The sequence below is a fragment of the Balaenoptera ricei genome, chromosome 11, assembly GCF_028023285.1.
Source record: "Balaenoptera ricei isolate mBalRic1 chromosome 11, mBalRic1.hap2, whole genome shotgun sequence".
Lineage (NCBI taxonomy): Eukaryota > Metazoa > Chordata > Mammalia > Artiodactyla > Balaenopteridae > Balaenoptera > Balaenoptera ricei.
The window spans coordinates 39379837-39502806 of NC_082649.1; the positions used below are offsets into that span (position 1 = coordinate 39379837).

The following is a 122970-nucleotide window of genomic DNA, read 5'->3' on the forward strand; positions in this document are numbered from 1 at the left end:
GCTCAGTGGTTAAGAATCTGCCTGCCAATGCAGTGGACATGGGTTCGATCCCTGGTCCGGGAAGATCCCACATGCCGCCACAACTACTGGGCCTGTGCTCTAGAGTCAGCGAGCCACAACTACTGAGCCCATGTGCCACAACTACTGAAGCCTGCATGCTCTAGGGTCCGCATGCCACAACTACTGAGCCCACGTGCCGCAACTACTGAGACCCACACACTGCAACTACCAAAGCCCGCATGCCTAGAGCCCATGCTCCACAACAAGAGAAACCCCCACTTGCTGCAACTAGAGAAAGCCCATGCACAGCAACGAAGACCCAACGCAGCCAAAAAATGAATTAATTAATAATTTTTTTAAAATTCGACATCTGGACTTCCCTGGTGGCGCAGTGGCTAAGAATCCCCCTGCCAATGCAGGGGACAAGGGTTTGAGCCCTGCTCCAGGAAGATCCCACATGCCACAGAACAACTAAGCCTGTGTGCCACAACTACTGAGCCTGCGCTCTAGAGCTCATGAGCCACAACTACTGAGCCCACGTGCCACAACTACTGAAGCCCGCGCACCTAGAGCCCGTGCTCCACAACAAGAGAAGCCACCACAATTAGAAGCCTACGCACCACAACAAAGAGTAGCCCCCACTCGCTGCAACTAGAGAAAGCCTGCGTGCAGCAACAAAGACCCAAAACAGCCAAATATAAAAAAAAAATTTTTTAATTGGTAGGAAAGAGGTAAAACTGTCATTATATGCAGATGACATAACACTATATATAGAAAACCCTAAAGACTTCACACAAAAAACTACTAGAACTGATAAATGAATTAAACAAGGTAGCAGGATACAAGATTAACATACAGAAATCTGTTGCATTTCTTTACACTAACAATGAAATATCAGAAAGGGAATGTAAACAAACAATCCCTTTTACAATTGCATCAAAAATAAAATACTTAAGGAATTCCCTGGCAATCCAGTGGTTAGAACTCAGTGCTTTCACTGCCGGGACCCAGGTTCAATCCCTGGTGGGGAACTAAGATCCGGCAAGCCATGCAGTGTGGTCAAAAATAAATAAATAAATAAATAAATAAAGATTGAACAAATGACAGCAGCCTCGCTTTGAAAAATATTTTTAAATAAATAAAATAAAAGAGGAATAAATCTCATCAAAGAGGTGAAAGACTTATATGCTGAGAACTACAAAATTAATAAAGGAAACTGAAGATAATTCAAAGAAATGGAAAGATAGCCCATGCTTTTGGATTGGAAGAATTAATATTGTTAAAATGGCCATTCTACCCAAAGCAATCTACAGATTTAATGCAATCACTATCAAAATACCCATGACATTTTTCACAGAACTAGAACAAATAATCCTAAAATTTATATGGAACCATAATAGACCCAGAATTGCCAAAGCAGTCCTGAGGAAGAAGAACAAAGCAGGAGGCATAGCCCTCCCAGACTTCAGACAGTACTGCAAAGCTAATCAAAACAGCCTGGTATTGGGCTTCCCTGGTGGCACAGTGGTTGAGAATCTGCCTGCTGGTTCAGGGGACACGGGTTCAAGCCCTGCTCTGGGAGGATCCCACATGCCGCAGAGCAACTAGGCCCGTGAGCCACAACTATTGAGCCTGCGCGTCTGGAGCCTGTGCTCCGCAACAAGAGAGGCCGTGAGAGTGAGAGGCCCGCACACCGCGATGAAGAGTGGCCCCCGCTTGCCGCAACTAGAGAAAGCCCTCGCACAGAAACGAAGACCCAACACAACCAAAAAAAAAAAAAAAAAAAAACAGCCTGGTATTGGCACAAAAACAGATATACAGATGAATGGAAGAGAATAGAGAGCCCAGAAATAAATCCATACACCTTTGGACAATTAATCTTTGACAAAGGAGGCAGGAATATACAATGGGGAAAAGACAGTATCTTCAGCAAGTGTTGTTGGGAAAGTTGGACAGCTGCATATAAATCAATGAAGCTAGAGCATACACTTACACCATAAGCACACACACAAAAAAACTCAAAATGGCTTAAAGTTTTAAATATAAGACAAGACACCATAAAACTCCTATAAGAGAACATAGGCAAAACATTCTCTGACATAAATCATACTAATGTTTTCTTAGGTTAGTCTCCCAAGGCAATAGAAATAAAAGCAAAAATAAACAAATGGGACCTAATCAAAATTGTAAGCTTTTGCACAGCAAAGGAAACCATAAACAAAATGAAAAGACAACCTACAGACTGGGAGAAAATATTTGCAAATGATGTGACCAACAAGGGCTTAATTTCCAAAATATACAAACAGCTCCTGCAATTCAATAACACAAAACAAACAACCCAATTGAAAAATAGGCACAAGACCTTAATAGACATTTCTCCAAAGAAGACATACAGATGGCCAATAGGCATATGATAAGATGCTCAACATCACTAATTATTAGAGAAATGCAAATCAAAACTATAATGAGATATCACCTCACACCAGTCAGAATGGCCATAATTTAAAAGTCTACAAATAACAAATGCTGGAGAGGGTGTGGAGAAAAGGGAACCCTCCTACACTACTGGTGAGAATGTAAGTTGGTACAGCCACTATGGAGAACAGTATGGAGGTTCCTCAGAAAACTAAAAATAGAATTACCATATGAACCAGCAATCCCACCCCTGGGAATATATCCAGACAAAACTATAATTCAAAAAGATACATGCACCCCTATGTTCATGGCAGCACTGTTCACGATAGCCAAGACACGGAAGCAACCTAAATGTCCATCAACAGAGGAATGGATAAAGAAGATGTGGTACATATATACAATGGAATACAACTCAGTCATAAAAAAACAAAACAAAACAAAATAATGCCATTTGCAGCAACATGGATGCAACTAGAGATTATCATACTAAGTGAAGTAAGTCAGAAAGAGGAAGACAAATACCATATGATATCACTTATATGTGGAATCTGAAATATGGCACAAGTGAACTTATCTACAAAACAGACACAGACTCATAGACATAGAGGACAGACTTGTGGTTGCCAAGGGGTAGGGGGGAGGGAGAGGGACAGACTGGGAGTTTGGGGTTGGTAGATGCAAACTATTACATTTAGAATGGATAAACAACAAGGTCCTAATGTATAGCACAGGGAACTACATTCAATATCCTGTGACAAACCATAATGGAAAAGAATATATTGTTTAAAATAAAATAAAACTCCTAGAAGAGAACATAGGCAAAACATTCTCTGACATAAATTGTACCAATGTTTTCTTAGGTCAGTCTCCCAAGGCAATAGAAATTAAAGCAAAAATAAACAAGTGGGACCTAATCAAACTTATAAGCTTTTACATACTAAAGGAAACCATAAACGAAACAAAAAGAAAACCTACAGACTGAGAGAAAATATTTGCAAATAATGCGACTGACAAGGGCTTAATTTCCAAAATATACAAACCGCTCCTATAATTCAATAACAAAAAACAAACAACCCAACTGAAAAATGGGCACAAGACCTAAATAGACATTTCTCCAAAGAAGACATACAGATGGCCAATAGGCACATGAAAAGATGTTCATCATCACTAATTATTAGAGAAATGCCAATCAAAACAACGAGGTGCCACCTCACACCAGTCAGAATGGCCATCATTAAAAAGTCTACAAATAGGGACTTCCCTGGTGGTCCAGTCGGTAAGACTCCATTTTCCCAATGCAAGGGTCCCGGGTTCAATCCCTGGTCAGGGAACTAGATCCCGCATGCATGCCGCAACTAAGACCCCGCACAGCCAAAATAAATAAATAAATTTTTTTTTTAAGTCTACAAATAATAAATGCTGGAGAGGATATGGAAAAAAGGGAACCCTCTTACATTGTTGGTGGAAACATAAATTATGTAGCCACTTTTGAAAAAAGTATGGAGGTTCCTCAAAAAAATAAAACCAGCAGTGCCATATGATCCAGCAATCCCACTCCTGGGCATCATATATCTGGACAAAACTATTATAATGCAAAAAGATACATGCACCCCTATGTTCATAGCAGCACTATTTATGATAGCCAAGACATGGAAACACCTAAATGTCCATCGACAGATGAATGGATAAAGAAGATGTGGTATATCTATATCTACATAGATATAGATATATAGATATACAATGGAATATTACTCAGCCATCAAAAAGGATGAAATAATGCCATTTGCAGCAACATGGATAGACACAGAGATTATCATACTAAGCACAGTAAGTCAGAAAGAGAAAGTCAAATACCATATGATACCACTTATATGTGGAATCTAAAATACGACACAAATGAACACATCTACGAAACAAAAACAGACTCACAGATATAGGAAACAGACTTGTGGTTGCCAAGGAGGAAGGTGAGTGGGGGAGGAAAGGATTGGGAGTTTGGGATTAGCAGATGCAAACTTTTACATATAGGATGGATAAACAACAACTTCCTACTGTATAGAACAGGGAACTATATTCAATATCCTGTGATAAACCGTAATGGAAAAGAATCTGGAAAGAAATACATATATGTATAACTGAGTCACTTTGCTTTACAGCAGAAATTAAACACAACACTGTAAATCAACTATATTTCAATATAGTTTTTTAAAAGATAGTGGCTAACAACAACAACAAACACAGAAAATAACAAGCATTGAGGGTATGGAGAAATTTGGAACCCATGAATGTTGCTGGTGGGAATACAAAATTGTTTAGCTGCTGTGCAAAACATATGGCAATTCCTCAAAAAATTAACCATAGAATTATCACATGATCCAGCAACTCTACATCTGGTATATATCCCAAAGAAATGAAAGAAGGGACTCACAAAGATATTTGTACACCCATGTTCACTGCAGCATTATTCACAATTGTCAAAAGGTGGAAGCAAATCAACTATACTTCAATCAAAAAAATATTTTTTTAAAGGTGGAAGCAACCTAAGTGTCTGCCATCAGATGATGGATAAATAAAATGTGGTATATCCATACAATGGATTATTTAGCCTTAAAACGGAAGGAAATCCTGTCACATGCTACAACATGAATGAATCTTAAAGATATTATGCTAAGTTAAGTAAAATAAGCCAATCACAAAACAACAAATACAGTTGACCCTTGAATAAAGAGGGGGTTAATCCACATATAACTTATAGTCAGCCCTTTGTATCTATGGGTCCTCCAAATCTATTGGATTCAACCAATCATAGACAATGTATTAGTATAGTACTTACTACTGAAAAATATCTGGGTGTAAGTGGACCCATGCAGTTCAAACTTGCATTGTTCAAGGGTCAACTGTACTGTATGACACCACTTATAAGGTACACAGAATAGTCAAATTCATAGAGACAGAAAATCGAATGGTGGTTACCAGAGGCTAGGGGGAAAGGAAATGGGGAATTATTATTTAATAGGTACAGAGTTTCAGTTGGAGAAGATGATAAAGTTCTGGAGCTGGGTAGTGGTGATGGTTGTACAACAACATGAATGTACTTAATGTCATTTTACACTTAAAAATGGTAAATTCTATGTTATATATTTTGCCACAAAAAAGAGTGACAGAAAAATAAAGACATTTTCAGAAAAAAGAAAAAGACAGAGTGATTGAATGGATAAAAAAGGAAGACCCCTCTATATACAGCCTACAAGAGACTCACTTCAGATGTAAGGACACACACAAACTGAAAGCGAAGGCATGGAAAAGATACTCTATACAAATGGAAACCAAAAGATAGGGTAGCTATACTCATATCAGACAAAATTGATTTTAAGACAAAGACTAATAAGAGACAAAAAAGGGCATTAAATTATGATAGAGGGGTCAATCCAACAAGAAGATACAACATTTATAAATATTTATGCACCCAACATAGGAGTACCTAAATATATAAAGCAAATATTAACAGACCTAAAGCAAGAAATAGACAGCAATACAATAATAGTAGGGGTTTTTAATGCCCCACTTTCATCAATGGATAGATCATCAAGACAGACAATCAATAAGGAAACAGCAACCTTAACACTTTAGACAGATAAATTTAACAGATATATACAGAACACTTCATTCAAAAATATATAAAATATATTCTTCTCAAATACACATGGAACATTCTCCAGGACAGATCATATGTTAGGCTACAAAACAAGTCTCAGTAAACTTAAGAAGACTGAAATCATATCAAGAATCTTTTCTGACCACAAAGGTATGAAACTAGAAATAACTTACAAGAAGAAAACTGGAAAATTCACAAATATGTGGAGATTAAACAATATGCTACTGAACAACCAATGGGTCAAAGAAGAAATCAAAAGAGAAATCAAAAATTCCTTGAGACAGGGACTTACCTGGTGGCACAGTGGTTAAGAATCCACCTGCCAATTCATGGGACATGGGTTCTAGCCCTGGTCCAGGAAGATCCCACATGTTGCGGAGCAACTAAGCCCTAGTGCTACAACTACTGAGCCCATGTGCCACAACTACTGAAGCCCACATGCCTAGAGCCCATGCTCCACAACAAGAGAAGCCCACGCACCACAACGAAGAGTAGCCCCTGCTCGCCGCAACTAGAGAAAGACCTCACGCAGCAATGAAGACCTTGTGCAGCCAAAAATAAATAAATAAATTTATTTTAAAAAAAATACCTTGAGACAAATGAAAATAGAAATACAACATACCCAAACTTATGAGCTGCAGCAAAAGCAATTCTAAGAGGGAAGTTCATAAATGATAAATACCTACATCAAGAAACAAGAAAAATCTCAAACAACCAAACTTTACACCTCATGGAAATAAAAAAGAACAAATGAAACCCAAAGATGGTAGAGGAAGGAAATAAAGATCAGAGTGGAAATAGCAACTAAAAAGACATTAGAAATATCAATGAAATGAAGAGTGGGTTCTTTGAAAAGAAACAAAATTGACAAACCTTTAGCTGGACCCACCAAGAAAAAAAGAGGTCTCAAATAAAACCAAAATAACAGAGGAGACATTACAACTGATACCACAGAAACACAAAGAATCATAAGAGACTACTATGAACAATTATATGGCAACAAATTTGACAACCTAGAAGAAATGGATAAATTCCTAGAAACATACAACATACAAGATTGAATCATGAAGAAATAGAAAATCTGAGCAGACTGACTACTAGCAGTGAGTTTGCATCAGTAATCAAAAATCTCCCAACAGTTAATGCATTGGTTGTTTCGCTAGGAAGCATAGTAGTAAGCGCTAATATCATTCTTCCTAATGAACATACAACCTGGTACATATTTCATCATGAAATGGATTGTGAAGTGGCACTATTATCACTTACACTACTACTTTCTGGGTGCAGCATCAGAATGCATCAAGTTTGGGATCAAGTCAGACATAGACCCACTTAGACAAATATCTTGACATAGTAGTTCGGATGAGTTGATTTACAAGAGTTGATTCTAGCCTGTAAAGAACATACAGCAACTTGCTTTGGACTAGTCTTACATAAAGGGGTTTGTGGTTGAATGAAAAGAGCTACTAAACCACTCCTCCGAAAAGCGAACCTCACAGATGTTTCTGCTGGTTTCGGTTGAGAGAAACTACGTGGTTTACGAACAAACTCATAGACGTGTTGTTTCACAAGCTTTTGATTTTTTCCGGTAAAAGCACCTCTTCAGGGTACCATGTTACCTTTTATCTTCCAGTTCCAAATGGCTTGTTGAGTTTATATCCCTTGTATTGTAGCCGACCCCATGTGTATCAAGAGCACACACCTCATCCCGTGTGTATCACGAGCAGTGAAGGCACTTGACCCTGAAGCCAGATTCCCACGCAGGACCCCACATTGTCCTGTTGGTTCCCAATTCCTGCACTTGTGGTTTTATTCAATGTTTTTTTGTTTGTTTTTTGTTTGTTTTTTCATTTGTTTTGTTTTTTGGCTGCACTGCACAGCTTACGGGATCTTATTTCCCAACCGGGGATCGAGTCTGGGCCCCAGCAGTGAAAGCGCCATGTCCTAACACTGGACCACCAGGGAATTCCCTATTCGATGTCTGTTAAATGGCCTGGTCTTTAATTATAAACAACCACTCAAAAATACAAATGCTTCTGGAGGGGCTGAGAGGCTAGTCGGTTGTATGTAACTGAATGTCTTTAATCCTTTCTTTCTCTGTTCGTGGTGAAACAGCTCCACTAAAGGGTCAGGAGGGTGGGGTATGGGAGTGATGAAGTAATAAATAATTGAACTACTAAAAAAAAAAAACTCCCAACAAAAAAAAGTTCAGAAGTAGACAGCTTCACTGGTGAATTCTACCAAACATTCAAAGATGAATTAATACCAATCCTTCTCAAACTCTTCCAAAAAATAGAAGAGGAGGAAAACTTCTAAACTCATCTTACAAGGTCAGCATTACACTTATACCAAAACAAGAAGGACACCACAGAAAATTACAGGCCAATATCACTGATGAACATAGATGTAAAAATCCTCAACAAAATATTAGTAAACCAAATTCAACAATACATTAAAAGGATCATACACCACGATGAAGCAGGGTTTATTCCATGGATGCAAGGATGGTTTAACATCCCCGAATCAATGTGATATACCAAATTAGCAAGATGAAGGATAAAAATCACATGATCATCTAATTAGATGCAGAAAAGCATTTGACAAAATTCAACATCCATTTATGATGAAAACTCTCAACAAAGTGGGTGCAGAGGGAACAAACTTCAACATAATAAAGGCCATATATGATAAGCCCACAGCTAACATCATACTCAATGATGAAAAGCTGAAAGCTTTTCCTCTAAGATCAGGAGCAAGACAAGGATACCCACTCTCACCACTTTTATTAAACATAGACAGAGCAATTAGGCAAGAAAAAAATAAAATAAAAGTCATCCAAATCAGAAAGAAAGAAGTAAAACTGTCACTATTTGCCAATGACAAGATTTTATATATAGAAAACCCTAAAGACTCAACCAAAAAAAAAAAACAAACCCCTGTTAGAGCTAAGAAATGAATTCAGTAAAGTTGCAGGATACAAAATCAACATACAAAAATGTGTTGCATTTTTTTAAATAAATGTATTTATTTATTTTTGGCTGCATTGGGTCTTCGTTGTTGCGTTCAGGCTTTCTCTAGTTACAGCGAGCAGGGGCTACTCTTCGTTGCCATGCATGGGCTTCTCATTGCAGTGGCTTCTCTTGTTGCAGAGCACAGGCTCTAGGTGCGTGGGCTTCAGTACTTGTGGCCTGTGGGCTCTAGAGCACAGGCTCAGTAGTTGTGGTGCATGGGCTTAGTTGCTCTGCAGCATGTGGGATCTTCCCAGACCAGGGCTTGAACCCCTGTCCCCTGCTTTGGCAGGCGGATTCTTAACCATTGCGCCACGAGGGAAGTCTGATATGTTGCATTTTTATATACTAACAATGAACTATCAGAAAGAGAAATTTAAGCAATACCACTTACAGTTGCATCAAAAAGAGTAAAATACCCTTGAATAAGTTTAACCAAGGAATTGAAAGACCTGTACACTGAGAACTATAGACACTGATAAAATAAACTGAAGACACAAATAAATGGAAAGCTATTCCATGCTCATGGAATGGAAGAATATTTGTAAATGTCCATACTACCCAAAGAAACCGACAGATTCAACGAAATCTCTATTGAAATTCCAATGGCATCTTTCACATAAACAGAACAATTTTAAAATTTGTATGAAACTACATAAGTCCTTGAATAGCCAAGGCAATCCTTTTTTATTTTTTCTGGTTTTTTTGCGTTGGGTCTTCATTGCTGCACACAGGCTTTAGTTGCAGCGAGCGGGAGTTACTCTTCATCATGGTGCACAGGCTTCTCATTGCGGTGGCTTCTCTTGTTGCAGAGCACGGACTCTTGGTGTGCAGGCTCAGTAGTTGTAGCTCGCAGGCTCTAGAGCGCAGGCTCAGTAGTTATGGCGCACGGGCTTAGTTGCTCCACAGCATGTGGGATCTTCCCAGACCAGGGCTTGAATCCATGTCCCCTGCATGGGCAGGCAGATTCTTAACCACTGTGCCACCAGGGAAGTCCAGCCAAGGCAATCTTGATCAAGAAGAACAAGCTGGAGGCATCATGCTTCCTGATGTCAAACTATATTACAAAGCTACAGTGTCAAAACAGTAATGGTATTGGCATAAAAACAGACACATAGATCAATGGAACAGAATAGAGAGCGCAGATATAAACCCACACAAATATGGTCAATTAATTTATGACAATATGCCAGAATATACAATGGGGAAAGGATAGTCTCTTCAACAAATGGTGGGAAATGGACTGCCATATTGGGAAAACTGGAGAGTGACATTCAAAAGGATGAAACTGGACCACTATCTTACACCATACATAAAAATCAACTCAAAATGGTAAAGAGTCGAATGTAAGACCTAAAAGCATAAAACTCCTACAAGAAAAAATAGAGGAAAACCTCCTTGACATTGGTCTTGGCAATGATTTCTTGGATTTTACACCAAAAGCAAAGGCAATAGAAGAAAAAAACAAATAAGCGGGACTCCATTAAATGAATAGATATTTTTCCAAAGAAGACATACAAATGGCCAACAGATACTGAAAATGTGCTCAACATCACTAATCATCAGAAAAATGCAAATTAAAACCACAATGAGATATCACTTCATATCTGTTAGAATGGCTACTATCAAAAGGACAAGAGATAACAAGTCTTGGGAGGATGTGGAGAAAAAGGAACCCTTGTGCACTGTTAGTGGGACTGTGAATTGCAACAGCCACTATGGAAAACCACACTCTTCCTCAAAAACTGAAAAATAGAACTACCATGTGATCCAGTAGTTCCATTCTGAGTATTTATCCAAAGGAGACAAAATCACTGTCTCATAAAGATATCTGCATCCCCATGTTCACTGCAGCATTATTTACAATAGCCAAGACATGGAAACAATCTAAATGTCCATTGATGGATGAATGGATAAAGAAGTAGTGGTATATATATAATGGAATATTATTCAGCCACAAGAAAGAAGGAAAGCCTGCCATTTGTGACAATGTGGATGGACCTTGAAGGCATTATGCTAAGTAAAATAAAATTCAGACAGAGAAAGACAAATACTGTATGATCACACTTATAGCTGGAATCTTTTTTTTGTTTGTTTTTTTGGCTGCATTGGGTCTTCATTGCTGCGCCTGGGCTTTCTCTAGTTGGGGCAAGCTGGGGCTACTCTTTGTTGCAGTGCACGGGCTTCTCACTGTCATGGCTTCTCTTGTTGCAGAGCATGGGCTCTAGAGCATAGGCTCAGTAGTTGTGGCGCACAGGCTTAGTTGCTCCATGGCATGTGGGATCTTCCTGGGCCAGGGATCAAACCCATGTCCCCTGCATTTGCAGGTGGATTCTTAACAACTGTGCCACCATGGAAGCCCTATCTCAATCTTTTAAAAATCTCCCAACAAAGAAAAGCCCTAGGGAATTCCCTGGCTGTCCAGTGGTTAGGACTCCACGCTTCCACTGCAGGGGCCCAGGGTTTGATCCCTGGTCAGGGAACTAAGATCCCACAAGCCGCACAGCGTGGCCAAAAAAAAAAAAAAAATCCTAGATCTGACAGCTTCACTGGTAAATTCTACCAAACATTTAAATAAGAACTAATACCAATCCTTCTCAAATTATTCCCAAAAACTGAAGAGGAGGGAACACTTCCTGACTCATTTTCTGAGGCCAGCATAACCCTAATACCAAAGCCAAACAAAAACACTACAAGGAAACTGCAGATCAATATCCCTTACGAACACCAATACAAAATCCTCAACAAAATACTAGCAAACAGAAATCAACAGCATATTAAAAGGATTATACTCCATGACCAATGGAATGTATTCATGTAACGCAAGGATGGTTCAACATACAAAAATTATTCAATATACAGTAATATGCCAAATCAACAAAATAAAGGGGAAAAAAAAACACATGATCATCTCAATTGATGCAGAAAGGCATTTGACAAATTCAGCATCCTTTCATGATAAAAACACTCAACCAAATAGGAATAGAAGGAAACTATCTCAACATAATAAAAGATATGTATGAAAACTCAAAGCAAACATCATACTCAATGGTGAAAGACTAAAAGCTTTTCTTCTAAGATCAGGAACAAGGCAAGGATACCCAATTTCACCACTTCTACTCAAATAATACTGGAAGTTCTAGCCAGAGCAATTAGGCAAGAGAAAGAAATAAAAGGCATCCAAATTGGAAAGGAAGAAGTAAATTTATTTCTGTTTGCAGATGATATGATCTCATGTGTAGAAAATCCAAAAGCCTCCACAAAAAAGCTACTGGAGCTAATAAATGAATTCAGCAAAGTAGAAGGATACAAAGTCAACACACAAAAATCAGTTGCATTTCTATACACAATGAACTATCTGAAAATGAGTTACAAAAACAATTCCATTTACAATAGCATCAAAAAGAATAAAATACTCAGCAATTAACTTAAACAAGGTGGTAAAGACTTATACAATGAAAAGTATAAAACATTGCTGAAAGAAATAAAAGACAACAGAAATAAATGGTAACATATTGCATATTCATGGATTGGAAGACTTAATATTATTAAAATGTCAATACTACCCAAAACAACCTACAGATTCAAAGCAATCTCTATCAAAATCCCAATGATGTTTTTTGCAGAAATAGAAAAACCCATTCTAAAATTCATATGGAAACTCAAGGGGCCCCGAATAGCCAAAACAATCTGGAAAGGACAAACTGGATAGCTCACACTTCCTGATTTCAAAACTTACTACAAAGCTACTGTAATCAAAACAGTGTAGTTTTAACATAAAGACAGACATATAGACAAATGGAATAGAATATAAATAGCCCAGAAATAAACCCTCACTTACATGGTCAAATGATTTTTGGCAAAGGTGCCAAGACCATTCAATGAGAAAAGGACAGTCTTGTCAACAAATGGTGCTGGAGAAACTGGGTGTCCACATGCAAAGCATGAAGTTGGGCCCTTTCCTCATACCACAGACAAAAATTAACTCAAAATGGATCAAAGACCTAAATATAAGACCTGAAACAATAAAACTCTTAGAAAAAAATTGGACAAAACTTCACAACATTGGATTTGGCAATGATTTCTTGGATATGACACCAAAGGCACAGGTAACAAAAGAAAGACAAATTAGACTTCATAAAAATTTTTTTAATTTTGTGCACCAAGAGACACTATCCACAGAGTTAAAAGGCAACACACAGAATGGGAGAAAATATTTGCAAATTATGTATCTAAGGGATTAATATGCAGAATATGCATAGAAAATCTAAAACTCAACCAAAAAACAACCTAATTCAAGAACGGGCAAAGGACTTGGATACTCCTCCAAAGAAGATAAACAAATGGCCAATAAGCACAGGAAAAATGCTCAACGTCACTCAGTCCTTAAGGAAATGCAAATCAAAACCACAATGAGATACTACCTTATACCCATTAGGATGGCTACGATCAAAAAAACTAAAAACGGGCTTCCCTGGTGGCGCAGTGGTTGAGAATCTGCCTGCCAATGCAGGGGACACGGGTTCGAGCCCTGGTCTGGGAAGATCCCACATGCCGCAGAGCAGCTGGGCCCGTGAGCCACAACTGCTGAGCCTGCGCGTCTGGAGCCTGTGCTCTGCAACAAGAGAGGCCGCGATAGTGAGAGGCCCGCACACCGCGATGAAGAGTGGCCCCCATTTGCCGCAACTAGAGAAAGCCCTTGCACAGAAACGAGGACCCAACACAGCCATAAATAAATAAATTAATTAATTAAAAGAAAAAAAAACTAAAAACAACAAATGTTGGTGATGAGGTGGATAAACTGGAAAGTTTGTGCCTTTTTGGTGGGAATGTAAGATGGTTCAGCCACTGTGGAAAACAGTACAGCAGTTCCTCAAAAAATTAGAAATAGAATTACTATATGATCCAACAATTCCACTCCCAGGTATATACCCCAAAGAATTTAAGGCAGGGGCTCAAAGAGATATTCATACACCTATTTCACAGCAGTATTATTCACAATCGCTAAAACATGGAAGCAACAAAGTGTCCACAGCTGATGAATGGATAAGCAAAATGTCGTATACACATACAATGGAATATTATTCAGCCTTAAAAAGAAAGTAAATTCTACAAAATGCTACAACATGGATGAACATTGAGGACATTTTGCTAAGTGAAATAAGCCAGTCACGAAATACAAATACTGTACGATTCCACTTGTATGAGGTACTCCGAGTAGTCAAATTCATAAAGACAGAAATTGCAATGGTGGTCCTAGGGTGGGAAGAGTGAAGAATGGGGAGTTATTGTTTAAAAAGTATAGAGCTTCAGTTTTACAAGATGAAAAGAAATATGGTGATGAATTGTGACAATGGTTGCACAACAATGTGTATGTATTTAATACCACTGAACCGTACAGTTAAAAATGGTTATGGCAGTAAATTTGATGTTACGTGTATTTCACCACAATAAAAAAAAAAAAAAACCCACAACACTAAAAAGCTCACTATTCTTACTGGGATTCAGCCATTTTTCTTGCATAAATGCTTCCTGAATTGCTGCAAGCCTTTGGTTAATTTCCAGAGTTTGGAAAAGTTAACTCTGACCATTTTGGCCAGTTTTCTCATTGCTTTTATAGAGGAGAGAAATTTTGGAGATCCTTACTTTGTTGTTTTTGCCAATACCCATGGCTTTGCATTGTGCCTATCCCCATGGCCGCCTGCTTCTACCACTTGGGGAAAAGTAAAGGCTATAATAACCCCAGGCCAGGATTTCCCTGGTGGCGCAGTGGTTAAGAATCCACCTGCCAATGCAGGGGACATGGGTTTGAGCCCTGGTCCGGGAAGATCCCACATGCCACAGAGCAACTAAGCCCATGCGCCACAACTACTGAGCCTGCGCTCTAGAGCCTATGAGCCACAACTACTGAGCCTGTGTGCCACAAATACTGAAGCCCGCACGCCTAGAGCCCATGCTCCACAACAAGAGAAGCCACCGCAATGAGAAGACTGCACACTGCAACGAAGAGTAGCCCCCACTCGCCACAACCAGAGAAAAGCCCGTGCTCAGCAACAAAGACCCAACGCAGCCAAAAATAAAAAATTTTTTTAAAAATGATAATAACCCCAGGCCATTAGGAAAATTCCTGCTGGCTGGAAAGGGCCCCAGCTCGACCTGAAAAGCTCACCTCTGCCAAAGATGAACAATCAAAAAGGAACCTGTGCAAAGATACTAGATGAAAAAGGGAGGAAAAAAGCAGGACAAACATGAACACTGAAAAACACTTAGAAAATTGTTACCAGAAAGCAGGTGAAAAAATCCCATCAGATATTTCATCTTCAATTTTTAAAAACCCAACTCTTCCATGAAACCAGAGCCCCAGGATGAGAGTAAAACGATGTATGAGCACTGCATAAAAAAAGAGCAAAATGTGAACTGGCAAAACGCAGGAAATAAGTGAAAGTAAGAAAATTAAAGCAACACAGAAGAGAAGACGAAATTGGAAAGTATCACAGGGAAAAGAGAGGCTGAGACACACAGAAGGGGGTTTAAAGGACCGGTCTTTGAAGAGTGAGCAAGATGAAATGAAAATACTTAAACAGGCTTAAAAGGAAATAATATACATGGCAAATGGGCAAGAGAGAATATACATATATATATATATATATATATATATATATATATATATATATATATATACACACATACATACACACACACATATATATTATTGGCATCCCTAAGGAAGCAAATCCAAAGACGGAATTAAAAACAGAATCCTGGGACTTCCCTAGTGGCACAGTGGTTAAGACTCCGCACTCCCAATGCAGGGGGCCCGGGTTCAATTCCCGGTCAGGGAACTAGATCCCACATGCAAGCTGAAACTAAGAGTTCGAATGCCACAACTAAGGAGCCGGCAAGCCTCAACTGAGGAGCCCTCGAGCCGCAACTAAGACCCAGTGCAACCAAATAAATAAAAATAAATTAAAAAAAAAAAAAAAAAAACGGAATCCTGACACGGCTTCTGGCAATGAGAAAACACATGAGACAAGTAGAGAGGCCAGGTCCCATTAAAAGGGGATATAAATGGTGAACACTTCCAATGCTGGCAAATTTGCTGGACTTCAAAGATAAGAATCCTTTGAACCAAAAAAAAAAAAATCCTTTGAACCAACAGGCAAACAGATCACATCACGTCAGAAATATGGCAGGGCTCACACGACCCTACACCTATAGTCAGTGTTGGATGACAGTGGAGCCAGCGAGGCCTCAAAATGCAGGAAAAAGCAAACATTACCCAAGACATTTATAATCAGCGCAAACAGTTTTGTACATGCTCAAGGACTATTTTCTCAGAAGCCTTCCTGAGGAAAGGACTCAAAGGTGAAATTCAGCCACCCAAGAGGGAAAGTCAGAACAGAAGATCTGGTGTAGCAGGTCTCCTGTGATGACCCGGCGGAGGACTCCTGCCTCTGTGTTCACTGCCCCATTTCATACCCCAGGTGAATCATTTTAACACCCCCTTCTCCATAAACAAAATTATTTTCAGTAATAATCATGTTCTAATCAGTAATCATTTTCTTGACTCATTCTTCAGTTTTAAAATAGCTATTAAAAAGAATAACTTCAAAATTTAAAAATATTCAATCAAGCAAAGTATTTCATGTACGAAAATTTGTGTTGACCAAAGAATATATACATTTACGCGCGCGCACACACACACGCACACACCTTGCAATTTACACTCAATTTTGCCATTTAAAATTTTAAACACAAAATAAGAACTTTAATTGATCACATAAAGACTGACAGAATTAAAATTATACCAGTTCTGTTTTATAATTTTTACAACCACTATGCCATCATTGTTTATTTCATATTCACTAATTAAATGCAGGAATACACAGTACAGCTGGGGCTGGAGACACACAATACACCTGAAGTGAGCTTGAAGGATTTCAAACCTCTAGGTTCCTACTTTCCTAATGAATCCATGTAACTGAGTTTATATGGGTGTGTGTTGGGTCAGGGGGAGGTTTCCTACTATATCAATTGAGAGTTCTCCAAATTAGCTTCCATGTAGACTATAAAGCATAAATAATAAAAATGTGCTAATTTGAAGCACATGGTTTTTTACTGAAATTCAACAATGACCAAAGCAATTGTAACGAAAGATTTGGGGAGGGGTACATTTTACCACTAATATTGTTTAGGATTGCCAGTGCAAGGTTTTACAATAAAAAGCAGACAAGCTATTAGGTTTTATCATTGTTTTTAAAATTCTCTACATCTGTCTCATCAATTTTACATTTTGCAACCTTGCTATGATCTAAGAAAGAAGTCACAGGTAGAAAAGTAAAAGTGGGCAGTCATTTAAACAGGGAAAACAGTCCCTATTATATATTCAAGCTAGACCACCTAAATCAACACAAGGTAGAATTACAACAACAAATCTCCACAGACCATGCACTCCCTTAGTGCCAGCACCTGGGGCTGACATGCCCACTGCCCGCCCTAGTCCAGCACTGGAATCTCCCCAGTCCTCCTCCTGCCCTTGTTACTTGACCCTGTAAACTCACTGCTCCAGATCCCCAGCCAGGAGGCCACTCACGCTTGGAGGCGCTGCCCTCTGGGTCAGGTACAGACAGACACTGACACACGTGTGGTGGAGAAAGGTGTCCCGCTGGCTGCTCCAAAGATCCATTCAGGGGCAAGCAACAAAGCCCAGAAGACACTGGAACTGAAGACAATGGTGAATAAGGACATGAGCCCAGCAGAGAAGTGACAAGATGCTGCCAGAGAAAGCAGAACGAGACCTGAAATGAAGGAGCCAGAAGAGGTTCCACCTATCAGAAGAGGCCAGCAGTCTGATTGCCTACAAGCTGAAGGATATTGGTGATTCAGAATTTGCAAATTGTCCCGGCCTGACAGCCAAGGAGAGGGCAATTGTTTTTGATCTAGAACCCGTGGTTTTCACCAGGCACCTGGGAGCCTATAATTATTACGCTTTATTGGGAATTGGTGCATTTGCCATTTTCTTCCAGGGAACTTTCTTTTCCATCAGGAGTAGAAGATATTAGAGGACTGAACAACGGGCTCCACAGAAATCTTTTTCTTAGTAATAAAATAAGTTATTTCAAAACGTCAATTTATGACCATAAGAGCAAAACAGCTATGATCTCTTTTGAAGAAAATAATGTCAAAAGGAGAATTCACCTGAAGAGGTGCCTGGGCTTTACAATGCACTCTTCTAGAAGGCTTGAGGATCTGGACCAAATGCAGGGGGTAAAATCTGCTTGTCTGTGGGCTGGGGTGTGGGTTGGAGGGGGTGGGGTGGAGGGGCGGGGGAGGGGGAGCTGAGGGAAAAGAGAATGTAAAGGAGATATGGGAAGCTTGTAACAAGGAATTTGGTATAACTTTAGGAAGGAAAGGAAAAGCCCTTAAAGAAACAAAACCGATTAGAAAGAAGATGAAGTCTGAATGCCTTCAAATTCTAGAGAAGAAAAATACCGGATTTAAGAAGAGCATGGAGCAGTTATCATGGGAAGCTTCAGATGAGAACAACATTCCAAGCCTTCCGCCGACTCCAGACGACTTCGTGCAAGAGCGCCCCCTACTGGCCACACGGTGAAATCACAGGGGGACTTTAAAACCTCGGACTCTAGGCCCCACCCACTTCCAGAGAGCCTCACTTAATGGGTCTCAGGTGTGGCCTGATTGTTGTGATTTACAACTCCCCAGGTGATTCTAGTGAGCAGCCAGGATTGACAACCAGAAGCTCTGACTTCTGAAAAAGAAAGAAATTCAAATTTTGGATAATTGCATTATACAGCTAACGATGACAGGATGACAATGCCTTAAAGCTGGAAAAGGCCATGAACAAAATTCTGGTTAAAAAACACTGTACTTGAGCTGGAAAAAACTCAAATGTTCGTCAACAGGAGAATGGATAACCAATCTGCTCTATCCACACACTAGGATACCACTCAGTGATAAAAAAGGAACTATCTTATACGGGCACCAAGGATACATCTCAAAAACATTATGCTATGCTGAGTGAAAAAAAAAATCAGACACAAAAGAGCACTTCCTATATGGTTTTGATTATGTGAAGTCCAAGAACAGGCAAGATTAATCTGTGGTGACAGAAATCAGAACAGTGGTTGCCCCTGGGGAGCAGAGGTGGGAATTGACTGGGAAAAGCCACAAGACAGAATGTTCTCTACGTTGTTTTGAGTGGTGGCTACACAGGTGCATACATTGTCAAAATTCATCAAACTGGACACTTAACATCAGAGTATTTTTTGCATGTAAATTACACTCAATTTTTTAAAAAGAGTCCTGTACTTGAAAAAGAGACCATTTCTAATCAAACTGAGTGATGAGGTGTAAGCCTGACAAGAGGTATATTCTGCCACAGAGATGGTGGAGCAGAAATGCAGAACCTTGCAGCATAGAGCAGACACCTTTAAGTACTGCATCAGCAGAGAAAGGAGCTTGGCAGGAGAAGCTGGCTTGAGAAAGAATGAATGGGGGAATTCCCTGGCAGTCCAGTGGTTAGGACTCGGCACTTTCACTGCCGTGAGCCTGGTTCAATCCCTGGTCAGGGAACTAAGATCCCACAAGCTGCCAAAAAAAAAAAGCATGAATGAACAGGAGGAGAGCAGAAGCTCTTAGCTACAGAGGAAGCAAAAAACTTCTAAGCAAAAAATTCAAGAACGGGAAGGCAAATTACAGAAAGGAGAGAGGGAGAGAGAATGATCAGTCTAATAAAACCTAGACTACTCTTCATGATCAGAAAGTTCATGATGATCCGAGAGCTGCTGTTGCTGCCAAGAGATCTCTTGCTGGAGAGAAGAAGCAAGCAGCCAGCCTGTGACAGAAATTAATATAAGTAAAACCAAAGACAGCGATGCTTCAAATAACAGTGACTATAAAACCAATTCTAGAAAGATGGGATCATAAAATACTACTATCGAGAGGTCCTCTAAGCCAGACATGGGCAAACTTTTCCCAGTAATGGGCCAGATAGTAAATATCTCAGGCTGTGCAGGACATAGGGTCTCTGTCACAAATACTCAACACTGCCATCATAGCATGAAAGTAGCCATAGACAATACATAAATGAATGAAGGTGCCTATGTTCCAGTAAAACTCTATCTACAAAAACACATCACAGATCTTTGCAAGACAGGCCACGATGGCTGACTCCCTTCCAGTCAAAAGAGAGTACAAGGGACTTTCCTGGTGGCACAGTGGTTAAGAATCCACCTGTCAATGCAGGGGACACGGGTTTGAGCCCTGGTCTGGGAAGATCCCACATGCCGCGGAGCAACTAAGCCCGTGCACCACAACTACTGAGCCTGCGCTCTAGAGCCCATGAGCCACAACTACAGAGCCCACGTGCCACAACTACTGAAGCCCGCATACCTAGAGCCTCTGTTCCACAAGAGAAGCCACTGCAATGAGAAGCCCGCGCACCGCAACAAAGAGTAGCCCCCACTCGCCACAACTAGAGAAAGCCCACACGCAGCAACGAAAACCCAATGCAGCCAAAATAAATAAATAAATAAATTTATTTATTTATTTAAAAAAGAGAGAGAGAGTAGGAAGGGAGAAAGGGCCAGCACAACTCGGAGTTGCACACATCACTTTCATTCACATTCAGTGACCAGAACTTAATCCTTGGGCCATAGCAAGCTCCAAGGAAGGCTGGAAGTGTGGTCTACACCATGAACAGCCACGTGTCTATCAAGAATCAGGCATCTGCATAAAAAGAAATGAAATGGAGGTATTTGTAATGAGGTGGATGGAGTTAGAGTCTGTCATACAGAGTGAAGTAAGTCAGAAAGAGAAAAACAAATACAGTATGCTAACACATATATATGGAATCTAAGGAAAAAAAAAAAAAAAAAGGCCATGAAGAACCTAGTGGCAAGACGGGAATAAAGACACAGACCTACTAGAGAATGGACTTGAGGATATGGGAAGGGGGTGGGGTGAGAATGTGACAGGGTAAGAGAGTGTCATGGACATATATACACTACCAAATGTAAAATAGATAGCTAGTGGGAAGCAGCCGCATAGCACAGGGAGATCAGCTCGGTGCTTTGTGACCACCTAGAGGGGTGGGATGGGGAGGGTGGGAGGGAGGGAGATGCAAGAGGGAAGAGATATTGGAACATATTGTATATGTATAACTGATTCACTTTGTTATACAGCAGAAGCTAACACACCATTGTAAGGCAATTATACTTCAATAAAGATGTTAAAAAAAAAAAAAAAAAGAATCAGGCATCTGCCACCTAAAAAACTAGTAGAGCTAATAAACTAGTTCAGCAAAGTTGTGGGATACAAGACCAATTTACAAAAATCAGTTGTATTTCTAAACACTTAGCAATGAACAATCCAAAAATGAAAACGAAATTAAGAAAACAATTCCATTCACAAAAGCAACAAAAAGGATAAAATACATAGGAGTAAATTTAACAAAAGCAGTACAATACTTGTATGCTAAAAACTACAAAACATCGTTGAAAGAAATTAAAAACCTACATAAATGGAAAGACATCCTGTGTTCATGGATGGGAAGACTTAATATTGTTAAGATGTCAATACTCCCCAAATTCGTCTACAATTCAATGCAATTCATATCAAAATTTCAACTGCCTTTTTTATAGAAATGGATAAGCTGATCTTAAAATTCATATGGAATTGCAGGGGATTCTGAATAGCCAAAATAATTATGAAAAGGAACAAAGTTGGAGGACTCATAGTTCTGCTTTCAAAATTCACTACAAAGCTACAGTAATGAAGACTATGTGTTACTAACATAAGGATAGACATAGAGATAAAATAGAACTGACAGCCCAGAAATAAACCCATACATCTATGGTCAGTTGATTTTTGACAAGGGTACCAAGACCATTCACTGAGGAAAAAGTAGTCTTTTCAACAAATGGTGCTGGTTCAACTGGATATTCACATGCAAAAGAATAAAGTTGGACCCTTACCTCACACCATATATAAAAATCAACTCAAAGCAGATCAAAGACCTAAACATGGGAGCTAAAATTATAAAACTATTAGAAGACAACACAGGGATAAATCTTCATGACCTCGGATAAAGCAATACACACACTTATACGCACAGAATCTCAATACCTCTGGAAGATAACAAGAATCCACTGGTAATAGTAGCTGCATCTAAGGAGGGAAACTGGATAACTGGGGAATGGAAAGAGGGGGAATTACTTTCAAAGGCATATTCATTTTTACCTTTTAAATATTCTACCATGTGTTTATAATATCTATTCAAAAAATACAATTTAATTTAAAAGAAACAAAAAAAACAGATGGCAGGCTGGATTTGGCCTGAGGGGTTGCCTAGCCCTGCTCTACATCAAAATGGCTTAACCTAATGGGAAAATTCACTTCCTCCTGTGTTTCCTTTACTGCTCACACTACTCTACTACAAAACTACTGCACTTCTGACACCAGATGTGTGGGTATTTTCCACACATTCAAGCAATTCTGTGATGTCAGCTGGGTGTTCTACAGTTTAACTCAATTTTACACTAGCTACCTAGAGATTATGTCAGATCCCACAGGTTAAGGACTCAGTCCACAAGACTGCCCACTACCCCAACTTCAGATGCCAATCAAAAGTCCAGGTTGTCTCTTGCACTTCTGACCAATGAACTATAAATTCCCCTCCTCAGTTTCAATTAATTTGCTAGAGTGGCTCACAGAACTCAGGAAAACATTTACTTACTAGATTATTAGTTTATTACAAAAGGATATAACTCAGGAACAGCCAGATGGGAGAGATGCAGAGGGTAAGGTATGTAGGAATGGGGGTGGAGCTTCCATGCCCTCTCAGAGCACACCACTCTCCCAGCACCTCCTGAACCATGTCCTTTTGGGTTTTTAAGGAAGCTATGTTATGTAGGCATGATTGATTGAATCACTGGCCATTGATGATTCTCAATCTCCAGCCCCTCGCCCCTTCCCAAAGAGGAGCTCAAAGTTCCAACCCTCTAATCAGTGATTGGTTCCCCTGGTAACCAGCCCCCATCCTTTGGGGCTTACCAAAAGCCACCTCATTAACACAAAGCAACTGTGATTGAAACAGGTTTGTTATGAAAAAATAACAAAACACTCTTTTTGCCGTTATGGCTCTGAAGCTGTTTCAGAAACCAAGGACAAAAGACCAAATATTATGACAAAAAATTCTCCCACTGCACTTATTTAGGAAATTCCAAGGGTTTTAGGAGCTCTGTGCCAGAAGCAGGAGGAAGACCAAATACATATTCTTATAAGTCACATTCCTTTGGCCCTCCACTGAAATCAGCAGTGCACTCTATCCTCAATAAATGATAAGTCTATTGCCATAGAATGTTATGAATTAGGACAGGCCAGCTGCTACAACGAACAGACGCCAAAATATGTAAGGCTCATACACAATAGAAATTTCTTTGTGTGTTATGTAACAGTATTGAGCAGGTGAATAGCCTTTGTCCATGCAGTCATTTAGGTACCCAGGCTATTGGAAGAAACGCAGGCCCAGTAGCACAACACGTAGCGTAACCACAGAACCAGCCCAAACTGGCCCTATCCTGCTTCTAATAAGATAGTGAGTTGCTTTTCAGAGACAACAGAACAAAACCTCAAGTCATATAGCCAATGCATGAGCAGAGGAGAAAATTTTGACCTCAATTAACTGCCCCCAGTGGAAACAGAGGACCAGGACATGACTGGAACCTGAACCCTGGAACCCTTTCAGAATCGAAGTGTCATTGTCCAGGAAGATTTGGTGCTGAAGTCCCCTTTACCACACCTTACTGTAAATGGCCAAGTTCCAAAGCCCTCCAATCAAAACCTGAGCCACCAGCACTTCCCCAGACCAACCCTCCTCCCCTACCTCATAAAAGTTTGACTGAACCTCAGATTGGAGAGACAGATCTGAGCTTTGTCTCCTGTCTACTTGCTTGGCTACTGTGCCATAAAGACTTTTCTCTCTGCAAAAGACTATTACCTCGGTATTTGGTCTTTCTCTGCTCAGTGGGCAATGAGCCTATTCGCTCGGTTACAGTAGCAGAGTAGGGGGTTAGAACACAGGCAGCCTGGTGCTTGGCCTAGAGTCCAGTTTCTTAGCCATGCTGAGCCCAAACACCAAGCTGCTTAGGTGCATTTTACTTTCAAAATTTTTTTATTTCTTGACCCTGCATCATAAGGAGCATCTTTATTAAATCAAGAACAGTGCTGGGTATGTTAATTTGGTGTGTAGAATATTTTTTTTATTTTCTTTTTTTAATTTTTAATTTTTAATTTTTTTTGTTTTTTAGCTGTGTTGGGTCTTTGTTGCTGCACGCGGGCTTTCTATAGTTGTGGCGAGCAGGGGCTACGCTTCATTGTGGTGCACAGGCTTCTCACTGCGGTGGCCTCTCTTGTTGAGGAGCACGGGCCCTAGGCACGCGGGCTTCAGTAGTTGTGGCACACAGGCTCTAGAGCACAGGCTCAGTAGTTGTGGCGCATGGGCTTAGCTGCTCCGTGGCATGTGGGATCTTCCCGGACCAGGGCTCGAACCCATGTCCCCTGCATTGGCAGGCGGATTCCTAACCACTGCGCCACCAGGGAAGTCCCTAGAATATTTTAAATGAGTGTAAGATTGAATAAATGTATGAATGAATAACCACTACTATAATGTGACTTCAGTTCTTTCCTTCTCGTTTTACATTTACTTAGAGCTATCTTTTACTATAGGCAACTTCAAATCCTTTTAGGTAGTGGGTATGTTATTCTAGTAAATAAATCAGAGGGTTGAAAATAAGGGCCCCTCTATGGACCCAAAACAGACAGGACACTGACCTGTCTGGTTAAGCCACATGGATGTGACACTAGAAGAACTAATTTCCTTAGGAAAGTCATTTCCCACGTCAATTTAATCCAATTCAGTATTCATGTATTAGCTTCCTGTGGCTGCTGTAACAAAGATCACAAGTTGATGGCTTAAAACAACAGAAACTTACTCCATTATACTTCTGCAGGCTCTAGAGGAGAATCTGCTCCATGTCTCTTCCAGCTTCCAGTGGCTGCCAGCAGTCCTTGGCTTACAGCTGCATCACCCCAGTCTTCCAAGCCAGCATCTTTTTTTTTTTTTTAATTTTATTTATTTATTTATTTATGGCTGTGTTGGGTCTTCGTTTCTGTGCGAGGGCTTTCTCTAGTTGCGGCAAGCGGGGCCACTCTTCATCGCGGTGCGCGGGCCTCTCATTAACGCGGCCTCTCTTGTTGCGGAGCACAGACTCCAGACGCGCAGGCTCAGTAATTGCAGCTCACGGGCCTAGTTGCTCCACGGCATGTGGGATCTTCCCAGACCAGGGCTCGAACCCGTGTCCCCTGCATTGGCAGGCAGATTCTCAACCACTGCGCCACCAGGGAAGCCCCAAGCCAGCATCTTATTATCTCCCTTTGCTCCATCTTCACATCACCTTTTTCTCTATCAAATCTTCTTTTGCATCCCTCTTATAAGGATATTACATGTGTGTGCATTCAGAGAACACCTGGATAATCTAGGATAGTTACCTCATCTCAAAATTCTTAATTTCTTCTGCAAAGATCCTCCCCGCACCCCCGGTTCCATGGATTAGGACATGGATATCTTTTGTGGGCACATTAATTCATCCAATATTCATTACTCAACTCTTTACTGAATATTTGTATAAGTCAGCATTCAGTCTTGTGGGTATGCAAAAATTTATAAAACAGGGTCTTTGACTTCTGATTTTAATACAGTAAAGTTGATATTTTCCCCCTTGTCTAGAAATCATCTGTATAAGTCAGGGTCCAGTCAAGAAAATAGATTCCACACTAGTTATTTTAACAGAGAGAATGTAAAATAGGACATGGATTAAACAGGGGCTGGAGGACTTAAAAAGCAAAAGTGGGACACGGAGGTCGCACCAAGATGTATGTGCTACTCCAGGAAGCGACTCCCACCTGAAGGGCTGGGGGGAAAAAGGAAAGATGCTATAAGTTTAGAGGGGACGCCTCTTGGATGTGTTCTGGACCTCCGAGGAGAGGAAGGATCCAGCTGCTGCCACCACGCCAATGGCTCCAAAGAAGGGCCTCCTACTACTGGGCTCGACCTCCAAGGAGGGATGCTGTGTCACTGGTGCGAGTGTTTCAAGGGGTTGTGGGGAGACTGGAGCCTGGACTCCCAAAACAAGCTGGAGGCGGAAGCCAACCTGTGCGGCCTGGGGTGATGTGCTCATTGCTGATGAAATGCTGGGGAAGGCTCAGCAAGCGCACAGGGCAAATCCCTACTCCGGCCCTCCGGTCTCCCTCTAGCGCCCCCTGCTGGCAGAAGTCCGCAGGAAACCATCTAGCAGGAGAAACTCCACAGAGTTCCATCTCCAACGCGTTAGAGCAGAACATAGAAGGGTAGATTAGGAGCTGAAAGACAATAACAATCGACACAAGCCACCCCTCTGGCTCCTCAGCATCCATTTCCACCCTTCTACCTATACTTGAACTACCATATTCCAACAAAACAACTTTATGCTTCTGCCTAACAAGATAGATGCAACTATCCTTCAAACAAATGAAGACACTGTCACTGTTTCCCCAAAAGGGGACACACTAAGTCCCTACGGCCATCTCTAAATGATGTTAATGACTATGAGAGTCAACCACAGTTCTAGCTGAATATTCTGTAATCTAGAGACTAAATCATAACATTAACCACCAATAATAATCCTTATATAAAATAAAAAGGGCAGTTGAAGTCAGAGGGAAAAGGAAATACATTTATATACACATACATACATATATTTATATATATATATTTCTTTATACACATATATGTGTGTGTTATGGGTAGAGTTGGGTCTCCCAAAAAGATGAGTTGATGTCCTAACCCCCAGTACCTCAGAATGTGACCTCATTTAGAAATAGAGTCTTTGCAGATATAATGAAGTTAAGATGAGGTCATTAGGGTGGACCCTAATCTAATATGACTGGTGTTCTTTTCTTTTTTTTTTTTTTTTTTTTTTTTAATTTTATTTATTTATTTATCTATTTATTTATGGCTGTGTTGGGTCTTCGTTTCTGTGCGAGGGCTTTCTCTAGTTGCGGCAAGTGGGGGCCACTCTTCATCGCGGTGCACGGGCCTCTCACTATCGTGGCCTCTCTTGTTGCGGAGCACAGGCTCCAGACGCGCAGGCTCAGTAATTGTGGCTCACGGGCCTAGTTGCTCTGCGGCATGTGGGGTCTTCCCAGACCAGGGCTTGAACCCGTGTCCCCTGCATTGGCAGGCAGATTCTCAACCACTGCACCACCAGGGAAGCCCCTGGTGTTCTTTTCTTTCTTCCTTCCTTTCTTTCTTTCTTCCTTTCTTTCTTTCTTTCCCTTTCTTTCTCCCTTCCTCCCTCCCTTCCTCCCTCCCTTCCTCCCTCCCTCCCTTCCTTTCTTTCTTTCTTTCTTTCTTTCTTTCTTTCTTTCTTTCTTGGCTGCATTGGGTCTTTGTTGCTGCGCATGGGCTTTCTCTAGTTGCGGCGAACGGGGGCTACACTTCATTGCAGTGCACAGGCTTCTCATTGCAGTGGCTTCTCTTTGTTGTGGAGCACGGGCTCTAGGCACACAAGCTTCAGTAGTTGTGGCACGTGGGCTCAGTAGTTGTGGCTCACAGGCTCTAGAGCACAGGCTCAGTAGTTGTGGTGCATGGGCTTAGTTGCTCCTCAGCATGTGGGATATTCCTGGACCAGGGCTCGAAGCTGAGTCCCCTGCGTTGGCAGGCAGATTCTTAATCACTGCACCACCAGGGAAGTCCAGACTGGCGTTCTTATAAGAAGAGGCAAATGTCATGTGAAGACACGGACACGGAAAGAACAGCACATTCTCAGAGACAGAGATTAGGGTGATGTGTCTACAAGCCAAGGAATACTGAGGACTGTTGAGAACCAACAGAAACTGAAAGAGGCAAGAAAAGATTCTTCCCTCGAGCCCTTGGAGAGAGCATGATCCTGCCCAAACCTTGATTTCAGACTTCCACCTCCTGAACTGTGAGAGAATACATTTCTGTTGTTTTTTAAGGCACTCAGCCTGTGCCTTTGTTACAGCAGCCCTAGGAAACTAGCTCTGTGTGTGTGTGTATACATACATACATATGTGTGTGTGTGTGTGTGTGTGTGTGTGTATATATATACACACACACACACATAATAAGCAAGAAAGAAAGTGTACCTAGCTAGTACATTCTTGTTTCACTACAAGGCGGTAGTTGATGTCAATAACTTCTTTCTTTCATTCCCCATCCCGTGTTCCCTTTGCCTTCAACTAGCATCTCAGCTGGCTGAATTCTTTATTTGATGGGGTAACCCTTTATTTAATTACTGAAGAATATGAGTTATCAGTGGTCCTGTCTTTTGTTGATTGCTATTGTTTTCCATTAGCTTTTACTTTGGAATATGAAGCACTAAGAGGCACCCCAGAGAACATTCCTGATTCTAGACATACTTCTGACCCTCTTTTCCTTGGTCACTAGGTTTGATCATTCCAGCAAGTAGAGTAACCCCTTCCTTTGCCTGTTGGTTCAGTGACATGAGGAGCCCCAAATGGCCAGGTGGCAGTCTCAGCTTCCAGATTAATGAAATCAATGTCATGTCCCATGGCAGAAGCAATTCCTCTACTGGGAGCAATGACCTTTAAACCAACAGAGCTCAGATTTGCAGGAATAGGAAGTACCTATAGATTATTAGATGTTATGATGAGAGGAACCATGTACACTTTCACCGTTTGATTTCCAGATCTGTATATTCTGGGCACTTCTTTGAAGCAGTTCATCTTATAAGATGAACCCCAGTGTTTCAAGATGTTGTCTCTTTTATGACTTGGTGGGTCAGATAATTCCCAGTACCTAACAGGCACCTCAGATCACATGGCCACTTGATGTCTCGCAGCCAAACATTCAGTCTCGACCAGGTCCTAGAAGAAAGCTTGCAGCTAAATCAAAAGGAAAATAGTTCTCTGCAGAACACAGCATGGAATTGCTTGGAGAGCTTACATGTGTGTGCTGTGATTCTCCATCAGGGCTTCCATGGTTGGATCATAAAAGGCCCAAGTGATGGAGCCATTTGTACTGCAGCCTGAGCCCGCTGCAGAGCCCACCCCTCCCTGGACCCCACTCAGAACTCAGTAAATGGGTCTGAGTTGTACACTCAGTGTGATGTTCATCGCCTCCTGTATTCATTCCCTAGGACTGCTGTGACAGGTTACCATGAACACGATGGCTTAAAACTTCAGAAATTTATTTTCTTATAGTTCTAGAGGCTGGAAGTCTGAAATCAAGGTGTCACGCTCTCTCAAAGGGTCTATGTGAGAATCCATCCCATGCCTTTCTATCTCCCAGCTTCCGGTGGTTCCCGGCAGTCCTCGGTGTTTCTTGGGTTGCAGACTCATCACTGTAATCTCTGCCTCAGCCAGAACATGGCCTTCTCCCTGTGTGTCTGTATCTTTACATGACATTTGCCTCTTCTTATAAGAACACCAGTCATATTAGATTAGGGTCCACCCTAATGACCTCATCTTAACTCGATTACATCTGCAAAGACCCTATTTCTAAATGAGGTCACATTCTGAGGTATCGGGGGTTAGGATGTCAACATATTTTCTTGGGAAATGCAATTCAAACCATAACACCCCCCAGATCCAAAAAGACCCACAAAGCATTGGGCATCATTTTTAGTCAGGGGCAGTACAAGGTACCACACTCACCTTTAAGGAAATAACCCAACTTGCTCCAAACCACTGGACCCTCAGAAAGGTTGTTGAGATGGCAAGTCCCTACATTTTTATGGGCTTTGTCTCCCACCCGCTGGCTTGCTTGGGCCTTACTAAGGTATCTAAAGTCCTTGCTATGACCTGCTCCTCAGGTCCAATCAGATTAACATCATCAAGGCCGTGACATTCCGTGAGATAGTAGGATGATGGAAACCTCTGCAGACTAGATTACAAGAGAACTAGAGGGTTGACGTGACCCTGAGGAAAGACTGTAAAGGTATACTGTTGGGAATGATAGGTGATAGTAAACTGCCTTTGGTAATACTTGCAAGTTGTTACAGAGAAAATATCATTTGCCAGATCAATAGTGCTATACCAGGGGGACATGCAGCTATAATAATTTGCTCCAATAAAGATCTGGAACAGCAGCTACAGTTGAAGTCACCATCTGATTATGTTTACAATGAATTACAGAAATTTGCTCTGAAAGCCATCTCTTCTGCACAAACCAAACAGATAAGATAAATGGGGGTGTAACATGTAGCATCATCCCTGCAGTCTCCCCAAGTCTGCAACATTGCTTTTATTTTACTACCTGGTTACAGAGGGTAAGTTCTGGGATTCTTCCTTGTGGTCCTTCCTGCCTAAATAGCCTTTATTCAATGGTTCTGAGAGCCAATGTGAGGATTCTACCACTGTCCAAGTATTCATTCAAGAACTAGGGAAAGAGCCACAGGTTGGGTCTAGGGTTCTGCTTGGCTCACTGTGATTTTGATTTTAGCAAAAATTCCATTTGTCATCTGACCACTTTAAGCCCCTACTGGCTTTTTTGGTTCCCAGGAATTAATGACAATTCAAAGCCAGTATCTAGTGATCTCCAAAGAGTCTGAGAATGTCCCTTTCCCCAAGACACAGTTACCCTAGTAAATGGCTGCAGGGCTTGGGAGATTTATATTGCATGCTTATGGGAGTTTGCAAGATCCTATCTCAAAGGGACCCCAGCCTCAACTCAATCAAGGGGCTCTGGGGCCTTCTCCAGTGGCCCAGTGGTTACGACTCTGTGCTTCCACTGCAGGGGGCGTGGGTTTGATCCCTGGTCCAGGAACCAAGATCCAGCGTGCTGCACGGTGCGGCCAAAAAATAAATAAATAAATAAATATTTTTAAAAAAGAAAGGGGCTCTGAGTCTATGAACTGCCTTAGGTCCAGAAACTGGGTGGGGTCTGTGACCATTATCGTGGGGACTAAGGGTTCTGGCCACCTGACCTGTCATGTTTCTGCTCTGCAGATCAAGAAATATTTTACAGGTTGTTCATCTATTTTATTCCTAGGGACACCATGGTCAATTAGCCACCCTCGAAACCCATGCAGATCAAAGCATTCTGATTACCATTCTCTGATGCCCATTATGGCTCTGGTGACTAAATGCTGCCATGTGACCTCTCCTGCTCCAGGACTCCAGCTTTCCTATTGAAATATGGGAGCCTGTCTCAGGGGTGGGTCCCCCCCCCAACTCCTGGACAGTGGGAAGCAGCCAGCAGAGAGCTGGTCGAGGACACTGGGAACCCTCTTGTTACAGAATCCTAATGCCCTGGGGTGGGTGTAACTTCTGGGACTTCTCAGGAGATGCAACAAGAGGGGATGTGCCTGTCACATGTGACAAATCCACTTCACATTTCTTCTTTCCTGCATGTTTGGACTCCTTCTCCTACATAATTCCAGGGACGTGCTAGCACCTCAACTCAGGTGTGACCATGGGGAGAGTTTGGAGGCCAGGTGAAGGGCAAGGTCACAGGTAGAGAGAAGTCAGGGGACTGAGAGGCCAGGGATGGGAAGGACCATCTATGTGGACATTGAACATGTAAAGAATTATGACTGGAGAGGCTCCTCTGGTGGCGCAGGGGTTAAGAATCTGCCTGCCAATGCAGGGGTCACGGGTTCGAGCCCTGGTCCGGGAATATCCCACATGCCGCGGAGCAACTAAGCCCGTGTGCCACAACTACTGAGCCTGCGCTCTAGAGCCTGTGAGCCACAACTACGGAGCCCACGTGCCACAACTACTGAAGCCCACACTCCTAGAGCCCGTGCTCCACAAGAGAAGCCACTGCAATGAGAAGCTCGCAGACCACAAGGAAGACTAGCTCCCGCTCACTGCAACTAGAGAAAGCCCACATGCAGCAACAAAGACCCAATGCAGCCAAAAAAAATAATTAATTTAATTAATTAATTAATTTTTTAAAAAAAGAATCATGACTGGAACAAACAGCCCATTGAAAATGGGCAGATGGGCTTCCCTGGTGGCGCAGTGGTTGAGAATCTGCCTGCCAATGCAGGGGACACGGGTTCGAGCCCTCGTCTGGGAAGATCGCACATGCCGTGTAGCAACTAGGCCCGTGTGCCACAACTACTGAGCCTGCGCGTCTGGAGCTTGTGCTCCGCAACGAGAGAGGCCGCGACAGTGAGAGGTCTGCGCACCGCGATGAAGAGTGGCCCCCACTCGCCGCAACTAGAGAAAGCCCTTGTACAGAAACAAAGACCCAACACAGCCAAAAAATAAATTAATTAATTAATTAATTAATTTAAAAAAAAAAAAGAAAATGGACAGAGTAGCTGAATAGACATTTTTCCAAAGAAGACATACAGATGACCAACAGGTACATGAAAAAATGTTCATCATCACTAATCATCAGGGAAATGCAAATCAAAACCACAATGAGCTATCACCTTACACCTGTCAGAATGGCCATCAACAAAAAGACAAGAAATAACAAGCGTTGGTGAGGATGTGGAGAAAAGGGAACCCTTGTGTGCTGTTGGTAGGAGTGTAAAATGGTGCAGCCACTATGAAAAACAGTATAGAGGTTCCTCAAAAAATTAAAAATAAAACTACCACACAATCCAGCAATTCCACTTCTGGATATTTTTCCAAAGAAAACAAAACCATGTATTTGATAAGATACATGCACCCCTATGTTTGTTGCAGCATTATTTACAATTGCCAAGGTATGGAAGAAACTAAGTGACCACAAAAGATGAATGGATAAAGAAGATGTTACATATATATATATGAAATGGAATATTACTCAGCCATTAAAAATATAATGAAATCTTGCCATTTGCAACAACATGGATAGACCATGAGGGTATCATGCTAAGTGAAATAAGTCAAACAGAGAAAGACAATTACTGTATGATTTTACTTATATGTGGAATCTAAAAAATAAAACAAATGAACAAACATAACAAAACAGAGGGACTAGCCTTATCCACCAGACGGAAGACAGCAGAAGCAAGAAGAACAGAAGCAAGAAGAACTACAAAAGCAAAAAGACAGCAGAAGCAAGAAGAACTACAATCCTGCAGCCTGTGGAACAAAATCCACATTCACAGAAAGATAGACAAGATGAAAAGGCAGAGGGCTATGTACTGGATGAAGGAACAAGATAAAACCCCAGAAAAACAACTAAATGAAGTGCAGATAGGCAACCTTCCAGAAAAAGAATTCAGAATAATGATAGTGAAGATGATCCAGGACCTCGGAAAAAGAACGGAGGCAAAGATCGAGAAGATGCAAGAAATGTTTAACAAAGACCTAGAAGAATTAAAGAACAAACAGACAGAGATGAACAATACAATAACTGAAATGAAAAATACACTAGAAGGAATCAATAGCAGAATAACTGAGGCAGAAGAACAGATAAGTGACCTGGAAGACAGAATGGTGGATTTCACTGCCATGGAACAGAATAAAGAAAAAAGAATGAAAAGAAATGAAGACAGCCTAAGAGACCTCTGGGACAACATTAAACGCAACAACATTCGCATTATAGGGGTCCCAGAAGGAGAAGAGAGAGAGAAAGCACCAGAGAAAATATTTGAAGAGATTATAGTCAAACACTTCCCTAACATGGGAAAGGAAATAGCCACCCAAGTCCAGGAAGCGCAGAGAGTCCCAGGCAGGAGAAACCCAAGGAGAAACATGCGGAGACACATAGTAATCAAAGTGGCAAAAATTAAAGACAAAGAAAAATTATTGAAAGCAGCAAGGGAAAAACAACAAATAACATACAAGGGAACTCCCATAAGGTTAACAGCTGATTTCTCAGCAGAAACTCTACAAGCCAGAAGGGAGTGGCATGACATACTTAAAGTGATGAAAGGGAAGAACCTACAACCAAGATTACTCTACCTGGCGAGGATCTCATTCAGATTCGATGGCTTTACAGACAAGCAAAAGCTAAGAGAATTCACCACCAAACCAGCTCTACAACAAATGCTAAAAGAACTTCTCTAAGTGGGAAACACAAGAGAAGAAAAGGACCTACAAAAACAAACCCAAAACAATTCAGAAAATGGTAATAGGAACACACATATTGATAATTACCTTAAACATGAATGGATTAAATGCTCCAACCAAAAGACACAGGCTTGCTGAGATACACAAACAAGACCCATATATATGCTGTCTACAAGAGACCCACTTCAGACCTAGGGACACATACAGACTGAAAGTGAGGGGATGGAAAAAGATATTCCATGAGAATGGAAATCAAAAGAAAGCTGGAGTAGCAATACTCATATCAGATAAAATAGACTTTAAAATAAAGAATGTTACATGAGACAAGGAAGGACACTACATAATGATCAAGGGATCAATCCAAGAAGGAGATATAGCAATTATAAATATGTATGCACTCAACATAGGAGCACCTCAATACATAAGGCAACTGCTAACAGCTATAAAAAAGGAAATCAACAGTAACACAATCATAGTAGGGGAGTTTAACACCCCACTTTCACCAATGGACAGATCATCCAAAATGAAAATTAATAAGGAAACAGAAGCTTTAAATGACACAATAGACCAGATAAATTTAATTGATATTGATAGGACATTCCATCCAAAAACAGCAGATTACACTTACTTCTCAAGTGCACACGGAACATTCTCCAGGATAGATCACATCTTGGACCACAAATCAAGCCTCAGTAAATTTAAGAAAATTGAAATCATATCAAGCATCTATTCTGACCACAACGCTATGAGATTAGAAATGAATTACAGGGAAAAAAACGTAAAAAACACAAACACATGGAGGCTAAAAAATACGTTACTAAATAACCAAGAGATCACTGAAGAAATCAAAGAGGAAATCAAAAAATACCTAGAGACAAATGACAATGAAAACACGACAATCCAAAACCTATGGGATGCAGCAAAAGCAGTTCTAAGAGGGAAGTTTATAGCTATACAAGCCTACCTCAAGAAACAAGAAATATCTCAACTAAATGATCTAACCCGACACCTAAAGGAACTAGAGAAAGAAGCACAAACAAAACCCAAAGTTAGCAGAAGGAAAGAAATCATAAAGATCAGAGCAGAAATAAATGAAATAGAAACAAAGAAAACAATAGCAAAGATCAATAAAACTAAAAGCTGGTTCTTTTTTTTTTTTTTTTTTTTTTTTTTTTTGGCTGCATTGGGTCTTCCTTGCTGTGTGCTTGCTGTGTGCGTGCTTTCTCCAGTTGCGGTGAGCGGAGGCTACTCTTCGTTGCAGTGCGTGGGCTTCTCTTGTTGCGGAGCACGGGCTCTAGGCGCGTGGGCTTCAGTAGTTGGGGCACGAGGACTCAGTAGTTGTGGTTTTTGGGCTCTAGAGCGCAGGCTCAGTAGTTGTGGCGCATGGGCTTCATTGCTCCGCGGCATGTGGGAACTTCCCGGACCAGGGCTTGAACCCTTGTCCCCTGCATTGGCAGGCGGATTCTTAACCACTGCGCCACCAAGGGAGCCCTAAAAGCTGGTTCTTTGAGAAGATAAACAAAATTGATAAACCATTAGCCAGACTCATCAAGAAAAAGAGGGAGAGGACTCAAATCAATAAAATTAGAAATGAAAAAGGAGAAGTTACAACAGACACCGCAGAAATACAAAGCATCCGAAGAGACTACTACAAGCAATTCTATGCCAATAAAATGGACAACCTGGAAGAAATGGACAAATTCTTAGAAAGGTATAACCTTCCAAGACTGAACCAGGAAGAAATAGAAAATATGAACAGACCAATTACAAGTAATGAGATTGAAACTGTGATTAAAAATCTTCCAACAGACAAAAGTTCAGGACCACATGGCTTCACAGGTGAATTCTATCAAACATTTAGAAAAGAGCTAACACCCATCCTTCTCAAACTCTTCCCCAAAATTGCAGAGGAAGGAACACTCCCAAACTCATTCTATGAGGCCACCATCACCCTGATACCAAAACCAGACAAAGATACTACAAAAAAGAAAATTACAGACCAATAACACTGATGAATATAGATGCAAAAATCCTCAACAAAATACTAGCAAACAGAATCCAAGAACACATTAAAAGGATTATACACCATGATCAAGTGGGATTTATCCCAGGGATGCAAGGATTCTTCAATATACGCAAATCAATCAATGTGATACACCATATTAACAAATTGAAGAATAAAAACCATATGATCATCTCAATAGATGCAGAAAAAGCTTTGGACAAAATTCAACACCCAGGGCTTCCCTGGTGGCGCAGTGGTTGAGAATCTGCCTGCTAATGCAGGGGACATGGGTTCGAGCCCTGGCCTGGGAAGATCCCACATGCCGCGGAGCAACTAGGCCCGTGAGCCACAACTACTGAGCCTGCGCGTCTGGAGCCTGTGCTCCACAACAAGACAGGCCGCAATAGTGAGAGGCCCGCGCACCGCGATGAAGAGTGGCCCCCACTTGCTGCAACTAGAGAAAGCCCTCGCACAGAAACGAAGACCCAACACAGCCATAAATAACTAACTAAATAAATAAAATTAAAAAAAAAAAAAAAAAATTCAACACCCATTTATGATAAAAACTCTCCAGAAAGTGGGCATAGAGGGAACCTACCTCAACATAATAAAGGCCATATACGACAAACCCACAGCAAACATCATTCTCAATGGTGAAAAACTGAAAGCATTTCCTCCAAGATCAGGAACAAGACAAGGATGTCCACACTCACCACTATTATTCAACATAGTTTTGGAAGTCCTAGCCATGGCAATCAGAGAAGAAAAAGAAGTAAAAGGAATACAAACTGGAAAAGAAGAAGTAAAACTGTCACTGTTTGCAGGTGACATGATACTATACACAGAGAATCCTAAAGATGCCACCAGAAAACTACTAGAGCTAATCAATGAATTTGGTAAAGTAGCAGGATAAAAAATTAATGCACAGGGCTTCCCTGGTGGCACAGTGGTTGAGAATCTGCCTGCCAAAGCAGGGGACACGGGTTCGAGCCCTGGTCTGGGAAGATCCCACATGCCACGGAGCAACTGGGCCCGTGAGCCACAATTACTGAGCCTGCGCGTCTGGAGCCTGTGCTTCGCAACAAGAGAGGCCGCGATAGTGAGAGGCCCGTGCACTGCGATGAAGAGTGGCCCCTGCTTGCCACAACTAGAGGAAGCCCTAGCACAGAAACGAAGACCCAACACAGCCATAAATAAATAAATAAATAAATTTAAAAAAAAAATTAATGCACAGAAATGTCTTGCATTCCTATACACTAATGATGAAAAATCTGAAAGAGAAACTAAGGAAATGCTCCCATTTACCATTGCAACAAAAAGAATAAAATACCTAGGAATAAACCTACCTAGGGAGACAAAAACCTGTATGCAGAAAACTATAAGACACTGATGAAAGAAATTAAAGATGATACCAACAGATGGAGAGATATACCATGTTCTTGGATTGGAAGGATCAATATTGTGAAAATGACTATACTACCCAAAGCAATCTACAGAGTCAATGCAATCCCTATCAAATTACCAATGGCATTTTTTACAGAACTAGAACAAAAAATCTTAAAATTTGTATGGAGACACAAAAGACCCCGAATAGCCAAAGCAGTCTTGAGGGAAAAAAACGGAGCTGGAGGAATCAGACTCCCTGACTTCAGCCTATACCTCAAAGCTACAGTAATCAAGACAATATGGTACTGGCACAAAAACAGAAATATAGATCAGTGGAACAAGATAGAAAGCCCAGAGATAAACCCAGGCACCTATGGTCAACTAATCTATGACAAAGGAGGCAAGGATATACAATGGAGAAAAGACAGTCTCTTCAATAAGTGGTGCTGGGAAAACTGGACAGCTACATGTAAAAGAATGAAATTAGAACACTCCCTAACACCATACACAAAAATAAACTCAAAATGGATTAGAGACCTAAATGTAAGACCGGACACTATAAAACTCTTAGAGGAAAACATAGGCAGAACACTCTTTGACATAAATCACAGCAAGATCTTTTTTGATCCACCTCCTAGAGTAATGGAAATTAAAAACAAAAATAAACAAATGGGACCTAATGAAACTTCAAAGCTTTTGCACAGCAAAGGAAACCATAAACAAGACGAAAAGACAGCCCTCAGAATGGGAGAAAATATTTGCAAATGAATCAACAGACAAAGGATTAATGTCCAAAAGATATAGAGAGCTCATGCAGCTCAATATTAAAAAAACAAACAACCCAATCCAAAAATGGGCAGAAGACCTAAATAGACATTTCCCCAAAGAAGACACACAGATGGCCAAGAAGCACATGAAAAGCTGCTCAACATCACTAATTATTAGAGAAATGCATATCAAAACTACAATGAGGTATCACCTCACACCGGTTAGAATGGGCATCATCAGAAAATCTACAAACAACAAATGCTGGCAAGGGTGTGGAGAAAAGGGAACCCTCTTGTTCTGTTGGTGGGAATGTAAATTGATACAGCCACTATGGAGAACAGTATGGAGGTTCCTCAAAAAAACTAAAAATAGAATTACCATATGACCCAGCAATCCCACTACTGGGCATATACCCAGAGAAAACCATAATTCAAAAAGACACATGCACCCCAATGTTCATTGCAGCACTATTTACAATAGCCAGGTCATGGAAGCAACCTAAATGCCCATCGACAGACGAATGGATAAAGAAGATGTGGTACATATATACAATGGAATATTACTCAGCCATAAAAAGGAACGAAATTGGGTTATTTGTAGAGATGTGGATGGATGTAGAGACTGTCATACAGAGTGAAGTAAGTCAGAAAGAGAAAAACAAATATCGTATATTAACGCATATATGTGGAACCTAGAAAAATGGTACAGATGAACTGGTTTGCAGGGCAGAAATTGAGACACAGATGTAGAGAACAAACATATGGACACCAAGGGGGGGAAAGCGGCTGGGGGGGGGGTGGTGGTGTGATGAATTGGCAGATTGGGATTGACATATATACACTAATATGTATAAAATGGATGACTAATAAGAACCTGCTGTATAAAAAAATAAATAAAATTCAGAAAAAAAAAAACAAAACCAGAGGGACTTCCCTGGTGGCACAGTGCATAAGTCTCCGTGCTCCCACTGCAAGGGGCCTGGGTTCGATCCCTGGTCAGGGAACTAGATCCCACATGCCTGCAGCAACTAAGAGTTCGCATGCCACAACTAAGGAGCCCGCCTGCCACAACTGAGACCAGGTACAACCAAATAAATAAATAAATAAACAAATATTAAAAAAAAAAACAGAAACAGAGTCATAGACACAGAGAACAAATAGATGGTTGCCAAAGGGGTGGGGGGGTGGAGGGAATGAGTGAAATAGGTAAAGGGAATTAAGAGGTACAAACTTCCGGTTTCAAAATAAATGAGTCATGGGGATAAAATGTACAGTGTGGGGAATATAGTCAAAAATTATGTAATATCTTTGTATGGTGACAGATGGTAACTTATTGTGGTGAGCACTTTGTAATGCATAGACATATTGAATCACCATGTTGTACACCAGGAACTAATATAGTGTTGTAGGTCAATTATACTTCAAAAAAATTACGACTGGAGTGGTATTAGCGAGAAGGGCAATGAATTAGGTACTAACTCTTTCAAGGAATCAGAAGGAGCAACCAAGGGTCAGTAGATGTCTGCAAGAATAGTTCTGTTAAATAGCATGAGATTTAAAGCTGGGAGTTTGGGGGGGAAAGCGAAGGATCATTTTCTGGAAGCGAAGCAAGTAGGTCAATCTTGGCCCAGTGGCAGGAGGAGTGAAGGAGAGAAGACAGTCACCGTTTGAGCTAGTGGTGGGGAAAGCAGTGTCACCAGGGAGATCCAGTTTTCCAGAAGACCAAGAAGATGAAGGAACTGTCCACAGAAGACAAATCCTAGGGCCCTTCTCATGCCTGAGTTTGGAGGGGCTTGGTGAAGGGTTTTAGTAGTTAGAGGGCAGGAGACAGGATGAGAGAAGGGGAAGCAGGGCCAGACGGGGATTAGATGCAGGGAGGAGGCTGACCAGGGACCATAAACAGGGATTAAGGGTGTAATGAGATTAGTCCTGGCGTCTGCAGCAAAGCAGTGGTGGGGCTGAGTGGCTGGTGAGGCTGTCAGGGAGAAAAGTAGTGCAGAGAAGTATGTATAAGCATACCACACCGAAACAATCCGGTATATGCTGGGGAGGGGTTGTCTTGCCGTGTGTATGCAGTAATCTGGGCTGCTCACCCTTCAAGTCCGGCTAAGGACGTGGGGAAGATGGGCTTTTCCAGAACTTTGACACTTACCAACACTTTTCCAAGAATGGTCAAGAAATTGATGAAAAATTCAGTGAAAGAGAAGAGAGCACAAGAAGAGATACCAACATAGATTTGATTTAAAATGTAACAATGGTGAAATTTCAATTTGGTGAGGAAAGAATGGTACTTTATTTAATAAGTGTTGCTGGGACTTCCCTCCTGGTCCAGTGGTTAAGACTCCCGCTCCCAATGCAGGGGGCCCAGGTTCTATCCCTGGTCAGGGAACTAGATCCCGCATGCCGCAACTAAAAAAAAGAAAAAAAAGATCCCGCATGCTGCAATGAAAATCCCGCACGTGGCAACGAAGATCCCACATGCCACAACTAAGACCCAGTGCAGCCAAATAAATAAATATTAAAAAAAAATAGAGGCTCCCCTGGTGGTGCAGTGGTTAAGAATCCACCTGCCAATGCAGGGGACACGGGTTCGAGCCCTGGTCCAGGAAGATCCCACATGCCGTGGAGCAACTAAGCCCGTGCACCACAACCACTGAGCCTGCGCTCTAGAGCCCGTGAGCCACAACTACTGAGCCCACGTGCCACAACTACTGAAGCCTACGTGCCTACAGCCCATGCTCCGCCACAAGAGAAGCCACGGCAATGAGAAGCCCACGCACTGCAACAAAGAGTAGCCCCTGCTCGCCGCAACTAGAGAAAGCCCATGCGCAGCAGCGAAAACCTGATGCAGCCAAAAATAAATAAATAAATAAATAAAAATTTTTTGAAAACTGATCAGCAAAAAATAAATAAGTGTTGCTGACTCAACTGGGATCCCACCAGGAAGAAAATGAGGTAGAACCCCTATCTCTCACCATAGTGAAACAAAAAACAAATTTCAGATGGTTTAAATGTGTACATGTAAACAATATGCAGAATATATAAAAAATATACTACAAAAAGCCTTTTATTTTATTTTAGGCCGTGCCTTGTGGCTTGCGGGATCTTGGTTCCCCAACCAGGGACTGAACCCAGGCCACGGCAGTGAAAGTGCTGAGTCCTAACCCCTGGACCACCGGGGAATTCCCTCCAAAAAACCTTTTAAGCCAGACCAGAAAGACAGAAACTATAAGAGAAAAGGTCGACACATTTAATTACATTAAAATGGTAAATTGTTTATGGCTAAAGATACCTCAACCAAAGTCAAAGGGAATTAATAGAATAGGAAACCATTTGAAATCCATGTGAAAGACAAGTTAATATCTATATTATACAAAGAGCTCCTGGGAATTCCCTGGTGGTCCAGTGATTAGGACTCGGCACTTTAACTGCCATGGCCCAGGTTCAATCCCTGGTTGGGGAGCTAAGATCACGAAAGCCACGTAGTGCAGCCAAAAGAAAAAAAAAGAGCTCCGATAAAGTGATAAGAAAAAGACAAATAATCCACTGGAAAAAAGGAATAGGGTAGAAATAGTTCCCAGAAGAGCAATCCAAGTGTCTAACAAGAAAATGAAAAGATATTTAGTCTTATTAGTTGTCAGGGAAATGTGAATTAAAGTAATAGCGTGCTATCACTTAATACCCACAGATCAGGACTTCCCTGGTGGTCCAGTGGTAAAGAATCCTCCTTATGATGCAGGGGATGTGGGTTTGATCCCTGGGCAGGGAACTAAGATCCCACATGCTGCGGGGCAACTAAACCCATGTGCCACAACTACTGAGCTCACACTCCTCAACTAGAGAGTCTCTGTGCCACAAACTACAGAGCCCACGCACCCTGGAGCCCACATGCCACAACTAGAGAGAAGCCCATGCGCTGCAACTAAGACCCAATGCAGCCAAAAATAAATAAATAAATAAATAAATAAATACCCACAGATCAACAAAAAAGAAAAACACAAATGACACCTATTGTTTGTCGGAATATGGGTAAAATGGCTCTATTCTCATTCATTTCTGGTGAAAAAGTGTTTCCTTACAGCCATTTTGGAAAACAATCTGGAAAGATCTATTAAAATTGAAATATACACACCCTTTAACCCAACAATTCATACCTGGGAATCAACCCACTTTAAAAATAAATAAATAAATAAAAGCAACAGCACATAAAGATGGATATGTCCAAGAATATTTATGGTAGCATTAATCAAAGTGGTGAAAACAAAACAACACAAAACTGAAAAACAAAAGAAATGCACTTTAATAAGGCAATGAGTGAATAAATGATGCTGCATCCATGTTGCAGAATATTATACAGCCATTAAAAAGGAGGAATTTAGCACTATGCTAATTGATGTGAAGGGTTAAGTCAAATAAGCAAGAAGAAGAGATATGTATATAACATGGTCACACTATTATATAAAAATAGTGACAAAAATAATCCTATACATCAGGGGTCCACAGCCTGTTAGCAACCGAACCGCACAGCAGGAGGTGAGTAGCAGGCAAGCGAGCAAAGCTTCATCTGCCACTCCCCATCACTCTCATTACCGTCTGAACCATCGTTCCCATTACCGCCTGAACCATCCACCCACCCCCACTGCCACCGCCCGTCCATGGAAAAATTGTCTTCCACGAGACCGGTCCCTGGTGCCAAAAAGGTTGGGGACCGCTGCTATATATGTTCCAGGTTTTTTAATGTGTGATTCTATCAACAGGTGGAAAGTCTAGAAGAACACATACCAGAGTGTTAACAGTGGTTTTCTGGGGAAGAAAAGTCAAAATGCTAAATAAGTAAACATTTTAAAAGAAAAAAGCCATCTATAATAATAACCATTTTCCAACTTTTTGTAAACTAGCACATTTGGTGTGTGTAAATGCATAGAGAGGCAAATGAAGGGACAAGCACCAATGTTATAATGGTGGATTTTCTCAGGGTTGGGGGATTTCAGGTGACTTTAATTTTCTTTCTTTTTCTTTTCAACATGCTTAAAATTTTACAATGATCAACATTACTTTTTTTTTTTTTTAATAAATTTATTTATTTATTTTTGGCTGTGTTGGGTCTTCGTTTCTGTGCAAGGGCTTTCTCCACTTGCAGCGAGTGGGGGCCACTCTTCATCGCGGTGCGCGGGCCTCTCACTGTCGCAGCCTCTCCCGTTGCGGAGCACAGGCTCCAGACACGCAGGCTCAGTAGTTGTGGCTCACGGGCCTAGCCACTCCGCGGCATGTGGGATCTTCCCGGACCGGGGCACGAACCCATGTCCCCTGCATTGGCAGGCGGATTCCCAACCACTGTGCCACCAGGGAAGCCCAACATTACTTTTTTCTTCATTGAGGGAAAAAATGTTGTGCATGGGTATGATCAACAAGTCTTGGTATGGGATTGGCATTATGGGATAGGAAGAGGATGGAGCCAAGGAAACTCAATTACCCTCCACTCCCTGGTACCCTCCATTCCCTGGTATCCTCCACACCCTGGTACCCTCCATTCCCTGGGGCCCTCCATTCCCTTGTACCCTCCATTCCCTGGTGCCCTCCATGCCCTGGTACCCTCCATCCCTTGGTACCCTCCATCCCATGGTACCCTCCATTGCCTGGCACCCTCCATTCCCTGGTACCCTCCATCCCCTCTGCCTGCTTGTTCCCTTCAATCACTCATCACAGTCAGTAAGTAGCTTGTTAGAAGGGAGGAGGGGAGAGCAGGAAAGTGTGATGTCATGGGCACCCAGGGAGAGAGCATGTAAAATGAAGGAGTGCCAAGAGCTTCAAATGCTGCAGAGAAGGCAGGTAAGACAAAGACTGAAACTGTCCCTACAACTTAGTGACAAGGAAGTCTAAAGACCTTGAGTAGAGCAGCTTCAGTGGCATGCAGGCACCAGAGGCCACCCTGCAGAGGGTGAGGGAGCATGAGGGGGCCAAGAGAAAAGCCCGCTTGGTAGACCAGAAGGACACAGGGGTGGGTAAGGATGATTTGAATTAGATGTCAATTTTAAAATGTGTGAGGGGCTACATGGTTTTTCAAATTTATTTAGGCATACACAAGCATAAAAAGTTGAAATCATAGGTGTAGACAACCCCTTCTGAAAGTGTGGCTGTGAATGGGATAAAAATGTGATGGCAGGACCCTGAGGGGATTAGCAGGCTTACTCCAAGAGAGAGAGACTTGAGCATGTTCATCAGCTTATGGGATGGGGCCAGTTGGGAGGGGCAGGGGACTGAATACGTTTGAAAAGAGATCATGAGGGGAGCCCCAGAGAGGCCCATGTTCCCAGGCCTGGCTGCACATCAGAATCACTGGGCCCACCCAGCACTATTCACTCAGACTCTCCAGAGGCTGAGCCAAAAAATCTGGACTTTAAATAAGACACTTGAACAGCACTAAAAAATATAGCAATTATCTAGGAATAAATTTAACAAAAGAGGGACTTCCCTGGTGGCGCAGTGGTTAGGAATCCACCTGACAATGCAGGGAATGTGGGTTTGATACCTGGTCCGGGAAGATCCCACATGCTACGGTGCAACTAAGCCTGTGCGCCACAATTACTGAGCCTGTGCTCTAGAGACCATGAGCCACAACTACTGAGCCCACACACCACAACTACCAAAGCTCGCATACCATAGAGCCCATGGGCTGCAACTACTGAGCCCGTGTGCTGCAACTACTGAAGCCCGCACGCCTAGAGCCCGTGCTCCGCAACAAGAGGAGCCACCGCTCGCCACAACTAGAGAAAGCCCGCACGCAGCAAGGAAGACCCAATGCAGCCAAAAAAAAAAAAAAAAATCTAACAAAAGATGTGCAAAAAGCATTATAGAGAATAAAAATTTTAATTAACTGAATAAATGTGTGTGTGAGTATACGCATGAGTGGACACACACACACACACACCACGTTCGAAGATCGGAAGACAAACTTCCAGGATACAAACTTCTAGTCATAAGATTAACAAGTTTTGGGGACGTAATGTACAGCATGGTGATTATAGCTAATAATACTCTATTACATACTTGAAATTGCTAAGAGAGTAGATCTTAAATGTCCTCACCACACAAAAGAAATGGTAATTATGTGACTGGTTGGAGTGTTAGCTAATGCTATGGTGGTAATCATTTTGCAATTTATAAATGTATCGAATCATCACATTGTATACCTTAAAAATACACAGTGTTATACGTCAATTGTATCTCAATAAAGCTGGAAAAAAAACAAATTTTGTTAGGTCCCCTCATCTTATATCTTCTCTTCTTAATATGTGCACATTTGAAAAATAAAAAAAGGATTAGAAGACTCAGTTTTGAACAATGTACTGATCTGTAGATTCAATGCAATCAAATCAAAATCCTCATGGGGTATTTTTTTTTGGTAGAATGTGACAGGTTGATTCTAAAATACATATGGAGGGGGCTTCCCTGGTGGCACAGTGGTTAAGAATCCGCCTGCCAATGCAGGGGACACAGGTTCAAGTGCTGGTCTGGGAAGATCCCACATGCCACGGAGCAACTAAGCCCATGCGCCACAACTACTGAAGCCTGCACACCTAGAGCTCATGCTCCACAACAAGAGAAGCCACAGCAATGAGAAGCCCGCGCACCGCAACAAAGAGCAGCCCCCATTCGCTGCAACCAGAGAAAAGCCCACGCGCAGCAATGAAGACCCAACACAGCCAATATAAATTAATTAATTAATTATAAATTATAAATTAATTAAATTGATAAAATAAATAAAGAAAATACATATGGAAATGAAATGGCCAAGAATAGCTTTCTAAACATATATATATATATATATATATATATATATATATATATATATATATATATATATATAGGAACATCGCTCTACTGAATATCAAACTTCATAAAAGTACAGTGATTAGGAGAGGGTGGTATTTGTGCAAGGATAGACAGACTGAAGAAAAGACTAGAAACTGACATCGAGATGGACACAAGCTGTGATTTATGTAGCACTAAAGAGTGCAGGGAAAGATGAGCCTTTTCGATAAACAGATTGAGTGTTCACATGGGGAAAAAATGAAACTCCACCCTTACCTCACACCATAGTGGGATCATAAAGACAATAAAAGATTAGAATAAAGAACAATAAAGATTATAAAAGATGATAGAAGGTGAAAGAAAAGTTTGAGGATGAAAGCCTCAGGGTGGTGACAGATTACTTTTCCTGACACAAAAGCACCAACCTTAAATGAAAAGTCTGACAAATTTGGCTTCATTAAGGTTAATAAATAATTCCATTTGTACAACATTCTAAAACAGGCAAAACTGGGACTTCCCTGGTGGTCCAATGGTAAAGAATCCGCTTTCCAATGCAGGGGACACAGGTTCGATCCCTGGTCAGGGAACTAAGATCCCACATGCCGTGGGGCAACTAAGCCCGTGCGCCACAACTACAGAGCTCACGTCTCAACGAGAGAGCCTGCACGCCCCAAACTACAGAGCCCACATGCCCTGGAGCCCGCACACCACAAGAGAGAGAAAAACCCACACGCCACCACTAGAGAGAAGCCCGCGCACCACAACGAATAGGCCCCGTGCCTCAATGAAAGATGCCACATGCCACAACAAAGATCACGTGTGCCGCAACTAAGACCCAACGCAGCCAAAAAAATAAAGAAAAAATAAATAAAATAAATAAATGTTAGAAAATAACTGCAAATATTAAAGAAGAGAGGTGCTTCTTTAAAAAATAAATAAATGAAACAGGCAAAACTACCCCATAGTGTCTAGGAAAGCATACTCAGGCTGAAAATGATCAAGGGAAGCAAGAATGAGATTGCACAGAAGTCAGGGTGGTGGTTCCGTGAAGGGGAGGAGGGGCTGAGGCTTTGAGTCTAACAACATTCTTTTTTTTTTTTTTTTTGGCCAGACTGTCTTAGTTCCCCAACCAGGGATTGAACCCGCGACCCCTGCATTGGAAGGGCAGAGTCTTAACCACTGGACCACTGGGGAAGTCCCCAGTGTTCTCTTTCTTGACCCTGATGAGATTACATGGGAGTTGGCTTTGTAATAATACATTAACTTATACATTTATGTTTTATGCTTTTTTCTGTATCTATAAAGGTTTTAAGGGAAAAAAATCTTCCCATGTGATTCTGATGAGCAACCACATCTAGGCACCCCTCATCTAGAGCCTCAATGGAGCAGCACTGTAATAGCCACGTCTGTTTCAGGTGATGGAATCTAATCCGGACTCACAGATCTCAGACATCGACTCACGTATCTGAAAAACCCAGGGTAGTTTCACCAATGGTTGGTTCCAGATACTCCAACAAGATTATTAGGAACCTCCCCTCTTTGCTCACCTTTTCTCCTTATCCTGCAGGCTCTCGACCCCAGGACAGCCCTCACAAGTCCAGGTTAAGTCCTGCAAGGTGAGCCACATGAGCAGAAAGAAAACGTCCCCTTCTCTGGCATCTCAGCAATAGTACTGGGTTGGCTCTCCCTGGACTGAACAGGGTCACATGCCCACCCCTGACCAACTGATGTGGCCAAGAGTCTGAAGTATGATTGCCCAGATGTGAGGTTAGAGTCAGCCTCACCCGAATCATATTATCCATATGGGAGAAAAAATGAAGTTTCCTCCAAGGAATAAGTGGGTGGCATTACCAACAGAAAAGGGAAAAGATGCTTGGGCAGAACAATAGGGACCAATGGGCTAGAAGCCCCAGTGGGTTCAGAGGAGCGGTGTGGTAGAGGAAAGTGGGCAGGGGTTGGGGGGAGGTGATTGTCACTAAAGAGTGGGACGTCTGAATTGTAATTTCAGAGGTGGAGCAGTTTCAGGTGATGACAGGGTCCAAGGTGTGGCCTCAGTGGTGGGTGGCAGGGCTGGCAAGGAGCCAAGACCCCAGGGTGTTGGAGGCTCGAGAGCTCATGCCCAAGTCTTCATTAGTAAGGGTGGAACCCTACTAAAATGTGGGCACATGTGACTCAGTCTCAGAATGGTTTCTGACACAAGAAATACAACCCAATAGCCTAAAGTAATTAACAAGCAATTTCATTCTTTGGTCACACCTCTCAAGGGATTTAAAGGGAGTCAAATACATAGTTCAAAGCCACACTAATTAAAATCCCCTTTCCTCTCCTCTTTCTTTCCTCATGCTCTGAAGCTACTCAATCTCTATCTATCTCCCACCAAAAAAAAATAAATAAATCAAGAATGCTCCTCCTCCATACCCAGCTCAACTCAGCCACTTTCCCACATGGAAGAATCAGTCTTCTTTAGGAAGGGAAGATGGAGGGAGGAGAAATTGGACCAATAATTACAGGACTCTTTTTTTTGGGGGGGGGGGGGTGGCACATGTCTATGCCAGCCTCTCGCTGACCATTTTTGCCCCATCACAAGGAGAGTGACCTAGAAGGTACGTAATAACAGCCACTGGGAGGGCCGCCATGTGGTGCCACAAGATGAACAGGAGGCTTTACACTTGTGGTCTCCAACCCCACCCCTCTCTTTGTGAGCCTCCATCTCAGAACCTGGAATTAATGTTGAATAAGCAGGAACAATCATGCCAGAAGCTCAAGCAGGAGCCACTTACTCCTCTCAGTAACAGACCTAGGAGGTTTTTAAATTTACTTTAACAATAAACATGGACTTGTTTTATTGAGTATAATAAATCGAGAATTAACATTTTGTTTGTTCGTTTGTTTGTTCTGGCCGTGTGTGTGGCTTGCGGGGATCTTAGTTCCCCGACCAGGGATCGAACCCAGGCACCCTACAGTGGAAGCACAGAGTCCTAACCACTGGACCACCAGGGAATTCCCCAAGAATTAACATTTTGAGGAAAATCATTCTGAGGCTGTCAATGACACTGGTCAATTCTGGACCTTCGACTTTAAGTCTAACAAACGGTAATGCAAATTTAAATAATAATGAAGTACTATCTCTCACCTATTAAACAGGAAAAAAAGTAAAATAATAAAACCCAAAATTGGTGAAGTTATTGGGGAAAAAGTACATCCATACATTATTAGTACAATCCTTTTTGAGGACAGAGGTGATCTGACAATACTCATCAAATTCCGTATAATATTTATTCATAAAATCATTCAAAAGATGAAGAAAATCACACACCTTCTCATGCTTCACCACTATCAACCCTCCAGGGCTGGGCATAGATTGTCTTATCTTTTTTTTCCAATTTTTTGTATTCTAGTAAAATACACATAACATAAAATTAACCATCTTAACCATTTTTAAGTGTACAGTTCAATGTAAGTACATTCATATTATTGTGCAACCATCCACCTCCAGAACCATTTTCATTTGGCAACACTGAAACTCTGTAGCCATTAAACAATAACTCCCCATTGCCCCCTCCCCTCAGCCCCTGGCAACCACCATTCTACTTTCTGCCTCTATGAATTTGACTATGTTAGGTACCTCTTATAATGGAATCATGTCTTCTTGTGATGGGCTTATTTCATTTAGCATAATACCCTCAAAGTTTACCCATGTTGTAGCATATGTCAAAATTCCCTACCTTTTTAAGGCTGAATAATAATACATTGTATGTATACACCACATTTGCTTATCCATTCATCTGTTGAAGGACACTTGGGTGGCATCCACCTTTTAGCTATTGTGAATAAGGCTGCTATGAACATGGGTGCTCAAATATCTCTTCAAGGTCCTACTTTTAACTCTTTGGGGCATATACCCAGAAGTGGAATTGCTGGGTCATGTGCTATATTGTCTCATCTTTTGGGGGGTATGGCCTGGCTTCTGAATTAGAGGGTATTAAGAGGTTGGAGGGGGTTGGCTGTGTGACCTTGGGCAGATTACTTTCCCTCTCTGAGAGCAGATCCATGTTTCCAAACAGGGACTTTTGTTAATCACACACATTCCCAAGCCCATTTTCCTGGGAGATTCTAATTCAGTGCCTGTCCTGGGACCCAGGAATTCTGAATTTTTTTAAAAGAGCCTCAGGTGATTTTTATCATCATACAGGTTTGGGAATCACAGGGCCCGAGGAATTCCAAAGGCCCCTGCAGCTGTGACTATGACTTCAGTGGTTAAGAGAGTAATGTGGAGTCCTACTGACTGGGTTAAATTCCTGGTCGCCAGTTACCAGCACCACCTCTATTTCATCCCCCTAAAGGAGGGTAATGGCGCCTACCACAGGACTGTTGCATTAAGTAAATGGAAATTTAAGAAAATAAAGATTTAGTATTTACCTAGTACTCAAAAAAGTTCTCAAAAAAATCTTTGCATTATTCCCAGGGGTCCTCTCCTTCAGCCTGGCTGGTCCTCTCGCAGTGGGTAGGTTCCTGTCGCCACCTGGTGGTGAGACTAAGTCGGTGCATTCACACAGCCATTTCCCCCAGTCCCCCACCCAACTCTGCCCCAACTCCCACCCTGCCCATTCCATCCCAAGTTCACCCTATACTCAGAAGCCTCAAGTCCCTCCGTGAAGGTGGAAGACCAAGGCGGGAGGGCCTGGGGTCTGAGGGTTCCAGCAGCCCCGAGAGTCCATTCCACAGCCTCAACCTAGTGATGGTGAGTCATTGGCACAGCTCTGCCTCCCTGGATGGTCCTGCACAGGCTGGTCTGTCCTGCCCCCTCCTTAATAGTAAGGATGGAGCTGAGTGCCAGCTCTGTGCTGGGGGCCTTACAGACATTGTCTCATTCAGCTCTCACATAAAGTAGAGGGACTTATACCGTTTCCACAGATAAGGAAATTGAGGCTCAGAGAAGTCAAGTGACTGGCACACAGTCACACAGCTTGCAGTGGCGGAGCCAAGTCTCAAACCCAGGTGGATCTTAAACCACGGCTATTTCTACTAAGCTACAAGGCCTCTAAACTAGTGATTCCCCACCTTGGCTGGACATTTAATTCACCTGCGGAAACTTAAAGACTACTAATGCCTGGGCTCCACCCCAGAGATTCTGGTTAATTGGTCTAGGATATGGCTTGAGCACTGGGGTTTTGTGAAGCTCCCCTAAGTATTCTTGTGGGCAGCCAGTGAGAACCACTGCTCTAAATTCACCCATTCTGTTTTCTGTTTCTTGGGGCTCTGGGGGTAATGGCAAACTTCCCATAAGCGATCTGAACCGAGGTGTTCCACTTCCGCCAGCCTCACAGATGCACTGGAGGGCGAGAGTGCCACGTGACAGTCCAAGCCTGGAGCAGAAGTCCAGGTTCTACCGCAGGGAGGATAGTGGAGGGTGTGCTCCCGGGCGCGCCAGCACCCACTCTGGAGCGAGGTCTGAGGATGTGGGGCCCCGCGTTCTGCTGCGTACTGGCTGTGTGTCCTTGGGCAAGTGACTGCACCTCTCTGTGAAGTTGCGGGTATGGAAAACATGTATGAAAGTAGCATCAACCGCATAAAATGGCTGAGTATTAAATGAGCTAATAAAGAGAAAACCCACTTAGAACAATGCCCGGAACCCAGCAAGCTCTCAATAAATGTTACAACTACTGCTGCTGCTATTATTATTATTATTCCTGACTCTGACAATAGCTCCCCGTGTGGACTACTCACCAGTTGATCAGGAGTAGCAAAAACCCTCTCCCGTTTTATAACTACTATTCTCTCAAATCAAAAACAGAGAGCCCCGCCCAGAGGCGGGCACGTGACTCGAGCTGGCCAATCAGAGTACCTCCATCCTCAGACTTAAACGGACAGATCCAGGGGTAAGCAAGTGACCAAGTAGAGCCAGTCAGGCCCCCACCTGGGGGAACTGATGTGGTCAGGGAGCCGTCAGCGGTCACCTTTCCCGCTAACGCAGAGGAAAGCAGAGTGAGAGAGAGACTTGGGGACTCCTTTTGAGCCCCTGGGTACAGCCATGCCTGAGGTGAGACTGCGTCTAGCTGACCCAGTTGAGGGGCCAATCAGTTCTCTTTTGAGCTTATGCTAGTTTGCATTGTACTTCTGTCACCTGGCATCAGCAGAGTCCTACCTGGCTTTAGGTTGGGTTCATAGTCCCTGATCACCCCCCAAGGATTCAGCTGAGACGATGTCCAGGAAGCGGCTTCTTACGTGGAGGTTGGGTCCTGAAGGCAACTCTCAAATTACTTTAATTGCCCATAAGTGAAAATCGCACATAGCAGAATTGCCCTTGACAATCCCTCATAGATTGACGAGGACTAGAATGCAGTGTTTTCCTGGACTTATAACAGCTATCATTGAGACAATAAGAAAAACTTATTGGTCTTTGGCCAAGGGTATGCCAGAGTTCATTATACTATTCTTTCAAATTTACTATGTGTAAATTTGAAACTGTTTCAAAAATAAAGAAAAAAATGAACATTGGAGGAAAACTAAAGAAAAATAATTTGAAGAAAAATATCTCGTAATTTGCCTGTCAAATACTGTACCTGCCACACACGAGCACCACACTGGAGACACAAATGGACTTTGAACAACTGCCAGGGGCGGTGCTCCACCAGGGGTGCAAGGAGTCCACATCTCTTCCCTTGAGCACCGGGTGGAGAGACAGGCGTTTAAGGACCCATTTGTGCCAGGAATCTGTATCTTGAAACACTAGACTTGCATGTCGTGGGACCAAGACAGAAAAAGAGACAGGCAGGGTCTCCCTCTCCTCCCAGTTCACAGCACCTGAGATAGTTCTCTGTCTCTGTCTCTGTCTCTCTCACCTTATTCAGTTATTCATCACATGCTGTGGACCCTGGAGAGACAGCTGTGAATGGGATGGACAAAGTCCCTGGCCTCATGGAGCTTTTCCTCACAGCTCATGTGACATTATTCAGAGAAGTGTGGGGAACTACCCAACGGTGAAATAGCATCTGCCTTTCTTGAGGGCTTCCTGGAGATGGTGCTATATTGAGTGGCTCTCAAACTTGAGTGGGTATCTGAATCCCCAGAGGATGTGCTAGAGTGCTGATCGCTGGGCCCTACCCCAGAGCTGCTGATGGTCAGAGGTGAAATCTGAGAATCTGCGCTTCTAACATGTTCCCGAGTGACGCTGATGCTGCTGGTCCGGGGAACCCACTTTGAGAACCACTGCTTTAGTGAGAGGAGTAATTTCAAGAGTGAGAGTTTCAGGCCCCACAGGAGGCTCTGATCACTCAAGGAACTTTTAAAACTCCTACTGCCCAAGACCCACTCCATACCAATTAACTCGGAATCTCTGAGAGGTAAGACCAAGCATCAGCACTTTTTAAAGCCTCCTGAGCTCAGTAATTCTAACACACAGCCATGGTTGGGCATCATGACCCCCAAACTAACCCAAACCCAGACTGAACTTCAGTTTTACCCAGATTTGCCTTCAGCTTGGTCCAGACATCTCCCAGTTGCAGGCCCTTGGGCCAGCCCTGTGCTGGGCCGTCTGCAAACTTGTTACCAATCTCACAGTCCTGCAAGGCCTCTATCATCATCCCATTTTATAGATGGGAAAACTGAGGGCTATGTCCACCTGGGGAAGAAAGCAGCAGAGCAGGATTCTAACCCAATAGTGCTCAGCTTTTCTCTTCTTCCTGATGCCACTTTGCCTCAGTGTTTCCCAGGAATGCATGGCATTTGGGGCTGGACCACCGTGCCTGTTTCCCACGTGACAGGACATCTAGAATCTCGAGCTCCTGCCTCTAAACACCATGAGCAAACCACACACACACACACATACTCCGCTGTCATTGTGACAATTCAAAACACCCCACACGACTTCCCTGGTGGCACAGTGGTTAAGAATCTGCCTGCCAATTCAGGGGACACGGGTTCGAGCCCTGGTCCGGGAAGATCCCACATGCTGCAGAGCAACTAAGCCCATGCACCACAACTACTGAGCCTGTGCTCTGGAGCCCACAAGCCACAACTACTGAGCCCACGTGCCACAACTACTGAAGCCCACACGCCTAGAGCCCGTGCTCCGCGACAAGAGAAGCCACTGCAACGAGAAGCCCACGCACTGCAACAAAGAGTAGCCCCCACTCATCGCAACTAGAGAAAGCCCGCGCGCAGCAACAAAGACCCAACACAGCCAAAAATAAATAAATAAAAATAAATAAATAAACAAAACACCCCATACATTTCCAAATGCCTCACCTGAGTACCACTGCATCAGACACTAAGCCCCAGGCATATCCCAGAACACTTAAGTGTCCCTTCCTAAGTCTGCCCGACACCTCCAGTGACACCTAGCCCTGCTATTAGATTCTTCCAATTTCTGACTTAAAATCCAACCCTGGTATAAACTTCAGCTCAAAACCTCACCCCAACCTGACTCTAGCCATAATCAAGTTCCTGAATTGCTTGTTAAACCTAACACCAACCTCACAACCTTCCTAAAACCTGACTTCCAGACCCAGTCCTTCAGATGCCGTCATTGATCTGAGTCTTCAGAATATCTAAATGTCCCCCTTAACTACACATCCTCACCTCAGCTCTCTCCACCTTATTTATTTATTCTCCACACCTTTCTGAATGTACAGTTCTCGTCAGCTCACCTTCTGTTCAACAACTTTCCAAGGCTTCTTAGCACCCACTCATGCCCACTAGCATTTAATGTCATCTTCAGTAGGACCCAAACATAACTTTCTAGTTGCAGCCATTCGCATTAGGTTCAATTACAAGTTTAAAAAATCCCCATGTCACAGTGACTTCAGCAATATGGGTTTATGGTTTGTTTGTTTTTTTTTTTTTTTCTTCTCTCTCTCTCTCTCTCTCTCTCAAATCAAGGCTCCTAGCTGGTTGCTCCACAGTGGCAGCTCACATTCCCAAGTTTACCTCATGGTCCAAGATGGCTGCTAGAGTGCCAGCCATTAGGTCCTCTTGCCAGTCAGTGAGAAGGAAAAAGTAACCAAGAAGGGTGCACCTCTTCTGTAAAGGACCCTCCCCAATAGCTGGAATTTAGCTATATGGATGCAAGGAAAGCTGGGACACGTCTTTTTCTGCGTGTCTATATGCTCAGCTACAAATCAGGGACTTCATTATTAAGGAAGAAGAAGACATACTGGAGGACAAGTAGATGCTTCCAGGCCATTACACCTCCCTCTCTACCCCTAGGAAGGACCTCAATTTTGAATCATATCATCAGACTATATTATTCTTCAAGGATTTTGGCTCCTGGCTCATGATTCTCTGGCATGCTCCTGTCCTAATTCTTGGTGATTTCCTTATCCAAGTAAACTCTTCCAATGCTCAGCCTCTCCGTTTGTTGCCATGCACTCCTCTCCCCTGTGGTCTTGTCCTCTACTTTCCCTGTGCCACTAGATTCCATCATCACTCTGTCATAACTGACACACACACCCCCCCCCAAGAATTTCCGTCACATCCCTACCACTCTCTAACCCAGCTCACTCCCTTTCAAAGTTTCCACAGGGACTAGAGATAACACAATACTGCACACCTAGTAGGTGCTTGTCAATGGGATGGCTCCACCAAGCACCAGCTGTGTGACCTTAGACAAGTTACTTAACTTCTCTGAGCCACAGACATGCAAGTGTGCTGTGAGAATAAATTGAAAGCACTGGGCACAGTGTCTGGCACATGGTAGGAGTCATTATTGATCAGCATCATAGTCACTGGTGGTAGCAAATCTTCGTCTTCTGAAAGTAGATTTAATTTTAGAAAACAGCTAAAATTCAGGTGGAATTGAGTCTGGTGTCTATTGCCAGTGATCAAGCTGAGAAATGTCATTTTTAGACCAAAACAAAGTGCAATTATAAAGCCACAAGCTTGTTTTTCTTTGTGGAGAGGCTTGGTATTCTGGTGTCAGATCAGAAGGTATCAGAAGTTATGTGTGTTCCTGATCTGAATCTTATCCCTAAACTCACCCTCATTTTCACCAAAATCTTGATAGTCAATCCTAAACCCACCCACCCCTGACCCAAATCTAAACATTGGCAGCGACTCTAATTTTCCCACACATGCTCACCACTTTGGCCCCTACCAAAACTCTGAAGTTCCTTTTTATTCTTTTCTGAGTTCCACTTTGCTACTTTCTGTTCCTATCATGATCTGGACCCAGACTAACTCTCAAAGGACTCAAAAAACATGTCATTGCATTCAAAGTGTACAAAATTTGAATACATTCTCCTCAAAAGCAAGTAAGTAGGGACTTCCCTGGTGGTCAGTGGTAAAGAATCCACCTTGCAATGCAGGGAACGAGGGTTAGATCCCTGGTCAGGGAACTAAGATCTCACATGCCGCGAGGCAACTAAGCCCGCGTGCCACAGCTACTGAGCTAGCCCACCTCAACCAGAGCCTGCCTGCTGCAAACTACAGAGTCCATGCACTCTGGAGCCTGCGTACCACAACTAGATTAGAGAAAACCTGCTGCCCAACTAAGAGCCCACGTGATGCAACGAAAGATCCCCGCGTGCCGCAACTAAGACCTGATGTAGCCAAAAAAATAATAAAAATTTTTTTAAAAATGTAACTAAGTAAACGTGAAACTTTTTAGCTAAAATTATTTTTCATGTATGTTTTAAGAAGTGACTTTTCTTCTTATATATTCAAAATCATGTTTTAAAATTTAAAAGGAAATATAGTTTACACTTAATAAATATCCAAAATTAATCAAATTTAAATGGTTTTTAGAAATTTTAATTCCATCTTATTAAACACTTTTAGAAAAACTGAACTGTTCTCAAAATAGCATCCAACTAGTTGCCAACATGAAGAATTGCTACCATGCTTCACACGTCATGTCCAGACCTACATATGCACAAGTTTAAGTTATGTGAATTGTTCAATACTGTACAGTGTTCCTCAGCTGCCATGTGCAACTGTTATGAAGACAGTGCTGATTCATGAGACCCTTCAGAACATGAAAAAAAAACAAGTAAATGGACACTTTGTTATGCAAGTGTCTGTCATATCCCTGCAACCCGAGAGGAGAGATATGAGAACTGCATTTACCTTTTCTTTCACTTAAAAGCTTCTGCTGCTCAAATCTTCCCCGCAGCTCCAAAGCAGGGTCCATCTCTGGCATTGGCCGGAGCTCAGCTGACACTCCTCCCACAGACCCGTGCAGGAATCTTTGTTCTGAGAACAGTGGGCAAGAGATGTGGAGCAGTGTTCCCTGGGGCCTGAGCAGTGTTAGAACGGGGATGTTTACGTTTACAGCCTGCCGAGCGCCAGGCACCCTGTGGTTCTTGGCATGGATTTGTTTGGGGGTGGACATTCTCCAGAACCCTCTGAAGGGTGGTTCTTAGGCAGGGTCGCTCTTGTCCTGGTCGAGGGGACCCCACTGCTCCATGGTGCCGAGTTCTTTGCTGCTTGGAAACATTTGGCATAAACTGTGCCTTTTACCTGGAACATTCTCTTTCCTAGTCTTTGAAATCCTTCGGGTCTCAGTTTGAAAATTCACTTCTCAGGGCTTCCCTGGTGGCGCAGTGGTTGAGAGTCTGCCTGCCAATGCGGGGGACACGGGTTCGAGCCCTGGTCTGGGAGGATTCACACGCCGCGGAGCAACTAGACCCATGAGCCACAATTACTGAGCCTGCGCGTCTGGAGCCTGTGCTCCGCAACAAGAGAGGCCGCGATAGTGAGAGGCCCGCGCACCGCGATGAAGAGTGGCCCCCGCACCGTGATAAGAGTGGCCCCCGCTTGCCGCAACTAGAGAAAGCCCTTGCACAGAAACGAAGACCCAACACAGCCATAAATAAATAAATAAATAATTTTTTTTAAAAAAAGTAAAAAAAAAAAGAGCAGGCTCTGCAATCAGCTTGCCCACCTCTAAAAAATTCACTTCTCAGACAGCCTCATCTGTTCTCTATATCCAGACTGCCCCACCCCCCCACCCCGCCCCACTATTCTCATGGAACCCAGTTCTTTCCCTTCTTGGAATTTATTACAATTAATAATAATGAGAGCATTAAAACTAATTTGTGACAGTTACAGAAAGATAGAGAAGATGAAAAGGCAGAGGGCTATGTACCAGATGAAGGAACAAGAAAAAACCCCAGAAAAACAACTAAATGAAGTGGAGATAGGCAACCTTCCAGAAAAAGAATTCAGAATAATGATAGTGAAGATGATCCAGGACCTTGGAATAAGAATGTAGGCAAAGATTGAGAAGATGCAAGAAATGATTAACAAAGACCTAGAAGAATTAAAGAACAAACAAACAGAGATGACCAATACAATAACTGAAATGAAAACTACACTAGAAGGAATCAATAGCAGAATAACTGAGGCAGAAGAACGGATAAGTGACCTGGAAGACAGAATGATGGAATTCACTGCTGCGGAACAGACTAAAGAAAAAAGAATGAAAAGAAATGAAGACAGCCTAAGAGACCTCTGGGATAACATTAAACGCAACAACATTCGCATTATAGGGGTCCCAGAAGGAGAAGAGAGAGAGAAAGGACCAGAGAAAATATTTGAAGAGATTATAGTCGAAAACTTCCCTAACATGGGAAAGGAAATAGCCACCCAAGTCCAGGAAGCGCAGAGAGTCCCATACAGGATAAACCCAAGGAGAAACACGCCGAGACACATAGTGATCAAAGTGGCAAAAATTAAAGACAAAGAAAAATTATTGAAAGCAGCAAGGGAAAAACGACAAATAACATACAAGGGAACTCCCATAAGGTTAACAGCTGATTTCTCAGCAGAAACTCTGCAAGCCAGAAGGGAGTGGCATGATATACTTAAAGTGATGAAAGGGAAGAACCTACAACCAAGATTACTCTACCCGGCAAGGATCTCATTTAGATTTGATGGAGAAATCAAAAGCTTTACAGACAAGCAAAAGCTAAGAGAATTCAGCACCACCAAACCAGCTCTACAACAAATGCTAAAGGAACTTCTCTAAGTGGGAAACACAAGAGAAGAAAAGGACCTACAAAAACAAACACAAAACAATTAAGAAAATGGTCATAGGAACATACATATCGATAATTACCTTAAACGTGAATGGATTAAATGCCCCAACCAAAAGACATAGACTGGCTGAATGGATACAAAAACAAGACCCATATATATGCTGTCTACAAGAGACCCACTTTAGACCTAGGGACACATACAGACTGAAAGTGATGGGATGGAAAAAGATATTCCATGCAAATGGAAATCAAAAGAAAGCTGGAGTAGCTATACTCATATCAGATAAAATAGACTTTAAATTAAAGAATGTTACAAGAGACAAGGAAGGACACTACATAATGATCCAGGGATCAATCCAAGAAGAAGATATAACAATTATAAATATATATGCACCCAACATAGGAGCACCTCAATACATAAGGCAACTGCTAACAGCTATAAAAGAGGAAATCGACAGTAACACAATAATAGTGGGGGACTTTAACACCTCACTTACACCAATGGACAGATCATCCAAAATGAAAATAAATAAGGAAACAGAAGCTTTAAATGACACAATAGACCAGATAGATTTAATTGATATATATCGGACATTCCATCCAAAAACAGCAGATTACACGTTCTTCTCAAGTGCGCACGGAACATTCTCCAAGATAGATCACATCTTGGGTCACAAATCAAGCCTCAGTAAATTTAAGAAAATTGAAATCATATCAAGCATCTTTTCTGACCACAACGCTATGAGATTAGAAATGAATTACAGGGAAAAAAACGTAAAAAGGACAAACACATGGAGGCTAAACAATACGTTACTAAATAACCAAGAGATCACTGAAGAAATCAAAGAGGAAATCAAAAAATACCTAGAGACAAATGACAATGAAAACACGACGACCCAAAACCTATGGGATGCAGCAAAAGCAGTTCTAAGAGGGAAGTTTATAGCTATACAAGCCTACCTAAAGAAACAAGAAAAAGCTCAAGTAAACAATCTAACCTTACACTTAAAGAAACTAGAGAAAGAAGAACAAACAAAACCCAAAGTTAGCAGAAGGAAAGAAATCATAAAGATCAGAGCAGAAATAAATGAAATAGAAACAAAGAAAACAATAGCAAAGATCAATAAAACTAAAAGTTGGTTCTTTGAGAAGATAAACAAAATTGATAAACCATTAGCCAGACTCATCAAGAAAAAGAGGGAGAGGACTCAAATCAATAAAATCAGAAATGAAAAAGGAGAAGTTACAACAGACACTGCAGAAATACAAAGCATCCTAAGAGACTACTACAAGCAACTTTATGCCAATAAAATGGACAACCTGGAAGAAATGGACAAATTCTTAGAAAGGTATAACCTTCCAAGACTGAACCAGGAAGAAATAGAAAATATGAACAGACCAATCACAAGTAATGAAATTGAAACTGTGATTAAAAATCTTCCAACAAACAAAAGTCCAGGACCAGATGGCTTCACAGGTGAATTCTATCAAACATTTAGAGAAGAGCTAACACCCATCCTTCTCAAACTCTTCCAAAAAATTGCAGAGGAAGGAACACTCCCAAACTCATTCTATGAGGCCACCATCACCCTGATACCAAAACCAGACAAAGACACTACAAAAAAAGAAAATTACAGACCAATATCACTGATGAATATAGATGCAAAAATCCTCAACAAAATACTAGCAAACAGAATCCAACAACACATTAAAAGGATCATACACCACGATCAAGTGGGATTTATCCCAGGGATGCAAGGATTCTTCAATATACGCAAATCAATCAATGTGATACACCATATTAACAAATTGAAGAATAAAAACCATATGATCATCTCAATAGATGCAGAAAAAGCTTTTGACAAAATTCAACACCCATTTCTGATAAAAACTCTCCAGAAAGTGGGCATAGAGGGAACCTACCTCAACATAATAAAGGCCATATATGACAAACCCACAGCAAACATCATTCTCAATGGTGAAAAACTGAAAGCATTTCCTCTAAGATCAGGAACGAGACAAGGATGTCCACTCTCACCACTATTATTCAACATAGTTTTGGAAGTCCTAGCCACGGCAATCAGAGAAGAAAAAGAAATAAAAGGAATACAAATTGGAAAAGAAGAAGTAAAACTGTCACTGTTTGCGGATGACATGATACTATACATAGAGAATCCTAAAACTGCCACCAGAAAACTGCTAGAGCTAATTAATGAATATGGTAAAGTTGCAGGATACAAAATTAATGCACAGAAATCTCTTGCATTCCTATACACTAATGATGAAAAATCTGAAAGAGAAATTATGGAAACACTCCCATTTACCATTGCAACAAAAAGAATAAAATACCTAGGAATAAACCTACCTAGGGAGACAAAAGACCTGTATGCAGAAAACTATAAGACACTGATGAAAGAAATTAAAGATGATACCAACAGATGGAGAGATATACCATGTTCTTGGATTGGAAGAATCAACATTGTGAAAATGAGTATACTACCCAAAGCAATCTACAGATTCAATGCAATCCCTATCAAATTACCAATGGCATTTTTTACGGAGCTAGAACAAATCATCTTAAAATTTGTATGGAGACACAAAAGACCCCGAATAGGCAAAGCAGTCTTGAGGCAAAAAAATGGAGCTGGAGGAATCAGACTCCCTGACTTCAGACTATACTACAAAGCTACAGTAATCAAGACAATATGGTACTGGCACAAAAACAGAAACATAGATCAATGGAACAAGATAGAAAGCCCAGAGATAAACCCACGCACCTATGGTCAACTAATCTATGACAAAGGAGGCAAAGATATACAATGGAGAAAAGACAGTCTCTTCAATAAGTGGTGCTGGGAAAACTGGACAGCTACATGTAAAAGAATGAAATTAGAATACTCACTAACACCATACACAAAAATAAACTCAAAATGGATTAGAGACCTAAATATAAGACTGGACACTATAAAACTCTTAGAGGAAAACATAGGAAGAACACTCTTTGACATAAATCACAGCAAGATCTTTTTTGATCCACCTCCTAGAGTAATGGAAATAAAAACAAAAATAAACAAGTGGGACCTAATGAAACTTCAAAGCTTTTGCACAGCAAAGGAAACCATAAACAAGACGAAAAGACAACCCTCAGAATGGGAGAAAATATTTGCAAATGAATCAACGGACAAAGGATTAATCTCCAAAATATATAAACAGCTCATTCAGCTCAATATCAAAGAAACAAACACCCCAATCCAAAAATGGGCAGAAGACCTAAATAGACATTTCTCCAAAGAAGACATACAGACGGCCACGAAGCACATGAAAAGATGCTCAACATCACTAATTATTAGAGAAATGCAAATCAAAACTACAATGAGGTATCACCTCACTCCTGTTAGAATGGGCATCATCAGAAAATCTACAAACAACAAATGCTGGAGAGGGTGTGGTGAAAAGGGAACCCTCTTGCACTGTTGGTGGGAATGTAAATTGATACAGCCACTATGGAGAACAATATGGAGGTTCCTTAAAAAACTAAAAATAGAATTACCATATGACCCAGCAATCCCACTACTGGGCATATACCCAGAGAAAACCGTAATTCAAAAAGACACATGCACCCAAATGTTCATTGCAGCACTATTTACAATAGCCAGGTCATGGAAGCAACCTAAATGCCCATCAACAGACAAATGGATAAAGAAGATGTGGTACATATATACAATGGAATATTACTCAGCCATAAAAAGGAACGAAATTGAGTCATTTGTTGAGACGTGGATGGATCTAGAGACTGTCATACAGTGTGAAGTAAGTCAGAAAGAGAAAAACAAATATCGTATATTAATGCATGTATGCGGAACCTAGAAAAATGGTACAGATGAGCCAGTTTGCAGGGCAGAAGTTGAGACACAGATGTAGAGAATGGACATATGGACACCAAGGGGGGAAAACTGCGGTGGGGTGGGGATGGTGGTGTGCTGAATTGGGCGATTGGGATTGACATGTATACACTGATGTGTATAAAACTGATGCCTAATAAGAACCTGCAGTATAAAAAAACAAACAAAACAACTAATACTAAACTTTCATTGGGTTATTTGTATGGAAACATGTTAATATAAATGTTTCAGACATTACATGAAAAAAAAAAAAAAAAAAAAACTAATTTGTGTATTTATGGCTTTACCATCTGTCTTTCTCACAAGAATGGAAGCTCCATGAGGGCAGGGACCACATCCTTTTGTCCATCACTGTATACCCAGTATTGTTTGGCACAGAGTCAGTGCCCAGGAAATACTTGTTGACTGACTCTCAGCTGTGAGTTTCCTTACCTTTCATGTCAGGGTTTTAGTGTCTGCCTTATAAATATCATCATGAGGGTGGTGAGAGAATGGGAACAAGGGCCTCACGCACGGTAGGTGGTCAATAAATGCTATTATGATTATTACACATTCAGAGTCAGATGAGGACCAAAGAATCTTGGAGGTTGGGACTTGAGGGCTATTTAGGGTTGGATGGGTTTCATGGAATAGGGATTCCAGGAGGGAACAGCTTGAACAAAGGCATGAAGGAGAGAAAGTACAAAGGAAATAAGTAAACCTATGGGGCTGGATGGAGAGTAGGGTATGAGACAGCCCCGTAGTTAGAAAGACAGATTGGAGCCAGATCAGGGAGAGCCTTGAATGCCAACTCAGCACACTTAAACTTGATCGTAGGGACCCAATGACGATTTTTGAGCAAAGGTGTCAACAGAAGAAGTGGTACTTTAGGAAGATTAATTATGGCACATCTGAATCAGGTGGACCAAGGAAGTGGCGAAAGGCAAAAAGACTGTTTCATTCAAATTCCATCTCTAATCGTTTTGACTGTATAAAATATAAAAGGGTTAAGAACAAAAGCTCTGACAGGAGACAGAGCTGGTTACCATCTGGCTGATACTGAGCAGGTCACTTCACCTCCCTGGGCCTCAGTTTCTCCACCTATAAAATGGAGATAATAATCGCTACCTTGCCTATCTCACTGGACTCTTGTCCAGTGAAAATCACATGACATAAGGAATTCCCTGGTAGTCCAGTGGTTAGGACTCAGCGCTTTCACTGCTGAGGCCCAGGTTCAATCCCTGCTCCGGGAGCTAAGATCCCTCAAGCCGCACAGCCAAAAAAAAGAAAAACTGTGCTCATTAATTCACTCATGAAAAAAATGAACCCCAATCATGTGTCAAGTTGTGCTGTAAATGCTGAGGAGACAGAGATGAAGCTGAAGTGCTCCGAAAAGGAGCACATAATTACCAATTTTTGAGCCCTCACTGTATGCAGCTTTCCATCTGTCATCTCACTTAATCTGCACAACATCCCTACTAGGTCAGTGCTTTATCAAACCCACTTTATAAATGAGGAAATGGAGGCCCAGAGAGGTTAAATCTGTCACCCAAGGACGTTCACCTCTTAAGCGGCAGAGCTTAGAGCTTGGGCTCAGGACTGACCCATGCCTGACACAGCTGCCTCCCTCCTAGTTCTAGACCTTTGAATACATCTGCCTGATTCCAAGCTCTAGGTCTCTATCTTGCTGTTCCCTTTCCAGGTATAGCCCATCCCACTTTTTTTTTTTCCTTTTTTTCTTTTTTCTTTCTTTCTTTTTTTTTTTTTTTTTTTGGCTGCAGAACCCCCCTCACCTTTTTGAGTTTCAAGTTTTAGATCAGGTTTCAGGAAGCCTCTAGGACCCCCAATAGGGCCCCTCTTCTGGGCTTCCTCTGCACTTAGCCAAACCTCTCCCATGATATTAATCACATCAACACTACATCCCTTGTCTCTAAACTCTTAAAAAAGCATGTTCCTGGGAATTCCCTGGTGGTCCAGTGGTTAAGCCTCCACGCTTTCACTGCTGAGGGCCCGGGCTTGATCCCTGGTTGGGGAACTGAGATCCCACGAGCTGCAAGGTAAGCCAAAAAAAAAAAAAAAAAAGTTCCTTATCAGTAAAAAGATATTTAGGTGGACACCCAGAATATAGGCATGTTTCTTTATAAAGTATATACACATGCATCTATCAATCCATATACATTAAATATTAGTAAATCCTAGTTTTTATTTTTTTAATGAAAAAGAAAGATAAATACAGGATCTGATGTCATATTTTCTTCCCATGCCCCATTTACCACCAACAAATTATCAATACAAATCAGCATCTCTAAGCCAAAGCTCAGGGCGCGGGAGGACCTGGTACAGTGATGCCATCCTTCAGGCCACTGAGGATCTGAGTTTTCAGCCTCTTCCCTCAGTGGGCCAGGCAGGGGGGTGGGTTCGGGGCAGGAGCACCTCCCACAGTGCTGCCACCCTCTTGAGCCAGCAGGAGGTGGGGGTGAAGCTGAGCCCGGATTAGCTGGGGCCCGCGGGGAAGCTTCTAAGGCTGCAGGGTGGCCAGAGCAGGGGCTGTGGATAGGCGCAGGCACCATGCCGCTGCAGGACGACACCCTCCGAGAGGTGTGGGCCTCAGACAGGTCTGGAAAGCCCTCACCTCATCCTACCTGAACCCTGGTTGGGGGGCCAGATGGAGGGTTTGGGGAGGGGCAGGAAAAGGGGAGGGAGACAGACTGATTCCTTTGCTACCCTCAGCGGGCATGAGGAAGAGGGCCAGAGCCCGGAGGTCCAGCAGCGCACCAAGCAGGTATGTCACCCCTGCTTGGAGAAGAGACAGAAAGAGCACCCCATGCAGGGTAGGGGGTCTGAGAGTGGGGAGGGTCCCCCTCAGCAGCCTCTGGGGCTTGTTGCTTCCCTGGAGGTTTTTGTTTTGTTCTGTTTTTGCACGAAGGGGGTGTTTGGGGGTATGGGGTGTCCAGGGGATGAACTTGGGCTTTGGGGCATTGGAGGTGGCAGTGGTACACGGGAGGGGGTCATCCTTCCTCACCCCAAGAAGGGGCGCAGTTCCACTCCGGATAATCTGCGGTTATTTCTGGAGGCTCAAGGGATTAGAGAGTGATAGGCAGCCCTCAGAGCCCCCCTTTCCTTCCCCTCCCTCCTCTTGACCCCCACTCTGCAGCGACAGAAGTTGAGGAAGAAGAAGACAGAAGCCCCAGAGTCCCCTTGCCCCACGGGATCCAAGCCCCGGAGACCTGGAGGCGTGCGGAAGGCTGAGCCCCGGGGCGCCCCCCAGGGTGAGAGTCACGGGAGGGAAGGACCGCAGGCGAGGGTGTCCTTGAGTCTGGGAACCCTCCCTGGGAGCAGGGGCGTGGGAGGGGGGGTAACTGGAGGGGTAAGGGGCGGAGCGGGCTTGGGGTTGAGCTGGGGGGTAGGAGGAGTGTAGGGATGATGAAAGCTGGGAGAGGGATGTCCAAGGTGGAAACAGAGCCCAAGGGAGACCCCAGGGTGAGGAGCCTGAGGGGGAGTGGACGCCGTTGGAGGTCCCGCCTGACCCGCGCATCTCGGCTCAGCGGGACGGAGGAGGAGCCCGCGGGAGGAGCCCTCCCGGGAGCCCGCCGAGACCAGGGAGCTGCAGACGGTCTACGCCAAGTTCCTCAGGGACCCCGAGGCCAAGAAGCGCGACCCCCGGGAGACCTTCCTGGTAGCCCGCGCCGCAGACGCGGAGGACGGTGAGAGAGCGCCAAAAGGAAGGGGGCGTCTGGAGAGGAGGAGGGAAGGGGCTGGACAGGAACAGCAGATGGAGAGAGGCAGACAACTCGGAAAAACCGCGTGCACGTCCCTGGCTTCGTCTCTGAGCTAGGAAAACCTTTATTCTCGTGTTCTTGTCCCATCTTCGGGAGGCGGACACCGAGGCACATTGAGGTTAAGAGTTTTGCCTTAAACTGCAGCTTCCCTGGTGGTCCAGTGGGTAAGACTCCACCCTCCCAATGCGGGGGGCCCAGGTTCCATCCCTGGTCGGGGAAATAGATCCCACATGCATGCCGCAACTAAAGACCCCCGCATGCCACAAGGAAGATCCTGCGTACTGCAACTAAGACCCGGCACAGCCAAAAATTTTTTTAAATAAATAAATATTTAAAAAAATTAAAAAACAAAAAAACCCTGCAGCTAGGGGCTGGAGGTAGCTCAGATGGGTCTGGCTAGAAGTTAGAAACGGCAACAGACCAGGACAGGGAGAAGCAGAGTGGGAGAAGCAGTGCAGGTGTCTTTTAGAAGGGGCTGAGAAGGGGAAACTGAAAGACCCCAGGAGAGTGTGTGAGGAACTGAGGGTCCCAGAGAGAGAGGAAGGACCTGCAGAGAAGGGCATTTTCCCAGAACAGGATTGCCAAGCCCTCAGCATCCCCCCAACTCCAGCTCTCTCTCCTGACTTGTAGACCTTGGAGGACTCTGGGGTCACCCCCTTCTTTGAGGAAGGTGCCGAAACTCCTTTCTTCCTCCTGTTTCTGTTCCAGAAGGGGAGCCTCCTACCCCCAGCTCCTTCACCGCCTCCCAGCAATCTGGAAGGACTGGGATCCCCAGATAATGGGGCCCACCCCAGCCCCCGTTATGAGGAGTTTTTACCTGCAGGGGATGAGGAGGAGGAAGAGGACACGGAGGAGAAGGAAAAGAAAGAGGAAATCCGTCTGCCACCCAAGAAGCCCCCCAAAGAGAAGGCTTCTGCAGACATCAAGGAGAGGAAGGCCAAGGCCCAGGGTCCAAAGGGTGGGTGTTGAGGGTCCAGAGGCGGCAAAGACACACAAAACTAGCCCTGCCCCTGAGGGGCCTGGTGTCTCATGGATACACAGGAGTTGAGACATCAAAAAGCTCCCCGGTGCCTGGACCCAAGAGTTTTTCCCTTTGGTGGTTTCTTCCCTCCAATGGTCCTTAAATCATTATGTGCTCCCTCCACCATCCCCCCAGCCCCCTGCCCAGGGTGCTCTGTGAGCCAGGGAGGGCAGAGGATTTTAGTTTTCTTTGTGATTTTTTTTTAACTCTAGATGGATTATTTTTATGATTTTTACAAAAGTATCAAAGTGATTATAGTAAAAAATCAAACAGTGAATAAATGCTGTGATAGCTCCCTGGCTGGGGAACCTTGCCCCATGGGTACTGGGGCCTGGTCTACATGTGGACATGTAGCTAGGACCTTGGGCTTCTCGGAGGGGTGGGGAGGACTGTCTGTAGCACTGACCACAGGAGGTTTTCTGGAGGAGATGGGGTGGGAGCTGGGATTCAGAGGCTCAGTTAGGAGGCCTGGCATTCATCCATTCATTCATTAACTACTTATTAAACTCCTGGTGTTCATCCAGTCCTTTTTGGACTCAGGGTTAAAAACAAGACAAGCAGAAGGTGCTCTGGGGCTCCCTGGGGACTGAAGGAACAATGAGTGGATTGGAAGGTGGCTCTTCTTTGTCTAACTCCCACCCTCCATTTCCAGAGGACCTGGGAAGCCCTGTCCCCCCACTGAAACCTCTGCGGATTAAGAAGAAGGAGGCATCAGCAGGGGAAGGGACCAAGATGAGAAAGATGAAGAAGAAAGGTGAGCCTGGTCTGTGGAGGAACAAGGGACTCTGGGTGAGGCGGGGGGTGTGACCTCTTCACATCCACACACACAGGGTCCGGGGAGGCCGACAAGGACAGCTCAGTGAGCCCGACCAGAGTGAGGAAGAAGACGCCGGCAGCCATGTTTCTGGTTGGGGGGGATGACCCTGGGGAAAAAGCTCTGAAGAAGAAAGGTGGGTGGCAGTGGCCTCTGGTGTCAGGACATCCAGAGGCAGTCGTGGGTGTGGAAGGAGGGATGCAGCATAGGGTGAGGAGTAGGGGTTCTAAAGTCAAAGACTTGGTATATGTATGGATTATTCGCTTTGCTGTATAGCAGAAACTGACACAGCAGTGTAAAGCAACTATACTCCAATTAAAAAAAATAATAAAGTCAGAAGACTGGGGGCATCTTGACCCCCACTTTAATTGCTGTGTGGCCTCAGGCAGTGTCTTAGCTTTTCTGAGGCTATTACTTTCTTTTCTTTTCTTTTTTAAATTTACTTATTTTATTTATTTATTATTTTTGGCTGCATTGGGTCTTCGTTGCTGTGCGCGGGCTTTCTCTAGTTGCGGCGAGCGGGCTTCCCATTGCGGTGGCTTCTCTTGTTGTGGAGCACGGGCTCTAGGCGCGCAGGCTTCAGTAGTTGCGGCTCGTGGGCTCTAGAGCACAGGCTCAGTAGTTGTGGCGCACGGGCTTAGCTGCTCCGCGGCATGTGGGATCTTCCCGGAGCAGGGCTCAAACCCATGTTCCTTGCATTGGCAGGTGGATTCTTAACCACTGCGCAGCCAGGGAAGCCCTATTACTTTCTGATAATAGTGAAAGGGGGTTGCTCTCTTGTGGTTGTGGGAGGGGTCCAAGTGAGGCATGGGTGTTGGACGTACCTTGCAAAACATGATGGGTTCTGCCAGGGTAAGGGGTTAACAGACTTGCTCCCCTACAATGCTCAGGCACTCCCAAAGGCTCAGAAGAGGAGAAGGAGGAGGAGGAGGAAGAGGTGGCAGCTGTGGTGACCAAGAACAGCAATCAGAAGGGCAAAGCAAAAGGAAAAGGCAAAAAGGTTGGAGCCCAGACGGGAGAGGGTGAGGTCCCTCCAGGGAGCAGTGGCAGGGGCCTGGGCTTGGGGGACCTGACTGTGGGATCTTGTGGGCTGGGACCATGGAGTCACTTGGGGTTAGAATCTTAGCTGCCTCTCTGGTGACAGGATATGAGGACAAAGGGAACCAGGTTTGTGAGAACAGAAGAGGCAGTTGTGGGGTCACCAGGCTGGGACTGGCCACCCGGGGGCCTTATGTCACCCGCTCTGAGCCCTCCCCCCTGCAGCCTAACTATCAGACACAGCCGGAGATGCTCTCATGGCCCCCACATGAGAGCCACACATTTTCTGTACCAGGGAGGTGGAGCACAGGCAGACAGACACATGCATACACATCCCTGGGCACACTGACTGACTGACAGCCAGCTGTAGTTGAGCTATTATTTTTTTTTAATTGGGGTATAGTTGCTTTACAATGTTGTGTTAGTTTCTGCTGTACAGCAAAGTGAATCAGCTATATGCATAATATATCCCTTCTTTTTTGGATTTCCTTCCCATTTAGGTCACCACAGAGCATTATGTAGAGTTCCCTGTGCTATACAGCAGGTTTTCATTAGTTATCTATTTTATACATATTAGTGTATATATGTCAATCCCAATCTCCCAATTCTTCCCACCTTCCCACCCATCCACCCCCTACCTGAGTTATTAAAATAGTTCCACTCTGCTGCTCTGAGATACTGCTCAGAGTGCCTTCTGCTCTCCCACCCAGGCCCTCCCAACCTTCCAGCATCCAAACTATCCAGCAACCAAAGGGTTAACACTGGCCATCAGAGGCCTCCAGGACCTCCTCCAGTCCTACCAGTGTCCACTCTGATGAGGCAGTCTCCATGGGCAGAACACGTTGTTAAATATTTCCTATACAGCCACCACTCACAAACAGGACTCAGGTACCAACATGCAGGAGTAAGCAGGAGAGAGAGGTCGAACTGGAGAAAGAAAGTGATGAAAGTCTTCGAGAAACAGGTTTCCATGAATGGAGAGATCATCCTGAGGGCAGGGCCTGGGGGGATCTTAGTTTGTGGGTTTATTCCTTTCTACAGGAGTGGTCAGGTCTTGGGGTACTGATTCACATTAGCCAAGATCACCAGAAACTGATATATAACCGAAAGGCCAGTTTATTGTCTTCCAGAAAGAATATAACTGCAGTACAGCCTTTAATATAGTAGGCCCTTGAAATTCACCTCTGTAGAAATGTTTGAATGAGTCTGGCTTTCCCCACACCACGTTCCAAACATAGTCTTGGATTTCCCAAGTTTCTTCTGGAGCAGCCTAGAGCGGAGAAGAGATGCCACTTACCTGGAGGCTAAGGGCCCGCTCCCTAACACCAGCCTCACTTCACACACAGTGCAAACCTGCCCTCAGCAAAAATGGGCAACCTCAGCACATCAGGGCTTCTTAGTGACTCCCAGACAGCATTTACACCTGAAATGCACACACCCAGGTGGCAGTCCCTTGTCTCCCCAGCTGGGAAACTTGGAGTTAGAGTCTTGGTTCCCCCTCTTGTGAGGGACAGAACATGACAGCAAAGGGCACTAGGTTTGTAAGAACAGAAGGGGCAATGGTAGGGTGGTCACTAGGCCACCCTAGGGCCTAATGCAACCACATAGTTATTAAAAGTTTTTCAATGAGCAAAATGAGCTTATTTATTCATTCATTGTATTGACTATGTATTGCTATATAACAACCACCCCAAAACTTAAAACGACAATTTATTTTCTTAATTTCTGTGAGTCAGAAATCTAAGAGTGGCTTAGCAGGGGTAGTTTTGGCTCAGGGTCTCCTGTGAGGTTGCAGTCGAGATGTCAACTGGGGCTGTGGTCATTCTGAAAGCTTGACTGGAAATGGAGGATCCACTTCTGAAATGGTTCACTGTCATGATTGTTGGCTGGAGGTCTCTCCAGAGGCTGCTTGAGTGTCCTTAAGACATGGCAGCCAACTTGCCCCAGAGCCCAAGAGTGGCCCAAGAGATACAGCAAGGCAGAAGCTGTAATATCTTTTATGACCTAGCCTTAGAAGTGACCGCCCATCACTTCTGCCATATCCTATTGGTCACAAAGACCAACCCTGATACAGTGTGGGAGGGGTCTACACAAGGGCGTAAATACCAGGAGGCAGGGAGCATCGGGGGCCATGTTGGAGGTTGGCTGCTACATTCATTGAGTATTTACTGTCTGCTATAATTATATAGTGGTAGCTGACACTTCTATAACACCATGTGCTTAGAACACAGCAATCCGCACCTTCAGCCTCACCTCAGTTCACCCCCTGAGAGCATCCATATGATGGAAGGTCTTTCTAAAGGCTCTGGGTTTAACAGCATTCAAAGCCCAGCTTCACCTCTTACTATGTGAACTTGGACAAGTTATTTAAGCTCTCTGAGCCTCAGCTTCTTCACCTGTATAATGGAACAACTACCTCAGTAGCTACTGATAAGAGGAATGAGTTAATATTTGGAAAGTGCTTAGAATAATTCCTGGCACATTGGTAGACTTTCTATGAGTGTCTGTTAAATATATAAACTAAGGTCTGTCCCAGGTATCCACCCCAACCCTACATACTTCTCAGATGAAAAAACTGAGTCACAGTGTGGTTAAAACTTAACAACCATGACAGACAGTTAGTGGTGGAACCAGGATTTGAACCCAGGCTGTCTGGCTCCAGAGCCTGGGCTCTTAACCACAAGCTACACAAAATAGTAATAAAGCACAAAGCTCCCCAGAGCCTCCTAACAAGGCCTGGCGAGCTGCTGGGGGAGGGAGAGGGGCCGGCTGCACTCTAACAGCCTCTGTTCTCTCCCCAAACAGAAAACGGTGAGTTGTCCTGCCTGCCCTGCCTGCATCCCGGCACTGGGGACCTGCTGAGGGCCGGGGAGCTAGTGCTCTGGGGCTGATGCACCCTCTGCTCCCACCCAGAAGGAGGAGAGGGCCCCATCCCCACCCGTGGAAGTGGACGAACCCCAGGAGTTCGTGCTTCGGCCTGCCCCCCAGGGCCAGACGGTCCGCTGCCGGCTGACCCGGGACAAGAAGGGCATGGACCGGGGCCTGTATCCCTCCTATTTCCTGCACCTGGACACAGAGAAGAAGGTGGGTCGGAGAGAGGTGGCAGCCAGTGGGACGGAGAGTGGAGGGGCCAGGACCCAGACTGAGGGAGAGTCTAGAGCCAAAGTGGGGTGGGGGGAGGGCTGGGGGGCAAATGGGCCTTCTCTTTCCCCGGGTGCACCTCCTTCCTCCAGCGCATCTCTGCGACCCCTCTCCCCAGGTGTTCCTCCTGGCTGGCAGGAAACGGAAACGGAGCAAGACAGCCAATTACCTCATCTCCAGCGACCCCACCAATCTGTCCCGAGGAGGGGAGAATTTCATCGGGAAGCTGAGGTGGGGCTGGGAAGCTCAGTGGCCAGTCACCTCTGTCCCCTTGTGCCTGGCAGAGTGCTCACCACATCGGACACTCTGGAATTGTCCCCTGGCCCGGGGCTTCTCACACTTTGACAGGCATAGATCACTTGGGGGGTCTTGTTAAAATGGTTCAGTGGGGGGAGTTCCCTGGTGGCTTAGTAGTTAGGATTCTGGGCTTTCACTGCCGTGGCCCAGGTTCAATCCCTGGTCTGTGGGACTGAGATCCCACAAGCTGCAGGGTGAGCCCCCTGCCCCCCACCACCCAAAAAAAATGTTCAGTGGGTCTGGGCAAGGAGTGAGGTTCTGCATTTCTAAGAAGCACCCAGGTGATGCCCACACTGCTGGTCCAGAGACCTCACTTGGAGTAGGACATAAGGTCCATGGGACAGGGATTATGCCTGTCTTGTTCATGGTTGAATTCCTAGCACGTGGCACATAGTAGCTATTCAATAAATATTTACCAACTGAACGAACGAATAAATATTCAGCACCTACGCTGTGCTATGTCTCTCCATATAGCTCATTCAATCCTCACCACAAATCTGAGAGGTGAAGGGAAAGTGAACCCCCGAGTCAGGCCTTATTTCTTTAATTTATTTATTTAACAAACACTTATGTAAGGCCTACCTATGTGTTAGGTGTATTTCTAAGTAACTTCCAAATATTAATCCATTCAATCCTCTTATCAACCAAATGCGGTAAATACTGTTATCATGCCCATTTTACAGATGGGGAAGTTGAGACTAAGAGTTTAAGTAACTTGCCTGGGGTCATACAGCTAGTAAGAGATGGAGCTGAGATTTGAAAGCTGCCCAGTCTCCTTCTAGATCCAGCTTTTAAAAAGACTTCACGGGGGAAGCCAAGGGCAGGGGACCTGAATTGCTCGGGTCCTAATACACACCCATGCTTGAGGTAGGAAGCTCTCAAAGCTTGGCTGTGAGGAAGGGTCTGGGAGGAAGGGTGTGGACCCTCCTCAGCCCCGCCCCCAGCTCCACCCTGCTTGCAGGTCCAACCTCCTGGGGAACCGCTTTACCGTCTTTGACAACGGGCAGAACCCGCACCGCGGAGGTAGCACGGATGTGGGGAGCCTTCGGCAGGAGCTGGCGGCTGTGATCTATGTGAGAGTCCCACCTGTCCCCCGCGGCAGGCAGGCCCCTCCTCTCGCCGGGGACGGCCTAACACGCATCTCCCTCCCAGGAAACCAACGTGCTGGGCTTCCGAGGTCCCCGGCGCATGACGGTCATCATTCCCGGCATGAATTCGGACAAGGAGAGGGTCCCCATTCGGCCCCGCAATGTGAGTCCCGCACCTCCCTGAGGCCCTTCCCAGAGGGTCCTGCTCCATACTGACCTGCTTGTAACCCACTCCTGGGAAGCTGGGGGGTGGGGGAGGGGTGCTCGGCCTGCCCAGTACCCAAACCCCTGAGCACACCCATCACCCTGTCACAAATCACCCTGTCACCCCATCACCCTGTCACAAATTCATTCTGGCAACTTGTGGAATGAATTCCACAAGAATTCAGTTTTTCACTGAATTCACCGAAACAAGCACAATAGGGATTGTTTTGTTTTGCTTTGTTTTTTTCAGTTTACATCAAATCCATTCATATATTCATTCAACACACATACATTGAGTGCCAGGTATTAGTCTAGGCAACTGGAGACATCAGTGGACAAAACAAAGATCTGCACTCATGAAACTGGCATTCTAGTGGAGGGAGGCAGACAGTAGACAATAATTGTGATAAATAAGTAAATTGTGTAGTATGTTAGAAGGTGATAAGTACTGTGGGGAAAAAAGAAAAAGTCGAACAAGGGAAAGGAGATGAGGGGTGTGTGTGTGTGTAGGTTTCAATTTAAATACAGTGGTCAGAGTGAGCCTCACCGAGAAGATGAAATTTGAAGGAGGTGAGGAGCAAGCCTGCAAGTATCTAGGAAAAGAACATTCAGGAAGGGGGAAGAGACAGTGCAAAGGCCCTGAGGCAGGAGTGCCTGGTGGGTTGGAGGAGCAGGTCAGAGAGGTGACAGTGAGGGGCAGATGAGTCTGTATAACTGGTTTTTACTCAGAGAAACAGGAAGCTATAGCAGGGTTTTGAGGAAAGGAGTGATATGATTGACATATTTTAAAAAGCAAAGGTTGTTTGTTTTGTGTGTGTGTGAGTGTGAGGGGTAGGGTAAGATGGAGAGATGGCCTGGAGAGAGGTGGCCTCCTTCAGTGTGTCAGTCCCACGCTCTGCTCCTTAGCACTGCAAGTTGGGTGAGCCCAGGATTTCAGAGACCGATGACTGGCATGTCGACACTCACAGTGATGTCACTTTACTCATTTGCAATGAAAAAGAATACTCCCATCAGCTGATCACACATCCCTCCCTGCTGGAAAGTCACACTGTAATCAGAGGCCTGGCCAACCCATGGGGCACGAGCCCTGGGAGACTCCGGTCTTTAACAGCCTGTGGGTTCCACAGTTGCTCCTTCCGTCCTGGAATAAACACATAAATCCTCCAGAGGCAGTGCCTCCCACGTGTGTTTGGGCTTGGTAAGAACTACCCAGTGCTGCTTTGGGTATCTCTTCATCATCTTACAGTTCATTCATTCCACAATCATTTATTAAAGCCAGGCACTGAAGATCCAAAATCAACACAAGAGTTACCATCAAAACAATATCTGATATTTATTGAGCATTTACTCTGTGCCGGGAACTGATCTAAATAACACTTCATGCACTATTAATCATTTAATCTTCACAAAACCCTGTTGTGAGGGAAACTGAGGCACAGAGCCATTAGTCAAATACTGTGCATGCTGTTAGGGTATCTAATTCTGTTCATAACAGTGCAGTGGGAGAAATGGTAAGAGCAAGGTGTAATGGAAGCTCAGAGCTGACATCTAAATCAGACATGGGGTCAGGAAGGCTTCTTGGAGGACACGATCTCAAGTGGACTCATTCTAAGTCATGAACATGAACAGATGACAAAGAAACTAAGGAAAGAAATGTCTCAAGAGCACCATCATACAGACACTGCGCCTTCCTTCCAGAAACTCTTCCAGGACATTTTATTTTAACTACTCTTTACCTATACATCTCTCCAAGCTCAACTGTGAGCTCCTTGTAAGTCCTAGAATAGCTGGTTCATCCTTGTAATAGGTGCCAGCATATGGCCGTTCCTAAGACCCCCTTGGGCACCAATGGCATCGAGCACCTCCTGTATGCCAGATGCTACTTTCCACTTTCCAACCCTCCACTTTGGCATCCCACAGCAAAGCCCATTCTCACAGATACACACCCTGCCCATAAGGATGCCACAGAGACCGCGCATGCGCTCAAGGACACCCCACATGGACGTTGACACCGAGGCTGCACACACACAAGGGCATGCACACATCCCCAGCCCCCCCACCACCACCAGTCCTGAGATATCTCGGCCACCCCTAACTGTCCTCTCCCTAATACTGCCCCACCCGTGGCACCCCAGGCCAGCGACGGGCTGCTGGTGCGCTGGCAGAACAAGACACTGGAGAGCCTCATCGAGCTACACAACAAGCCCCCCGTCTGGAATGATGACAGTGGCTCCTACACCCTCAACTTCCAAGGCCGAGTCACCCAGGCCTCGGTCAAGAACTTCCAGATTGTCCACGCCGATGACCGTGAGTATCTGAGGACCCAAGCCAGGCTGTTCCCCACCACCTCCGTGACCTCAACCCTTACTCAAGTCTTTCCCCCACCCCCCATCTCTCTCTCTCCCTCTCTCTCTCTATATATATATAACACACACACACACACACACACACACACACATACCGGAGTGGAGCTGTCCTTTATCTCTGGAGCCAGAACATTCAGGAAGGTTACTCTCTCCTGCGGGGGCATTGACATGGTGCTCCCAGGAGCCTCATATATTCCAAGCAGGTGTCTTGGGGCTCACTGTTCCAGGCCGTCTTTCTAGCACTGACTAGAGCCTGGGGTAGATATTGGGGTATTCTGGGTAAGACTGTATTCAAGGGACAGTTACGCTGCTGGAGCTTAAAAGACATTGATAGGGAGTTCCCTGGCGGTCCAGTGGTTGGGACTCAGCACTTTCACTGCCGTGGCCCTGGGTTCAATCCTTGGTCAGGGAATTAAGACCCCGCAAGCTGATACCGCAAGCCACGTGACGCATCCAAATAATAATAATAATAATAAATAAAAATTTAAAAATAAAAAAGACTGATAGACCAACCCCCACGTGGCCAAGAAGGATGCTGAGGCTCAGAGAGGGCCGCCCATTATCCAAAGTCTCTCAGCAACTCCAGGCAGTTACCCTGTCCCTCAAAATTTATTTCATAAACACTTACACAGTGCTTTCTATGGACCAGGCACTGTTCTCAGGACTTCACAGATACTGAATCATTAAATCTTTTCAGGAATTCCCTGGCGGTCCAGTGGTTAGGATTCTGTGCTTTCACTGCTAAGGGCATGGGTTCAATCCCTGGTCGGTGAACTAAGATCTCTGCAAGCTGCGCCACCGAAAAAAAAAAAATTAAATCTTTTCAACAGCCCTGTGAGAAAGGTATTATTATTGTCCCTATTTGGCAGAGGAGAAAACCAAGGCACAGAGAAGTTAAGTAACTTATACATATAGCTTGTGAGAGGCAGAGGTGGGATTAGAACCCAGGTAGTCTGGCTCCAGTGCCCAACCCCATGAGGATGGTTGCCTTTTAGGAGTAGGAAATATAAATCAAGCATTTCTATCGTTCTCTCTCCAGTGAGGTCAAAGGCCTGCCCTCGAAGAGTTACGGAAACAAAATGTACCTTGAACACAATTAAGTGAAAATGTCCCCTGTTACAAGCCTTGGGGAGAGGTCCCCACTAGGGTGAAGGGGTTTGGATATGGAAAGTTATCTCCCAGGGGCTTTCCAGGTTCCCAGGATTGGTTAACATTGAGCGAGTTCCCCACCCCCACTCCATCCTAGGGATGTGCCCCCTGTGTCACCTGTCCTGAGGCCTTGAAAAACCGCTCTCCAGATCACATTTCTGGTGGAGCCTGGTCGGCCGAGGTTGGGGGTATTTTTAGCAACATTCTGTCCCTATGGATGCTGGGGGAGGTGTTGGGATTGAGGCTGGAAACCTGGGCCAGATATGGGATGGGGGCTGAGGGGGCCACTGGTTAAGGAAGGGAACCATGAGGCTGGTGGTCTAAGACAGGACTTGGGGTCTGGGGGTGGGAAGAAGAAGGAATGGGGCAAAGACAACAGAGGCGTTGGAAAGGAAGGATTCTAGGCTTAAGGAAGTTTGACCGGTTCCTCTAAGTGTGGGCTGGTCATATGCATAGCCCTGGGCAGCAGAAGGTAAGGCAGGGTCGTCACCCTCAGGGGCTTACAGTGGCTGGTAAAGCTGCAGGCAAGTGGGGCTTGCTGGGCGAGATAAGAGGGTAGATGGACGGTGGGGTGAATAACTGAGACGTGGCTAAGGACTGGGGCCCCAATGCAAGAGTGGGGGACTTCCCACAATGTTGAGGGCACTGTCTGCCAGGAGGGAGAACCCAAGAGGTCTCGGGCCGGCGCCCCCCCCCCCCGCCCCGTCTGTATCCATAGCCGACTACATCGTGCTGCAGTTCGGCCGCGTGGCAGAGGACGCCTTCACCCTAGACTACCGGTACCCGCTGTGCGCCCTGCAGGCCTTCGCCATTGCCCTCTCCAGTTTCGACGGGAAGCTGGCCTGCGAGTGACCCTAGTTGTCCTCAGCGCCCGCCAGGGTTGGGGAAAGGATTCAGTTTGGAGGTTTTAACGGTCCCTTCACCAGAGTCCCCACTGAAGACTCCTCCCTTGTCGGGGGCTGACCCCTCTGTCTCCGGGTGACCTCCATCCACTGCCCAGCCTGGCACAGGCCGAGGCAGGGGAGGAGCTCACACGGCGGGTCGGACGGAGATGAAGAACATCTGGAGTTGGAGCCGCACATCTGGTCGCGGAGCTAGCCTGCGCCGCTTCACCAACACCACCCCCGCCCGGCGCCCCAGTCACTTCCTGTCCAGGAGCAGTAGTCAGTGTTGTTTTAACCCCCTCTGGGACCATACTAGGGCTCCAAGGAGGGGGGCGGGCTCCGAGGAGGGGGTAGGTGATGGGGAACGAAAACCGGGTACCCACATCCCCAATAAAGCTGCGTCCTAGGCCAAGAGGAGCAGTGGTTCTTCAGCGCGTGCGGAGAAAGAGGCGGCGGGAGGGGTCCGGAGCGCGGGAGAGGTCCGGAGGGCGGGCTGGAGGCCTCCCTTCCCCACCCTCCACCCCGCTCAGGCCCCGGGCGCTCCCGCGTCCCCTCCCACGCGCCCATCGTGGGTCCTACCGAAACTCGGCTGGCTCGCGGTGTCGAGACGCCCCCCGCGGGGGCCCCGGGGAGCCGGGCCGAGAGGGAGGGCCCCGGAGGTCCGGGAAGAGGGGGAAAGGGAGAAATTCGAGAAACAAGCCTCTCGGGGAGAACCAGACAAACCGGGTTCGGGCAGGGCGGGCGCAGCCTCCAGGGCGGGGCCGGGTCTGGGGCCCGAGGAGTAAGGGGGCGGGCCCTCGGTCGGGAGAGGGCGCTCCGCCTCGGCCGCTCGGGACTCGGGTAGGGGGTAGGGAGACCCGAAGACCGTGCGCCCCGGCTCCGCCGGGCTCCTAGTGACGCGGCACCCGGGCCCCTGCACCGACGGGAGTCCTGCCCCCGAGGTGGGAGCTCCGCCCTCGGCCCCGCCCAGGCCGGAGCCCCAGATTCCGGCGGGGGACTGGGGAGGTAGGGTAGGGCAAGGGAGGTTGAGAGCGCCGCTCCGGCGGGCGAGGAACGGGGCGCCGGGAGCGGAGAGGCCGGGGACCGCCTGGGGTCCCGAAGCGTCAGGGTGGGTAGCCCAAGCGCGGTCGGGGGCGGCCCCGCGCGGCCCCGCCCCTCCAGGCCGGTGCCCGCCCCCCTGCGCGCCCCGCCCCCTCCTTCCCCGCAGCCCCCACCCCCAGTCCCGGCTCCTCAACACAAACTTTCCGTCCCGCTCGCTCCCTCCTCCGCGCCCGGCGCCTCCCGCTCCAGCCCGGCTCATTCCGCACATTCCGGTCAGCCCCCTCCCCACGACCCCCCTTCCCCGGCCCCCCTCTTCGCTCCCTCGGGCCCGGCGGAGCCGCCCGGCCGGAGCGCCCCCGCGAGATCGGACCAGGTAAGCCGGGCGGACGCCGGGAGGAGGCCCTGCTGGGAGAGGTGGTTTGGTTGGTTGGTTCTGGGTTGGGGGGGCACTCGAGGGGGGCTGGTTCCCAGAGCTATTGTCCAGCCTGAGCCGGAGCCCCGGATCTGGGTGCCGGGAAGTTTAGAGGAAAGGGGGGGAAGCCCTCCGGGAAGCCCCGCCCACCTCTCCCACCCCACCCCCATCCCCCCCACCCCCCCGCGACCCGGACGAGTTGTTCGGGGGAGGTCGGGGAGCCGGGAGCTTGGCCCCGGTGCCATCGCCTGGCCCAACGTCCGCCTTTGGGGTGTCGAGGTCGGGGTCTGGGGGCCCGCACGGTCTGGGGGGCCTGCCACCGGGGAGCTCCCAGTCCCGGGCCCCGCCGCCCTTTGGACTCCCAGCTCGCGCTCTCTCGGAGCCCGCTGGGCCCCAGCTCCACGCAGGCCTCGGGCCCGGCCTCCCGGCGCCTAGGCCGGCTCCTGCGCGCGGTGCCCGCAGCCGCGCCGGGTCGTGGAGGGTGTCTGGCAGCAAAGCTGCGCGCCCTGGGCGTGTGCCCCCTGAGGGGCAGGGGCTTAAGTTCCCTCCAGTTCTGCCGCCTGCGTCGGGGTGGAGTTTTCGGAGTTCCAGCCCTGAGCTCTGTGAGCCTGGCTCTAAAGGGGGCTGGATTTGGGGCCTTCTCTTCGCCACGCTTCCTCAGAGCCCTAGTTTAGACTTCAGAGGGTTTGAAGACCGCTTGTCTCCTCTAACCCTAACCCCCCAACACTACCCCCACCATTGTCTGTCGTGCCCTTTACTCCTGCCTGGGGAAGGAAGGCCGGGAGTGCCTGTCCGCGTCTGGTTTCCAGCTTAGCCAGGCCGCACGGCAGTGTCATGGAGACCCCACTGTGTCACCTTTCCAGGAGAGGGGCCCTGATCCAGGGCTGAGAGATTCTTTCTGAACAAGGGGGAATGAGGCGCTGGGGTAGGGCTTCTCAGGGGGCACCTCCTTCTGTGTCTTTACTCGCTCCAGGTAGAGGCAGAACCAGGTCAGGCCTGGACTTGTAGCCCAGGAGAGCAGGGGGTGGGGATGGGGGCTGGACACAGTTCAGAGGGGCTGGTGCGAGCCCACGGCGCCTCTGTATATCCGGCCTCCTGCAGCTGATTCTGTGTCCAACTGTTCCACCCCAGTGCTGGGGGCCAGGGCGCCTCCTTGGCCAGAATGCTGGGGGCAGCCTGGGGCAAGGAGGGAAATCTAAAGTTGCCAGAAGTTAGAGATTTGGGGGAATTAGGTATTCCTCCCTTCCAGATTCTTGTAGCTCCTTTTCCAAGACCTCCCCCCAGCGGTGCCACCACAGGACGTGGTTCTGTGGTCTTTCTGGATCCCTAAGAGATAAACAGATGTATTTTCTAGGACTAGGCTATATGGTGACAGTGACTTCAGGGGCCCTGGATGCCCCCTCCTCAGAGAGAGGCTGGGATCCAATGGGAGTCTCAACCTTGTGGGCCTTCCCCCACCACCATCCCCCCAGGGAGGGAACAATAATTAATGCTAATTAGCGCATTTGGGCAAGGGAATGGCTGAGTAGGATGGTCGGTGATTGGCAGGACAGAGGTGTGTGTGTGTGTGTGTGTGTGTGTGTGTGTGTGTCCTGGGCCCTGCTCCCACCCTCACCCTCAGGTTTGCAGACCTTGGTACATTCTGACAGTTGGGTAAATATTAAAACAAAAAGGAGACCTCTCAAACAGAGGAGGTCAAGAAATTAAGAGATGTGGCCCCAGCTGGGCCTTTAACCAGTTGTGTCATCCTGGTGGGCCTCAGTTTCCCTGTTTGGAATCCATGACTTCTCAGGTCCCTTTTCTCTGAGCTTCTCTCGGAGTCTCTGTCTCCTAATCAATCGGCCTTCCCTCTCTTCCCATCATGGAACCTGAACCTGGTGGGGCCTGGAGAGGTGAGTAGGTGACCCAGTGGTCTAAGAAGAAGGCGAGGGCTAACCAGGGGGTGACTGAGGGCAGCTAAGCCAGGTGAGAGTGGCTGCAAAGGTTACAGGCAGCAGGTATCAGGGGACAGGGAGGCCGGTGGAGTCCGGGGAACTGCCCTGGGAGGTGGCAGTGGGGTCTGTCAAGGCTGGGCAGGGTAAATGGTGTTCAGAGGCCGCCTGGATGGCCGACCCCTCTCCCGGATGCCTCTAGGGGCTCAGGGTGGAAGTTGGAAGGGAGTGAAAGCTCCCAGTCCTGTCCACCTCCTCACTCAGGAAGGGAGAGGAGCCTAGGGGCCGGCTGACAGGGAGGACAGTGGGGGAGGGAGCTGGTGGTGCCAGGCCCCAGGGAGCCAGGGAGCCAAGAGGGCTCCCAATGCTGCAGCTTTCTGTGGAGGTGGCCAGGAGGTCGTAGTCTCTGCTTCCCACGTGGGCGCTGCAGGAGCTGTGGGGTCCGAGGGGTGGCCTTGAGGGTCCAGGTCTCCATGGCCCTCTGGGGCCACCCTGGGGCCATGGCAGGAGCTTCTCTGCTCAGAGCTGGGGTGGAGGCCAGCAGGTCACACTCGGCCCGGTCCCCGTGGCCTCGCCCTGCCCTCCCCTCCCCCCTGGTGTGCCAGCCTAGGGTGGTCTGCAGGAGAGGCCCTGCCCCTCCAGGGAGGACTGTGGAGGGGAGAGGGCTCTGCCTGTCCGCTCAGGGTCCCACAGGGGACTGGGGGCAGGAGCCAGAGAATTCTGTTGCTCTGCGAATCCCCAAAGCCTCGGCCCCTGAGGTTTCCTAGAGTGCTGATTGCTTCCTGTACACCCTGCCAGGCCCGACAGGACAGGAAGTGATAGAGGGAAACGAGAGTGCCACTGTGTGTGCCGCTGGATGTGTGTGAGAGAGAGAGAAGCCGAGTGGGACACTCTGTATGGGTGACGCTTGGGGGGTGGATGCAGGTGGGGGGAACTGGGTAAAACCCGTTTGTGTGTGTGACTGCATGTGAGAGCAACTGTATGCAACATTGTGACTTTGTAACATTCACGTGTGAGAGAAGCTATGATATTCTCAGTGTGTGACTGACACTGCAGGTACATGAGGGAAACTATGAATGATGTTCTTAGTGTGTGACTGACGCTGCGTGTGTGTGTGTGTGTGTGTGTGTGTATGTGTGTGTGTGTGAGGCTGTATGGCGGACCTATGTGTGTGAGGGGCCATCACATGGGGTACGTTTATGAAAGACACCGTCTGCTTGACCAGCGGTGTGAGCTCACACTCGTGTCTGGATGGGATTCCGATGCTCCAGGTGTGTGAGGGACATTGAGATTGTGTGATGCCGTGTGTGTCAGAAGCAGAATGAATGACACTCTGTGTGACGTATGTTGCTGTGGCATGCCTATGTATGGCGCAGTGTGAACAGCAAATGAGATGACCTTGGGTTTGTAGAAACTGATGGTCTGTGTGTGACTATGTATGACACCACGTATGAGAAAAGTTGTCACAACATGGTGTACATGTGTGTGTAAGGGGGAAACCGTTGTGACACGGCGGACTATATCCAGTGCAGCAGGCGTGTGCTGAGAAGCTGTGGCAACAGCTGAGTGTGAAATCAGGCGTGTGGGTGAGACTGAGCACGAGAAAGAAACTCCGCACATGGAGGGACGGTGCTATTTGTGGGGTGTGACTGAGACCGACTCTGTGGGTGGTCACATCTGAGATGGTTTGCGACTGTGGGGCAGTGGAGGTGACATCCTTCAGGACTGTGGCATATATGGTGTGGTTTGCCATGTATGATGAATTTGGGGGACTGTGACCCCAATGCATGTGGTGTCTACGTGGAGGACCACAGAAAGAAAACTGTTGAAAACAAAGAAAGAATGGGACTTCCCTGGTGGTCCAGCAGTTAAGACTCCGCACTTCCAGTGCAGGGGGCACGGGTTCGATCCCTGGTCGGGGAACTAAGATCCCACGTGCCGTCAGCATGGCCAAAAAAAATACAAGGAAAAAAAAAAAACAAAGAAAGAATGTACTTAATGCCGCTGAAGTGTGCACTTAAAAACGATTAAAATGGTACATTTTTGATTACGTATATTTTATCACAATAAAAAAAGTTAAGAAAAAGAAATAAGGGAGATGCAGGTAACAGTGAATGTGCAGGACAGTGGCTGTGAAAAGGAGTGTGTGCGTTTGATAGAGAGGAGGCGCCCACGGAAAGCCTGTGTGTTTATAGACGACATTGACATTGTGACCTTCCTGAGGGGGCAACTGACTGAGGGACCAGTGGCAGCTCAGTGGGTGATCCAGAGTCCAAGGGGCCCTCTGACATGTTCACTGAGAACTGTGAAACCCAGTTTCACCCCTTGGCTGCATCCCCGCCCCCTCCAGCTTGGATCCCTGGCCTTCCTGGAGTGGGATGAGATGAGGAGACAGGACAGTCTCAGAGTGGGGGTGAAGGGAGGTGTGGGAAGTGGGCCCCTTCTCCCTGCAGGAGGTTTGAGGGCTCTGAGTCTCTTCCCTCCCTCCCTCCCTCCCTCCTACACTGCTGGAAGCAGGGGTGACAGTGAGGATGAGCCTTGGAGAGGGAAGCCTGGGGGGCTACCCTGCCCCATCTGCTCCCCGAGGAGCCCGCGCCCTAGGAGAGGGGGTGGGTGGGTGCAGAGACTGGATTCCCAAATTGGAAGCACATTAATAAGCTGGGGAGGGGTGGGGAGCCCCCCTTCACCTCCCTCCTAGTGGGCTCTGCAAATTGCTTCCTCCTGTAAAAATCTCAACCCTGCTCCAGGGAGGAGGGTACTCCATCTCCAGCCTGGCAGGGTGTGGTCACTTGGCAGGGTCCCTCAGGGGTCCTTGGCCTGCAGGTGTGGGAGGCAGTCACCATCCCCATCCCGCCTGCCCTGCTCTCCCATCCCAACCAGAGCACGGCCAGTTCTAGGGTGGGAGCCTCTGGCAGCTGGAGAACAGCTGGCCCGCTGTGGGGGTGGGTGGGGAGGAAGGAGGGAAAAGCAGAGGGGGCGGGGAGGCTCCCTTAGCCCTCATCTACGCCTGCCCCATCCTCGCCCCCCTGGCTGGTCAGCCCAGCCCAGGTTTGGGGGCAGGGCATTCAGGATGAAACTGCTGATTTCACTAATCTTCCCACACTTTGAGTGATGTTCTCACTCAAAGTGAGAGCACTTCGAGGGCTGAAGTCCTGCAAGAGTGGACAGCTGCTGCCTGCTAGACCCAGCACAGTCACCGGGCTCAGTCCGACCTCTCCGCGGGGCTGGTGCCGGGGGAGGAGTGCGGGGTGCAGACACCTGCCTGGACTTGCCTTTTCTGTATCCCCCACCAGGCAGAAGCTCTGGGGGAGCCCAGGTTTCAAGCCCGTCCCTCCCCCTGCTTGAAAGGCCGTAGAGGGCTGGGTGGTCTGGAGGCTGCGGGGCCCTGGGGGTGAGGGCCTAGGGCCTCTGCAGCAGCCCCTGCGCTGGCCTCCACCCCTGGAGCTGTCCAGCCAGTTATTCCAGCAGGTCTGGCCCCAGGGTGGGGAGTGGGCAGCAAGGTGCCCCTTATCTCCCTCAGGGCCCTGAAGCCTGCTCACCCAGCCTCCTATCTCCTACCCGGCCACCACCCAGAGGCACCTTCTGACCTCAGAAGGCCCTGGGAGAGGGGAAGCGGGTGTGTGCTGGTCAGATTGAGGGTAAAGTTAGAGTGAGAACACAGGAGGTCCTTGGGCTGTGCAATACCAGGGAGATGGGAGGTCCTCCGAGAGGAGGGCTGGAGAGCAGATGGGCCGGGAGTGGGGACGTCCTGGATGCGGCCCTGTTGTGGTTGACCCCAGCCCTCAGCCCCCAGCAGTGGCTCCCCTGGTCACTCCTTCCCCCTAGGTCTGCCCCAGCCTCTGGGTCTTTCTGTCCGTGGCTCCCTCTCTCTCTCTCTCTCTTTCTTTTTCTCTCTCACCACCATCTGGTTTTCCCCTCCCTCACTGCCTGACTGTATCTGAGTTTAGTGATTTACCCCCTTCATTTGTGTGTCTCCATCTCCTCCATCTTGGTCTCTGTCTTTCTGTCTCTGTTGGTCATAGTCACTCTCTCCCTCACTCTCTCCCCACTCCCCCCAATGTCTGTGGATCTCACTCTCTCCAGCACTCTACCTGTTCTGTATGTCTGTCTCTCTCTGGATCTCTGTCTCTGTCTCTCCCTCTGGGTCTCACTCCAAGATCCCCTCTCTGGGTCTCTGTTTTTGTCTCTCACTCTGTGACTGTCCTGTCTCTTTTGTCTGTTTTCTTGTCTGTCTGTCTCCTGCTCTCTTCACCCACCCCCAGACTCGCCCACACCGTGTCCCCCTTCCCCTCCTGTCTATCCCAAGCTCCACCCTCTTTGCCCCTCACTTGGGTCTTTCTCCCCCTTCTCCCATCCCTACTGGTGGTGCAGCCCAGCAACGCAGAGGTTCTAGACACCTGGGCCAGCGTCAACGAGCAGATGGGGGGCTGCCACCCCTGTCAACCCCTCTCTGTAAAGGGCAGATAAGACCCGACGCTGGGCTGGGGCTGCCTTCCCCTGGGGCCTGCCCTCTGACCCCAGGCAGCCCCCTCCACCACGCCTGAGTCCCGCATTGGCCTCAGTCCAGCCCTGCAGCGGGCTGAGGAACCCATAGCCTCCTCCCTGCCCCCCGCCTGAGTCCCAGTGGTTTGGTGTCTAAGGAGAGGAGGGTGGCCCACTCTCATCTCTGTCCTCATCCCACAGCAGTAACTCTGGGAAGGCCAGAGCAGCCAGTGCAGACTCCTTGCACTGACTGACCTGCTGCTGAGTGATGTGGTAGGACAGAGACCCCAGTTCAGCCCCCAGCGGGGCTCAGCTGCCCGCCTGCCATTGCCCACAGGTGTGCCTCGGTCTGGGGGTACAAATATTCTTATTGGGGTGTCCGCTCGCGCACCCACGCAGCGTACTGCACACACGTGCTCCCGTGCATGGCTGTGCAGGGTGGGGGTCACCTGCGGGCCCCTGTGTGGGTGCCTCTCCCCGCAGGGGCGGTCCTGGAAAGTGAGTCTTGCATGTGCCTGTGAGCCAGCGGAAGGGACGGTGGTCCTGCTTCTCTCCTTGACTTGTCCTTGTGGCCGCCCCCTGGGCTCCCCTCCCCCTCACCAGCTGCCAGCAGTCCCAGCCAGGGGCCGCCGCCCCGCCCCCCCAGTCTGTCCCAGCTCCCAAGCACTGCTGTGTTCGCCATATTTGGCCACAGTGCTCCTGCGGGGGGCGGGGCGGGGCTGACATCACCCCGAGAAGGGGGGGCCACTCCCTGGATGAGGGGAGGCGGGCACAGACTTGGGGGAGGCAAGAAAGTTGCTTTGAAAAGTATGGGGCTGCCAGGGCCCCCCATGCGCCGGGCCCCTGCTGCTCTGAGGGAGGCCTCAGGAAAAGATCTGGGGGGAAATGGGTTGAGGACTCTGTTGGGAGGGGTCTTAGCTCATTGTAGTCCCTCTTCTGCCTCCCCTCTAACGCCCGCCTGTGGCACTGTCAGACTTGGGGCATGGGGGTGGGGCGGTGGCTTGCCTCCCAGCTAGCTCAGTATAGGCGCCGCTGTGTCCCCCGGCATCCCACCCCTCCCCCCGACTCTTATTACAAGAACTTGCCCTCAAGGGGTTGAGGAGGGGATGGGGATGAGGATACAGCTTGCCGGGGTGAGTAGAGGGGTGTGGCCCCTCTGACCCGTCAGGAGCATGGCTTCCTCTCTCCCTGGCTGCCCGCTGGTGTGGTGGTCTTGGAGGCCTCACAAGGAAGGGTTACAGTGGTCTGGGGGTCCTTGAAGTTGCTCCAGCCACCTGTGCTGAGGGGGACCCTGTGGTCTGGACCCCACTGGGCATTCTCAGGTGGTTGCCCTGACAGCTGGGCCTCCTTTCCCTCTGCAGATGGTGGGGCTTCTTACCTTGGTTAAGAGACTGAAGCTAGATTGCCTGTGTTCAGAACCCAGCTTTAGCACTTACTAGCTGTGTGTCCTTGGGCAAATTGCTTAACCTCTCTGTTCTTTGGTTTCCTCATCTGTAAAGTATAAGTAATAATAGTATCTACCTCATAGGTGATTGTGAGGATTAAATGAGTCAATGTGTGTAAAGTCCCAGACTAGTGCCTGCCATATGCAGGTGCTGTCATTCGTAGTAAAGTTAAATGTAAACTCTATATCCATCTGACATTCAGGCCCCCAGGCCCTCCCCATCCCATGCCACTAGCAACTACCTTCAAGCCTTCCAAAGCGAAGAGGTGGCCCCCACAGGGAAAATCCCCACCCATTTGGCAAGACCTGGATTCTTGCTTGAGGGGAAAGAAGTCTCTTCCCCAGCTTCTGATGGGGTCTCCCACTCTCCACCCTGCTCCCCCCTTTCCCTACAGCCCTGAGCAAAGTCCTGGGGTCTAGCCATCTGGGGCTCTGGGGCTCCCAGGACCCTGATACACATTGGACATGTGGTTCTGAGGCTGAAGGGGGCCGGGGGGTGAGCCTTAGGGCTGTGTGTGTTGGGGGACTGTCTGGGTGTGATCTACTTTAATAACCCAGCCTGGCCTGTGCAGGGAACTCAGAGTTTACAGAGCCCTGGCCCATCCACGATGTGGGCCAGGGCAGGGGCCAGTGTGTGGGTGGTTTATGGGCTGCTGTGGGGCCGGGAGGTGCAGGAACAGGAAGTGGGATGGAGGAGTGGGTGGGGTTGAGCAAGGCTGTCGGCCAGGCACCTTCTCAGCTGCTCCCTTACCAGCCAGTGTCGCTCCCGTCTCATGATTCCTGGGGCAGTTCCTGCCCTGAGTTTAGGTTCCTTGGCAGGGTTCTCATGAGTTATCTTTTGAGGAAGGCAAAACTGTACCCTTCCTGGGTCTGGGACCCTCCTCAGGCCACAGCGGGTCCTTGGCAGGATTGCACTGATGCTGGGGGGAGAATGAGGGGTGGGGTGGGGTCCCTGGTTGGGGATCCTGATGACAAGGAGGAAGAGATGGCAGAGCGAGAGCCAAGGAGCCCCTCTGAGAGCCGCAGAAGCACTGGGCCCTGCCCCTCGTGGTCCTCCTCTCCGCCCATCATGGTGCCTTTGGCAGCTGCATGGCCTTGTGAGCCTGTTTTCCTCATCTGAATAATGGGCATCACTCCTTGCCCTCCCTGCCTTAGTTTTGAGGATTGAATGAATATGAAAGTACTTTTTCCCCACAAAAGTACTGTGTAGGTATAAGGCATTGTTATTGTTGCTATTGATCAGCACCAGGCATCGTGGTTGGCACTTTGTCTGATCTCATTTCATTTTAACCCTCACAACCTCAAAGGAGACCTTTCCTTCGTTTTACAGGACTGAGGCTCAGAGAGGTGAAGTAACTCATCCAAGGTCACACAGCACTGACTAAATATAACCTCTGGTCGCCTCCACCCCACCCTGGAGTACCTGCCCCGGGGGTGGAGATTGCTGTGGTCTGGGAGGACCCTGCCCTAACCCCTCTGTGGTCTGGGAGGACCCTGCCCTAACCCCTCTGCGTCTGCCCCCCAGGCTCAGGCTGCCCAGTGGGCTCAGGCCCAGAGCCCAGAGCCCAGAGCAACCAGCACAATAGCGTCCAACAGCTGGAATGCCAGCAGCAGCCCCGGGGAGGCCCGGGAGGATGGGCCCGAGGGCCTGGACAAGGGGCTGGACAACGATGCGGAGGGTGTGTGGAGCCCGGACATCGAGCAGAGCTTCCAGGAGGCCCTGGCCATCTACCCACCCTGCGGCCGTCGCAAGATCATCCTGTCGGATGAGGGCAAGATGTACGGTGCGTGTGGGGAGGCACAGGGACCCTGGACTGGACTTGGGGAGGCGGTCCAGCCCTCCTCACCCCTCCCCCTGCTCTCTGCCCCCTCACCCAACCGGTTTGGCGAAGTCCTGGAGGCCGCCAGCCCTGAGGGCGGGCGGGTCTGGGCGTGCAAGCCTGTGTGTCTGGATCCTCCTCATAAACAGGCCAGGCTTGCCCCCTCCACCAGAGCGCAGCCCACACGCGACACCACCCCCGCCCCCGACCCCACCCCCGACTGCCCCTCCTCTCCTCGCCCCGGCCAGCCTGGAGGTTTCGGGGTGACTCAGTGGGCCCGGGAAACTGGGTCAATCCGGTGTGTTCCAGGCTGGGCCCAGGAGAGGGTCCCTCTCCTGGGAGGACGTGGGGGAGCCTGAGGGGTGAGACCTGGGGTGGGATCCCAGCAGAGAGCAGTGTTTCCCACTGGCGAGTTCCCTCCAGAGAACGGGGGTCGTGGAGAGGGGCCTGCAGAGTGGTGGGAGGCCCACACTGTGACAGGGCTTGCGTGGGGAAGGGCACTGGAGAGACAAGGGGACTCCCTCACTCCTCACACCCCCTCCCAAGTCTGCTGCTCTCCTGGCCCCTCTCTTTGCCACCTTGCCCACCTCCCACCTCCAGAAGGGAGCATCCACCCTGGTCCATCCCTGAGAGGGCTCTCCCAGGGCTGCATTTTGGGGATAACTCAACCCTTTGGGGCCTGACTCCTTGCCAGCTCCCTCCAACCCGCCCCGACAGCCTATGGCTGGGTGAGGCAGGCCCTCAGCCTGCCCCCTCCCAGTGTCCAGCACCGTGGCGGGTGCAGGAGGGAGACAGCTGGGCTGCCCCGTGTCCCCTGCCCCACCGCCGTGCCACGCCCACCCCCAGCCCCAGAGCCCCACTCACGGGGCAGGCAGATGTTCCAGGGCGCCTTCCATAGGGCGGGAGCCGCCTGCCCCCACTGCTCCCTCCCAGATGGCTGGGGCAGCCCCACAGGGTATTTTTAGACAGGGCGGAGGGAGTGGGGTGGAGAGGGGCAGGCAGGAAGGGAGGAGCAGTGGGGCCAGTTCTGTCATGGAAGAGGAATTTGGAGAATGCGGTCCTTCTGGGGAGGCTATGGGGTTGGGGGGCAGGGGGCCTGAATTTGGGGGTAAGAAGTATACACGCTGAGGATGCTGACACATGCTTCACCGTGCGTCCCAAGCACCCCCCTTTACAGGGCCATGGCCCCTGGATGCCGGCCAGCCTCTGGGCCCCCAGAGGGTCCCTGGTGCTGAGCAGAGCCCACACCCCAAGTCTGACGGGCTGCACTGGGAGGGACAGACACTAGTAACCAGTGACATGGGGGTGACAGGTTCAAGGACACGGTGACATGCTCAGTGACACATCTTGACCCAGGCTGTCAGTGTAGGAGATGTGTTGGAGACCATCTGGTCCTTCCTGCCCGTTTCACCAGAGAAGGGCAGGGACTTGTCCAGGGTCTCCCGGTGGCAAGGACAGCTAGGACAGGAACCCAGGCCAGAGTTCTTACAGACGCACAGAGGGACGCGTGCCCAGACATCTCCCTCTCTCTCTCTCTCTCTCTCTCTCTCTCTCTGTCACACACACACACACACACACACACGCGCGCGCGCGTGCGAGCCCTTACCCTCGGAGGTTTGGAGCTGGTGACAGCACGGAGAGGAAGGAAGCACTGCCGGGGGCTGGGATGAGGGGCCCAGCTGTCCTGCAGCCCTTCGGCCACACCTGCCCCTGTCTGTCTCGCAGGGAAACCTGTCAGGCCGCCTGACATTGTTCCACCTCCTGCTCTGCTGCCCCTCCCCCAACAGCAGCCCCCCAGATCCTGGAGGCAGTGGGGGGAGCTCTGGGTCTTCCCCACCATCCTTCACCCACCCCGCTTGTGCCCCTTAGGTGGGGTGGAGCGAAGAGAGTGGGGAGAGAAAACAAGAGCAGCGTGTGCGGGAGGGGCCTGGTGTATTTCCAGCTGGTGGGGGGGGTCTCCAGCCACCAGGGGTCCCCTTTGACCACTCCCCATTTTTTCCTGTCACCCCAATCTAGGCCGAAATGAGTTGATCGCACGGTATATTAAATTGAGGACGGGAAAGACTCGGACAAGAAAACAGGTAAAAGATGATTTACGCTGCGGCCCCTCTGCCCACACACACTCTCTCCCCTGCCTCTGTCAGCCCCTTCCAGGCCGAGCTATCCCATTGCCCTGCCCACCTCCTCAGAGCCACCCCCTCGCCCAGCGCACTTCCCTAGTTCCCTGACCGGGGATCGAACCCATGCCACCTGCATTGGGAGTGAGGAGTCTTAACCACTGCACCGCCAGGGAAGTCCCCACTGTCCTTTCTGACCCCCCTCCCAGACCTTTCATCCAGCGACCACAGATGCGCCCCAGTGGGCAACTGTGGCAGCTGCATGTCACTGCCCTGAGTGGCTCACTGACCAGTCAGGGAGACAGACAGTTGGACAGGTGAGGGCAGAGCAGGGCAGCATGGCTGAGATCAGAGCATGTACTGTCAGACAAGCATTGAACCCAGACCAGGGAGGGGAAGGGAGGAGGGAGGGCTAGGAAGGCTTCCTGGAGGAGATGACACTCAAGATGTATTTTTAAGAAGGAAGAGGATTTAGCCAGGCAGGAAAAAGGAAGAGGATTCTTCCAGGCTGAGGAAGTTGACTATACAAATAGTAATTGTAAGTCCATTCAGAGCTGACTTTGTATTAATTTATTTAGTCCTCATAGCAACCTTATGAAGTAGGTACAGTAATTATCTCCATTTTACAGGTGAGAAAACCGAGGCACAGGGAAGTTAAGTAACTTCCTAAGGTCACTCCGCGGGTAGGTGGTGGATCCAGGATTCAACCCACTGGGCAGGAAAGAGCCTTCCGTTAGCAGTGTGGTGTGTGGAGGGAGGGGTGGGAGAAGCTGAGGGCTGTGAGAGATTGAGCTGGAGGCCGGAGGGACAGGTTTCCCTGGGGGCAGCTGGGGGCCATGGAAGGGAATAGATCAGGGAGTGGCACGTGGCAGCTGTCAAGGCATCTTGTCTCTGGAACACCCGAGGCAGTGGATAGAGAGGACCAGGCCAAGGCAGGGACCTAGGTCAGCAGCGGTGGCCTGGGCAGCGGCAATGGTGAGAGTAGTGGTGGTAGGGACGGAAGAAACTGGTGATTTGGGAGACGACTGGGTGGCGGGAGAGAGGCAGGCTCTAGGCAGGGACCTGGAGAACCGAGGCCAGCTCTGGCCCTCAGCCCCCCAAACCTCCCTCTCTGGATGGGGTTTGGGCCTTACACCCACCCCCGAGATCCTCACTGTCTCAAAGGAAGGTTCTGGGTCCACCCACCCAGTGCGGAAGTAGAAACGCTCCCTCATTGTTCAGGCCTTTATTAACCACTCTCCCTGGGCCAGCTCATGTTGTACAGCATTTATTCACTTAGCAAATCATTGAGCTACTACTATGTTCTCGGCACTAGGGATCCGGCGAGGAACTGGACAGACAAGGGCCCAGTTCCCTGGAGCCTGGGGCCACAGGAGGAATACTGCCTGATCAGCCCCCGGGTTCAAATACCTTGCTCCTATACCTGCGGGGAGGGGATGCCTCATCTCCAGCCTCTGTTCCTCAACCATTCAATAGCCGATATGTAGAACAGAGTGTATTTGTATAAGAATGTGCCGCTGCTGTTGCTATTATTATTACTGTAGTTATAAACAGAAAGCCATCCCAGGCACAGGAGGAGGGCACTGTCCCAGCGTGTCCTGCTTCACCCAAAAGACATGTTCGTAGGAATCTGTTTGTCAGAGCTGGAAGGGGCCCAGGGATCTTTAAGCGAGGCCCAGGGAGGGTAGCAGAGCCTCTTAATTCTGGGTCTAGCATCATACCTGCTCCTGGCCAGGTATCCCGAGAAGGCTTGGCTGTACGTTAACATTTTACAAACGAGCTGTCGGCAAGCTCAGGATTTTAAAAACCTCTGGCCTTTGTCATTTTGCAAGGGTGGCACTCCTCTAACTTTATTCTGTAGTAGAACTCTGATGTCTAATATCTCCTTAAAGGGGGTTCCTTCCTATGGTTGTGAGAACAAGGCATGTCTTTATGTGTCGCAGAGAGCAACCCGCTGACATGCAAGGTTTTTTGGTTGTTTTCATTTTACTCTCTGTTGAAAAAAAATGCAGTTTTCATTTTTTTTTTACAGCTACGTACAGCAGTTAGTAGCAAGTACAATGCCTCCCTATTGAAAACACAGCTAAATATTACATTAAGATTAAGTCCCATGTGACTTTCAGCTGTCACAGAGTTGACCATTTGGAGACAGTCTTCTGGGCTAAGGGTATATTGGTGGTGGCCAAGTGGGCTGTGGAGTCAGGCCACCTGGGTTCATCTGTGTGACCTTGGATAAGTTGCTTAACCTCTCTGTGCTTTGGTTTCATCATCTGTAAACTGGGAATAATATTAGTACCGACTTCTTAGCATTGCTGTAAAGGTCAGAGGAGTTGGTACATGTAAAGTGCTGGGAACAATAGTAGCTGTGCTCGGTAAACGTCAGTTATTGTCATGACGTGAAGTGATCGGGAATCTTGCCAGACATAGGTCTGAATCCTAGGCACCATGAGATGGCATGAGAAGCACCCGCCTAGGTTCTAACCAAGTAGCAGGGGGCTGCCTAGCATCGTGTACATAGTAACTTTTAGTCCATGATTAAAAAGAAAAGAAACTGTTTCTTTATGGAGATAAAAACAACTTGCAAAGAAAGCCAACAGCAATTGCTGATAATGAAAGTGTGAAGCAGCTTAGAGGATCCACCTGTTCCCTCGTGCTTGTTTCATGGGGAAAACAGTGACACTTAGGTTCTCTGAGGCTGTGGGCCAGATCCTTGACAAAGCCAAGGTCTGTTGTGCAAGCCCAGGGCGCACACATCCAGACCGTGACTAGCTCGGGTTTGCCAGGAGAGGGAGGCTTCAGGGAGGAGGAGCTGGAGAAGAAATGCAGTTAAAAGCACATACTGTGTACATAGAGATAGTGTACACTGCCATGTATTAGTCCGAGGAGAAGGAATGTGTACTGGGGGAGGAAGCTGCGTGAACAAAGCAGGAGTCAGACCAGGCCAGGTTTCATAGGCCAGCAAGCTGGTGGGTTTCTCGGGAGGACTTAGGCAGTGGTACAGGGGAGACCTTTTGTAAAGGATTTTGGGCTTGATGTATAATCTGGTGGCCAGCAGGAGCATTATGGCCGTGGCTAGCCTCTGTGATGCCAATTAGAAAAAAAAGTGTCTCCTCTGAGGATACCAGTGAGAAAAAGTCACCCCTTTTTGGAAGAATACAAAGATGCTCTTCCTCTGTTTTTTACCAGTCATCTTTTATTGGATGTTAATTCTCAATTAGGATATGAAAGGATTCAGGGCTGCTGGGCAAAGGTCAGGAATGCAGAGTGTGCCCTTCACACTGAATGCAGAGTGTGCCCTTCACACCGGGACCTCTTCAGTGGTACTTGCGTGGCCGCTTGTGTTTGAACTCCTTGTAAGAACAGCGGTAGTTGAAAAGCATGTAAGCTGCCAGCACCATAGAAAGCCCAGCGAAGCTCCCTTTCTTTACACTGACATACTGTAATACTGGTAGTAACCTCTTTGAAATGCTCCAGCAATGCCTTTAGGGGTGAGATCCTGCATCAGTATCCAGCTTGGCAGCTCCCCTATTTTGACATCCAGGAGCTTCTCTTCCTTCAGTGGTATGACTGATGCCATCTTGGATTCCTGGGTCTCTCTTCCTCCACTTTAGATGCAGCCGTGCACCAGGGCACATAGCTTGGCCAGCAGAGCTTGGGCTGGATTTTAGCCCTCACTGGGCCAGGTGCTCTTATGCAGTGAACAATCTGTACAACTGTACATGGTGGTCCTGAAAGCCACGGTAGGCTCTTGATCAAGACAGGGCCAAAAGAGAGCAGAACTGGCAGGGCCAAGGTGTGTCTGCCCACAGGGGCCCCACGGTTGCCCCTCTTACATTTGGTCCCAGAGATGAGGGCTGGGATGCTCCTTGCCCGTGGCTACCCTGTGCTATGCCTCCTCACTGTCTGTGTTTTCCTCTCTGGCTGGGCGCGGGGCGGCCCCTAGGTGTCCAGCCATATACAGGTTCTAGCTCGGAAGAAGGTGCGGGAGTACCAGGTTGGCATCAAGGTACGTTGGGCGCCTGACTGGGGCCTCCAGCCCTTCCTCGGCCTCTCACTCACGGCGCCTCTACCACTTTCTCTGCACAGCTCAGGCCTCTGCCTTGGCTGGCTCTCTGGCCCCACTGTGCCTCTTTTCTGGCTGAAACTCTGTTCTTGCCTCTCCTGTTCTTTCCGTTCTTTTTCTCTTTCTCTCTCTCTCTCTCTCTCTCTACAGGTCTCTAGCCACTTGCAGGTTCTAGCCAGGCGGAAATCTCGGGAGATTCAGTCCAAGCTGAAGGTATGGGGTCCCCTGCCACTTGGCCTGGCCCTGCCCAGGCCTGATGCTGCTCTCTGACCCCAGCCTGGGACAGGGAGGAGCTCCCTGAGGAGCTATGGGGGGCAGCAGGGGGGTCTCAGAAAGACAAGCAGCAGAAGAAGCCCATTTGCCACTTCAGGCTACACAGGGCCAGAGCCCCTGGAGAGTAAGCAGGAACCCAAGGGGACAGTCAGCCCTACAGCGAGGGAGAGGAAGACCACCTGGGGGCCACTAAGGCCCACCTCTCTTCTTCTCCATTTTCCTTTTCTCCTTCCTCCTAACTGCTGCTTGCTAATTGCATGGGGACTCCAGGTGGGCAGGGAGGAGACACTGGTGGGGACTGGCGGGCATGGCCATTCCTTGTCTTGGACGCTCAATCCTGGCTGCTCTGTGGCTGAGGATCTCAGAGCCTTGGGTTCATGGCCCCGGCCCAGGTCAAGGCCCCTGTAGGCTGCATCTTCTTCTCCCTGCCCACAACTGCCCAGCAGACTGGGCCTCCCGCCCCAGTCCCCACACCTATAGCACAGTACACGTGGACAGACCCAAGGGGCCCCAGCTTGGTCCACCATCTAGATCTCCAGCCCCTCCGCCCTCATCCTACCCTTTCCAGGGCACGCACTCCCTCTAGGTGGCAGTGGGGCTGGGGGAGGGCCCACAGCTACCTCTGAGCTTCCCTGCACTCCTCAGGAACTGAGAGCCAGGTGGGCATTGAGAGGAGGATGGTGAAATGACATGTCCCCCCACCCCATCTGGCCCTCCTCTGTGTCTCTTCTAATCCATTCTCCTTCTCTTCCACAGGCCATGAACCTGGTAAGTAGCACTGCCCCTCCCCAGGGGGTGGGGGGCAATGGAGGGGAGAGCACCTAATATAGGATTTTCAAATTATGGATTGTGAAATCAATGTAATAGGCTTGCAAACAGAATTTTTAAAAAAATGCATTATAGGGACTTCCCTCATGGTCCAGTGGTAAAGAATCTGCCTTACAATGCAGGGGACATGGGTTCGATCCATGGTCAGGGAACTAAGATCCCACATGCCACGGGGCAAATAAGCCCACGCGCCACAACTACTGAGCTCGCACGCCTCAACTAGAGAGCCCGCGTGCCACAAATTACAGAGCCCGCGCGCTCTGGAGCCCCTGCACCACAACTAAAGAAGAGAAAACCCGCGCGCCACAACTAGAGAGAAGCCTGTGTGCCGCAACTAAAGACCTGACGCGGCCAAAAATAAATAAATAATAAATCTTTTAAGAAATGGATTATAGTGGTTCTCAAACTTTCACATGCATGAGAATCACCTGGAGGGCTTACGAAGCCAGATGTCTCGGCCTCACCCTCAGAGTTTCAGATTCAGTAGGTCTGGGCTAGGGCCTGAGAATTTGATTTCTAACAAGCTTCCAGGTGATGCTGGTGCTGCTGGTCCGTGGACCATACTTTGAGAACCACTGATGCAATAGAAAATATGAGAGTGCGTGACACACAAAATAAGCAAAATAAGGAGAACTGTTTTGGCTTATACTGGGTTATGGAGTAAAACAATTTCTTATTGTGGATTGTGATCAGAGGGGTGATGTACACAGGAGACGGCCTGGGGGGAGGCCCCTGAGGCAAGCCCCTGTCTTGTCTCTGGCCTGGCCTGGGGCTCACAAGGCTCCTCCCCTCCTCAGGACCAGGTCTCCAAGGACAAAGCCCTCCAGAGCATGGCGTCCATGTCCTCTGCCCAGATTGTCTCAGCCAGCGTCCTACAGAACAAGTTCAGCCCACCCTCCCCTCTGCCCCAGGCCGTCTTCTCCACTTCCTCTCGGGTACAGGGGCCCTGGGAAGTGGGACTGGGGTGAGGGAGTGCCTTTAGGGTGGGCCGGGGTGGGGGTCCTGGATACTGAGAGGCCCTGGGCTTCTTCCCATCTCTGCAGTTCTGGAGCAGCCCCCCTCTCCTGGGACAGCAGCCTGGACCCTCTCAGGAGTGAGTATGGTGGCACTTCCTTCCCACACCCTCTTCTTTCCCCTGGCAGCCACGCTGGACTTCCCCTCCCATCTGGGTTCCAGCAGCAGCTGAGCAAAGTCTTCGTTCAAAAATAGAGGGTTGGAGAGTGCCAGTTAAGAGAGCTAATGCATCTGTCTGTTCATTCATGTGTTTGTTCATTCATCAACCACTTGTCATCCATCTTACAATTATTTTTCACTCAGTTAATCTCTGAGTCAGTCTTTCATTCAACAAGTCAGGTAGTCAAGTATTCTTAGCTCCTTCAACCCTTAGATGACTTTCTTCCTAAGGCACGCCCTCAGTTTAATGAACAGCTCTGCAGGGTGGGTTTGAAATGCTGCATTAAATGTGCACATCAGTTGTGAGATGCAGCCAGACTTCATAAAGTTAAAACGTGAAGAAAACAAAAAGCTTGTGAGTTAGCTGGTCAGCATGCATTTCTGGGCCTCCACAGGAAGGCTTGGTGGCTTCCTATGTGGGGTCCCAGATGAGACCCACGTGACTGGGCCAGGCGGAAGGTGGGGAAGGGGGTGACCCTCTAACCAGCCCATGCTCCTGTCTGCAGCATCAAGCCCTTTGCACAGCCAGCCTACCCTGTCCAGCCACCCCTGCCACCGACGCTCAGCAGTAAGTTCCCTGCACAAGGTAGCCACCACCTCTCCCTCCCTCAGCAGCTGCACCTCCGCTCAGAAGAGCTGGGGCCAGACTCGTGTGTGTGCACATGTGCGTGTGCGCGTGTGTGTGTGAGTGCGTGTGTGCGCGCGCGGGCTGGGAGGGAGGAGTGGCTGGCATCTGTAGGGGATTGGGACAGGCCAGGAATAGCCCCCTTACCTTTCACAATGTTGCTTCCAGAACTCTGCTACAAGTACACACCACTAAAGGTGTTAAATTGATATGTGTATGTATATATAATTCCTTCAAGGGAAGTACACCAAAATCTTCAGAATTTTACTTTCGCTAGGCGTTAAGATTCTGGGTAATTTTTATTTTTACGTTTTTCACTTGTCTATATTTTCTGTTTGGACACACAGTAATAGTGACATGAGGGAAAATCCACTGATGTACACTATTAGGGCCACCGTACACGGTGCTGCAGGCTGTGCACTGCACAAGGACACCTGGCAGGGGAGTCAAAATCCAGGCCGTGTTCCCGTCCAAAAGGGGCACCATTCTCCAGCTCGCACACAGGCTCTGTGCGGGGGTGGGGGGCGGCTCTGTGTGTAGCCGCACACCCGCCCGTGCAGACGAGGGTCCGTCTCCTCCTCCCAGGTTATGAGCCCCTGGCCCCGCTCCCCTCAGCTGCTGCCTCTGTGCCCGTGTGGCAGGACCGCACCATCGCCTCCTCCCGGCTGCGGCTCCTTGAATATTCCGCCTTCATGGAGGTGCAGCGCGACCCTGACACGGTAACGTAGGGGGTGGGGCAGGGGCTGTGCGGTCCAGGGTCACGGGGTTGGGAGGCCATAGGCCAGGTCTGTTCCCTTGCAGCCCCCCGCTCCCCCTGGGCCTGCACACTCTCGAGCTCTCCTGACCCTGTACTGGGCCCTCCCCACAGTACAGCAAACACCTGTTTGTGCACATCGGCCAGACGAACCCCGCCTTCTCAGACCCGCCCCTGGAGGCGGTGGATGTGCGTCAGATCTACGACAAGTTTCCCGAGAAGAAGGGTGGCCTGAAGGAGCTCTATGAGAAGGGGCCCCCTAACGCCTTCTTCCTCGTCAAGTTCTGGGTGAGCTGCCCTGGTCCCTCTATGCTCCCAAGGGTCCCCCCACATGTGCGGTGCACCCAGGCCTACCCTACCGACCCCCTCTCCCCGGGCCTGTGGGCACTGTGCGGGCTATGCCCCCAGCCCCAGGGCGGGACGCCTCCCTGGGCCTCGCGCAGCACCTTAGGCCGCCCCGCCCCCTCCTCCAGGCCGACCTCAACAGCACCATCCAGGAGGGCCCGGGCGCTTTCTATGGGGTCAGCTCCCAGTACAGCTCGGCCGACAGCATGACTATCAGCGTCTCCACCAAGGTGTGCTCCTTTGGCAAGCAGGTGGTGGAGAAGGTGGAGGTGAGTGGGGGCCCGGGGGGCGGGGCGGGGGCGGGGGGCGGGCCAGCCGAGCGACGCCTGACCCCAGCTTCCGCAGACCGAGTACGCCAGGCTGGAGAATGGGCGCTTCGTGTACCGCATCCACCGCTCACCCATGTGCGAGTACATGATCAACTTCATCCACAAGCTCAAGCACCTGCCCGAAAAGTATATGATGAACAGCGTCCTGGAGAACTTCACCATCCTGCAGGTGTGGAGGTGGCGGGGGGGAGAGGGCGGCATGGGGGTCATGGGAGCACCCCAGGCACAGGGGCCTCGAAGCAGGGGTGGCCAGACCCATTCCTCAGAGGAGGAGACCGAGCCCCAGAAAGGAGAAGGCTCTGCTCAGCCCGCACGCCCCATGGCCCTGTGCCGCCTGACCTCCCGCATCTTCCTACCCGGCCCCCAGGTGGTCACGAGCCGGGACTCCCAGGAGACCTTGCTCGTCATTGCTTTCGTCTTTGAAGTCTCCACCAGCGAGCACGGGGCCCAGCACCACGTCTACAAACTTGTCAAAGACTAGGGTGCCCTCCGCCCCCACCACCACAATCCAGGACGAGCGTCTTCTCCACACACCTGCCTGGCACCCCTAGGGGTCCAGGACTGAGGACTCATCCACCCGCCAGGCCTCAGGCCCAGGACCCAGGAGGCCTCCCCATCTACCCTGCACACACACTCCCTGCCACTGTTCTGCGCTTTAACTGAGGGAGAAGAGAGGAGGGCTCAGCGGCGGTGACGCGGACCACCGTACCCAGCTCTGCCCAGCCTCGAAAGACTGGGAGGACACCTTCGAGCTCAGGCACGCGTGGCCGCTGGCCCCTCGGGACTGTCACGGGCGGGTGAGGGCAGAATGGAGACCAAGGGAACCGGAGTGCGGAGGCCCCAGAAGGGGAGTGTCGAGTTGGGGTCAAGTTGAGAAGAAGAGAGAGGAGCCCACACTTTCTGTGCGCCTGCTGTGTGTCAGGCCTCGTGCAGGCCCCCAAGTGCCTTGTGCCATCCTCAGACCCTGCAGGGCAAGCGTGGGACTCGGTATCTCAGTGGAGGGACCTGTGGGAGGGGTGGGCGGAGTTGGAGTCCTCGCCCGGCGCTGCCTGTCTCCTAGAGCCCAGGTTTATGCTACCTCCCTGGAGTGGGGGCAGGTCTGCACTGAGAGGCCAGCTGGCTGGATTGGGGGCCCGAACAGACCACCTCCTTCCAGAGCACGGGGGGCTCCTGTGCGGCCCTCAGAGCTGCCTGACCCGGGTCCGGTCCCGAGCCATCCAGCAGCCTCCCGATGGGCGAAGGCTTCCAGGGGCAGGCCCGGGCCCGAAGCAGGCTGGAGGGTCAGGTGGAAGGACGGAGTCCCAGCCCCTGGGCAGGCCACTGGCCCAGGGACAAGGGGTAGCGGAAGAGTTTGGCATTTTCTCTTGCCTAAGACTTGCGTCTGGTGGTGAACCCTTGGGGGGCACCTGTCCCTTCTGTCTTCCCCACGTCAGTCTCTCTGGCCTGGAGCAGCTCCCCACACCCAGTCCTGGGACTGAAGGTTGACCCTTCCCGGGCAGCCCCTTGTCAACACCCAGGCTCCTCTGCCCCCAGCCCCGTCCTCCCGCTGCCTGTGGGTATTTATGAGTTTCGTATGAAGTACTGTGCCCCTTCCTCCCCGCGCCCGGCCGCCCCTGAGCTTCCTGAAGGTCCTCACAGTTTGCATATCGCTCAGGCCACCTCCAAACCCAACCTAGGTTTTATAATGTATATTATATATTTGTTGTGTATTTTTTAAATCCAGCTGTGATGGGTTATATCATAAATGTGGCGCAAGGCTGGCGCAGGGGCCCTCAAGGCCCAGCTCCTGCTTAAAAAAAAAAATTAAAGTTATTTGTTTGTGGGTTAGTCGTGTGACCAGTTGTGTGCCAGACCTCTGGGTTTGGACAGCTTCGGGCGGGCACTCCTCGTGGGTCAGGTCCTGGTGTGTCACCCCACCCCACCCCGTCTCTGCTGGGGGGGCCCCAAGCGCTACCCCCACTCAAAATAGACAGGATTTGGGAATTCCCTGGTGGTCCAGTGGTTAGGACTCCGCGCTTTCACTGCCGAGGGCCCGGGTTGGATCCCTGGTTGGGGAACTAAGATCCCGTAAGCCGAGCAGCACGGCCAAAAAAAAGAAAAAGAAAATAGGATTCAAGGGTCTTGTGAAAGCTTTGCCAACTCCAACCTTTCTCCCACCCCTCCTGCCGTGAATTGAGCACTGAAGTGTGGCCAGCACTGGCCTGAGCCTTATGTTGCCTTGTCTCTTTAAGTGAAGTGACTTGCCCCAGGTGACTTCAATACTGAGATGGGCCCCCTGTTAAATCCCCACAGTCCACAGTGGCTACTACTGGTTCTCACCGCCCCATCCTCACTCCACACATGAGGAAAGAGCCTCAAGGAGGTGAGTGCTCCCAAAGTGGATGGCTGCTAGCGGGGGCAGGGCGGGGCGGGGCAGGGGACGGGGGAAGCTGGACCCCAACCTGCCCCTGTCTGCCTGGGAAAACCTCTCCCCTCTGAGCTGTCCTGTGCTCACTCGGCCGGGACCACAGAGTAGAGAGTGGGGGACAGTGTCCTCAGTGGACATGGGTTGTTTATCAGAAATTCAAATTTAACTGGGCATCCTGTATTTTCATTTGCTGAATCTGGCAACCCTACTCTAGAATCTTGTCTTCTAGATCATTCTGGTCCAACCTCCAATTTTGCAGATGGGAAAACAGAAGAGGTTAAATGCTCTTCTCACTCAGCTGTCAGTGGTAACACCAGGATTTGAACCTGGTCTTCTGACTTTAAGCTCAGGCACTTGGTATACTATTAAATAATCAGGCGGCCTTTTGTCTTGGTCCACTGCATTGGAGGGACCCAAGACTGTTGCTTGCAGGATGGGGAGCGTGCCTGGAGCCCCAACCAGGTGGGAGGGGTCTTGGAGATAGAAATGGTTTATGAAAGACCCACCATGTGCTAGGCCTAGGGCTGGATGCAAAATCCAGTCTCTACTAATAGGTGATTGTTTCTGTTGGGTGCTTGAATCATCATCACGTGGGTTGCCTTCATGCTCCTGGAGTAAACAGCCTCCAGGTGATTTCTATTAGAATAATGTAGGTCTCAGGCAGAAATATCAAGAAGTGAAATATGGCTGGCCTCCTCACTTGCCACCCCCCACCCCCATATACGAATGTAACAGATACAGGGGCACAGGGGCGGGTGATAACTACATAGTTTTGAGGTCTCAAAATAGGGAAGGAACCAGGATAAGAAGGTGGGTCCTGTGAGCCCAAAGCTCAGGGCTCTCTCCTGGAAGTGGCTCTCCTTGACCAGGGTTCTGTGGAAAGCTGTAAGAAAAGGCCAAGAAAGCAGGGGCCCAAAGAAGAGGCCAGTAGTTAGTTCTCTTTCCTGCCCCTCTTGTTTCTGATGTCCCTAGGGAAGATGGAGGCGGGCCATCATTTTGCCAATTCCACGGTCAAAGCCTGAGCAGTCCTGGGGTTTCATGGGGGCTCCTTATTTCCTTCTAGTACAAATGCTGGAGAACTGGGGCTTCCCAGATATCTGAACCCTGAATTCTAACTCAGATGCACACTAAGCTTTAGTCTAAAGTCTAAAATCATCTTAGAGGCTGAGGTTTAAGATAGCTCAACCCTCATTTACAATCGAATCAGTCTGCCACCACACGTGTTCTCCGTTGTTTGCTTTGCTTTCCCATTCTGCCTCCTGCTTTTTCCTTTTGTCTCTATCATGGCCACGGGCCTCTGGAGCGCAGGCACCACGGCTCTAAACAGCTTCTGGGCAGGCCAGCAGAAGGTAGTGAGTCATATTGGTTTAATAGAGTTGTTAGTTTTTAAGTACTCCTACCCCAATACATAAGGCATAGATTTATAAAGTGGAGTGGGTTTAATTTTTAAATTCAGGTGATGCAAATCAATAACCCAGTAAGACTCAAGTTCCCAAGTATTTCTAAAACATTCCCATAGTTTCCAAAACTATTTTTAAGGATTTCAATCCTTGGCTTTTTTCAAACAGGAGGGTGTGACTGATTCTGAAGGCACCTTGTTCTCCCCACTCATCACCATTAATGAGATAGATGACCTTGGGATGGCCTCCATTCAATCTGTCCTAAACCCAACCAAGGCAGACAAGCAGCGACTTGTGTGCCAGCCCTGGTACACACGTGTATGCAACTATACCTAACTGCCATTTTACAACTGCTGTTTAACTGAGTACTAAGTGCCTGGCACTGTGCAAAGCACGTCATGCTTTTAGTAGGTACCATCATCAGCTGCACTTTCAGATGAGTTTTCTGGAAGTTAAGAGGCTGGCTCAGCAGGCTCCCACAGCTCCTGAGTGGCAGAGCTGGGATTCACTCAGGCCCTGGGGGTGCCTCAGCCCACAGCCAACCACCTGGCTGGTCTTCTTGCACCCAAGAAATTTGTATGCAGTGTCATGGGAACCTCCCCTGTGAAACCCTTGCTCCACCGTGACGCTGCTCATTGATAGCACAGCTGCTGGTGCAAACAATTGTCTTTCTGGCTTCTAGAAGTGGTTTGCTTTTATCTCACAGGGCTTGTGATAATTATGGCTCTCAGGGTTGGCCACCAAATGTGCACTGGGGCCCACCTTAGCAAGCATGTGAGGCCTGCTTGTTTGCCTTCACCTAATGGTTCTCACGTCTTTTATTTTCTCTTGCTGTACTCAGCTTTGTAAGACAGGATATAAAATGTAACTCACTTGTCAATTACTTTTTATATTATATTCCTCTAGTCATCAAATCACAAGTTTTCCTGCCTTATTTGAGGTGTTGCCTTTCTCCTTCTGATTACAAAAATCATAGAACTTCAGAAAATCCCCTAAATCACATAACTCCCAGCTTTGAACGTGGTCAACATCAGTATGTAAGCTTCCAATCACTTTAACTAGGCATAAAGTTTTTTCCTTTCAGTAAAATTGGATCCTAACTAGTTTCACAGCCAGCTTTTCCCCCTCCTTACCTATTGGGAACATTGTTCAACAAGCCTAGGTATTTCATTACTCCTAACTGTGGTTATATTACCAGAGGAGCAAGTTAGGCCTATCACCTTGAGAACCAAAATTCTCTGCTCATCACAAGATTAGCTATTTTACCTGCAGTTATAACTTGAAGGCTAAAATGACAAATCTTTTGGTGAATACCTTGTGCTCTTCACCATTCAAATACAGATAAAGCTTGTTTTGAGAAGGTGCAGCATTTTTATTTATGCTTTGATTAGCCTTTCAGCTCTAGTTCCTTTATTTACCAAAGTTAAATGAGGCAGATTAAAGTCAAAGGTTAGGGACTTCCCTGGTGCTTCAGTGGCTAAGACTCTGCACTCCCAATGCAGGGGGACCGGGTTGGATCCCTGGTCAGGCAACTAGATCCCTCATACCACAACTAAGAGCTCCATGCTACAACTAAAGATCCAGCGTACGGCAACTAAGACCCGGCACAGCCAAATAAATATTTTAAAAAATAAAGTCAAAGGTTAAATCACAGGTATTTCCCACCACACCAGAGCCACCTTTCCAGTGCTGGGTGCTGGAGGCAAGAACTCCAACAGGAAGTTCCTCAGGCCAGGGAGGGGGCCTAGAAGTTTCCACAGGCAGATTCCACCCATTTGCCAAATTCCCCTAGACAACAGGGACCCTAGATCAGAGTATCATCAGGTCTTCTAATTTTTCTTCCTAAATATCTTACCTAGTAAATCACTACCCCCCAACGTAGGGGTACTCAATTTGTGGGTCAAGAAAGCAAATACTAGACCAGTTTCTCAGGGTATGTGGACCACTCTAGTTAGAAGCATCTAGGAAGCCAATCCCAGGCTCACCAAACCCCAATCTCCATTTGTTAACTACCTGGGGATTCCTACAGACCAAGACCCCAAATGATTTCAAGGGATCAAAAAGCCCTCCAAACAAAAAGCCCATGTTAAGAACTGCTGGCATATAGGCCATAGGTTAAACATACTGCCAAGGAAGGGCCAAGTCAGTGTCCTCAATGTGAAGGTTCTAACCCCCCCTTTCCACTAGTAACAAGCAGCAGCAGTACAGGCTGGGGTAATGGCCCCGATCTGCTCTTCTCAGGGTTATTTGGAAAAACTTCAGCCCTGATTAGCAGCCCTATTAGTATCCAGGAGATCTGAATAAGACTCCATGCTTTTGAGGGCAGAAAGAATGCCCTGCCTTGTTTGCAGTAAATGACTACCCATCACTGGCTCATCGGTGCAGTGCAAGGTCAGTTCACAATGCACCCCCCCCCCGCTTCCCGAAGCCACAGGAGACGGTGGTAATGGTGGGAGTATTGTTTATTAAGCTGTGCCTTAGTACAGGCGCTGGGGCTTGCCCATGGTGCTCTTAATGTACAAAGCCCGAACGTTCTGCCAATTTTTCTTGAGCAACGACACCAGGAAGTTGACAGCTAAGTGGATGTTGTACACAAGCTCGTCATCTGTCATTTTCACGTGGCCAACAGCCACTGCCAGACACAGCACCTGTGGGGAGACGAAGGTCAAATCAGGTTGGTGGCTAGATTCAAGAGGATGTGGAGAGTGGGCCCATCTACAAGCCAGATGGCCCATCCCTATGACCTCCAGTGACCTAATGAGCAGTGCTCTGGCCCCAGACCAAGACCAGAGTTATATGAAAAGCTTCAATCCTGTAAGGTGACTGTCACAAGTCCTAAGTATCCACAGAAATGCAAACCAGAGCTCCCCCTTGGAGAACGTGGGTCAACTTCACCACTGTTCAGCCTATGCAAGCGGCTAGACCGTCTCACCTTCTTCATCTGGAACTTGATTGTGGACTTCACTTCATCAACTTTGGCCACCATGTTCTCATTGTGGGTCAGCAAGGAAGGGAACTTGCCGGCCTTATTCAGGCCTGGGCCCAGGATTCGTGGGATCTGCTTGATCAGAGACTCTGAAGCCAAAAAGGCATCATACTTCTTGGCTGGTAAAGGGAGGAAGCCGTTAGGACCTGGCCCCTGAAGACACCTCTAAACAAGGCTATGAGACAACCGCAGAAGTGGCCTCTAACCAGCACTCTACCCCTTCCCCAGCTACCGAGTCTTTTTAATCCTCTCCCCGTTCCAGTATTATCTCCATCCTCTGGACTTTTACTGGCCCAACATTCACATGAAACCCGGTAGCAGGAGTCCAGGCTGACTAACAACCCATCTTGCAATGGAAAATGCTCACGCTAGTTAAGACTGCCTGGTTTCAAATCCTGCCTTTTTAGCTACACGACAACTGGGGAACCTACTTATCTGTAAAATGCTCAAATCACATAACCTAAAGGTTAAAATGAAATAGTGGGAGCTTTAAGTAGAAATTTCAATTCAGAATGTACCAACACCTGACCTATCATCAATGTGACAGTTCTCGCTTGCTTAGAAAAGAACCACTGCCTGGCCTTCTTCCCTTATTAAATCCAGTCCTCAAAGCAAAACAGAATTTTCACGTGGCTAAAAAATACCACTCAAGTTAACCAACCACAGCAGATCCTTTCTGTCATGACTCTACCCCATCATCACTTTAAAATCCAAATGGCAGAAATACCCCTGTTCTACCACTCCAGTGAGAACTGCCTCCACCCTACCCCGCATACAAAACCACACCATGGTGGGTGGGCGGGTAAGAACCACACCAGGCACACTCACCCAGCTTCTTGACCAGTTTCTTATTCTTGTTGAGTTTCTTCAGAGCCTCGATGTCCATGTGGGGGATATCCACAGCCTTGGCCTCATCACAATGCTGCTGGTCCCCCAGAACACACACGGAAAACTTGGGGCGGGGAGTGGACTTAAGCCTGCATTTTGGGGGACAGTATAGGTCACACCCAGCCCTGGGTCCCAAGTGCAGGTGAAGGGGTCTGGGACCGCTGCAGCACTGAGCCTTACCCAGAGCGTCCGCATTCACCAACAGCTAGTCTGGCTTCTCAAACTAGCCGGCGGGCTCAGCCAAGGCCTCCCCCGCCTCCCCTCTTGTTTTAAGACCCAGGGTGGGGGTCCGTCCAGCCACGCCTGCCCGGAGCAGGGGGTCTGAACTACCCAGGCACTTCAGTGCCGCACGTGCCTGGCCGCCTCGGGCTCAACAAGAGCCTGAAGGGAGGAGACAGGCATGGGGACACTGAGGGCTGGGTGGGATTAGAACGGTGCCAACCTGACGGTGCCCGAGAAGCGTTTGTCCTTCTGAGGGTCATAGTTCTTCAGGCTTATCTGAAGCTCCACCGTCTCCAAAAACCTTAAAAAAGCGTAACAAAGTTAACGGACCTTCCGCGGCTTCCCAAAGCAGCCCTCCGTGGAAGTCCGCGCTTACTTCCGGCGCTTGCGCTGGTTCCCGTGCAGGACTTCCCGCACCGCCTCGTAGAGGGTGTCTCGGGAGACTTTGCTGCTGTAAGAAGGAAGCAAGACGAGCGCTCAGAACCAGCGAGCAGTGGACCAATCCGTTGGGGTGTCAGAAGGCTCAGGCTCGGGGATGGTCCACGGAATACTCCCCGGGAATTCCGGACGCTAAGTGGAGCAATCTGGACCAGATGCAAACCCCGGGGAAGAGGGGCCCTACTGGCGGCCGGCCTTGGCACGCGAACTTCAACGCCAGGCCCGTAGGCCGAAGCCTGGCAAAAATGCCCCGCGGCGAAGCATAGGCAAGGACCCCCGATTCCGCCCGTAGTGTCTCCCTCCCCACGGGGGCACCCGGAGGCGCGGATGAGTGCGGATAGCACTCGAAGCGCCACTAACCTCATAGTCCCTGGCGCCGCGAGAACCGGAAAAGAGACAACTTCAGTTCGCGCATGCGCTCAAATAGGACCTGGTTATCGCGAGAGATGCCTTGTTCCCGTGGCTTCCCGCTTGAGAGCAGTCGGGTCGCTCAGTGCCGGGGGTGGGGCGCTGCGGCCCCCGCGTGTTGCACCGCTAGACCTGCGCGGAGACCACCTGAGCTGCGGCGGTCTCGGGCGCCCGTTGCCACCAGCTGCTGCCCCAGGCCCTTAGGGAAGAGGCTGGGCCCAGGCCGGTGAGCTGCAGTAGTCACACCCGTGGGCGCCGTCCCGTGCCGGCCGCTGAGAGCGTGCAATTCCGACATGTTTGTCCCTTAAACCTCCTGCGCCGCTTCCTCCTGACCTTAGCACCTGCTTCACTTCTCAAAAGCAGGCTTTGCTCCTGACCTCTCTCCCTCATCATCTGGTTCTAACGGGGGCTCACGGCTTCTGAGGAAGTTGTGGGAAGGGAAATGAGTTCTCTTCCTGGCGCCTCAGAGCCTGCGGTGGGGAGGAGCGGGTAAGGTTCTGTGATGAACTTTCACCTGATAGTTGACTCAGTAACATCTACAGGATAAGTATCTTTTTGTTTGTTTTAATATTTATTTTGGCTGCGCTGGATCTTCGTTGTGGCATGTTTAGTTGCAGCATGTGTGATCTTATTTGCGGCATGCGAACTCTTAGTTGCAGCATGCATGTGGGGTCTAGTTCCCTGCCCAGGGAACGAACCCGGGCCCCCTGCATTCGGAGCCCTGAGTCTTTCCCACTGGACCACCAAGGAAGTCCCCAGGTTAAGTGTTTACTATGAACAAGGCGCCTAGCTAAGTGCTGTGGGAATATAGTTGTAGAACACACAAACCCACAGTATTGCACACCCTTTCTGCCTTTCCTGTCCAATAGGCCTTATCCTGTTCTCTGCTCACAGTAATCCCAGGAGCCCTTCACATCCCTCCTCAAAGGCCATCATCTGCCCAAAAGTCTTCCCCAACCCCAGGCTGAGTCACTCTCACCCTCAAGCCCCCCTCCCCAGTGCAGGATGCACAGCCTCACCTACTCAACAGACAGCTCTGATAGGGCTGGGGTGGGTGGTATCATACATGATCTGGCCCACAGAACTCTACCACCTTCCCCTCACAGAACATTTCCCTTGGAAGAAGATGCCCCTGTCACTGAGCAGGGTGGGGGTGGGGTGGTATGTGTTAGTTTTCAGCAAACACCCAGAGTTAGTAGGAAGGCAGGCACTGCTTCTAATAAGACATTACTGAACTTCCTGCTTTTTATGAAATACCACTGATAAATTATTATTCAAGTCAGAAACAACACAGAGGATCATAACATACACTTGAGCACAAGAGATTTGTGCTAAGCATACAGGTCTCCCGGGGCTCCTGGAGCATCACTGTCGTCCACTCTGGGTCTGCTTTGACCCTATTGAGGCCTATCTTAACTCCTATTTTATTTATTATTATTATATTTTGGCCACATGTCACGGCATGCGGAACTCCCCCAACCAGGAATCCAACCCTCGTCCCCTGCAATGGAAGTGCGGAGTCTTAACCGCTGGACCATCAAGGAAGTCTGATGCCTATCTTAAAGTGTCTGTCCCCACAGCCTGAGGTAGAAATGACAAGGAGGCAGCCCAGGCTCAGCAGCTCTTGGTAATACAACTCACCCAGCCCCCTTAGCCCCAGACCCTTCCTGCTGGCTGGGAGGCCCAGATGGCCTCTCTGCAGCCTGGAGCAGGGAGGCAGTTGACCCCTGGGATGGCCAGGCTCAGCCCTGACCCCCAGGCAAGGGGCAGGGTGAGGTGCTCAGGGCAGAGAAGTGTCCTTCGGGAATCTGATGAGGGAGGTCCGGGAGGGTGGTCCCTTGGTGGATGGTCAGGGGGCCAGATGTCTCAGGGCGGCCTGCAGGGACTTCCTCAGGAAAGTGGTATTGAGCTCCAGAGCTGCAGCCAGGCCCAGCCTCTGGGGCTCACTGATCTGGAAAGAAGGAAGAATCACATCTGGACTCTAGCAGCTGATCCCTCCCCTCTCCCCTCTGCCCCTGGGCTCTGTTTAGTTAGAAGAGAGAAATCCAGGACACAAGGACAATAGGAGGAGATGACTCCCTGACCAATCTATCCTCATTATCTCACCATGGTTAAGCAAGGTGTTTGGATTCAGGTAGACCTCGGGTCAAATACTAACTGCACAACGTACTGTGTCAGCCATATTAAGAATAGTTGACAATTATTAGGTGCTTACTATGTGGCAGCACTTTATATGCATGACTTCATTTAATCCTCACAATCCTCCCATTTTACAGATGAGGAAACTGAGGTTCAGAGACACTCCACTGTGGCTGACACATTCCTTCTGGGCCACTCTTTCTTCCCTGACCTGTTGCTGCAACCTCCTGACCCATCTCTGCCCTGTACCTTCACTCTCCAATCCCCACTCCTTGCCAAGGCCAGAGGTTTCTTTATAGAATACAAATCTAATCAGGTCACTCCAGCTGAAGGCCCTGAGATAACCTCTGATGCCTCATATTGGAGGTCCTTCCAGGATCTACAGAGGGTCTTCAGAGGATCCAGGAGCCTCCTGAAATTGTGCATAAGATGTGTATTCATATTTCCATTTTTCTGGGAGGATGTATGCCTTTCACCAAATCATCAAATAGGCCTGTGATCCCAAGAAAAGGGTTAAGAGCCAAGAGAAGACCTGGTCTTCAAGATAAAGTCCAAGCTCCTCACCATAACCTACAGGGCCCTCCATTAGATGCTACCATGACTTGGCAATGTGACCTTGGGCAAGTTACTTTAACCTGCGTCTCAATTTCCTCACCTATAAAATGGAGCTAATAATAGTATCTTCTCATAGGACTAACACCTGGAATAAACTAGTGAGTTAACATATGCAAAGGGCTTAGAACGATGCCTGGAACATATCAGGGGCTACAAGCATCAGCTCTCAGTATTTTAGCTCTCTAACTTCATCCCCTACAGCCATCTACTCTTGGGATTTTAGGCCTCAGCTACAATGATGTACCTGCAGATCCCCTGGGACATTCAGTGCTTACACTGTTTCTTTTGCCTGGAATGCCCTTTCCTTCATCTCTGCCCTTGACTACCACTCACCCTTTAAGAGTCAGGAAGCCTGTCCCAACTCCCAACCACAAACAAGGTTTAGTTGCCCCCTTTTCCTCTGTCATCAAATGCCCTGTGCATACCTTTCACCTGGCTCCTACCAGATATTACAATGAGCCATTTATCATCTCTCTCCCCTCTCACTAACTGGGGGAGAGGGTCAAGTCCAGGACAGAAACTGTGATATGGTCACTGTTGATTCCCTAATGCCCTAGATAGCATCTGGCCCACAGCAGTGTTGGCTGGATGAATGAACTCCTAAGCAGTCTGACTCCCCTGTCTTGGGCTTGAACTTGTGGTTTCCCAGGCTAACACTCAGGGTTTTCTCCCTGGCAAACATATACCCTCATGGCAGGCTCAGAGCAGCAGAAGCAGCCCTCATGGCCCTACCAATACTCACATTGGCCTGATACTTGGTTATCACTGTCAGCATGAGCTTGGCATAGGCCATGGACGTGGTGGCTGCTGGCCCCTCTTTACAGAGTTTCTCCATCAACACACTGAACTTCTCAGAGGGCATCTCCACCTGCACACGTTAGGAGATCGGACAGTAGCACAAGAAAGGGCCCTGGATTCAACTCCCAACTCCATCACTTCCTAACCAGGTGACCCTGGGCAGGTCACTTAACTGAGACTCAGTTTCCACATCTATAAAATGGGGCTCATGATGTCAAACTCTGAAGACTGTGAAAAGGATTAAATGAGATTATGCACATAAAGCCTGGCACACAGGTCTCAAATAATGGTGGCCACTGTTGCACAGGCTCAGACTAGGAGATGGGGGGCAAGGATCCCTCGCCTGGCTTAGTGGTTGAAGATATAAAGGAGTGAGGTCCCAAGGGGGCACTGGCAGTATAATAACAACAGATCTTCATAGTCACAATTTAATAAACACTTATTATGCATTAGGTACCATTCTGAGCACGTTACACCAATTATACCATTTAAACCTCACTCCAGTTTTATGTGGTAGGTGCTATCATCACTCCCCTTTTGCAGATGAGGAAACTGAGGCATAAAGAGGTTAAGTCAACTACCTACGTTATAAACAAATGACGCAGAATTTTAGGTACTGATATATGGAAAAACTGCCGAAATGTACTGTTAGATGAAAAAAGCAAAGTGCAGAGCACTGAGCTTGGTGTGTTACCATCTATGTAAAAAGCAGGGGAAAAGTAAATTTCACCGTGTGTCCTTGTATATATACAGCATCTCTGGTAGGGTTCCCCTGCAACTAGTAACACTGATTAGCCCTGGGGAGGGGAATCTGGGTGGCTGGGGGAAATTTTTTCACTATATCATTTTAAACCTTCAAAATTGTGAACATATGAATCTATTACCTATTCAAAAATAAATTAGGCACTGTCCCTGGCAGTCCAGTGGTTAGGACTCCGCGCTTCCACTCCAGGGGGCACGGGTTCAATCCCTGGTCGGGGAACTAGGATCCCACATGCCACGCAGTGCGGCCAAAAAATAAATTAATTAAATTAAAAAATAAATTAAATTTACACACACACATCAAAAAGTCCCTCCCCAAGGCCACACAGCTAGTAAGAGGCAGAGCTGGGATTCACCGTGCAGTCAGCTCTCTGCTACCGGCCTTTCAAGCCCCTGGACCCTCCCACTGTCATGGGTACCCTGCCGGAGGGCAGTCATCCTGCTTGCCCCTCCATCACTGAAGGGGTCAGACACCCAGGAGCCGCACACCCAGCCACAGCACTGCAGCGCTTCTTTGTCCACTCTTCCCCAAGGTAGCCTGCTCACCTGCCGCTCCAGGAGTGACTGCAACACCAAGAAAGTCTCTTCCTTCCAGGGCAGCTCCAAGATCTGTCTGCAAGGCACAGGCCCCAGTGAGGAAAGCTCAGCCTCCCACCTGAGCCTGAGTATCTACTGCTCCTACCCCAAGGCAGGGCAAGGCCCTGGGGACAGCCAAGATCTCCAGCCAACAGAGGAAGTAGTCAGAGCTCCCCGATGCTGGCGGCCATCTAGCAGCCACTGCTGCAGAGCCCATACTCAGTGCTGGGAAGGCCACAGCCCAAGACCCCCGGGACCTGACATGAAGGATTTGGCAGTGAGAGGTACAAAGGTCCCCTGAAAAATAACCAGGAGTCGATATTGCCTCCTGAGTTCGAAAGCGGAGGATGACCCAGGGAAGAGGAGGATGACGATGGGTGAGATGACACACAGGAGGCTTCCTAGAGAAGGCGAGACCTCCCTGCGGAGCCCAGCCCACGGTGAGGTCCACTCCAGCTGCACCTACTGTCCTCAGCTTGTTTGGAAAAGCAGGATGTCACATGGAAACGGTGCGGCTTCTTGGGTGCACAGACTTGGGTTTGATACCAGGCTTTTGCACTTGCTGGCTGTGTGACCTTTGGCCACCTCCCTCAACCTCTCTGAGCTTCAGTTTTTCCATCTCTAAGGTGGCCGCAGCACTTACCTCACAGGATTGCACGAAGACTAACGAAGTAATAAATCTAAAGCACAGAGAAAGTGCTCAATAACTGGTGGCTGGTAGTATTTTTGCAACTGTCCCCTTCTCGTATTATACTTAGCATTTCATATTTCACGTTAGTGTCCAATGAGATCTCACCTACTCACTATTTCTACACGTCTGTATCTTGACTCCCCAATTTTGATACCCAAATTTAACACCAATTTAATAACAATATTTGAGCACTCACTAGGTGCCAAATACTGTGCCGAGGTCATTATATGCATTATCACATTTACTATCTAGAAAAACTCTACAGAGTTCATACGTGGAAACAGAGGCGCAGAGAGATGGAATAACCTGTTTAAAACTCACACATTTAAATAAAAGGCAAGGTTGAGATCTGCAACCATGTCTGTCTGACTCCAGAGCCAGTGCTCTGAACCACTACGCCACGTTCCAACTACGCCAAGAACTCAAGAGCTGGAGCACCAGCCTCTTCGCATTCCCGGGGGCACCTGGCACAGAAGACTGAAACCCTGGGCTTGGGAAGGTGCATGGGATGGCAACTTCCAGGGGCCCACAGGTGGGAACGCACAAGCCAGGCTCAGGACAGCGAAAGGGGGCACCGGCTGTGCCACTGCCTGTATTTCAGGCACAGGGCCTGGTACCCAGCCGGCTCCAAGTCCAGAATGCCAAGAGCAGGTTTGGCCAGAGGGAGGAGGTGCGGGTGGGGCCCGCGTGGAGCTTGTACACTCACCCCAGCATTAGAGCCTGCATGTCCGGCTCCAGGGCCTCGTCCTTTGTCAGGCAACACAGTAACTCTGTTTGAGCTGGACCTGGGTGGGCAATAGCAGAGGGGAGAAGTCTGGGAGAAGCTGGCAGCAGAGAATGGGGCTAGCAGGGAACAAAATGCCTGGCCCTTTACAGGTGGCATCGTCAGGGAAGCAACAGGTATCTTCACTCACTGAAAACTCAGCTCCTGCCAGGGCCACCCGGGGGGTGAAGGGTGCTGGGAACAGACAGGGCAGAGCTACCAGGCCTGGGGCCCATTCCAGAATTACCTGTTCCTGGGGCTTGGAGCACAGGTCCAAGGAGGGCTCTGCAGACGGCGTAGGTGTACTTAGTACAGAAGGAGGTCAGGGCAGTTGTGAGCAAGCGGGAGGCTGAGGAAGTCAGCGAGAGAATCTACAGCCAACGGGGAGGAAAATATTAATTTCTTTCTTCTTCCTTCCTATCAGTGTTTATTGAACACGTATTTCAGAGGCTCACACATTACAGTACAGAGAAAAAAAAAGTTCTTTTATCTAGGACTCACATGGATCCACTCATTGGAAAGGACACAGAGCTCCCTTCCCCAGCTCCCAAATCCCTGATCCCAAACCCCAAATCCCTTCCGCTCTGTAAGGATCTGGGGCCCAAGAGGGAGGAGTTAGATGCCACGTGGGTAGATGGCCTAGGGGGCTATGCCCTTCCCTTGCCCCAGGCTCCCCAGACAAGCAGATGCATGCAAGGCTGGGAACCCCCTCTCCCACCCTGCTGAGGGTTCAGACTCTCTCCCTCACTGTCCCTGGCACGCCATGTGCGTCCCAGCACACCTACCCGTCCAAGGAAGAGGCTCCTGGTCAGCACAGTAGCGTTGCTGAGGCTGAGGTCTGGTGAAAGGGCCAGCAACCAGGTGCAGAGCTGCAGGAGACCTGTGTCCGAGAGCTGCGGGAGCTGCAGCTGGGCACACACCAGGTCCACCTGCCAAGGAGGAGGGAGGGCACCGGGACACTCAGCCTGTCTCTGCTGGGCTGTCTCAATCCAACCGGGCAGCAGAAGGGGCGGGGCCAGGAGACTCTAGGGTAAGGTAAGGTGGGGAGAGCTGCCCTACGGGGAGGAACCAAGGGCTAAAAGAAACCACTGAGGGTCACCCCTGCCCCTGAGACCAAAACACCCAACAAAATCCCCTCCCCAAATTCCTACATGAGGCAGGGAAACACAAACTTAAATGGAGAGAGGGACCGTGTCCTCAGGGCCAGGCGGTTTTTCTGGACTTACCTGGCCAGGACTGCATTCGTGGAGAAGCTGCAGCTCAACTGGTGGGGTGCCCTCCAGCCCTTCCAACCCCTGGGAAGGCAAATGCCATGTTAGGACCTGCAGAGCCCTCAGTGACAAGTCACTGAGGCCACCCCTTCAATTGGCAGAGTGGGTGGCTAAGGACCCCAGAAGGTGCTACTAGAGGAGAGGAACTTGCCTGGAGTTAGAACCTGTCTCAGGTTAGACAACATACTTGGACCAAGAAAAGCCTTTGCAGGGACTGTCCTCAGACCTTCATTCCAACCCCCTCACCCAAACAGCCTGTGCCTAACTGCACTGGGGCTTCCCTGGGCACAGCTGGGGTCCAGGCAGGGGGCGGAAGAAGGGTTATGGGTAGCAGAGTAAGGCCAGTCACCTTCCCGAGGGTCTTGAGCAGCTGCTGCAGCCTGGGAACTTGTTCCTGCAGAGGAGAGCCCAGTCACTGCCATGTCCCCACCCACGCAGCATGGCTCCCAACCTAGACCCAGCCCCCTCTCTGAGAAGGCCCCAGGTCAGTGGGCGCTAGCGGGCAAAGATGATTCAAGAGAGCCAGAACATGAAGCCTAAACCTTGCAAAGTGCTTAAGAACTCAAACTCGACAAGACCTACGTAAGCCCAACTGAGCAGACTTGTCTTCTCTGCATCCATCCTAATGGGGGCAGACCCAGGCCTTGGGCTGGGAGGACAGGCTGGATGCTGGCATGATTCCCCCATTCCCATAAGATGGGTGGCAGGGGTAGCTCCAGAGCCTTTCCTCTTCCGTGGTACCCTTAACCTCACACTATTGATCATTAGGTCAAGGGCTCCCACCTCCAGTAACTCCCGTCCCCACCCCCTCCTCAGAATCTGTGGAGCAGAAACTACATTCCCTCAACCCCACCTCCTTCCCCTTGCTCCACGGACTACAGTCATCCCAAGTGGGACACAGTATCCCAACAGGTTTCTGCCCTGTATAAACCCCCCATTCCTGAAGAATCACTCTAAAGCAGCCTCCTCACCCTAAGTACCTGGATAGCTCTGGGCAACTCCAAACTCTCAGGTAGGCACTTAGCATCCTCTAGACTCTGACCAGCCTCACTGGGCTTAGGCCCCAAAGCAGGCTGGTTCTTAATGGATGATGCACCTCCTCCACTGGCCAGGGATTCCAAAGTTTCATGTTCAGGTCTCTTTTCCTCATGACTTTCTTCTTCTTCCTTTTCCAAACACCGGAGCCTTTTGGGGGCCCTCCCCCCCTCAGGACTGGCAGGCTCCTCCTCCCGTTCCTTTCTGCGTTTCCCAGGCCGCTGGGAGTCCTCAACCTCCTCCTGCTCTTCTTTCCCTTCAGGATCTGGAGCCTGGGGCAACTTCAACTTCCTGCCCCCTTGGCCCAGCTGCCTACACAGGCCTCGGAGCTGTCTCTGGCACCTTTTAGACAGCGGGGACGCTCCCTCAATGGAGACCCCAACACCCAGATCCCTTCGCAGAAATTCCCCAAGGGCCCGGAGCCAGGGATCAGGGTCGGGGCTTGGATCCCGCTGCACAATCTGCAGCACAGGGAGGAGACTGCTTTCAGGCAGCGACGGCCAAACAGCCATCAGCAGGGACATCAGGTTCCTCTGGCATAACGGGGGCAATCGCAGCAGCAGTGGTTTCCTGGGTAGCAGAGGGAGAACAAGCAGTTAAGAGTGTCTTGCTGAAAGGAACATAGGGCAGACTGGGTAGAGCTAGAGGCTAGATGGCACCGGACAGACGGGGGCGCTGGTGGGCAGTACCTGCGAGTCAGTATGGATGGAGGAGGGGACAGCATGGAAATCATTCAACAAGTGAGCATCTATTCTACACTACACTAGGCCCTGTTCTTCGACATCTCCTATTTCAGCTCAAAAATTCACGTTGAAACCTACCCTATAATAGATCCATGCTTGTTTTATGTAAAAAAAAAAAAAAAAAAAAGCCCTTTCCCAAACTTTACGTAAAAATAATACTCCAGAATACTGAGCAATGCTTAGCCTGCAGCCCTGTGCTCCCCTTGGCAGTCCCCTGGAACTCACAGGGTCACATCTGTCCAGCTCTGATGTTCCTTTCACTGAACTGAGTTCCTGAGAGGCAGAAGCTGTGTCTCTCCTCTGTGTCCCAGTACCCAGCACAACACCAGCCTAAAGCAGGCACTTGGTGCACATTTATTGACTGAGTTAAATCTCTGAGAATAAGTGTTCACAGATCAGCAAGACTGCTGTGGACAGAGCAAAGTAGCCATCTGTAACGTGACAAAGGCATGAATGCAGATGCTATGTGACCTGAGGCTTGCTGGAGTGGCAAGCAGGTCATGAGTGCATCTAGCCCACCACCCATCACGCCTCTGCACCTCTGTATACCTGACTTTGTGGGGCTGTTTGTCATCACACACAGAGGCACTTGGGATATATGAGAGAGGAATGAAACCTTTTATTTTTGTGTGTGGAGAAAAAACACTAAATGAGAGAGAAAACTAGAGTAAAAGTTAAAAAGATCGTCAATTTGTGGTGGAGGATACTGGGAGTAGAGAAGTGGGGAAGAGCGTACTCCAAGGACTTTTACCATTTTTGTGCATGGACCCCCTTATCAGAATAAGAGGGTTAAATGCATAAAATACATAGGATTACAAAAGAAAACAATTATACTGCAGTACAGTTCTATCCAGGGACCGCAGGTTAAGTTCCATTCCCCTTACTCTGTCCAGAAAGAGCCAGACCATTGGGTAAACATTTCTAGAGCGTCCAATTTGTGGGTTCAGAAAATTCTCTTGACCATTCTCTTGAAAGAAATTCAAGATGGAGTGTGGGGAGAAAATAATAGAACTTCTATTTCTATTTATCTAAAACATAGAAAATTAAGTATTACAAATATTTAAAATATGGGTTGGCCCTCCATATTCCAGTGTCCAGCCCAATTCTTAGGGAGGGGTAGTCAAGGAGAGTGGGAGGCCTGCTCTTCAGCCCCCTAGAGGCTGAAGGTGGCACCTCACTCCGTTACTTTCTGTATTTACTTAACTAGATAGTTAAGTGCATCTATGGATGCTGTATTATCTTTCTTAACAAAACGAACCCTCACAAAATGGACACATGGCTTACAAGGATGTCAGAAAAGAAACTGACTACCAGTAAGGGAAGCACAACCTAATTTAAAAATGGCAGAGCCGACACTTCTGCTCCTAGTAGGGATTCTTAGCCACATAAAGAGGGGGAAAAAAGTTCAAAGTCACCCAAAAGACCAGAAATTATCAAGAACACCATCCTTAAGGTAAGCGATCTTGCCCTAAACTGTATATTATGCTTTGAAAAACTGATAATATAAAGCCAGCATGATCAGATGTTTATTGTCATTTACCACGTTTTAAACTTCTATTTATGGGGACTTCCCTGGTAGCGCCGTGGTTAGGAGTCCGCCTGCCAACGCAGGGGACACGGGTTCCATCCCTGGTCCGGGAAGATCCCACATGCCGCGGAGCAACTAAGCCCGTGCGCCACAACTACTGAGCCTGTGCTCTAGAGCCCATGCGCCACAACTCCTGAGCCCGCATGCCACAACTACTGAAGCTTGCGCACCTAGAGCCCGTGCTCCGCAACAAGAGAAGCCACCGCAATGAGAAGCCCACGCACTGCAATGAAGCGTAGACCCCGCTCTCCGCAACTAGAGAGAGCCCACGTGCAGCAACGAAGACCCAACACAGCCATAAATAAATAAATAAAAATTTTAAAATTTTCTATTTATGTATACTTGACAATGTACGTATTTTAACACACGTCTACTCTTGACCTATACTGGAGGTAAGAGATCGAGTTTTTTAGAGATGGAAGTGTGTGATTAAAATTAATTAGAATCCACTGACTTATAATTATTCATTTACACCCAACCGAGGGCAGGTGTCTTCCGTCTAGGTAGGCAGCACTGCACCCAGTACCTACGCTATGAGGGTCTGCCGGAGGCCCCTCCTCACAGGGCGCACGGCAGGGACCCGCTCTCGGGGAAAGTATTTCACCTCTCCGTGCCTCGGTCTTCTCATCTAGAGAAGTGGGTAGCGCCAGCCCCTGCCTCACACCACCGTGGAGGATGACGGGCGGCGCCCCGAGCTACGCCAGCGGCCGCCGCGACCAGCAGGGCAGGAGGAACGCGGGCGGACGACTTACAGCTCCAGGCGACAGTCCGGGCCCTCCACGACGGGCTCCTCCCGGCACAGCGCCTCGAAGACGCGGTCCCAGCCGAAGGGCTCCCCGCCGCGGCCGCTCAGAGCCCGCAGCACTCCCAAGCCGCGCCGCGCCCCGTCGGGCCCCGCCTGCAGCGCCTGCAGCAGGAGGCGGGCGGGGGCCTCTAGGTGCGCCCAGGGCGCCGGCTCCGCGCCCTCAGCCTGAGCCGGTGCCGCCTCTGGGGCCTCCATGCCCGGGGCCAGGGAAAGGGAGGTGGACGACAGCGCCGGCCCTGATGCTGCGGCCGGCCCCTTCCCGCGCGCGCCACATTCCCTCCTCAGCGTTCGGGGAGGCTCTCGGACTCGCACCCCGCCAGAGCGCGAGATTAGAGATGTCAGGAAGGAAAGGAACGGGGAAGTGCGGCTGCGGCTGGGCACAAGGGCAGGCCGGAAGGGGCAAGGAGGAGGATAGCAGTAGGGAGGCGGGGCTAAGGCCGAGTGCAGATCTGCTGACGGGGCGGGACCAGAGTGGGGGCGGGGCCACAAGGAAATAGGTTTGTGGGCGGGGTCATGCAAGAGATAGAATGGGGCGGGGGTAGGCGTAGGAGCGGGTCCTCTGCGGCTGACCCTAACCTTCCTTCCTCCACCAATCGCTGAAGTAAGTGAGGGGGCGGGCGTACGGAATGGATATCAGGGATCCTGTTGGTTGTACTTCAGGATCCAAGTATCATTTAATTTTAGCTGACGCCCAGGTTGCTTATAGATCATGGGCTTTGCCATAGGATTTGATCATAATTTACCATAACGTCACCTCTTCCACAGGCAGTCAACTGCCATCATTCGGGTTTCAGTCCTCTCCAGAAATGTTTGATCTACTAATATACCCAAGAATGGAGTCGCAGTAAAACCTAATGCCATCTATATGGCCAAAGGCATTCCTGTAAACTTCCTCCCTAAGATCAAGAAGTGGCCTTGCTCTGGTTGTTTATAAGGGACCAAGAGTGCCTCCACTTCCCAGGGTTTTGGTTTAAGGAAATCTGCTGGAGGAGGCAGGCTTCCAGCGAAGGGAGGGACCATAGCAGAGGATAGGAATAAAGGCAGAGGGGAGAAGAGCCCCACAGCGCTCCATAAACCCTCCTTTGGGTGTCAGCTTGTATTTCCAACCTCCCAGCTTCTGCTGCCATGGACACATCCACTCAATCAATAAATCTTTACTGAGCACCTAGGGCTCAGGATGCAGGGAACAAAATAAAGGCCTTTGCCCTCATTGTTGCTGACCCTCAATTGAGGAGAGACAGACAACTAAGTGAACAATAGAATGTTTGCTTGTGATAAGTGCTTTCAAGGACATAGCAGGGAAGGGAGATAGAGTGAGGTAGTTTTAAATAGGTGGTCAAGCAAGATGAACCTGAAGGAGATAAGGGAGCAAGCCAGGTAGAGGTCTATGAGGAGATCATGTCGGGCAGAGGGAACAGTAAATGCACAGGCTCTGGGGCAGAGGCATGGCTAGAGCAGAGTGCACTTGCTGGGGAGTAACAGGAGAGGTAACCAGACCAGATCTTGTGAGGCCTTGACGTCATAGAGAGGAATTTGTCTTTCACCCTGAATAGTATGGGAAGCCATAGGCATATTTTGAACTGGATCTGATTTCCATTAGAGCCAAATTTTTTATTTTTTCCAAAATGATTTCAAGGGAGGGACTTCCCTAGTGGTCCAGTGGTTAAGAACCGTCTCGCAACACAGGGGATGCCGGTTCGATCCCTGGTTGGGGAACTAAGATCCCACATGCCACAGGACAACTAAGCCCAAGTGCCACAACTACTGAGCCCTCACACTACAACTAGAGAGCCCGTGTACTGCAACTACAGAGCTCATAAGCTCTGGAGCCCATGCATCACAACTAGAGAGAAGCCCACACACTGCAAGGAAGAGCCTGTGCGTCGCAACAAAAGATCCCATGTGCCGCAACTAAGACCTGATGCAGCCAAAAAATAAAATAAATAAAATTAAAAAAAAATGATTTTAAGGGAGCTATTGGAAAAGACTACGGAGTATTTCTTAGATCAGTGGTCCCCAAAATTTTTGTCACCAGGGACCAGTTTCGTGGAA

The 122970-nt window shown here is 47.9% G+C and overlaps 4 protein-coding genes and 1 pseudogene across 12 annotated transcripts; 2 read left to right on the forward strand and 3 right to left on the reverse strand.

Moving 5' to 3' along the window:
* The first annotated feature begins 65533 nt into the window (after nt 1-65533).
* On the forward strand, nt 65534-78714 carry TULP1 (TUB like protein 1). 2 transcript variants are annotated; one of them, XM_059938844.1, is made up of 14 exons: nt 65534-65580; nt 65696-65747; nt 66120-66200; nt 66373-66379; nt 67568-67702; nt 68418-68519; nt 68596-68715; nt 69470-69585; nt 72531-72701; nt 72877-72989; nt 74017-74128; nt 74208-74306; nt 76483-76654; nt 78581-78714. In XM_059938844.1, the coding sequence occupies exons 1-14, from the start codon at nt 65534-65536 to the stop codon at nt 78712-78714; spliced, it is 1461 nt and encodes a 486-aa protein (XP_059794827.1). The 2 variants fall into 2 exon arrangements, with proteins under 2 accessions (XP_059794827.1, XP_059794826.1); XM_059938843.1 differs by lacking the exon at nt 66373-66379 and adding an exon at nt 66511-66669 and having other exon boundaries at nt 66120-66198.
* Nucleotides 78715-79713: 999 nt separating this feature from the next.
* On the forward strand, nt 79714-102210 carry TEAD3 (TEA domain transcription factor 3). Of its 4 annotated transcripts, XM_059938848.1 has the most exons (16): nt 79781-79854; nt 80037-80160; nt 89387-89403; nt 89582-89840; nt 91893-91957; nt 95937-95999; nt 96207-96269; nt 97086-97097; nt 97955-98092; nt 98201-98250; nt 98837-98898; nt 99541-99674; nt 99824-99997; nt 100183-100323; nt 100400-100552; nt 100751-102210. In XM_059938848.1, the coding sequence occupies exons 4-16, from the start codon at nt 89834-89836 to the stop codon at nt 100862-100864; spliced, it is 1176 nt and encodes a 391-aa protein (XP_059794831.1). In that variant the 5' UTR covers nt 79781-79854; nt 80037-80160; nt 89387-89403; nt 89582-89833; the 3' UTR covers nt 100865-102210. The 4 variants fall into 4 exon arrangements, with proteins under 4 accessions (XP_059794829.1, XP_059794831.1, XP_059794828.1 ...); XM_059938846.1 differs by lacking the exon at nt 89387-89403 and having other exon boundaries at nt 79714-79854; XM_059938845.1 differs by lacking the exons at nt 79781-79854; nt 89387-89403 and having other exon boundaries at nt 79943-80160.
* On the reverse strand, nt 95308-95570 carry LOC132374747 (ATP synthase subunit f, mitochondrial-like; annotated as a pseudogene).
* A 4424-nt stretch (nt 102211-106634) lies between the features above and the next one.
* On the reverse strand, nt 106635-109175 carry RPL10A (ribosomal protein L10a). Its single transcript, XM_059938855.1, has 6 exons — nt 109085-109175; nt 108663-108737; nt 108507-108587; nt 108005-108153; nt 107123-107295; nt 106635-106838 (listed from the first exon to the last, which is right to left on the reverse strand). Exons 1-6 carry the CDS (start codon nt 109087-109089, stop codon nt 106668-106670), a joined length of 654 nt encoding a protein of 217 aa, XP_059794838.1. The 5' UTR covers nt 109090-109175; the 3' UTR covers nt 106635-106667.
* Nucleotides 109176-110375: 1200 nt separating this feature from the next.
* FANCE (FA complementation group E) lies at nt 110376-121346 on the reverse strand. 5 transcript variants are annotated; one of them, XM_059938850.1, is made up of 10 exons: nt 120866-121337; nt 117728-118352; nt 117097-117141; nt 116703-116771; nt 116262-116405; nt 115724-115847; nt 115420-115498; nt 113993-114059; nt 112629-112754; nt 110376-111083 (listed from the first exon to the last, which is right to left on the reverse strand). In XM_059938850.1, the coding sequence occupies exons 1-10, from the start codon at nt 121111-121113 to the stop codon at nt 110982-110984; spliced, it is 1629 nt and encodes a 542-aa protein (XP_059794833.1). In that variant the 5' UTR covers nt 121114-121337; the 3' UTR covers nt 110376-110981. The 5 variants fall into 5 exon arrangements, with proteins under 5 accessions (XP_059794833.1, XP_059794836.1, XP_059794835.1 ...); XM_059938851.1 differs by having other exon boundaries at nt 110989-111078; nt 120866-121346; XM_059938853.1 differs by lacking the exon at nt 112629-112754 and having other exon boundaries at nt 113993-114055; nt 120866-121346.
* Between the last annotated feature and the right edge of the window lie 1624 nt (nt 121347-122970).

Coding starts and splice junctions, on each gene's coding strand:
- TULP1 (XM_059938843.1), top strand. CDS start 65,534: ATGCCGCTGCAGGACGACACCCTCCGAGAGGTGTGGGCCTCAGACAG. Junction 65,581..65,695: donor GAGGTGTGGGCCTCAGACAG/GTCTGGAAAGCC, acceptor TGCTACCCTCAG/CGGGCATGAGGAAGAGGGCC. Junction 72,990..74,016: donor AATTTCATCGGGAAGCTGAG/GTGGGGCTGGGA, acceptor CCCTGCTTGCAG/GTCCAACCTCCTGGGGAACC.
- TEAD3 (XM_059938846.1), top strand. Junction 96,000..96,206: donor AGTACCAGGTTGGCATCAAG/GTACGTTGGGCG, acceptor CTCTCTCTACAG/GTCTCTAGCCACTTGCAGGT. Junction 98,093..98,200: donor TCTTCTCCACTTCCTCTCGG/GTACAGGGGCCC, acceptor CCATCTCTGCAG/TTCTGGAGCAGCCCCCCTCT.
- RPL10A (XM_059938855.1), bottom strand. Junction 108,154..108,506: donor CGCTTCTCGGGCACCGTCAG/GTTGGCACCGTT, acceptor CCCAAAATGCAG/GCTTAAGTCCACTCCCCGCC. Junction 107,296..108,004: donor GAAACTGGTCAAGAAGCTGG/GTGAGTGTGCCT, acceptor TCCCTTTACCAG/CCAAGAAGTATGATGCCTTT.
- FANCE (XM_059938850.1), bottom strand. CDS start 121,113: ATGGAGGCCCCAGAGGCGGCACCGGCTCAGGCTGAGGGCGCGGAGCCG. Junction 116,406..116,702: donor ACGAATGCAGTCCTGGCCAG/GTAAGTCCAGAA, acceptor CCTCCTTGGCAG/GTGGACCTGGTGTGTGCCCA. Junction 114,060..115,419: donor ATGCAGGCTCTAATGCTGGG/GTGAGTGTACAA, acceptor TGTGCCTTGCAG/ACAGATCTTGGAGCTGCCCT.